This window comes from Hyperolius riggenbachi, chromosome 2, assembly GCF_040937935.1.
Source record: "Hyperolius riggenbachi isolate aHypRig1 chromosome 2, aHypRig1.pri, whole genome shotgun sequence".
NCBI classification, from domain to species: Eukaryota; Metazoa; Chordata; class Amphibia; order Anura; family Hyperoliidae; genus Hyperolius; species Hyperolius riggenbachi.
This window is the reverse complement of record NC_090647.1, coordinates 223236829-223381007: the sequence shown is the minus strand read 5'-3', so window position 1 is coordinate 223381007 and position 144179 is coordinate 223236829. Positions and strand designations below refer to the sequence as shown.

General features: G+C 45.2%; 3 protein-coding genes across 5 annotated transcripts; 1 reads left to right on the top strand and 2 right to left on the bottom strand.

Annotated features, from left to right (window-relative positions):
• Positions 1–46668: 46668 nt before the first annotated feature.
• CHAMP1 (chromosome alignment maintaining phosphoprotein 1) lies at positions 46669–56265 on the bottom strand. Its single transcript, XM_068268229.1, has 2 exons — positions 56161–56265; positions 46669–49857 (listed from the first exon to the last, which is right to left on the bottom strand). The coding sequence occupies exon 2, from the start codon at positions 49809–49811 to the stop codon at positions 47811–47813; it is 2001 nt and encodes a 666-aa protein (XP_068124330.1). The 5' UTR covers positions 49812–49857; positions 56161–56265; the 3' UTR covers positions 46669–47810.
• A 12953-nt stretch (positions 56266–69218) lies between these two features.
• Positions 69219–94128, top strand: LOC137546156 (F-box only protein 36-like). The gene is made up of 4 exons (XM_068268231.1): positions 69219–69314; positions 73580–73688; positions 88649–88821; positions 92559–94128. Exons 1-4 carry the CDS (start codon positions 69219–69221, stop codon positions 92721–92723), a joined length of 543 nt encoding a protein of 180 aa, XP_068124332.1. The 3' UTR covers positions 92724–94128.
• Positions 94129–104337: 10209 nt separating this feature from the next.
• UPF3A (UPF3A regulator of nonsense mediated mRNA decay) lies at positions 104338–143005 on the bottom strand. Of its 3 annotated transcripts, none has more exons than XM_068268226.1 (10): positions 142666–143005; positions 136251–136357; positions 134096–134202; positions 132192–132290; positions 131033–131143; positions 130828–130883; positions 129225–129383; positions 125636–125793; positions 123071–123368; positions 104338–104693 (listed from the first exon to the last, which is right to left on the bottom strand). In XM_068268226.1, the coding sequence occupies exons 1-10, from the start codon at positions 142813–142815 to the stop codon at positions 104541–104543; spliced, it is 1398 nt and encodes a 465-aa protein (XP_068124327.1). In that variant the 5' UTR covers positions 142816–143005; the 3' UTR covers positions 104338–104540. The 3 variants fall into 3 exon arrangements, with proteins under 3 accessions (XP_068124327.1, XP_068124329.1, XP_068124328.1); XM_068268228.1 differs by having other exon boundaries at positions 134096–134227; positions 142666–142755; XM_068268227.1 differs by having other exon boundaries at positions 104543–104693; positions 123127–123368; positions 142666–143004.
• Between the last annotated feature and the right edge of the window lie 1174 nt (positions 143006–144179).

Sequence of the window (144179 nt, the reverse complement as noted above, 5' to 3'; positions counted from 1 at the left end):
ATCCCACTTTTTCTGCGCAACCTATGGAGATTACTGCAGCAGAGCGCGGTAATCTGCATTCCGGCTGCAGGCCAAGCAGGAAGTTAGGCTATCTACTGCTCACTTCCCGTGGCCAACGTTAGAAATGCACGGACGTGTATTGTCAAAATACGCTTACGCGTACAGTTTAAAATATGTGCCATAGACTTACATGACTTCCGGTCACCGCACGTCAATGCGCATGCTGGACACCAACGCGCGGACACCAAAGAGTCACCCAAGCGGCAAATTCATGGCTTCCGGCGCATCGCACCGTACCAGGTATGAAATGTCCCATAGACTTATTTGTGTAGCGCTACCCTGCAGTAAACGCAACATACCAGTGTGAAAGGGGCCTCAAGCATACATGGCAAACTCTGGCTCGCTGGCCAAATCTGGACCGCAGAGCCATTAAATTTGTCCCGCAAGTGATTTCCCCACTTTGTATTATGTTTGGCCCTCTCTAGATCACCAGGGAAGCTATAATGGAAGTGAAGCCCTAGATGACTAGGGAAACCATATGGGAGATGGAAGGGAACGATTATACACCAGGGGACTGAATAGGGGAGGGAGAGTGGCACGTGACGCCAGGGAACTGTATAGGGGAGGGGGCACTAGATGCCAGGGAACTGTATAGGAGGGAGGGGGCCATTAGACACCAGGGAACTAATAGGGGAGGAAGGGGCACCACTAAACACCATGAAGCTGTATAGGGGAGGGAGGGAGGATTGCGAGATACCAGAGAACTATATAGGGGGTAGAAGAGGGCCACTAGACACCAGGAAACAGTATAGGGGAGGGAGGGAGGACCACTAGATACAAGAGAACTGTATAGGGTAGGGAGGAGGCATTAGACACCAGGAGTATTTTACACCAGAGAACGTTATAAGGGAGAGAAGTGGCCACTAAACATTGAAGTTGGCCCGTGACTCGGCCCCAGGGTTCAATTCCGGCCATCTTTGTATTTGAGCTTGACACCCCTGCCTTACAGTGACAATCAGAATCTCTATTCACTTGAATGGAGTAACAGTTCACTTCTCAAGACTGTTATCTGCAAAATAGCGGTATGAGACACCTGCCCATATGCAATTCACTTTTTCACCTGAGTTTTCTCCTAGGTGATATTTTCACAATTTGAGGATACAATGCCTTTTAAACCACCAGCAAGCAAACAAATGCTCAAAATAATTTTGACAGTACCTTTTTACCTACTTTTTGGTGCTTTTTCCATTGCAAAGTACTAAAAAGTTATTTTAAATTGAAGATGAAAAATTATCTCCTAGGAGAAAACTCAGGAGAAAAAATGAATTGCATATGGCCCACAGTGACTTAACTTTCAGCCATTACGTACTGCTATTTTCTAAGGTGACAATCTGCAGCAAAAGTGGTAAACATGCCTTTTGAAAGAAACACCACTGTTTACCACTATTCCTCATTACCAAAGTGGCTATCTCTATAAACCCGTATGAAGTGAATGATTGCCACTTCATAAATGTGGTGAAAAGATACAAAAGTGCAGTCATTGTAAAAAAAAAAAAAAAAAAGCAATAATGCTAGGAAGTAGCAATCTTTTCAGTTGATTCCACTTTTATAAATGTGATATATAAAAACGTAAAAATTGATGTTATTTTAGAAAAAAATAATAGCTCGCTTGCCAGTTAATAAAAGGCCCATAGCACAGCCCTCAGTGCAGATTTCTCTGTACATATAGTACACCAGAAAGCCCAAGCATGGCTGCTGCTATTCACATTTCTCAGCAGAGGTAGGTACTGCACTTATTACAGCCAACAACTGCGTTCTCTGCCATGACCAGGTCAGAATTGGGCAGGGCCTGTAAACATGGTGTTTTAGCTGAATCAGCACGGAGTGACAGTGCATAAAAAGTCAAATAGCACATAACAGTTATGGGAAATGTTAAGGAACATATAATAAAGTATATCATTATGTGTACATGTGTTTTAGCTGGCAGCAAGCACATGGCTGGTGTTGGAATGTCCACACAGCTCTGCTCCCTGAATTCTTTTCCAGCATCACAACAATGCCACGTTGCTTTCATAACCACAGCCAAATAGATCAGCAGGGCTGCCAGGCAACTGGTATTATTTAAAAAGAAATAAATATGGCAGCCTCCATATCACTCTCACTACAGTTTTCCTTTAATTTGGCAAATAACTGATGCAGTTGCTGTTTATCTACACAGAATTGGGTCTCTACATCCTGATCAAGGGGGTTCTCATTTTATTGATGTTCAGGATGCAATACTATGATTACTGGCCAATAGCTTATTGAAATCTAACCAAAGAGTTTTTAGTCTCCAAAGAAATTAACAGTTGATGACCATATTTTCAAACCGTTTATTATTATAATTTGACGATTTAAAGCAAACCTGGAGTGAATTCACTGCCAGCTGGTGATCCTGTGTTCCTGAGCAGTCCTAAGGACAAGTGCACCGCTGCTGCGCATGCTTGAGTCCAAAACTTCACGTGTGCAGCAGTGATGCACTCATCCTCAGAACTACTAGAGGACATGAATAGTTCTGAAGAGCTGTTCCACCAAGCAGGTACCGGCAGACAGAGGTGGAACGATGGGCCAGGCGGAGGAACAGGAAGGCTCTATACTATCCATAGCCTTCCCTCTGCCTAGGTAAGTATGAAATCTGAAGTGAAATTCTCACTTCAGTTTTACCTTAAGATGAAAGCAAAGTATAAACCCAGCTAATATCGTTTGTGGGTCTAGGTGTCAGTGAATAGAGGTGGAATATGTGCTGTATGATTGAGACAAAGATTTGTGAATCTTAAGTGAGTGCTGGGAGAATATGGCAAACCACTCAGTATGATCTGCCTCAATATTGCACATGCATATAGCCAGAGGTTTTCTTCCTTACGAGCTAGTGAAGAAATAGTTCCACATGGTTCTCACAGGTGTCAGTGACAGAAGTTACTAATGTGGGAACGATTGGACTGGCGTTTGTTGTCAGGAGATAAGAACATGTATGCAGAAAAAAAGAGTCCCTATGTGAGGCCAATCGAGCAAACAGGAGGCTCACTGTACACCTAGTAGTGTGACAAAACTGAGCTGAGGTCATTTCTCAGGAACGTCCACCCACATTCAACAATTCAACAACAAGTTATCAGCATAGTGACATCAAAAGGCACCAATCACAAAAAAAACACATTTATTTTAAAGTAAATAGTTGCAGTCATGACCCCCCAAAAAAGAGTGTGGTTTTGTTTTCACAAATTCAGTGACTACACCATGTGGAACAATGAAGAGACTAGAGATAGTCCATAACATGCAAATAATTCCTGCATGCAAATGGAATACAAATATCTTATTAGGACTTTATTACTAGTCAGCATAGAAGTGTAGACCAGATGTGGCATTTATTGCTAAATACAACTCACAGTGATATCTGCTCCAAGAATAGTTTTTTATAAGACATCCGAGGTGAAAATAAACTGATGAGAAAAACAATTGTATCTATCCTCCTTTTCCTAAAAATGACTTTTTTAGATGTCCCACAGTTTTATTTTATATTTAAATCTAGTTTTTACGTTTTTACTGTTTCATTGTCTCTGCTCAATGACACCTTCATTGAAGTATGCCAGAGCTCAGATCTATGAATTATTGACCCTTTTTATCTCTTTCCTGCTCCAGGAAGCCATTTAATGACAGAAAAATAATTTATGACTGTAATTACTTATCAGTGAGCATTACGCTATAGTCTGACCCAGTCCGACCCGGGCAGAAACTGTCACTTGCATACCTGATGTTTAACTCTTTCAGGCAGAGAAAGAAAAAAAGGAACCCAGCCTATTTATTTGTGTGATTGGAACTATACATACATATGTCTAGCTCATCATGTCGCCTCGGTGTCCTTTAACCATTTGCGGACCGCAGTGATAGAGATCTACGCCCTGTTTTGATGGGCTCCTGGCTGGCAGGGCGTAGATCTCTATCACCGGCGCCGCCGCTCCCCGCCGCGATCGCGCGCACCGAACCGGCTGCACTTAGCTGTCTTATGACAGCTAAGGCTTCCGGGTATCGGCAGGAGCCGTCACTGATTGGCTCCCTGCCGTGTGATCGCTGTGAGCCAATCACAGCGATCACCCTCCGAAAGGCAACATAGTTGCCGTTCCGCCTCCCTCTCCGCCTCCCTCTCCCTGTCACTGTGGATCTTATGTGACAGGGAGAGACGCACAGCCTGCAGCCGTGACAGGCTGTGCGATTTTAGTGTAAATAAAAATCTTTTTATATCCAGATCTCCCCCCAACCACCTATATATAGATATATATATATATCTATATATAGATCTATATCTATATATAGATCTATATCTATATATAGATCTATATCTATATATAGATCTATATATATATAGATCTATATATATATATATATATAGATCTATATATATATAGATCTATATATATATATATAGATCTATATATATATAGATCTATATATATATATAGATCTATATATATATAGATCTATATATATAGATAGATCTATATATATATATATAGATCTATATATATATATAGATCTATATATATATAGATCTATATATATATAGATCTATATATATATAGATCTATATATATATAGATCTATATATATATATATATATATATAGATCTATATATATATATATATATATATATATATATATATAGATCTATATATATATATATATAGATCTATATATATATATATATATAGATCGATATATATATAGATCTATATATATATATATATATATATATATATATATTTTACTGGATTGTGATTTTAACCACTTGCTGACCGCCCCTACCTAGGGGCGGCGGCAAAGTGGAGCCCGCAACGACCGCAATACGCCGATCGGCGGCAGCTCGTTGCGGACTAGCTGGCCGGGGATCGCACGCTGGATGTGCCCGCCCGCGACGTCAACCCTCCAGCCAATTAGCAGCGGCGGCGGGTTGTTAACCCCCGATCTGCCGCATGTAAAGCGGATAATACGCTTTGTAATGTATACAAAGCGTATTATACAGGCTGCCTCCTGCCCTGGTGGTCCCAGTGATTGAGGGACCACCAGGGCAGGTTGCAGCCCTCCTAGTAAGTACCCAAGCACACTGATCCTGCCCCCTGATCGCCCACTGCACCCATCAGACCCCCCCTGCCCACCCCTCAGACACCTGTTTGCACCCAATCACCCCCCTAATCACTCATTAATCACTCCCTGTCACTATCTCAACGCTATTTTTTAGATTAGGTCCTAAACTGCCCCCTGGAGGCTCCTGAACACCCCCCCCCCACACCCTCAGATCCTCCCTAGACCCTCCCCCCTGTGTACTGTATACATCTATTCTTCCCTATAATCACCCACTGATCACCTGTCAATCACCCATCAATCACCCCCTGTCACCACCTGTCACTGCCACCCATCAGATCAGACCCTAACCTGCCTTTTGTGGGCACCTGATCACCCACCCACACCCTCAGATTGCGTGCAGACCCACCCTCAGATCACCTCCGAAAGTGCATTGTTTACATCTGTTCTCCCCTCTAATCATCCACTGATCACCCATCAATCACCCCGTCACCAACTGTCACTGCTACCCATCAGATCAGACACTAATCTGCCCCTTGCGGGCACCCAATCACCCGCCCACACCCTCAATTAGCCCCCCAGACCCCCTCTGATCAACTCGCCAGTGCATTGCTTGCATATATTCTCCTCTGTAATCACCTACTGATCACCTATCAACCACCCCGTCACCCCCTGTCACTGCTACCCATCAGATCAGGCCCTAATATGCCCCCTGCGGGCTTCTGATCACCCGGCCAAACCCTCACCCGCCCCACCGCAGTGACAGAATTTTTTTTTCTGATTACTGCTGGTACGACTTAATTGCCATGTCCAGGTCACGATTTGAGAACATTCCTGCACTTCAGTGCCAATACAACCTGTCATCTAAGAAGCCACCCTGCTTATGACCGGTTCCACAAAATTCGGCCCCTCATAGACCACCTGTCATCAAAATTTGCAGATGCTTATACCCCTGAACAGTCATTTTGAGGCATTAGGTTTCCAGACTACTCCTCGTGGTTTTGGGCCCCTAAAATGCCAGGGCAGTATAGGAACCCCACAAGTGACCCCATTTTAGAAAGAAGGCACCCCAAGGTATTCCGTTAGGTGTATGACGAGTTCATAGAAGATTTTATTTTTTGTCAAAAGTTAGCGGAAATTGATTTGTATTGTTTTTTTTTTTCACAAAGTGTCATTTTCCACTAACTTGTGACAAAAAATAAAATCTTCTATGAACTCACCATACACCTAACGGAATACCTTGGGGTGTCTTCTTTCTAAAATGGGGTCACTTGTGGGGTTCCTGTACTGCCCTGGCATTTTAGGGGCCCTAAACCGTGAGGAGTAGTCTAGAAACCAAATGCCTCAAAATGACCTGTGAATAGGACGTTGGGCCCCTTAGCGCACCTAGGCTGCAAAAAAGTGTCACACATGTGATATCGCCGTACTCAGGAGAAGTAGTATAATGTGTTTTGGGGTGTATTTTTACACATACCCATGCTGGGTGGGAGAAATATCTCTGTAAAGGGACAATTGTAAATTAAAATGTTTTGATTTTTTTACACACAGAGATATTTCTCCCACCCAGCATGGGTATGTGTAAAAATACACCCCAAAACACATTATACTACTTCTCCTGAGTACGGCGATACCACATGTGTGACACTTTTTTGCAACCTAGGTGCGCTAAGAGGCCCAACGTCCTATGAGTACCTTTAGAATTTCACAGGTCATTTTGAGGCATTTGGTTTCTAGACTACTCCTCACGGTTTAGGGCCCCTAAAATGCCAGGGCATTATAGGAACCCCACAAGTGACCCCATTTTAGAAAGAAGACACCCCAAGGTATTCAATTAGGTGTATGGGGAATTCATAGAAGATTTTATTTTTTGTCACAAGTTAGTGGAAAATGACACTTTGTTAAAAAAAAAAAAAAATCAATTTCCGCTAACTTGTGAAAAAAAAATGAAATCTTCTATGAACTCACCATACTACTAACGGAATACCTTGGGGTGTCTTCTTTCTAAAATGTGGTCACTTGTAGGGTTCCTATACTGTCCTGGCATTTTAGGGGCCCTAAACCGTGAGGAGTAGTCTAGAAAATAAATGCCTCTAAATGACCTGTGAAATCCTAAAGGTACTCATAGGACTTTGGGCCCCTTAGCGCAGTTAGGGTGCAAAAAAGTGTCACACATGTGGTATCGCCGTACTCAGGAGAAGTAGTATAATGTGTTTTGGGGTGTATTTTTACACATACCCATGCTGGGTGGGAGAAATATCTCTGTAAATGGACAATTGTGTGTAAAAAAATCAAAAGAAATCTCATTTACAGAGATATTTCTCCCACCCATCATGGGTATGTGTAAAAATACACCCTAAAACACATTATACTATTTCTCCTGAGTAAGGCGATACCACATGTGTGACATTTCTTTTGCAGCCTAGGTGCGCTAAGGGGCCCAAAGTCCTATGAGCACCTTTAGGCTTTACAGGGGTGCTTACAATTTAGCACCCCCCAAAATGCCAGGACAGTAAACACACCCCACAAATGACCCCATTTTGGAAACTAGACACTTCAAGGTATTCAGAGAGGGGCATGGTGAGTCCGTGGCAGATTTCATTTTTTTTTGTCACCAGTTAGCAGAAATGGAAACTTTTTTTTATTTTTATTTTTTGTCACAAAGTGTCATTTTCCGCTAACTTGTGACAAAAGATAAAATCTTCTATGAACTCACCATGCCTCTTAGTGAATACTTTGGGGTGTCTTCTTTCCAAAATGGGGTCATTTGGGGGGTATTTATACTATCCTGGAATTCTAGCACCTCATGAAACCTGACAGGTGCTCAGAAATGAGAGAGATGCTTCAAAATGGGAAAATTCAATTTTTGCACCATAGTTTGTAAACGCTATAACTTTTACCCAAACCAATAAATATACACTGAATGGGTTTTTTTTTATCAAAAACATGTTTGTCCACATTTTTCGCGCTGCATGTATACAGAAATTTTACTTTATTTGAAAAATGTCAGCACAGAAAGTTAAAAAAATCATTTTTTTGCCAAAATTCATGTCTTTTTTGATGAATATAATAAAAAGTAAAAATCGCAGGAGCAATCAAATAGCACCAAAAGAAAGCTGTATTAGTGACAAGAAAAGGAGGTAAAATTCATTTAGATGGTAGCTTGTATGACTGAGCAATAAACCAATAAAGCTGCAGTGGTCTGAATGGAAAAAAGGCTCTGGTCCTTAAGGGGTGAAAAGACTGCGGTCCTTAAGTGGTTAAATGTGCCTAACCTGGTCCTATTAGCCCCTGCAGCGCCTCCACCCAAGCATAATCTGGCAGGCCGGCTGTCTCGATGGAGAAAAATGTTTATAGATGTGGTACCTGTATGAAGTGTAACAGTGCCACTGGTTGTGGTATTATTACAGAATGCGCCTCAACCTACTCCTGTTAAAAATACACTGGCTGCACTACATGGGCATGCAGATTGCATAGTGAGAGACATTTTAGCATTATTAGAAGAGATCTAAAATCACACCCTCTGACCATTATAAGAAGATGTTCCAAAGTCAGTGGGGCAGTTATCATGCAGTGAAAAAATTATATAAAAATTGCAGGGACGGTAATTCTATTGTACAGATGTCAAGATCAGAATGTAAGTAGAAGTAGAATTCAAGCACGTTAAGCCTAGTGGGCTTAAGAGCCCATATACACCAAGTCCATTGCATTGCAATAAGATCGCAGCGTAGCTGAAAATAGGCACCGGGTGTTACGGCTGTGGTGGGAAAATACAGTGAGGCATACAGTACAATGAAAGTTTGCCTCACAACCATTCTAAACGCACACGTTACTCAGTTAACACATGGCATGCTGTGCGTTACTGCATTGTAACCCACTGCACCACACTCGAAGTAGTGCTTATCATTGCACTAGTAGACCTAAGCCCATTTCAAAATGGGCTCTAGGTCTCTTCAAACCGCAGCCACTGCCGCATGTCAGTTCGCATGCATATGCGTGCACCCGTCCGCCCAACTCCCTGGCCCCGTCCTCCTGTCCCAACGGCTGTCCGTCCTGCACATGCGCAGTAGCGCAACATATGGATACAGGGACAATATGACGCAGGGACACTTAGGGTTTATTATATAGGATTGTAGTGCAGAGATATAGTCCGTTGCGACACAACGCAATGGACTCAGGGTTGAAGGGCCTTTAGGGAAAAATAGTTCTTTATTACAATTTACGGAAATACTAAATCCTAAAACAAAACTAAAGTTTTAACTGGAATAACTTTCAGTCTTATGCTGGGTACACACTATGAGATTTTCTGGTCGATTTACTGTCAGATCGATTATTTCCAACATGTTCGATTTGCTTCCCGATCGATTTCCGAGCATTTTCCGATCGATTTCCTATTAAAGTGCACTGAAATCGATCGGAAAATGCTCGGAAATCGATCGAAAAGCAAATCGGACATGTTGGAAATAATCGATCTGACAGTAAATCGACCAGAAAATCTCATAGTGTGTACCCAGCATAAAGCTTCAGTCTTTTTCTGTAGAGGTAGAGCCATGGTGCTCTCATTCACTGCAACAGATAAGGCTAATTACACTTTGATGTAGCTAAACAAACACACATAGCTCAATGCATTTCTGTTTGGACTTTTCATTGTGTGCTCTGCAGCTCAAGTCCACTTTAACTAGTAATTTGCATTTTTTTGTATTGCCTAGTTATTGGTTTTATGCATTTTAGTTGTCAATTGTTTTAGTCATCTTTTCCCTAGTATTCTTTGAATGTTATACAGTTCTCTTCTCCCTGTCTAAATACATATGCTTTACAAGTACCCTTCCCCTCCTTTGTAAAGGTAGTAAGTACACTACACTACACTTCTTGTTTTACCTGACAAAGATTACAAATACAGCGGCAGTGTCTACATGGAATAATCTCTACTGCAAAAGGATCCACTACTAGTCTAATTATCTAACGATATTGCTGGTGAACTATCTACAAGGTGCTGTGGATTTATACAACTAGTAATTCATACTTAAAGCAAACCGGAACTGAAAATTAAAAGTCAAAATAAACATACAAATGTCATACTTACCTCCCGTGTTTTCTATGCATCAATCTCTTTCTCCTCTCCTTCCTCCTGTTCATCCACTGTGATCAATGGAATTCTACATCCTCCCTTTTGAAAACAGCCATTACCCCATAACAGTTTCCTGGTCAGCACACTGTTAAACTGTAATATTGCCCATGTCAGCCATAGGAAAACATGGACAATGCTCATCAGTTGTCCTTTCAGTTATAGCTGACAGCAACTCATGTGTAACTGACAGCAACTGATATATTTCAATTCTGGCAAAATCTTGTCAGAACTGGAAAGAATCGTATGGTGTGCTTCCGAGAGGAACTGACCGTGAGGTAAGTATGTAGTATTTATTTGCAGGTACATCATGTGTTTATTTTAAATAATTGTACTTGGTTCAGGTTCACTTAAAGGTCACCTGGCAGACGGGTTAAGTGGGGAGGACAATGTTCTTGGCCGGCACTCAGCCGAATAGATCTGCCAGGTTAACTGCTGGCTGAGGCATTGGGGGCTGCTGTACACACAGTTTATCGACAGAGGCGGTTGTAATTGGCCACCTCAGCCAAGTTTCACATAGTGTGTACAAGGCTAAAAGGACAGCTGAGGCTAGAGGGATATGAAGGCTGCCATATTTATTTCCTTTTAAGCAATACCAGCTGCTTGGTTATCCTGCTGATCCTCTAAGTATGTAATATTTATTTGCCAGTACAGAATGTGCTTATTTTAAATAATTTTACTCGGTTCCTCTTCACTTTCAAATAGAGATGACCCAAACGGTTTGCCGGTAAATGGTTCCCGGCGAACTTCTGTGGTTCGCGTTCGCGGAGAATCACAAACTTTTCCAGAAGTTCGATTCGCCCCCATAGTGCATAATTAGGGTCAACTTTTACCCTCTACATCACAGTCAGCAGGCACATTGTAGCCAATTAGGCTACACTCCTTCCTGGAGGGCCCCCCCTTATAAAAGGCATGCAGTGTCAGGCTTTTCACTCACTCATGTGCCTGCAGTAATTAGAGAAGGGAGAGCTGCTGCAGACTCTCATAGGGAAAGCTTAGTTAGGCTCTTGTAGGCTTGTTAGCTTGCTCCTTGCTGATTCTTATTGCTAAAAAACTTTTGAGAGCTAATCTTGTTCTTGTGATCTATTTTTTGTGTGTGTGTGTGTGGCCCACTTGCATTATATACAGCCCTGTGAGTCAGTCACAGCTGGCCTTTGGCCCCTTGATGGTATAATTACTACTGTGCCAGGTGCAGATTTGTAATTCCCATCATTGCATATAACTACCTGTAGTTCACAGTGCACCCACCTACCTTCGTGAGCGCACGCAGTGTCACTGTGCCTGTCCAGTACCTGTCTGTGTGTGACAGGTGCACATTGTAATACCCATCACTGCATTTACCTACCTGTTGTTCACAGTGCACCCACCTACCCACGTGAGTGCACGCAGTGTGATATTTAATACCACCAGTCACTGTACCTGTACACGGTACGTGTGTGTGACAGGTGCACATTTATAATACCCATCACTGCATATACCTACCTGTTGTGTTCAGTGCACCCACCTACCTACATGAGTGCACGCAGTGTGATATACTACTCCGTGCATACCTGTTAACTGCACCTGTGTGACTGCATATTGTATTAGTCAAGTCAGTGCATACCTTTCACTTCATCTCCCCCGATATGGACAAAATGGACAAAACAGGTAGAAACAGACCCAGAGGAAGGCCACCCGAGAGGTCTGTGCGAGGTCAAGGCTGATGTGATTTTGTGCGGCCCTGGACCAAAGTACAGTACTCAGAAGAAGGCACGTCCCATCAACTCTCAAGATTGTCAGGACGTGGTTGACTATTTAACACAGAACACCTCATCTTCCGCAACCACCAGCGCTACTAAAAGCACCACATCCACTGCATTTGACACTCCGCAGGGGTAATTTGGTGGGGAAATCACTGATGCACAGCCATTACTGTTACAACAAGATGAAAGTGCTAAGCAAGTTACACCACCTCATGTGTCTGAGTTAGGCAACACTATGAACGTAACGTGCGAGGAGGGGGAGGTGGATGATGATGAAGTACCTGCTGTTGGTGCAGTTTATGAGGTGTCTGATGCAAGCTAAGCTGGGCAGGATGATTATGATGATGACGATGATACGGATGCCACGTGGGATCCTAAGAGACATAGTTACATAGTTACATAGTTATTTTGGTTGATAAAAGACATACGTCCATCGAGTTCAACCAGTATAAAGTACAACACCAGCCTGCTCCCTCACATATCCCTGTTGATCCAGAGGAAGGCGGAAAAAAAAAGACAAGATGACCAAGGGGACAGGTCAGAGGGGGAGTGAGAGAGGAGTAGGAGGAGACGAGTTGCTGAAAGAAGCAGGGCGAGCTCGTCATCAGAAACAGCTGGTGGCAGTGTCCGGCGCCATGTATCGCCACCTTTGGACAGCCAGCCAACATGCCCTTCAACGTCAGCTGCTGATGCCACCGAGTGCCATCACCCCAGGGGTGCTCAGCGGTTTAGAAATGTTTTAATGTGTCTGCCTCAGATCAGAGCAATGCCATCTGTTCTCTCTGCCTCCAAATATTGAGCCATAGAAAAGGCCAACACCCACGTAGGGAAAGCTGCCTTACGAAGGCACATGCAGAAAAGGCACAAACTGCAATGGGAAGAGCACCTGAGCAAAAGCAGCACACAAAAGAGAAGCCACGCTCCTCCTCTTCCTCTTTCAGGTGCATCATCTTTAGCCGCTTTCTCCCTTGCACCTTCACAGCCACTCTCCTCCACTCCGCCTCTGACCTTGAGCGGTTCCTGCTCCTCTGCCCACAGCAGCCAGGTGTCTGTGAAGGAAATCTTTGAGTGGAAGAAGCCAATTTCTGCCAGTCAACCCCTTGCCCAGCGTCTGACAGCTGGCTTGGCGGAAGTGTTAGCTCGTCAGCTGTTACCATACCAGCTGGTGGACTCTGAGGCCTTCCGTAAATTTGTGGCCATTGGGACACCGCAGTGGAAGATGCCTGGCCACAATTATTTCTCTAAAAAGGCGATACCCAAACTGTACCGTGAAGTTGAGAGGCAAGTGGTGTCATCTCTGGCACACAGCGTTGGGTCAAGGGTCCATCTGACCACGGATGCCTGGTCTACCAAGCATGGTCAGGGCAGGTACATTACTTAAACAGCCCATTGGGTCAACCTGGTTACCGATGGCAAGCAGGGAGTACGTGGCTGTGCAGCGGACCAACTTGTGACATCTCCACGGCTTGCAGGCAGGCCTCCTGCCACATCCTCTCCTCCTGCTACATCCTCTTCGCTGTCGTCATCCTCCTCCTCGGCTGAGTGGCAGTTCAACTCTACTGGTGCTGCAATCTCCTCCCCAGCTACACAGCCCCAGCTCCCCAGGGCCTATGCTGCATGCCAGGTACTACTGCGCAGGCGCAAGTCTCCATTGAAGTCTATTGCGGTTTGCGAAAGTTCTCGCAAACTGAACTTTTGCAGCGGTTCGCGAACCGAAAATTGGAGGTTCATGCCATCTCTACTTTCAAAGAGAAATCCATGTATGTGTGAATTGGATGCATATCCCCTTTATAACTGTTATGCTGTGAGCCAGGGCTGGGCCGAGGCAGAAGGGAGAGAGGATCCAGCCTCAGGGCGCAGTGTAGGAAGGGGCGCACAATTCACTCAGCTATAATTTCTCTATTATGGCCTCGATTCATAAACAGCAGTGCGATAACAAAAATCTTGTCGGGAAAATACCGCACTCGGTATTTTCCCGGTCTGTGTGCTAATTCATAAAGATTTCCCCAGCTGCCCTTGGAGGTCGGTAAATTACCGCAGCCCATTGAGCGGTAGAGTAGAGCAGTGTCCCGATTCCCTCTTTGCTCTGCAGAAATGAATCACAGAGACGGCTCTCTCTGGCTCTCCCACTGATGACTCAGACAGATGAGTCACACAGTCTTTCCCTGCCTGCAGAAATTACTCACACAGCCGGCTCTTACCACTGATGACTCAGACAGATGAGTCACACAGTCTTTCCCTGCCTGCTGAAATGATTCACACAGAGGGCTTTCTGGCTCTCTCCACAGATGAATCAAACAGACTTTCGGATCTCTGCACTTTGCATTAATCAGAGCTGTCAGAGCTGTCGGTAACTTGTTAAGACCTCACCAGAGGTGTCGGTAACTACCGCCAGGCTTACCGCATGTTGAAGGCTTTATGAATTGACATTTGCTGACAATTTACTGACATGTGTTGTCGGTAACTGCAGCCAAGTCGGTAATTTAGCTCCCTGGTCGGTAATGTCAGCTTTTCATGCGGTAACAGCCTTTATGAATTGACATTTTGCTAAGTGGTCGGTAAAGTCTGCTGTTTTCAGCATTACCGCATGAGGTAATGCTTTATGAATCGAGGCCTATGTTTGAAACGGAGAGAAATAAGAAAAGGTAATACATGGCAGTGACTGCAAGCCAGATAACTAGAGATTAAGTTGTTGGGGGCGCCTCTTAGTCTAATAGCAATCAGTGTGTGACTGCTGGAGTGGGAGGGATGGAGGGGCGCACTTTGGTGTCTCAGCCTTGAGAGCTGGAGGACTTTGTCCCGGCTCTGCTGTGAAATGGACCCTGAAATGGTGTATAGAATTTTTTTTTATTATCTCAATAAAAGATAACTTTAGCGCTACCATATTTCTTAAAGAGAACCCAAGGTGGCATATGATAATCCTAATAGGACCCAGAGGCATGTCGTGTGCACAATGACATGCCTCTGGGTCATTGTACCACCGATGCCAGCCCCCCATGCCGCGCTGCACCCCCTTAAAAGTTCGCCAGGCTAGCCACAATCTGCTTGTCACTAGCTGGCTTTATTTATGTGAGGCTGGGTTGCTGCTTGGCTTCCTATTGGTGGAAGCTAACAGAGGCGGGGAGCGGCGGGGGAAGCCTGGAATCCAGATGGAGATGCTGCGAGGCTGACTGACAGCCTCACATAAATAAAGCCAGCTAGCAACAAGCAGATTGTCGCTAGCCTGGTGATCTTTTAAGGGGGTGCAGCGTGGCACAGGGGGGCTGGCAGCGGCAATACAATGACCCAGAGGCATGTCATTTTGCACACGACATGCCTCTGGTTCCTATTAGGGTTCTCATTAGAGATGGCCCGAACGGTTCGCCGGCGACCGGTTCCCAGCGAACTTCCATGGTTCGCGATCGCAACGAACCGGGAACTTTTCCGGAAGTTCGGTTCGGTCCCATAGTGCATCATGAGGGTCAACTTTGACTCTCTCTACATCACAGTCAGCAGGCACATTGTAGCCAATTAGGCTACACTCCCTCCTGGAGCCCCCCCTTTATAAAAGGCACTCACTCGTGTGCCTGCAGTAATTAGAAAAGGGATAGCTGCTGCAGACTCTCATAGGGAAAGCTTAGTTAGGCTCTTGTAAGCTTGTTAGCTTGCTCCTGGCTAATTGTTATTGCTAATAAAAAAGCACCCCTCAACAGTTCTTTTGAGAGCTAATCTTGTTCTTGTTATCTATTTTTTTTGTGTGTGTGTGGCCCACTTGCATTATATACAGCCCTGTCAGTCAGTGTCACTGTGCCTGTCCAGTACCAGTCTGTATGTGACAGGTGCACATGTAATACCCGTCACTGCATATACCTACTACCTGTTGTTCACTTCAGTGCACCCACCTACCTACGTGAGCGCATGCAGTGTGATATAACACATACCTGTTAACTGCACCTGTGTGACTGACTGCACATTGTATTAGTCAAGTCAGTGCATACCTTTCACTTCATCCCCCCCCCCAATATGGACAAAACAAAAGGCAGAAGCAGGCCACCTGGCAGGTCTGTTCGAGGTCGCACTGTCGTGATTTCGTGTGGCCCTCAACCAAAGTACAGTGTTCAGAAGAAGGCATGTGCCATCAACCCCCAATACTGTCAGGACGTAGTTGACTAACACAGAACACCTCATCTTTCTCATCTTCCGCACGGAAGCGTGACATATCTTTTTCCTCCTGCTCTGATTCTGGCACCCCACTTAACACTCAAAAACATGATCTGGGATCGCACACCACCGGAGAGGTGCTAGGACCAGTATAGGTCATGCAGAAAAATCCAAGAAGGTCCGCACACTCCAGGAATCAAATTTCAGACTTTTTATTCAGCCAAAGTGACACAATTCCATTCCTCACACCAACGATTTGTTTCGGGGCCCCATAGGGTCCCCTTTGTCAAGTCAATACAGACAGAATAAATATCAATTGACCCTTCGCACACTCACATGCAAATGTTCAAACAAATGCATTCACAGATTTACTCATCCAGGCACAACTGTTATCCCTACAGCTAAATTAAAAGCCAGGGTTTTAGTTCACAGAAGAATGCATTCTTATGCTTAGTCACCTATACTGCGCAGAAGTACCCAGGTAAACATAGGTGTCCTAACTCTGGCCCTGTAACATGCATAGTGCAGACATGCAAACACATTCATTGCATCAAACCTATCAATGGATTAGGAGCACACATCCTAACTTCCTCTCCTGGGAAAGACAGTGCATCTTACCAATCGCACAAGGGAGCTAACTTTATGTGTCCATGTGCACCATGCGCATACACCAGCATAAGCTGTCTGCATGCTGACAAACATACAGGGGAAGGGGGGAGTGCACCGAATTAGACCCTAGCCACAGGGGTCAATGATAAGAATAAACATACATATATCCATATCTTATCATTGACCCCTGTGGCTAGGGTCTAATTCGGTGCACTCCCCCCTTCCCCTGTATGTTTGTCAGCATGCAGACAGCTTATGCTGGTGTATGCGCATGGTGCACATGGACAAATAAAGTTAGCTCCCTTGTGCGATTGGTAAGATGCACTGTCTTTCCCAGGAGAGGAAGTTAGGATGTGTGCTCCTAATCCATTGATAGGTTTGATGCAATGAATGTGTTTGCATGTCTGCACTATGCATGTTACAGGGCCAGAGTTAGGACACCTATGTTTACCTGGGTACTTCTACGCAGTATAGTTGACTAAGCATAAGAATGCATTCTTCTGTGAACTAAAACCCTGGCTTTTAATTTAGCTGTAGGGATAACAGTAGTGCCTGGATGAGTAAATCTGTGAATGCATTTGTTTGAACATTTGCATGTAAGTGTGTAGGAAGGGTTAATTGATTTTTGCTGTTTCTAGCCACACCCCCTTCAGCACCTCCCTTTCCCTAAACATTTATTTAATGTCCTAACTAGAGGCGATGTGCCTGGATATATGTATGTTTATTCTTATCATTGACCCCTGTGGCTAGGGTCCAATTCGGTGCACTCCCCCCTTCCCCTGTATGTTTGTCAGCATGCAGACAGCTTATGCTGGTGTATGCGCATGGTGCACATGGACACATAAAGTTAGCTCCCTTGTGCGATTGTTAAGATGCACTGTCTTTCCCAGGAGAGGAAGTTAGGATGTGTGCTCCTAATCCATTGATAGGTTTGATGCAATGAATGTGTTTGCATGTCTGCACTATGCATGTTACAGGGCCAGAGTTAGGACACCTATGTTTACCTGGGTACTTCTACGCAGTATAGGTGACTAAGCATAAGAATGCATTCTTCTGTGAACTAAAACCCTGGCTTTTAATTTAGCTGTAGGGATAACAGTTGTGCCTGGATGAGTAAATCTGTGAATGCATTTGTTTGAACATTTGCATGTGAGTGTGCGAAGGGTTAATTGATTTTTGCTGTTTCTAGCCACACCCCCTTCAGCACCTCCCTTTCCCTAAACATTTATTTAATGTCCTAACTAGAGGCGATGTGCCTGGATATATGTATGTTTATTCTTATCATTGACCCCTGTGGCTAGGGTCTAATTCGGTGCACTCCCCCCTTCCCCTGTATGTTTGTCAGCATGCAGACAGCTTATGCTGGTGTATGCGCATGGTGCACATGGACACATAAAGTTAGCTCCCTTGTGCGATTGGTAAGATGCACGGTCTTTCCCAGGAGAGGAAGTTAGGATGTGTGCTCCTAATCCATTGATAGGTTTGATGCAATGAATGTGTTTGCATGTCTGCACTATGCATGTTACAGGGCCAGAGTTAGGACACCTATGTTTACCTGGGTACTTCTACGCAGTATAGGTGACTAAGCATAAGAATGCATTCTTCTGTGAACTAAAACCCTGGCTTTTAATTTAGCTGTAGGGATAACAGTTGTGCCTGGATGAGTAAATCTGTGAATGCATTTGTTTGAACATTTGCATGTGAGTGTGCGAAGGGTTAATTGATTTTTGCTGTTTCTAGCCACACGCCCTTCAGCACCTCCCTTTCCCTAAACATTTATTTAATGTCCTAACTACAGGCGATGTGCCTGGATATATGTATGTTAATACAGACAGAATGGTAACCATTCTGTCTGTATTGCCTTGACAAAGGGGAACCCATGGGGCCACTTAACACTCAGTCGGCCGCCACCACCAAAGTGCCATCACCCCAGGGCTCAGCGGTGTGGAATTTTTTTTGTGTCTGCCTCAGATGAGAGCAATGCAATCTGTACTCTCTGCCACCGAAAATTGAGCCGTGGAAAGACACAATGAAGCAATGACCACCGGCTATATGAGTGTCTCGGGTGTGGGCTCACCCAAGATAATAAGGTCGTTGCTTCATTGTGGACAGACCAAATTTGATCAGCTGGACAGTCACTGTTGTTCTGTCATTGAGCTACCTCAGCCTGGCAACCATGGCTTGAAAACCGCTATCACCTGCACTCTCGCCTTGGTGCGCATCAGTCCAGCACAGCCGTCACAACACAAACAGCTGTTTGCAGTGCGTTACACAGTGAGTTTGGTGTGTCAGTGTGAAGCAGTACTCAAATTACACTCCCTGATTGATGTATACACATACAAGATGTTTTAACCACTTCCCGACCGCCGTATATACAATTGGCGGCCGGGAAGTGGACCCCGCAAGGACCGCCGTATTGACAATTGGCGGCGGTCCTTGTAGGGGCATGGGCGGAGCGATCGCGTCATCAGTGACGCGATCCTCCGCCTTCGCCTGGCGCCGCTCACCCGCCGCAACCTCCCGCCGGCCATACGGAAGTGCCGGCGGGATGTTAACCCGACGATCGCCGCATACAAAGTGTATAATACACTTTGTAATGTTTACAAAGTGTATTATACAGGCTGCCTCCTGCCCTGGTGGTCCCAGTGTCCGAGGGACCACCAGGGCAGGCTGCAGCCACCCTAGTCTGCACCAAGCACACTGATTTCCCCCCCCCCCCTGCCCCAGATCGCCCACAGCACCCATCAGACCCCCCCCCCCTGCCCACCCCCCAGACCCCTGTTTGCACCCAATCACCCCCCTAATCACCCATCAATCACTCCCTGTCACTATCTGTCAACGCTATTTTTTTTTATCCCCCCCCTGCCCCCTGCTCCCTCCTGATCACCCCCCCACCCCTCAGATTCTCCCCAGACCCCCCCACCCCATGTACTGTATGCATCTATCCCCCCTGATTACCTGCCAATCACCTGTCAATCACCCATCAATCACCCCCTGTCACTGCCACCCATCAATCAGCCCCTAACCTGCCCCTTGCGGGCAATCTGATCACCCACCCACACCAATAGATCGCCCGCAGATCCGACATCAGATCACCACCCAAGCGCAGCGTTTACATCTATTCTCTCCTCTAAACACCCACTAATTACCCATCAATCACCGCCTATCACCACCTGTCACTGTTACCCATCAGATCAGACCCTAATCTGCCCCTTGCGGGCACCCAATCACCCGCTTACACGCTCAGATTGCCCTCAGACCCCCCCTTATCAATTCGCCAGGGCATTATTTACATCTGTCCTTCCCTGTAATAACCCACTGATCACCTGTCAATCACCCATCAATCACCCCCTGTCACTGCCACCCATCAATCAGCCCCTAACCTGCCCCTTGCGGGCAATCTGATCACCCACCCACACCAATAGATCGCCCGCAGATCCGACATCAGATCACCACCCAAGCGCAGCGTTTACATCTATTCTCTCCTCTAAACACCCACTAATTACCCATCAATCACCCATCAATCACCTCCTATCACCACCTGTCACTGTTACCCATCAGATCAGACCCTAATCTGCCCCTTGCGGGCACCCAATCACCCGCCTACACGCTCAGATTGCCCTCAGACCCCCCCTTATCAATTTGCCAGGGCATTATTTACATCTGTCCTTCCCTGTAATAACCCACTGATCACCTGTCAATCACCCATCAATCACCCCCTGTCACTGCCACCCATCAATCACCCCCTGTCACTGCCACCCATCAATTAGCCCCTAACCTGCCCCTTGCGGGCAATCTGATCACCCACCCACACCAATAGATCGCCCGCAGATCCGACATCAGATCACAACCCAAGCGCAGCGTTTACATCTATTCTCTCCTCTAAACACCCACTAATTACCCATCAATCACCCCCTATCACCACCTGTCACTGTTACCCATCAGATCAGACCCTAATCTGCCCCTTGCGGGCACCCAATCACCCGCCTACACGCTCAGATTGCCCTCAGACCCCCCTTATCAATTCGCCAGTGCAATATTTACATCTGTTCTCCCCTGTAATAACCCACTGATTACCTGTCAATCACCTGTCAATCACCCATCAATCACCCCCTGTCACTGCCACCCATCAATCACCCCCTGTCACTGCCACCCATCATTTACCCGCTGTCACTGCCACCCATCAATCAGCCCCTAACCTGCCCCTTGCGGGCAATCTGATCACCCACCCACACCAATAGATCGCCCGCAGATCAGACGTCCGATCACCTCCCAAGTGCAGTGTTTACATCTGTTCTCTACCCTAAACACCCACTAATTACCCATCAATCACCCCCTGTCACTGCTACCTATCAGATTAGACCCCTATCTGCCCCTAGGGCACTCAATCACCCGCCCACACCCTCAGAATGCTCTCAGACCCAAGCCCTGATCACCTCGCCAGTGCATTGCTTGCATCTATTCCCCCCTCTAATCACACCTTGAGACACCCATCAATTACCTCCTGTCACCCCCTAACACACCTACCCATCAGATCAGGCCCTAATTTTCCCCGTGTGGGCTCCTGATCACTCAGCCAAACCCTCAGATCCCCCTCAGACCCCCTTCCGATCACCTCCCCAGTGCATTGATTGCATCTATTTTCCCCTCTAACCACCCCCTGAGACACCTATCAATCACCTCCTGTCACCCCCCTAGCACTCCTATCCATCAGATCAGGCCCAATACAACCTGTCATCTAAAAGGCCACCCTGCTTATGACCGGTTCCACAAAATTCGCCCCCTCATAGACCACCTGTCATGAAAATTTGCAGATGCTTATACCCCTGAACAGTCATTTTGAGACATTTGGTTTCCAGACTACTCACGGTTTTGGGCCCGTAAAATGCCAGGGCGGTATAGGAACCCCACAAGTGACCCCATTTTAGAAAAAAAGACACCCCAAGGTATTCTGTTAGGTGTATGACGAGTTCATAGAAGATTTTATTTTTTGTCAAAAGTTAGCGGAAATTGATTTTTATTGGTTTTTTTTCACAAAGTGTCATTTTTCACTAACTTGTGACAAAAAATAAAATCTTCTATGAACTCGCCATACACCTAACGGAATACCTTGGGGTGTCTTCTTTCTAAAATGGGGTCACTTGTGGGGTTCCTATACTGCCCTGGCATTTTAGGGGCCCTAAACCGCGAGGAGTAGTCTAGAAAACAAATGCCTCAAAATGACCTGTGAATAGGATGTTGGGCCCCTTAGCGCACCTAGGCTGCAAAAAAGTGTCACATGTGGTACCGCCGTACTCAGGAAAAGTAGTATAATGTGTTTTGGGGTGTATTTTTACACACACCCATGCTGGGTGGGAGAAATATCTCTGTAAATGGACAATTGTGTGTAAAAAAAAAATCAAAAAATTGTCATTTACAGAGATATTTCTCCCACCCAGTATGGGTATGTGTAAAAATACACCCCAAAACACATTATACTACTTCTCCTGAATACGGCGGTACCACATGTGTGGCACTTTTTTACACCCTAAGTACGCTAAGGAGCCCAAAGTCCAATGAGTACCTTTAGGATTTCACAGGTCATTTTGCAACATTTGGTTTCAAGACTACTCCTCACGGTTTAGGGCCCCTAAAATGCCAGGGCAGTATAGGAACCCCACAAATGACCCCATTCTAGAAAGAAGACACCCAAAGGTATTCCGTTAGGAGTATGGTGAGTTCATAGAAGATTTTATTTTTTGTCCCAAGTTAGCGGAAAATGACACTTTGTGAAAAAAAACAATTAATATCAATTTCCGCTAACTTGTGACAAAAAAATAAAAACTTCTATGAACTCACCATACTCCTAACGGAATACCTTGGGGTGTCTTCTTTCTAAAATGGGGTCATTAGTGGGGTTCCTATACTGCCCTGGCATTTTAGGGGCCCTAAACCGTGAGGAGAAGTCTTGAAACAAAAATGACCTGTGAAATCCTAAAGGTACTCATTGGACTTTGGGCCCCTTAGCGCAGTTAGGGTGCAAAAAAGTGCCACACATGTGGTATCGCCGTACTCGGGAGAAGTAGTACAATGTGTTTTGGGGTGTATTTTTACACATACCCATGCTGGGTGGGAGAAATACCGCTGTAAATGGACAATTGTGTGTAAAAAAATCAAAAGATTGTCATTTACAGAGGTATTTCTCCCACCCAGCATGGGTATGTGTAAAAATACACCCCAAAACACGTTGTACTACTTCTCCCGAGTATGGCGATACCACATGTGTGGCACTTTTTTGCACCCTAACTGCGCTAAAGGGCCCAAAGTCCAATGAGTACCTTTAGGATTTCACAGGTCTTTTTGAGAAATTTCGTTTCAAGACTACTCCTCACGGTTTAGGGCTCCTAAAATGCCAGGGCAGTATAGGAACCCCACAAATGACCCCATTTTAGAAAGAAGACACCCCAAGGTATTCCGTTAGGAGTATGGCGAGTTCATAGAAGATTTTATTTTTTGTCACAAGTTAGCAGAAATTGATTTTAATTGTGTTTTTTCACAAAGTGTAATTTTCCGCTAACTTTTGACAAAAAATAAAATCTATGAACTCACCGTACTACTAACGGAATACCTTGGGGTGTCTTCTTTCTAAAATGGGGTCATTTGTGGGGTTCCTATACTGCCCTGGCATTTTAGGGGCCCTAAACCGTGAGGAGTAGTCTTGAAACGAAATTTCTCAAAATGACCTGTGAAATCCTAAAGGTACTCATTAGACTTTGGGCCCTTTAGCGCAGTTAGGGTGCAAAAAAGTGCCACACATGTGGTATCGCCGTACTCAGGAGAAGTAGCATAATGTGTTTTGGGGTGTATTTTTACACATACCCATGCTGAGTGGGAGAAAGATCTCTGTAAATGGACAATTGTGTGTAAAAAAAATTAACAAATTGTCATTTACAGAGATATTTCTCCCACCCAGCATGGGTATGTGTAAAAATACACCCCAAAACACATTATACTACTTCTCCTGAGTACGGCAATACCACATGTGTGGCACTTTTTTGCAGCCTAACTGCGCTAAGGGGTCCAAAGTCCAATGAGCACCTTTAGGCTTTACAGGGGTGCTTACAATTTAGCACCCCCCAATATGTCAGGACAGTAAACACACCCCACAAATGACCCCATTTTGGAAAGTAGACCCTTCAAGGTATTCAGAGAGGTGCATGGTGAGTCCGTGGCAGCTTTCATTTTTTTTGTCGCAAGTTAGAAGAAATGGAAACTTTTTTTTTTTTTTTTCTCACAAAGTGTCATTTTCCGCTTACTTGTGACAAAAAAATAATATCTTCTATGAACTCACTATGCCTCTCAGTGAATACTTTGGGATGTCTTCTTTCCAAAATGGGGTCATTTGGGGGGTATTTATACTATCCTGGAATTCTAGCCCCTCATGAAACATGACAGGGGGTCAGAAAAGTCATAGATGCTTGAAAATGAGAAAATTCACTTTTTGCACCATAGTTTGTAAACGCTATAACTTTTACCCAAACCAATAAATATACACTGAATGGGTTTTTTTTTATCAAAAACATGTTTGTCCACATTTTTCGCGCTGCATGTATACAGAAATTTTACTTTATTTGAAAAATGTCAGCACAGAAAGTTAAAAAAATCATTTTTTTGCCAAAATTCATGTCTTTTTTGATGAATATAATAAAAAGTAAAAATCGCAGGAGCAATCAAATAGCACCAAAAGAAAGCTTTATTAGTGACAAGAAAAGGAGCCAAAATTCATTTAGGTGGTAGGTTGTATGAGCAAGCAATAAACCGTGAAAGCTGCAGTGGTCTGAATGGAAAAAAAGTGGCCGGTCCTTAAGGGGTAGAAAGCCCTAGGTCCTCAAGTGGTTAAAGCACTTTAGGCCTGCAATTTAGCATTCAATGTGATTTCTGCCCTTAAAACGCTGCTTTGCATCAAATCCAGATTTTTCCCCAGGACTTTTGGCATCTGTCCCACTCCGCCATGCCACCTCCAGGTGTTAGACCCCTCAAGGTTCGGGCCATCTCTAGTTCTCATATGCCACCTTGGGTTCTCTTTAATATTTTAAATTGAAATGTTATTAGTTGCTGTAGGCAACTGCTCTACTTTCCTCAAGGCGGTTTTCTCCATATCTTGATAAATGAATCACATTTAGGGCCATATGCAATTACCTTTTTCTCCTGAGCTTTCTCCTAGGAGACAATTTTTCCTCTTCACTTTAAAATTAGTTTTCATCACTTTCCAATTGGAAAAGTACCAAAAAGTGCATGAAACTATCAAAATTATTCGGTGTATTTTCTTGCTTGCTGGTGACAAATGCATTTTATTGACAAGGTGTGAACATATCACCTAGGAGAAAACTCAGGAGAAAAAGTGAATTGCACATGGGCCCTAGTGTTTGATTATTTGGGTATATACTCATTTTTTTAATATTTTGAAATCTAGGCCATGTACTAGTTAAACCAGCTTACATCTGATGCCATGTAGCATCTTCACACAGTTTCCCTCCCTCCCATATTATATAATAATATCCATGTTAATCATTCCTGCCAAGGCACTGCTTGGTCACCTGGGGTTGAAGCTGGAATTTAACCCCACTTTCCAAAAATAAATGTAAGAACATTATGAGCTTAGAACATTGAGACTCGGCTAGATCATCAATCATCATCATCATTAATAGAGTAGAAACTTTGTGTTGTCCATCGCAACCAAAGAATTAGTCATTGGATAAACCCTAAGACCAGGTGTACACAATTCCTACTTCCAAAAAAGGGGGAACTGTTGAAATTTGAGGGTCTTTATTGCATAATTAATGTCAAAATTGGCCAGATGTTCTAATTGGTCTGATTTAAAGCTGCATGCAACTTACAGGTCCTTCTAAAAAAATTAGCATATTGTGATAAAGTTCATTATTTTCTGTAATGTACTGATAAACATTAGACTTTCATATATTTTAGATTCATTACACACAACTGAAGTAGTTCAAGCCTTTTATTGTTTTAATATTGATGATTTTGGCTCATGAAAACCCCAAATTCCTATCTCAAAAAAATAGCATATTTCGTTCCAAGGGTGTTTATTAAAGTATAATTCAGTTAACAAACGAGCCAAAATATCAAGAATTCCCCACATGTGGGGAGTATCTCATGGAACAAATAAACAGAGTTATATAGAACGGACGTTTGGCATTAAAAACCATAAACATGGAAAATTATATGCATATGAATCAAAAGAACGGCCAAACCATCTTGATTCTACTTGCGAAGGGGCATGGGGAGGGGAGGGAATAGGAAAAGGCAGGGGCAGAAGGGAGGGGAGGGTGAGGGATAAAAGGGTGGACCATGAGTGGGGATTCCACAGCATGCCGATGGTGCACCCAGTGGTATGAGGGGGGAGAAGTGGGACAGGAGGAGAAGGGGAGAGGAGGGGAAGAGACAGGTCCTAGGGAGGCGGGGCGTGCGCCCACCCAGCCTGCTCCAAGGTAGGCATGTACTTACAGGATAGACTATAAATTATATCAAGTATAAAGAGTCTCGTATGTTCAACTGCCGGGATGGCATATAGGTCGTTACCCGGTTAAATTATGTAGGCAGAGCCTTGGGAGGTGAAATTATTCTAGAATGAGTGTAGGACATAGGAAAGACCTGCATTGTCCTGCCACTCAATCCACGGGTCCCAAACTTTAAAGAATATCTCGGTTGTATCAAAGATCTTAGCTCCAATGTGCTCAGAAGTCATGGTGTTGTTAAGATTGTGAAATACCTCGTCCACTGACAGTACATTTGTTTTCCATTTAGAGGCCAAGTGTCTCCTTGCCTGCGAAAGTGCAAATTGTATTAATTTATGTGTGGCATATTTAACTGATTTAGGGCGATTGCCCAATAAAATCACAGAGGGATCCATGTCGGATTGTATACTAGTGATTAATTGGATCTTACTCCAGATCCCCGACCAAAATGTTTGTGCCCTAGGACAAACCCACCAGATGTGCCAAAGAGTCCCAATTTGGCCGCAATTGCGGAAGCAATGTGGAGAACACGATGGGTTAAAAAGGTGCAATTGGGCGGGGGTGAGGTGTATTCTATGGAGTAGTTTGAATGATGTCTCTATAGACGAATAGAAAAGGGAACCCCGTGTCAGTGATAAGCAGCAATGGGTCCATTTGGTCTCGGAAATCTCCATCCCACTATCCCTCTCCCAATCAATCTGGGCTTTAAGCTTACCGTCAATCGTAGGGTAAGAGAGGATAGCATATAGTTCTGAGATAAAACCCCTATCCATGGGCCCATTTTTGCACCTGACCTCAAAGGGACAGTAGGTCAGGACTTCTCCCTTGGGATCTAGAGTGGACAAGCATTTAAATATTAAATCCAACCTTCCCAACTCTTCCTTGGGGACGTTATGGTTTTTGATAAACTGAGCGGGGGTGGACATTTTAAAGGAATATAAAAATGTTCCCACTGCCTGGAGTCCCTTGGTATACCACCATTTAAATTGGTTTAGAGATTGACCTGGTACGAAGTCTGGGTTGCGAAATATTTGGGTCATGCACGAAGGAGTAGATTGTAACCGCATGACAAATCTAATTTTAGACCACAGACTGAGCGAATGGGCTGAGACTGGGGAGAGCTTCCTAATTTTGGCAATGGGGATCTTCTTGGCCCACATTAATCCTGCCAGGGATAAGGAGGACAATAACTGTGATTCAGCTTCCACCCAAAGTGGGGCTATCAGTGGGTTGGCGTTAACAGTTGCTAACTGAGCTATCTGGGCAGCTTTATAGTAATTGAATAAGAGTGGGGCATTAAGTCCTCCAAGGTCTCTGGGCCTAGCTAACGTAAGATATTTAATTCTGGCCTTACGCTTCCTCCATATAAACTTTTGTATCAGTGTTTGTAGGTGCTGAACTGGGCCTTTTGTTACAGCTACAGGGATGGATCTAAATAAATATAGCAGCCTAGGTAGGAGCGTCATCCTGACGGCTGAAATCCGTCCAAGCATGGATAAGGGATAGTCCTCCCAACTCTCCAGGTCACGAGTCAGTCTAGAATACATAGGGGGATAATTTAGTTTATAAAGGTTAGAAGGGCCCGCGGCAAGCTTGATACCCAAGTATTGGATGTATTGGGATTGAAATTGTAAGCCGTGTCGCTTGGCCAGAAGTGTCGCGACTGTCTGGTCCATTCCTGATATCATAAATTCAGATTTTTCTAGATTTAAACGGAACCCAGAGAAGGGCGAGAAATTATCTATTTCCTCCAACAGCTTTGGAATCGAGTTGTGGGGCGAGGTGAGGGTCAAGAGGATATCATCAGCAAATAGTGATGTCTTATATTCCCTAGACCCCACCCTAACACCCACGATCTCAGGATTCCGCCGGATCCTTTCTGCCAGGTGCTCCATCATAAGTGCAAATAATCCCGGCGATAAGGGGCATCCCTGCCGCGTGCCCCTTTGAATTGAAAATGAGCGTCTGACAGTGGAGGGCATCTTCAGGCTGGCTGTGGGACGCGAATATAATGCCGAGATGGCCTTCAAATAGTTTCCTTGCAAACCGTACTTCTGGAGAACCGCCTCCATGTATGGCCATCGTATCAGGTCAAATGCCTTTTCCATATCCAGAGCCAGGATGGCCACACGTGGCGGTTCGCTTACAATAATGCTGCAAGGCTACTATCTTACAAATGTTGTCTGGAGCTTGCCTCTTGGGCACAAAACCAACCTGGTCTCTATGGATTAAAGCCGGCAGGATGTTATTGAGTCGCTCCGCCAGTATAGCCATAAATATCTTATAATCAACCCCCAGGAGGGATATGGGGCGATAGTTTTTGGGGAGCAATAAGTCTCTTTGGGGCTTGGGAATCATCACAACTGCTGAGGCAAGGAAGTCTGGGGGCGGGGGCATGTTTCCCCTCATCAAATGGTTAAAACATTTTTGAAGGTGAGGGGATAAAAGGGTCTCGGACTTTTTATAGTATATGGGGGAAAAACCATCGGGTCCGGGGGCTTTTGCCCTTTTAAGCTTCCTAATTGCCAGGTGAATTTCCTCCTGAGTTATATCAGCGTTTAACATCTTAACTGTGTCCGTGGTCAGGGTCTTTTTAATAGTGTCATCTAAAAAGTCTTGTCTTCTCTGGGCATAGCCATTAGTGTCCTTATCGCTATATAGCTCCTTATAATAATCAGAGAATATTTCATATATTTTATCTGGGTTAGAAGTAATGTTTCCATCACTGCCCCTAATTTTGAGGATTCGATTAACGGTCTGTTGGGCCCGAAGTTTGGCTGCTAACCACCTTTTAGGTTTATTTAGCTGGTCATATGAAGCAGATGCAGTCCATCTAAAGGCCTTCTCTGTCTCTGAATTGAGGAGGGCATCAGCCTGCAGTTGCAGGTCCTGAATTTGTTTTAACAGAAATCTCGATGGTTGCAACATGTTAACCATGTGAAGCTTATGCAATTTGAATTCAATATCGGAGATTATCTTACTTCTGTCTCTCTTGAACTTGGAGGCAGCCTGAATCAGATCGCCTCTCACTACCGCCTTGTGCGCGAGCCACACCGTCGTCGGGGATATGTCTCCGGTATTGTTTATACGAAAGTATTCAGAAATCTTGTCCTCAATTCTGCTGCTAATATCCGGATTATACAAAAGGGCCTTATTCAGACGCCAAGGGGCTCTAGATGTTTTAGGGGTCAGTGAGTTTAGAGCTATAAGAAGGGGGTCATGGTCTGACCACGGACACAGCAGATTTCTAGCGTAAATCAAGGAGGGAAGGCTAGTGAGTGAAATAAGTATAAAGTCAATTCTGGAGTATGAGTTGTGAGGTGCTGACATATATGTATAACCCCTTTGTTTACCATTGCTCTCTCTCCAGGAATCCACCAAAGAATGAAGCTTAAGGATTTTTTCAAAGAGGATTTTAGATTTTTTTAGCCTCTGTTGGTCTTTGCGGGTGCGTTCTGTCCAAATTATTGTTTGGGGTAATATTAAAGTCTCCCGCCCAGACCAGGGTATCGAACTTCAGGGTCAAGACAATGTCTGATACTCCGGAGATAACCTCCGTGGTCCGATCAGGAGGGGCATAAATGTTTGTGATACAGAGTATCTTGTTTTGGTATTGTCCAAGGAGAATACAATACGTACCCTCGGGATCAGTAAGACAGGAGCTTACCTCGAAAGGAAACGAATTCGCCAAGAGAGTAACCACTCCCCTCTGTTTTTTGTGGTAATTTGAACAGAATACTCTTTTATATTTATGGTGAAAAAATTTAGGATATGATTTATTAGTGAAGTGAGACTCCTGGAGGCAGATCACGTCTGGGGAAGATCGGGCCAGTTCAACAAGTGTAAATTCCAAACTTCAGCCCTGCATAGTCTCTTAATTTAGGAGTCCATCACCAACACCACTCACAGTGCAAGCTTACCAGCTTCCAATAAGACCCAGATTATAAGGTCTGCACGTTCAATATTCCCCACGATCAGAGGCTTCCTTGTTGCCAATTTTCAGATATCATTCCTCGGATGGTATTCCCAGTATAAGAAAATATAATATAGACAAGATCTAAGTGCACTCTGTTTTAGTTTAAAAGCCGGCACTTTAATAATAAAATACAAAGTATACAAATACTCACATAAGGGCCCTTATTACAGGGACCCTCAGTTGATAAAGCATATAAAATAATGTCAGCAGGATGCCACTCTCCCATCTGCCAACCGTTTCGCCCGACCCAGGTTTCGCTACCCGCGTCCTCAGGGGCTTCATATGTGGTCAGTAGGAGAGCCAGGCACCTCTGACCACATATGAAGCCCCTGAGGACGCGGTAGCGAAACCTGAGTCGGGCGAAACGGTTGGCAGATGGGAGAGTGGCATCCTGCTGACATTATTTTATATGCTTTATCAACTGAGGGTCCCTGTAATAAGGGCCCTTATGTGAGTATTTGTATACTTTGTATTTTATTATTAAAGTGCCGGCTTTTAAACTAAAACAGAGTGCACTTAGATCTTGTCTATATTATATTTTCTTATACTGGGAATACCATCCGAGGAATGATATCTGAAAAGTGGCAACAAGGAAGCCTCTGATCGTGGGGAATATTGAACGTGCAGACCTTATAATCTGGGTCTTATTGGAAGCTGGTAAGCTTGCACTGTGAGTGGTGTTGGTGATGGACTCCTAAATTAAGAGACTATGCAGCGCTGAAGTTTGGAATTTATGCTTGTGTGGAGTCTCTCTGAGGACTTTTTACTTCTGGGCAGCTCATGGAACTCTTATAACTCTTTGCGCGGAAAATAGTGCTTACACAGTTCATCAAGTGCTTTCTTCCGTTTGTGGGGGGAGTTCAGGCCTCTTACGTTATGGGTAACAATGTTGCATGGTTTATTGCTCATGGTGGAATGAAAGGGAAGACTCTTATAAAATACTGGAGAGCAAAAAGGGCAGTTGAACAGGTGTAGCTTGGACTCTTGTCTATTCTGAGCATTCTGAGGAAGGGGCTAGTGTTGAAACACACCACACCCCATGTGTCATCTAGGCCTATCGGGGAAGGAACAGCACAAGCGTGCAACGATGGTGGTTGAGGTCGGGCCGGCGCAGAAAGCGCCTTCCTAACTCCAGGCACCATCTAACAAGGGGGGAACAGCCACAGTGTATCACATCTGACTGCACAGATAGCTAATAGAATTTACATCAATTATAACCACACGGATCCGAACATAGTGAACCCGCAATATAACACTTCCTATGCTGAGGGCTAAAAAGTCCCAACATATTAACTAAATATCTAACCTAAAAGCTCATTAACAGGGTAATTATAAGACAACCTTGGGGTATCCAATGCGTCCATTAAAAGCAAAAGTATTGTGCAAAGCACTCAGGTTCCATATTTCACAAACTCACAAGAATAGGATGCCGTTCTTGCCAAAACGGATGTATGGCCTCAGCTTAATCTTGTGTGAAGTTACGATCATGGCATCTGCCCAACAGCATGAAGGGGCAATGCAAAAATAGTATATTAGGTCTAGTTCAGCCGGCCAAGCGAACTCTAGGCCTAAAGTTGCCCATGGGTCTTAAGGCTTCATCAGAAGAATGGACTGTGCCTTCACGCCACCCACATCATAAAGGGTAATGGCGCATGTAGAGGCCAAACAAAGCCAATGAGTCAATTAAGGGAATTGTTCGTGATAACATGTCACCCGCATCATAAAGGGGATTGACATGTTTGGATCACCTGATAGGTGTTATAACCCACTATAGGACATTAAAGCAGATAATCCATTCAGGGCATCAGGCTGCATCCGTGTCCAGCTGCCGTGGGCGAAATGAGGAGCCTCCAGCCGTGTTCCATACCCTGCGTGGTTTCCCGAAGCGTTGGGTCTTGGGAGGTGGCTGGCCCGTCTTCGGAATGGAGAAGGGAATAGATGACTCATTGAGGGCCTGGGCCGCCTCCTCCGGACGCTTGCAATTGTATAGTTTGCCATTGATCTTGAAGGTCAGCAGGAATTGGAAGCCCCATCGGTATTTAATGGAATGCTGTTGGAGGGCCAGCGTATATGGTCTCATTTCTCGCCGTCTTGCAATAGTGGCTGGTGCCAGGTCGGCATATAGTTGGACTGAAGCCAGGACTTCTGGAAGTGTTGTGAGGTCCCTTGCCGCCAGCAGAAGTTTGTCACGTGCATCCTCTGAGGCCAGCTTGGCGATGACATCACGTGGAAGATCTGGGTTTCTTGGCTTGGTTAAGGCCCGGTGGATGCGAATCACCCTCCAATGAGCAGGATCAACTTGGGGGAGAAGAGTTGCAAAAAGCTTGTTGGCTATCGCTTCTGGGTCCTCAAAAGACTCAGGGAGTCCTCGGATCCTCACATTTGCTCTTCTACTGCGGTTCTCCAGATCTTCCAGCTTCGCTTCATGTGCGTCCAGCCTATCGTCATGGTCATCGAGCTGTTTTCTGTCTTGATTAATGGATGTAACTAAGTCATCTGTTTGCTTCTCCAAGACATCAACTCTTTGCCCGATATCATTTATTTGCTGAGAGAGTTCATCCACCGCATCGCGTAATTCCTCCTTAAAAATACGCCTCATGGTACGCATCAGGTCTTCTGCTGACATGCCCTGTAATTGTAAAGACTGACGCGTATCCTTCTCTTCACCACGCGTATTTTGATGCGTACCTTCTTGTTGGGTTCGTACGCGTTCGGGTGTCCGATGCGTATTTTGTTGCGTAGGTCTAGGTGGCGTTTGATGCACATGCTCAAGCGTATCTTCTGCATTGTATTGCGTATTGCCGTATGCGTAATGCATATTTTCCGCCATTGACTTGTATGGGGCATGCGTATTTTTATGCGTACTATGCGTAGCGGCATGCGTAATTAGCGGTGGTGGCTGTGACGCACCTGGTGCGAAGCCGGGCGATATAGGAGGCTGGCCTGGCGATAGTTCTTATGAGGGTCCCGGGAACTGGTCCTCCATGTAAGCTGGATCATCCGTGGGAGGCAGGGAAGCTGCAGGGAGAAGCTGAGCTGTGTTTTCAGGCCATCTTTGAAAAATTTCTCCTGAAACGAAGTGGAGAAAGCAGGGGTCTTGCAGATTTGCGGCTTCTCAGAGGGTACTGCTGAGGGCTCCTATGCATTCCTGGGCCCTTTAGCTTCGATTCAAGGTATCACTCGTCCAGATCCGTGGGGTATATCAAGTGCAGTCTGGATGTGAAGCAGGAGCTCACTGAAGGCACATCTTCTCCAGTAAGCGCCTCACTAGCGCCCCCAAAAATAGCATATTTCATCTGACCAATAAAAGAAAAGTGTTTTTAAAACAAAAGGTCAACCTTCAAATAATTATGTTCAGTTATGCACTCAGTACTTGGTCGGGAATCCTTTTGCAGAAACGACTGCTTCAATGCGGCGTGGCATGGAGGCAATCAGCCTGTGGCACTGCTCAGGTGTTATGGAGGCCCAGGATGCTTCGATAGCGGCCTTAACCAGCTGAGCGGTCTGGACGAGCTCAGCTCGTCCAACACCGCCAGAGGCTGCCGCTCAGGCCCTGCTGGGCCGATTTTCACCAAATAAAAAGCAGCACACGCAGCCGGCACTTTGCCAGCCGCGTGTGCTGCCTGATCGCCGCTGCAGCACGGCGATCCGCCGCGTGCAGCGGCGAAAGAGGGTCCCCCCAGCCGCCCGAGCCCAGCGTAGCCGGAACAAACAGTTCCGGCCAGCGCTAAGGGCTGGATCGGAGGCGGCTGACGTCAGGACGTCGGCTGACGTCCATGACGTCACTCCGCTCGTCGCCATGGCGACGAGGTAAGCGAAACACGGAAGGCCGCTTATTGCGGCCTTCCGTGTTACTTCTGGCCGCCGGAGGCGATCGGAAGAACGCCTCCGGAGCGCCCTCTAGTGGGCTTTCATGCAGCCAACTTTCAGTTGGCTGCATGAAATAGTTTTTTTTTTATTTAAAAAAAACCCTCCCGCAGCCACCCTGGCGATTTAATCAGAACGCCAGGGTGGTTAAGCTCATCCAGAGTGTTGGGTCTTGCGTCTCTCAACTTTCTCTTCACAATATCCCACAGATTCTCTATGGGGTTCAGGTCAGGAGAGTTAGCAGGCCAATTGAGCACAGTAATACCATGGTCAGTAAACCATTTACCAGTGGTTTTGGCACTGTGAGCAGGTGCCAGGTTGTGCTGAAAAATGAAATCATCTCCATAAAGCTTTTCAGCAGATGGAAGCTTGAAGTGCTCCAAAATCTCCTGATAGCTAGCTGCATTGACCCTGCCCTTGATAAAATACAGTGGACCAACATCAGCAGCTGACATGGCACCCCAGACCATCATTTTGGTATTTCCCTTTCCCCAGTCTTCCTCCAGACTCTGGCACCTTGATTTCCGAATGACATGCAAAAGTTGCTTTCATCCAAAAAAAGTACTTTGGACCACTGAGCAACAGTCCAGTGCTGCTTCTCTGTAGCCCAGGTCAGGCGCTTCTGCCGCTGTTTCTGGTTCAAAAGTGGCTTGACCTGGGGAATGCGGCACCTGTAGCCCATTTCCTGCACAAGCCGGCTCTGGATGTTTCTACTCCAGACTCAGTCCACTGCTTCCGCAGGTCCCCCAAGGTCTGGAATCGGTCCTTCTCCACAATATTCCTCAGGGTCCGGTCACCTCTTCTCGTTGTGCAGCGTTTTCTGCCACACTTTTTCCTTCCCACAGACTTCCCACTGAGGTGCCTTGATACAGCACTCTGGGAACAGCCTATTCGTTCAGAAATTTCTTGCTTGAGGGTGTCAATGATGGCCTTCTGGACAGCAGTCAGGTCGGCAGTCTTACCCATGATTGCGGTTTTGAGTAATGAACCAGGCTGGGAGTTTTTAAAAGCCTCAGGAATCTTTTGCAGGTGTTTAGAGTTAATTAGTTGATGCAGATGATTGGGTTAATAGCTCGTTTAGAAAACCTTTTCATGATATGCTATTTTTTTGAGATAGGAATTTTGGGTTTTCATGAGCTGTATGCCAAAATCATCAATATTAACACAATAAAAGGCTTGAACTACTTCAGTTGTGTGTAATGAATCTAAAATATATGAAAGTCTAATGTCTATCAGTACATTACAGAAAATAATGAACTTTATCACAATATGCTAATTTTTTGAGAAAGACCTGTACATGAACTTTGAATGCAAGTAGAAATTCTTTGCACCTTATTGTCCATCACTGGTTCTAAGGGCTTGAGCTGTGGAGGGAAGATGCACATACAGTCAGGTATTTTAAAAGTGTTGCAAGGTGGAATAGAGGTTACACGTAAACACAGTAAAACATGTCATAGGGAAATGTCTTATCTGTCAAAATATTGTTAATGGTAACCTGAAATGAGAGTAATATGGAGGCTGCCATCTTCATTCTCTAACAATGCCAGTTTCCTGACCTCTGTGCTGATGCTCTGTTTCTATTATTGTTAGTCACTGGACCAGAATGAGCATGCAGATCAGATGGTTTGACCAGAGTCTGACTCCACTGGCAGCATGCTCGCTGCAGGCGAGGGATTTAAAAACAACCAAAGCTAAAAGCTTAACATGACAGCCAACTACTAGCATTGTTTATAAGGGTATGAAGATGGCAGGCTCCGTATTCCCCTCATTTAAGGTGTCCCTTAAGTTTATCCAACTGGTCATGTTAATTAGAGTTAACAGAAAGCGTGCCATAAACTGGAGGGACAAACCTTTTTGGGAATAAATACAGGCTTGTCCTTTTAGCAGGATCACCTCTAATCTCCAGCCTTAGTAAATGTGGCCCTTTGTGTAGCAGGGATTACTTGCAAGCTTGCAACCCATGACTTGGATCTCAAGCTGTTCAGCACCGTATGTTTTTACTTAAACATTGGAAACTTTGCTGACCCTTGACACTAATATTGAGCCAGGGCACAGGAACGTAACTAGAAGAATAAATAACTGAGAAGGAACCTTCCATTTTTCAGTGCAACCGTTCTCAAAGTCCTTGGCATGTTAAACCAAATAGTCCATATTCAGCTGACGTCATTCCTATTAAAAGGTTTGGTAAAAGCTTAGCACACTGCTCAGAAACAATACACAGATGACTGTTGGCTAAGCTGAAATGTTCACTCTTATAAGCAAGGGAGAGGTCACATTCTTTTACACAAGGTCAGCATTCTTTCTGTGATGAAGAGCAAGTTTTTCATTAGGCACCTCTATTAGGCAATAATATTCTGTGTTAAAGCCCTGCATTTAGTCTGGTTACTGAGAAGAATAGGATATAATGTTATTTTAGCATGCTTATTCATATTTATTACTGATGTATGCGTTATGCCCATATTGTTTACAAAAGGGTCTACTATGGGCATTTTAACCCAAGTCATAGCAATTTCCAGGCAAAACACACCCAAGGAAGACAATCTGGAGTAAGGAAGAAAACAGTGGTGCTATAAGGTGGAGACAGAACAGGACAACTTAAAGGACAACTGAAGTGAGAGGGATATGGAGGCTGCCATGTTTATTTTCTTTTAAGCAATACCAGTTGCCTGGCTTCCATGCTCATCCTCTGCCTCTAATACTTTTACCCACAGACCATGAACAAGCATGCAGCAGATCAGTGGTTTCTGACATTATTGTCAGATCTGACAAGATTAGCTGCATGCTTGTTTCTGGTGTTATTCAGACACTTCTGCAGCCAAATAGATCCACAGGGTTGCCAGGCAACTGGTATTGTTTAAAAAGAAAATACATATGGCAGTATCCATATCCTTCACACTTCAGTTGTTCTTTAAGTATCAAGAGCGAAAAAAATAAAACAATGAATGTACAGCTCTGCGTCTGTGCTGCCAGGGTGGTCAGATTAATATCTCACCCACTCATCTGTAATTCATAAAACTTGTGTTATTCTCTGCTATGAGGTCTTCCATAAAATCTCTAAGGAACCCCTCAAATAGTTTGCACACAACTGATGTTAAGTTAACAGGTCTATAATTTCCCAGATCTTATTTTTTCCCCTTCTTAAAAGGGAAGGTCGGAGCTTCAAAAAAACAAAACAACAAAAAAAAAAAAAAAAAGAACAACAAGATCTAATTAACTGGGGCTTCCTCCAGCCTATCTGTACCTCAAAGCATCTCCGCTTTCAGCTGGTGTCCCAGAATCCCCTCCGTTGCAAATGCCAACCTCGCCAGGTTGGCATCTTCTGCGCCAGCACGCAGCTATGCCGCTTATGATTGCGCTCACATAGCCAGAGCCAGGAGTGTCCTGTGGAGGAGCAGAAGTACTGCACCTGCACAGAATGCTCCTGGGCATGCGACCGTGAGTGGCGTAGCCATGCGCTCACGCGGACACAGAAGACATCAGCAACGGAGGGGACACCGTCTGGGAGTGGAGTTGCAGCGAGGGACAGATCGGCTGCCAGGGGCTGGAGCAAGCCCCAGGTAAGTAGATTTTTGTTTTATTATTTAGCTCGGATGTGTCCTTTAAATAATGGGAACATGTTAAATTAAATGAGGACATTCTTGGTAAGTAATGATCTTTCTCTAGATTTAATATAAAAGTATGCAATTTTTTTTTCATGACTGTAGAGGCAGGTGTACATGATCAGCAGCAAACTGCTTCTTGAAAGGCAGCAGATTTACTTTGTACAGCACCACGGAATATGTTGGCGCTTTATAAATCAATAATAATACCAACAATAATTAACACAACTGCCAACTAACTGATCAGTACAGATAGGCTGAATACTTAGCTTTAGGTCAGAATTCTTGTGGGTGGTGAGTAAGTCGTTTTATGAACCTACAAAAGATGGTCAATGACATCTATAACCCAAGAGGAAAATTTTCATGAATTTAAACCTATGCTCAGTAGAATTTCTTGCCAAAGGCAAATCCATCCAAAGTATTTTTGTTTACTCCAACCCATCATAAACACTCCCCAACTATTCACATGCTAGTCAGCATAAAAAATATGCTCATAGGATTTCAACCCATACAAGACACTTACCTACATAACACTTATTAATGGTTTTAGCATCTATTATAGAGAAACTGACTACAAGTAAAGGTTATCCATTATCCTTTTTCAGTAAACGGCTGACAGGCATCAATAAGTTTTAGGGAGGAGATTGGTTCAGTGAAAATTCCTCATTTAGCACAGTGGAGGTGACACTCAAATGTACAGCAAGAAAAACTACAGTGCATAGTCAAATTTCACATCACACCACACCACTTAATCAGTAGCTAGCAGCTTTCTAATTTACTAGATGAGCTTCCACTCTCCAATTCAAGTGAGATTTACATGTTACAATTTAGACTAGGATATGACACCCCCTTTCCAATATAGTCCCGTTTGTAATATTTCCACATTTAATGCAGCTATTTACAGTGCTTCCCTTTATAGTGCCCTGTGTTAGTGTTCCTGGGCCTGCTCCAAAGCTTGCAGTGCAATGCTGGTATTAGATTTACCTTTCCCGATTTTGCTTGCAGCAGCCATCTTCTAAGCCTGACTGGACTCTTCTGCTACCGACATGGATATAACCAGGAGCCAGATAACTGATGGGATAAAGCAGGCGGACACAGAAGATGGCAGACCGTGGTGCCTGGCTGCAAGCAAGAACAGAGGAGGAAAATACAATACTTTTCAATATTATCTGCAGTCGGCTCTGCAGAAGGGAGAGGCATAACCAATACACTGGTTATCACTGACTGAATATTCCCACTTCCAGGTCCCTTTTACAAAGGATCAAGATTGCTTTTTGAAGGGCAAACTCTACATGACAATTTTATTTTCATCCTATATTAATCTAACATGAAATGTGGGTAAGAATATCTGTTATTTATATCTGTTCCATTCCCTGAATTGTGCTTTCAAGGAAAATAACTATTTTAAATGTTGCTATACCTACACTAGCTGAAAAAAAAAAGATGGAATTAGCTTTGGTTTCAAAGAACATGAAAGTAACCAAAAGCTTCTGACGTTACGAACATTTGCTAATTTCAATGCCTACAGTGCCACCTAGCGTCAAGCATCAGCAATTCACAATTCTTTCTTTTTTTCTGAATTGTAGTGCAAAATTTACATGGGTTGAAAAAAGCAGTAATGTTTTGAATTATGAGGATATAATTTTAGCTAAATTTAAAGGATTCAGACAGTAAGATTTTGATATATTAATATCTTCCAGACTGTGTACTGATAGGCAGTAATGTAGCTAAGGGCCCTGGGGAGTTTTACACGCCCCAGGGCCCGTAGCTACGCCCGCCAAACGCCCCCCCCCCCCCCCCCCCCCAACAAGCTCTATATGTAACACTTGATACGGCGCAACAAAACCTACAAGGTCATCCAGTGTCAGAGGTGCAAGAAGTGGATGGGAAACAGCTTGTTAAGGATTACTACTTTTCTAAGCACGTTTAGAAGTGATTATTACCAGCAAAGGACCAATAGAGAACTAATACAGCGGTTGAGGAAGGGCCCTCTGGCCCAAGGGCCCCGATGCGGTCGCTACATCTGCAACCCCTATTGCTACGCCACTGCTGATAGATTGTAAAATTACATATCCATGGTTATTCAGCTAGATTTCTTTTATTCCAGAGGAAGGCTAAATAAGAGCCCATATGTCAGTAAGCAACAGGAGTTCAAGTGGCTGTGATCTTTACATGTCAGGGACTATACCTTCTCATATCAAAAGCATGGCATGTTCACTCTAGTCTACAGCTTCATGAGATGGGATGTTGCAAAACTGCACAAGATAAATCTGTGATCTGCGAAAGGTGAAGGAAATTTAGGGAGAAAAAAAAAAAAATGGACCAATCAATTTTTATCTTGGTGGGACTTGATTGGTCAATTTTCAAGCTGCATACATTTGCATATAAAATTCACATAATCCTGCATCAACTTGGAATTATTTGCATTTCACTGATCATCTCTGATCATAACATGACTATCTAAGAAAAAAAAAATCATACGCTTCTTTAACAGATACCGAATATCTCTTTAAAGGGACTCAGAGCTCATCTAAAAAATAAAAGTTGTACTCACCCGGGGCTTTTTCCAGCCCAGTGCTGGTCGGGAGGTCCCACGACGGAGTCCTGGCTCCTCTCCTACTCCCCGCTCTGGAATGGCTGACAGGCCGCAGCCCGGGCGACACTCGGCTGAGTGTCGGGCTGCTCCTTCCGCGTATGATGCGGCTGACGTCACACGCCGGCCGCCTCGCGTCATCACGGCGGCCGGCATGAAAGTACCGTGCATGCGCGATTAAAGCGATCAGCCGCGTCATACGCGGAAGGAGCAGCCCGACACTCAGCCGAGTGTCGCCCGGGCTGCGGCCTGTTAGCCATTCCGGAGCAGGGAGTAGGAGAGGAGCCAGGACGCCGTTGTGGGACCTCCCGACCAGCACTGGGCTGGAAAAAGCCCCGGGTGAGTACAACTTTTATTTTTTAGATGAGCTCGGAGTCCCTTTAACAGAGAATTAACGAAGCTCTTCTATTTATCCTCCTGAAAAGATTGCCAAAAGAAAGGTGGCAGCACGGTGGCGTAGTGGTTAGCGCTCTTGCCTTGCAGCGCTGGGTCCCCGGTTTGAATCCCAGCCAGGGCACTATCTGCAAGGAGTTTGTATGTTCTCCCCATGTCTGTGTGGGTTTCCTCCGGGCACTCTGGTTTCCTCCCACATCCCAAAAACATACAGATAAGTTAATTGGCTTCCCCCCGAAAATTGGCCCTAGACTACAATAAATTAGATTGTGAGCTTCTCTGAGGGACAGTTAGTGACAAGACTATATTCTCTGTACAGCGCTGTGTAAGATGTCGGCGCTATATAAAAACTAAATAATAATTAAAGTGAACCCAAGGTGAGAGTTATATGGAGGCTGGAATAACAGGGTATAAAACTGTGGTGGGGTACTGCCAGGCAGGCCAAAATGGGGCGTGACACCACTAGACCACCTGTGAGGGGGAGACGCCCACTACACCACTAGGGATGCTACCATACAGGGACCACTACACCACAGGGAACTATACCACCAAAACCCATATGGGGAGGGAGGGCCACTAGACCGCCAGGGAATAAAGTGATGGAGTTAGACAGTACACCTCTGGGGAAGCCATAGGAGGATGGGGAGGGGGGACCTCAGCTGATTTTAATCTAGCGTGTCTACAGGCCTTAAGCCATACAGTTTGTCTGAATAACACTCTCAGGTTCACTTTAAACGTGTATGTATACTTCAAATCCTACTTAGGACAAGGCTGTATTTATTTTTCCTTAGTGTAGTTTAGAATCTAAGGGCTTAATGCACAAACTTGCAGTAATATTGCCATGCAGACTGCGCACAGCAATATTACCTTTACTTCTGCCAGCAGTACCTTGAGTTTCGCTATTAGCGCAACCCACAGTATTCGAGTAGTGCGACCGTTGCGAAGGTAACACGTTACTAAGCAGTGTACCATTAGTACCACCGCAACGGTTGCAGTACTAGAGTTTGTGTGTTGCACTAACGTGCCAGTGCAGGAAATAAGTGTAAAATTGCCTAACACAGCATTATTACTGCAAGTTAGTGCATCAGGCCCTAAACGACACTTTCGCTGCAGTCAAACTGTATGGCTTAAGGCCTGTAGACACGCTAGATTAAAATCAGCTGAGGTCCCCCCTCCCCATCATCCTATGGCTTCCCCGGAGGTGTACTGCCCAACTCCATCACTTTATTCTCTGGCGGTCTAGTTGCCCTCCCTCCCCATATGGGTTTTGGTGGTATAGTTCCCTGTGTAGTGGTCCATGTATGGTAGCATCCCTAGTGGTGTAGTGGGCGTCTCCCCCTCCTCACAGGTGGTCTAGCAGTGTCACACCCTATTTTGGCTTCCCTGGCAGTACCCCACCAGTTTTATTCCCTGGTGGACTAGTGGCCCCTCCTTTCTGTGGTCTCTCCCCCCAAATGCAGATTAGTGCACAGCAGTGTACTTTACATGCTTATCTGCTCCAGGCTGTCTGCAACTAGGTCTCCCTCTATCACCAGTGGCAGCCGTTCGGGCTCTCTGCCTTCAGTCCTCAAGTTGTGTGTGTATAATCACGTGACCTGGAGCAAGTGAGCATGTGACATTCCACCGCTGCAAACTATTCTGGATAAGAAGGGAGCCCTAGGAGGGACGAAAGCAGTCATGCCCCCTCCCAAACTGCTTAAAAAGCCAATGGGCCCATTACACAGTCCATGCTTAGTGTACTGTATATGCGATTGCATCTGGCGCTGTTTGGCCAGCTATCAGACTAGTGAGTGCTCTCCATTCAAGGGGTACTTTATATGGATTTAATTGTTTTTCAAAGTTCCTTTGTAGGCAAACTACAGTGTCTCCCCCCAAAAAAATTCCAGCAGGTTTGCGTGGAAAAGCTTGGCGAGACAGGGAGGGGAAATTTGGCAGTTGGAAAAATGAATGCGCACTATTTTTATTAGCCATTAATCATTTTCCAATGCTCAGTATGACTTTCTTTTTTTAAGGATTAACATCCCAGAATATTTTTTATCAAAATGTAAAAAGTGTCCGATTCTGAAACACTAACAAAAATTTAAAATAATGGTTATGACAAACCAAGAGGCGCTAGGATTGAGCCCATTTCATTGGCTCACAGGGTCAGGAGCCAATGGGTCACAGAGCTCTGCATTCATATCGATGGGAGAGCAAATGGCCTGCAGTGACAGGTGAATAGCGAGAGTGGTGGGTCCGTGCAGCGAGACATCGGTAGGCCCCGGTTTTTTGATACCAGCAGTCTCTGGTCTTTAAAGTGAACTAGAGACTAAGCACCCTCATGTATTTTACCATATACAGTATATCAGTGGGAACATTAGAGAAAACACCTACCCTGCTCTGTTTCATTCTTCACTGCTCAGCTTGCTTCTTATCAGCCCTGATAAAAATCCACGACTGAGCATTCAGTCTGGCTTTGCTCAGGAATCACTATTGCGAAGTCTGTGCTCTCTGGTGTCTTTTCAAGCACAAGCCTGCCCCCTTGTGGCTCTGCTCAGGAATTATAGCTGAGTCATTATAGCCAAGCCAGACTGAGTGCTCAGTCAGGGATTTTATCAGAGCTGTCAGTCGGGTCCGTGCCTGTGCAGTAGAGTGGACCCGACTGGGATCGGTTATTTCCAAGCGGAGAGCCGCTACTGAGTTTTTCAAATGTTATCCGGTATTCGTTTTAGGTAATTACCCAGCTTGGAATGCAGAGCCTAATTAATTGGATTGGTTGCACAAAAGTGTGCACAAAAATGAACATAAATTTTGCCATCAACTTGAAATTATTAGCATCTCATTGACCATCTAGGTATAATGCACAGAGTGAAAAGCCACATTATAAGATATATTTACACATATTGGCCAATTAAGCATTACAATGCAAAAAAAAAAAAAGGATGGTAAAGCACATTAACGCAGCGTTACCGTGACATACAGTAGATACAGTGGAGAATACAGGCAATGAAAAGTATGCCTCTCTGTATGTGTTTAACGTCTGAGTTTAGAGGTAACGCACAGCAAGCAGCGAGTTACCATAACGCAACATTTACAACACAACGTGAATGTCGCATAAGCTTAACATTACAGCGCGTTATCCTGTATTATAATTACTGTAGAACGCAGGACAACAACATCCCACTGTGGATGCGACCTTCATCTAAAAAAAAATTAAAAAAAATAAACACATTTCAGAACTTAGCAATTGAAAACATAGTAAAAAGTAGTTAAAACTATCATAAACTTATCTTGAGTAGTTTCTTGCGGGGAAGGGGAGAGGTATTTTATTGGTAGACCTGAACTCTTGCACAGGACAGAAAACATACAGAAGTTGCTAGCTGCGTGTATAAAAAAAAAAAATTATGCAAATCGGCCCACCAGGGCCTGAGCAATCCACCGCAGCGTTACTGGACGAGCTCGACCGTAACGCCCAGGTGGTTAATATGATACGGGCCATAGTGTGAATGGATCCAAACAACAGAAGCCAGCAGGCAATTCATTCTGATGGTACTCAAAATTACAAGATACTCCAGTTACTTCAGCATTCCAGTTGACACTATATAAATTAAAAAGTAGGGAGCCAACTATAACTTTACACATGATCAGTAAAAATGGCATAATCTATGAATTATAGTATACTATATTTTCTAAAACCAGCAGAAATCAGGTACAGAAATAAAGGCACAAGCAGGGTTCACATTATGTGTAAAATCCCGTCCTTTTAAATTTGGACAGTAGGTGGCAGTTTATTGGACAAAAATGGGGTCGATACATAAAAGTCTGCGGTAAAAAAAATCTGGTCGGGAAAATACTGCATTCGGCATTTTAGACTTTTGTGTGCCAATTCATAAACATTTTCACAGGTGCAGTAGAAGTGCGGTGAATTACCAAAGCCTATTGACAAAAACCTGTTAGGAGAGAGTTACAAGCTGTTGTCCAGTGAGGGAATTACAATAGAAGAGGCATCCAAGAAATCCCTTTAGATGTACATGTTTTGTTATTTTGCAGTGATGGCTAACCTTGGCACTCCAGCTGTGCTGGAACTACAAGTCCCATGAAGCAATGCAATAATTTGACAGCTCTAAGCATAGCTTGGGAAGGCAGAGGAATGATGAGATTTGTAGTTTTGTCACAGCTGGAGTGCCAAGGTTAGCCATCACTGTTATATTGCCTCTGCTTGCTCTGAATCTGTGTATTAGTCTTAACATTCTATTTAATTGCCACAGCTTAGAAGAACTTGAAGGCACTTTACACATGCCAGGCTTGGGTTATTTTTCCCTCTAGTTTATATGCCTCTTCAAAACAGTAACCCAAGAGGTTCAACAGCCACACACCCTAAGGTATTCAGGGGATACCTGTTTTGTTCCGTTCTCGCTCTGCTGCTGCCTGGGGGGGGGGGGGGGGGGGGTTTAAAAGCTTGTCCTGCCAGCGAAGGCTGTGGGTCCCATCAGATCATTAGCCAGGACTTGCAGGAGAACAGGGGCGGTTTCTATTGGCTCCCTGCTCCTGTCAGTCAGGTGTGACTCACGGCTCTCCTCACATAGACACAGGGCTCGATTCACAAAGCGGTGCTAACCCAGTTAGAGACTTTAGGCATGATAACCATTGCACCACGCAGGTGAAAAGCCAGATTAGGCATGATAAGTTTAGATAAGTTTAGAACGCGCGCAAAGTCCCGCATGCTAAGCAGCGCCATTAAACTCTATGCGACGTGCACCAGACTTTGCTGGCGCAAAACTTTTGATCAGCTGTGCACTGTGGTGCTAACCCAGTTGGTGCTATAGTTATCACACCTAAACTGAGTTTTGGCGTGATAAAGGGCTTTTCACCAGCATGCTAACTGTTAGCACCGCTTTGTGAATCAAGCCCACTGCATTCTTTTCGTCACTTCAAAGCAGACGGTATTTTTCCTAGCTTTACCGCTTGTTGTAGGCTTTATGAATTGACATTTTCCACACAAGTCGGTAACATACCTTACTGCTCTGTAATTTCAGCCTTTCATGCGGTAACAGATTTTATGAACTGACAATTTTCTAAGTGCTCGGTAAAGTCAGCTGTTTTCTGCATTGCTGAATGCGGTAATGCTTTATGAATCGACCCTATTGTGTGCATTCTTCCTACATTTTCTATTCTGCTACAGTTGCTCATATTTTGGCATATGGATGACCTTGGTATCCAACCAGTGTGAGAAATTTGTGGACAATTTTGGAGCTCCTCAGTGTGAATCTACCCTCAGGCTTTAGAAAACCAGATGAAATGTGGAACAGAATAATTTATGGCAGAAAACAGTTATACTGATTGAACGTTATGCCAAACTTTTTTACATTTTTGGATATGGCAGGGAATATAAAACCCTCTGTCAGGTTATTTCTGCCAATGTCACATATGGTGTGACTCCTCCCAATTTCCTATACTAGAGACAGGTGGCATCAGGGCAAGTAGCAAATGGTAATCTTAAAAACTGTTATATAGACTGCATTTTAGCAGGTTTTTGAATAGACTGCTATATGTCTAAATTTACATAGGAAACAGTTTCTTAGATCAGCAGAAAGAATTCAGAAGCATCACATGACCACTACAACAAGCCTGAAATAGGTTATGTTGTCTTTTTTCTTGGGAATGTGCCGTTGAGAAAAGTTGGGAGTGCTCTAGGTTTGCTCCAGAGACATTTTGTTGATGTACATTTTTATTAAAGGAATCCTAATAATGAAATGCCATTTTAAACATACCCACACACGTTTACTAACTATAAAATATCTACCTCAATGCAATCTGGTGCATTAATGTAAAAAATATCTGCATTCTTTATTGGGAGAGTAGGAGAAATATAAGTTCACAACACAATACAAAATGCATCACTAAATTATGCAACTTTATGACAATCACTATTGGCAGACATTATGTACAATTAAGCTTTTGCTTAAAAAAATAAAATCCAGCAATACCCCACAGTGAAGTGTGGGGTACTTTACCCCCCCCCCCCCCCCAAAAAAAATATAAATTGTAAAAAAAAAATACTGCACCAACAACGGTAGACATCTGACACTGCGCTAAAAAGCATCACAAAATGTACATACTTGTTCATGTGCATAAGAGCTGCAGTGCTACAATACACAACTCATTCAGAGAAGATCACATTAATGGTCATCACCAAATCAATGAGAAGCTCTGTGTCAGGTACCTCACCTGCTTGAGACTACACAGAACTCTTGAAAAATAACACAAAAATGCCATCAAAATAGGGAACTTAATATAAAACACAATTTTCTTATTTTCATGGCATGCTTTTTTCCCCTTTTTGTACTATTAATAATCTGACACTTCTCTGCGTACCAGGGAACTACATTTTCTATCAAACAGAATTATTTAATTCTGATTTCTAAGATCCATACTGGGAAGGTCAGTGACGCACACCAACAGTGATGCCAAGAACAGTGAAATTAAATAGGTTTCCATTTTTCTTTCAGCTTCTGGACTGGTAGTCACAGAGGCAGTTACACAAGGCTATTTACAGTCATTTTGTTTGAAGGATACTTGAACTGTGAAGGAAAACACGACTGCCATATTTATTTACTACAGGCAATCTGCATTTTTAAAAAGAAAATATATGTCAGCCTTTATATCTCTCTTAGTTCAGGTGTGCTTTAAAGGACATCAGGGATAGAAAAAAAAAAAAAAAACACACACACAAAACTCCAAAAAGATTATGTGTTTACATCCAGAACATTAGCCACTCCTGTGCTGCGTTGTATTTCCTCTCCACAAGGCTACCGAGCAAGAAAACATGCACAATTTGTCCATTGTAGCCGCTTTGCACTGCCAGTGGCTTCCCTATGGCGCAGTGTGTGCTCACAGCACTGGAGCGCAGATAGAGCAGCCACAAGGGGCAAACTGTGCATGCTTGAGTCTTATAATATCCACTTCAGAGGTCCCAACCACTAGTCAGTGCCTAATACGGGACAGGTGGTGGATGAACGGAGCTTCGCAGGGGGAAACGGACCATGCAACACAGGAGTGGATATTATTCCGGATGTAAGCATATACTCTTTTTGGGGCACTTTTTTTTTACCTTGAATATCCTTTAAAACAAAGTCCCCTTACAATGTGAAATTTAGACAAGTTAATCTTCCTCGCTAACATCCTCATGAATATCTTGAAAGTCCAAAACTGGTTTCATGGCCTCCTCTTTGTGGCGGTTTTCACAGTGCGTTTGATGTTTTTTGAAGCCTCTTGCATGGTCAGTCTGAAAATTACATCTGTGACACTTATACAGACCTTTAAAATGTGACGCAAGATGGTTCTTCAAGTGTGTCTCCATGACAAATGTTTTTCCACAAGTTTTGCAGACAAATGGACTTGGCATATTATGCCTGGTGATTAAGTGATGGAGAATTGGCCCTCTTTTTAAAGGTCGGCAATCACATAGCAGACAATGAAACCTGCCTTTTACCCGTTTAACATGTTTCAATATTTCTTCCTCTTTGAGAAAGCCATCTTTATCATCTGAAGCCTCACTGGTGTCATGCAATGCTGGCGATATATCACTAGTGTTTATTGTCTCAAGTCTATCCTTGGACCATGGTGTACCTTTAAACTCTGATACATGAAGAACTCCAGGTACCTGGGGAGGGGTATTTAGATTTCCTGGGGTACTCGCAAAAGTCTTGTGATCTGTTGTACTCTCATCAGGAGTTTCATCATCATCTGAAAATGGTGATGATCCTTTTAAAGCTGAAGCATGAACATCTTCTGCATAGTCTGAGTCTTTTGATTGCGTGGGAGTGGAATTACCTTCTAAGTACTTGGGCATATTTTTTGACTGGGGCAAAACATCATCTTCATCTGAAAACTCCATAATGCATTTTGAAATTGCTGGGGTATCCTCCTCATCTTCAGAAAATTCCATTATATCCTTTGACAAACCTGATGTACCTTCTTCAGAAAATTCCATTATATGCTTTGATACATTTGTAGTATCCTCCTCTTCAGAAAACTCCATTATATTTTTTGTTGCATTTGCAGTTTCTTCTTCATCAGAAAAATCCATTGCATTCTTAGGTATATTAGCAGACTCTTCTTCCTCATCCTCAGAAAAGTCCATAATGTCTTTTGGTATAACTGGAACCTCATCTTCTTCATCCTCAGAGAACTCAATGTCTTTGCAAATGGTAGATACAGGTTCTTCATCCTCTGAAGAACTTTCCAGCTCTTTGGACTGAGCTGGAACCACTTCATCTTCAGACATGTTGCCTGTCGGCTTTTCTTCAGGTGCTATCTCATCCTCGGAAATGTCCTCAATCCCTCCGATAGGGCCAGGCAAAGCATCGTCATCTGAGGACTCTTCCTCATCTTTTGCCTCAGGAACAACTTCATCATCTTCTGAAAAATGAGGAATTCCACCCGGTAGAGCAGGTTCTTCATCTTCATCATCAGAAAACTCAGGCACGTCCTTTGATGGTGAAGAGGTTTCATTATCAGAAAACTCTTTGACACCTTTAACCTTCACAAAGCTTGCTTTTTGTATGTTACTGCTGCTACTGCTGCTGCTGGATTCAGAATCTGGTAAATCTGGATCACTACTAGATTCTTTGTCTTTTGTCTCTGTGGATATCTCACTAGCCTTCTCTATGCTGCTACTTTTAAAATCACTGTCAGAATTATCATGGTTATCCCGACTTGGTGGTTTCTCAGGCCAAGAAGTGAGCGTATCATTTTCTTCACTCTTTACAGGATCAGTCACCTTGTTCTCATTGTGTTCATCCACATATTTATCATCTTCACTTGCTACACTTTCTGAATCATTCTTATCAGATTCAATATCTGACACTGGTTCTGACTTAGGCTCCACAGGCTTTGTTTCACTGTTCCACTTGATGGGCAGAGCATGCCGATCTAATATATGATTATACACATTGGCAAACATTTTGCTTGTGAAAAAGCATTTGTGACAGTGGAACAATCTTGCACTTTTTTGGTAAAACACCAATTTTCCTAAGCCACCAGTATCAATTTCTTCACAGAACTCCGGGTGAATGGTTCCCATGTGAATCTGTGTACTCTTATAGTCACTGCCATGAAAAGGACAACGATTACAGTCCAGTTGATTTTGTAAGACATCCATTGCTCAACTGCCAGCAATATCTGGTCCTGCAGAAATCCGTACAGACCTGAAAAGAAAAAAAAACATGTTTTAAAATAATGCATATGCGAACATAAAATAAGTTCCATGTAAAGCACTGCAAGTTGTTTTAAACTGCATTCTCTGAATGGTAAGTAAGCTTGAAATCCTAACTGTCTAATTTCAATAATCTGGCTTTAGGGATCTTTCCAGTTAATGGGCGTACACACACCAGACTGATGTTGCCTGACCCCTCTGGCAACATCGCTAGGTATATGCTTTTTAGATGCAGAGTCTGTTTCAATACGGGGGGGAGGGGGTGTCCTCAGGGGTATATTGTAAAAATGTGGCGCAGGTGTGACATTACATGGCAGATGGGGAGAGCGGGCAAAAAAATAAAAATAAATAAATAAACCTTCGGCAGGCCAGAAGCTGCTGTAGTCATTATTGGCTGCCTCAGCTAAGTTTAAACTAGCGCACAGGTGTTAAGCTCAAGGCCTGTGGGCCAAATACAGCTGTCAAGAGCTTCAAATGTGCAACATTGTAAGCAGTAAAGGATCAGCACACCGGTGACAGTATTTGTGGTCCAAAAACCCACAGGACACCCCTGTATAATTAGCATGGGGCTAATGATACACATACATACACACCCCCCTACCCCCACACACCATCTCCACCATTGCAGAGTAGAATAGAGGAGCAGTGTAATATTTACCTCCTCCAGGAATGTGTTGGGTCTTTACTGCACTGCCCAGCAGCTGCACGCTCTATGCTTCTATACCTCCAGCTTCCGATCATGTGACATGCATTTAAGAGCCAGAGGTATGCAGGATAGGATGTGTAGCTTTCAGGAAGATCAGGAGAGTCTCAAAGCATCACTGCTCCACTGCACTACTCTGCAGAAGGGGGGGGGGGGGGGGGGAGCAGGACCTTCACTGTTGCTATAGTTACACCACTTAGTTTGAGCCAATAAAAGTTAAATGTTTATAAACAACTTGGTCCACAACTTTGACTAGGTTTTGGCCCTTAACGTGATTGAGTTTAACACCACTGATGTAGCGTGTGCAGGCCTACTCTTCCTCAACATTAAAAAAAGATGTGCTTAGAGTTCTTGAAAGCACCTCAATTTACCCAAAAGCACAGGTCATTTAATCTGTGCTGCTACCTATCTTTTTTTGCTGTGATCTCCTTCTCTTCCCAAGGCGACTGCTGCCAGGATTATGTTTTTCTCCCACTGCTTGCCCCAGCCCTCTCTAAGTATGTATGTATTCGCTGCCGGTCAGTTAAGCGCAGGATAAGTCAAATGACGGCACAGGACAAGCTGCTGAAATTCCTAACGGTGTTAAATACTACATTATTCCCCTTCTGAGTTTTAACAACTTAAACAGAGAAGTAATTAATGGTCCTGCAATCCTCAATTGGCCTCCTGATTGGACTAGGGAGAAATTCAGTCACACCTGTAGTATGTCTAAATAGCGCTCTTTCACCACAGTATTATCCTAAGAATCAAGCAACAATCATTACAGCTGACATGAACTATGCATGTTTACACGCCTTAGAGCAGGGGTCTCAAACTCGCGGCCCGCGGGCCATTTGCGGCCCGCGATACAATATTTTGTGGCCCCAGGGCCCCAGAGCTTGTAGGGGCCCCCAGTGGCTACAAGAGGAAAAAAAAAATTTTCAAATCGGCCTTATAGTTTTTGAGAAAATCGATTTTAAAGTTGCAAAGGAAAAAAATACACATTTAAAAACCCGCCGACTTTAATGGTTAATAGCAAATCCACCTTAAATGCTAGAAACCCTAAATTTGCAGAATATGTTAAGGAGATCATTAGGAATAAGAGGAAAAAACTATTTTTCAAAAAGACCTTATAGTTCTTGAGAAAATCGATTTTAAAGTTTCGAAGGAAAATAGTATACTTTTAAATGCGGTAAATGTCACTTTTAGTAGCAAGCCTAACGGTAGTGTAATTTTACATGTATCAAAAGAAAGAGCAATACATTTCCTGACAGAGTTTCCAGGGGGTCCATACGCAGCCGCAGCGCTTTGGCCAGGGATCGCTATACAGCCGTAATATGGCTGTATGAAGATTCCGGGCATTTTTTCCTATTTTCCCAATTTTTTTTTTATGTTTAGAGTGGGCGGGCAGAGGCGGCGATCCTCCGCGATTGACGTCAGGAGGGGCAGAGCTGAAGCTGAAAGCTCTGCCCCTTCCAGGAAATGCCGGCGGATTGCCCCCGGGGCGATTTGGGGGCTCTGCAGCCCTCGTTTTGCGGCGGGGACACGTGAACTCCCTTATGCGGCCCAGCCTCATCCTGACTTTGCCTCCTGCGGCCCCCGGGTAAATTGAGTTTGAGACCCCTGCCTTAGAGGAATATGGAGGCGAACATTTATTTCATGATCCCCTTCCCTTTGATGCTAGGTAAACACTATACAGTTTTTGACTATTTCCAACAGGTCCGATCTGATTTCCAATCCATAGAATGGAAGTGAATTGAAAATTGATCGGAAATTATATCGGACCTGTAGGAAATAGTCGATCGGACAGTTAATCTGTCAGAAAATTGTATCGTGTGTACCTAGCACAAAGCAGCATGCCGTTAGCCTGCACCAGCTGCATTAAGAATGTCGCATAGGTGTTGCATTGCAGTGTGCTGTTCCACCTTACAATGTGGTTGTTACATCCCCCTTCGACTGTGAATGTAGCCTTAAGCCCGATACACACATTCAACTTAGGACACAAGCCTATGGTATTCAAAATCTGTTGGCCCTCATACTGGATGAGGTTGTAAAATTGGATGTGTTTATTAGGCTTAGGGCCACGTTCACAGCAATGCGGTGTAATGGCCGCTTTGTAATAGGGATTACTCTGCACTGCAATACACCACCTATCAGGGATCTGGACCAGATCCCTGGGAGACATCACTGGGACGAGGCTGTACAGACGCATATGCAGGGAGGGGAGGGGGGCGGGGTTTAAGGCAATTGGCTGCCACTCGGCTGAGGACGGCAGCATGCAGCCGCTGCAGGCTAATGCTGGGAATACACGATGCGTTTTTTTTCGTCGATTTTCCATCCGATCGATTTTCAATTCGTTTATCCGCTCAATTTCCACTCGATTCTCTTTTCTATTTCCATTCACTTCTATAAGAAATCAATCAGAAAAACTAAGGAAAATAAGATCAGACATGTTGGAAATTATCTATCGAACCATCTATCTGTCGAAAAACGTATGGTGTATTCCCAGCACAACAGCTTGCTGCTGCTACGGAACAAATAATGATCAGTTAAAAAAAAACAAATTTGCAGCATAGTGGCCTCAATTCACTAAGCTTTATCAAACACTTTATCAAACGTTTGATAATTTACCTCATGGGTAAAATCTAATTTTGAATTCACTAAGGTGTTATATATTTATTGAACATTTTATCGATAAAACATTAGATAAATCTATAACACCTTACTGAATTCAAAATTAGATTTTACTTATGAGGTAAAATATCAAACGTTCGATAAAGTGTTTGATAAAGCTTAGTGAATTGAGGCCATAGTGCGATAAACCTCATTTACGCTGTATACTGAAAAACTGATACATTTTAACTGATCAGTTGTTCCATAGCAAAGCATAGTAAAAAAAAGCTTTCAGTTAAAAAGCATATAACGTGAACTGAGCCAAAGGTAAAATGGACATTACCTTCACCTGGCCTGCACATCAGTTTTCCATTTAGTTGCAACTGATATGTTACACTATACGCTTAAAACTGATATATTTTAACTGTTCAGTTGCTCCATAGCAGTGTATAGGGAAAAAGCTTCAGTTTTTCAGCATACTGAGGCCATAGGGAAATATTTGGGGGAGGGGTTGGGGTCAGAGGGGCAGCCCAGACCCCATAAGTAATTAAGGACGATCACCCCCTCCAACGTCCCAATCTGATATAAACCTCCCTTATGGGGAAGTTCATTTTATATATTTTCCCTTACGTGACCTCAGCATGGTCTTATACACACACTACATTATCCGATGACTGTAAGTAATAAGAAATGCACACAGTGAGTGATATAAGGCATACAACAAGATTTTTCTCCCCGAATGCGGGAACCACACTAAGGCCTAGTGCACACCGGAGCGTTTCCGCTGCGGTTTGCGATCTGCTTGCGGGTGCGGATCCGCTAGGGTAATGTATTTCAATGGGCTGGTGCACACCAGAGTGGGAGGCGTTTTGCAGAAACGCATACTCCCGGGCTGCTGCAGATTTTGGATTGCGGATGCGTTTCTGCCTCAATGTTAAGTATAGGAAAACCGCAAACCGCTCTGAAAAACGGCACTTCAGAGCGGTTTGCCAGGCGTTTTTTGTTACAGTAGCTGTTCAGTAACAGCTTTACTGTAACAATACATGAAATCTACTATACCAAAACCGCTACACAAAACCGCAAAACGCTAGCTGAAACGCTGCAGAAAAATAAGAAAAAGCGTTTCAAAATCTGCTAGGATTTTGCGGATCTGCTAGCGGTTTTTGGTGTGCACCAGGCCTTATTGTGACCTAGCCCATTGATTAACCTGCCTGGCGTTCTATTAAGATCGCCAGGCAGGCTGCGGGAGGGTTTTTTTTTAATAAAAAAAAACTATTTCATGCAGCCAACTGAAAGTTGGCTGCATGAAAGCCCACTAGAGGGCGCTCCGGAGGCGTTCTTCCGATCGCCTCCGGCGCCCAGAATAAACAAGGAAGGCCGCAATGAGCGGCCTTCCTTGTTTTGCTTACATCGTCGCCATAGCGACGAGCGGAGTGACGTCATCGACGTCAGCCGACGTCCTGACGTCAGCCGCCTCCGATCCAGCCCTTAGCGCTGGCCGGAACTTTTTGTTCCGGCTACGCTGGGCTCAGGCGGCTGGGGGGACCCTCTTTCGCCGCTGCTCGCGGCGGATCGCCGCAGAGCGGCGGCGATCAGGCAGCACACGCGGCTGGCAAAGTGCCGGCTGCGTGTGCTGCTTTTTATTTCAGCCAAATCGGCCCAGCAGGGCCTGAGCGGCAGGCTCCGGCGGTACTGGACGAGCTGAGCTCGTCCAGACCGCCCAGCAGGTTAACATGGGCTTTAACAGCGCTTACAGTTGAAATCGGCGGCGGTAGACTTGGGCGCAGGATACAGCCCGTATATGGCTGATCCTGCTTCTGCAAAAGTCCGGGCAGTGTTTATTACTATTACCCCTCCAGGCCGCCATGGATAGTGGGGAATTATTGTGTTTTTTAAGCAACTTCAGCTCCATCTTCTGATGGCGCCGACGTTACTCACTGAGTGCGCTATAGATGTGATTTCTAGTCTATGGTGGTGCCGGCTGCGCCCAAATCTAGCAGTGCTGAAAAGCACTGCTCCGTTAACAGCTGGTCTAATTCGGAATGCAGGGAGACTCCAAGTGTATGACCTCTGCCTCAGTTTAAATTATACCAGGTCAGGAACTCATCTGTATTATACAATTCTGCAGTACAGCTCCAGGTAAAGATAGGGTCCGTTGTAACGCTAGTGCTGATGCATGCCTTTCATTACATAGCAAGACAGTCCCCTGTTGTAGAAGTTGGGTTTGTCCATTGCAGACTGCAAGGGACAACAATGCAACAGGTGTGTGAGCAGACCCATAGGAAAGCATGAGTGCTTTTTTGTGAACAAGTTTACAGGGTGACCTGCATACCTGCCCAGCAGTAAAGGCTGAATGCTATCCTGCTTCAGAGAGCAGGATAAAATAAATAACACACATTTAGCTACAATGCAAAGTACCTAAATGTATATAAGCATACATAGGACATAAAAGTAGGTGTACCAACATTTCAGCATACCCATCAAAATAGCATACAAATGCTACTGAGTGCAGGGATCAAAGTATATCGAGCTTGATTATTATAAAGCAGTGCCATAATCAATGTATGGCTTTCTTTAGCATGCACTGCGTAATCTATTACATCTTGTGTAAACCACACAGGAACACCTCCAAAATCATTAGCACAGCCTTGGATTTGGGAAGCAGTAGACTAGCAAACATTCGAGTATGGCGCCCTAGGGGATGGGTGGTAATAAACTACTGCATGCTACCCCAGCCCTGGCAGTATTCCGCAAACACCTCTCGCTCTAGTCACTCTGCCACCCGGATACAACTAAAGCAGCCGCAAGCCAGGCACCCCTCAGGCCACGTATTACTATTCCCCGCAGCCTAATGACAACACTGCTTGCTGCTGCAGCTTCCCGCGCTCTGCGGATATAACGGTCCCGCGTTACGCTCTTCACAGGTCACGTGGCCAGCAGCACCCGGCTACCCTCCATGCACCCGCATACACATGTGGTCCCCACACTTTCCAGCCTTACCTTCCCGTACGCAATTACCACCTTCCAGCAGTCACCTGCAGACACGCAGCATAGCTCAACGCCCCAATACTCTCACGTCACTTCACAGGCGACCACATGCGTGGCCAATCACAGCCACGTATCCTTACGTCATGACGTTGCTGCAGGCGTGTTGTGAGTGTGTGTTTGGGGAGACTAGCTAGATGGCATTGTTTGATTGCTGTTAATACCATAGTATTGATGTTTTGCACACAACGCATTTGTTTTGTTTGGTTTTGTTGCCTGTTGCAGTGTAAAAATTATATGCTCATTAGTGAATTATATGTTTTTCTTAATTTAAATTGGATCTTATTTATTATGTGTTATTATTTATAATTTAAATTACAGTCCAGTTTTCCTTTTGTGCTATAGCCCAGATACACCCTACTTCTACTGCCTTGCTGATCTTTTTGGCTGTGGTAGTGTTGGAATAACACAAGAAACAAGCATGCTGCTAATCTTGACCGATCTGTCAATAATGGGCTCTATTCTTAATGACTTCCCGCATGCGGTAAAGTACATGCGGGAAGTTTGCGACCAAAACATCGGCAAGTTTACATTCACAAAGGTTTCCGCATGTTTTCTCTGCATGCGGAAAAAGTGCGGGATTCATGCGGAAAAATTTCCGCAAAAGTCGGTATTTTCGGCAAAAAAAATCAATTCTCAAAACTGTTCAGGCGCATCATTTCGTCGCTATTTACCGCTTTTTTTATCACCTACAAGTAGTAGCTGATATATTCTGCATCCCATTGACTTTAATGAAGTCTGGAGGCTTATGGGCTGTGCTTGCTGGACTTTAACATTTTTTTTTTAAACACTTTTTCATGCGACCTTTTTACCGCATGAATAATGGCTGTTTTCACATCTTTTTTACTGCATGCGGAAAACATGCGGAAAATGTTAGTGAATGCTGAAAAAATGCGGGGTTTACTGCTAGCGGAAATTTAGCGGTAACATTTTGCGGTAATTTTGGCTCTTTGTGAATAGAGCCCAATGTCAGAAATACCTGATCTGTATATGCTTGTTCAGGGTCAATGGCTAGAAGTATTATGCTGAGCATACACGGGGTCGAGGCAGGCTTATCAATCGAGCCGCTGATGGCTCAACTGATAATATCCGACAGGTCCGATGACCCGCCGGATAGATTCCCCACTCGATCCCCACGGGCGGACAATAGCAGGGAATCGAGCAAGAGATAAGCAAGCGCCCGCGGGGACGAGCGGGAATCGATCTGGACGGCGGCGGGGGTCGATCTGGCGGCTTATCGAGCCGCCGGGTGGACCCGTGTATTCCCAGCATAAGAGGCAGAGGACCAGCAGGTTAGCCAGGCAACTGGTATTGCTTGAAGTGGACCTATACGCATGCACAGGACAGAAGGAAACAATATAGAAATGCACCCTTTATATATTTAGAGAGTTTAGCTTGTCTACTTCCCCTTTATCTGGACTAAGAACAGGTTGTAATTTGATCCCTCAGCTGTGTCAGCTGCCTGCCATGGATGTCTGTGTCCATGGAAACAAAAAGTAGAAACACTGTAGATTTATTGCAGGACTTGTATCAAGAGGTCAACAATTATACCAGTCGCCAAAAAAGCCGGGCAGCTCGGACCTTAACAACTTTAGACCTGTGGCCCTCACTTCCAACATCATGAAGATTCTAGAAAGACTGGTCCTTGCCCATCTCAAGAACTCCACCAACACCCTTCATGACCCGCACCAATTCGCATATAGGGCCAACAGGTCTGTCGAGGATGCCATCAACATCAGCCTGTCATACATCACAGAGCACCTGGACAGACCTGACTCTTACGCTAGGATCCTGTTCCTGGACTTTAGCTCAGCATTCAATACGATCTGCCCTGACATCCTCCTCGACAACCTGGCGCAGCTTGGGGTTGACTCCACTCTCTGTACATGGATCAAGGACTTCCTGTCAGAGATAACGCAACTGGTCAAGCTCGGCAACTGCTCCTCCAGCATAAGAATCACCAATACTGGTGCTCCGCAAGGATGTGTACTGTCTCCTCTCCTGTTCTCCCTGTACACCAATAACTGCACCTCTACCGCTGGCTCCGTGAAGGTCATCAAATTTGCAGATGACACTACCATCATCGGCATGATCAGCAAAAATGGAGAGCACGAGTACCGCAGAGAGGTTGAGCGAATCTGCAATTGGTGCAAGGACAACAACCTAGTGCTCAACGCAGCAAAGACTGTTGAGCTGATAGTTGATTTTAGGAGGCACCCTCCTCCCCTCAAACCAGTCCTCATAGGTGATACCGAAGTCTCTAGGGTATCATCTGTGCGCTTCCTTGGCACAACCCTCTCCAACGACCTGAAATGGGAGCAGAACACTACCAAAATTCTAAAGAAATCACAACAGAGGTTGTTCTTCCTGCGCCAACTGAAAAAATTTGGCATGCCGCGGGAGCTGCTGACCAGCTTCTACACTGCAACCATTGAGTCCTCTGCTCTTCAGTCATTGTCTGGTATGCCAGCGCGACAGCCAGTGACAGGTACAAGCTGCAGAGAGTCATTAATGATGCAGAGCGGATAATCGGATCTCCGCTGCCACCTCTCGATCTCCTCCACGCTACTAGAATGAAGACGAGGGCCACCAGGATCGCTCTCGACCCCTCCCACCCTGGCAGCCGCTACTTTGATCTCCTCCCGTCGGGTCGCCGGTATAGAACTATCCGATCCAAAACTACCAGGCGCAGGAACTCCTTCTTCCCCCAAGCAGTCCGGGTGCTAAACTAGGGTAGCACCCACCTGAGGGAACGATACTGGTCAGTCACTCACTGATGCTCACACCACACGGGTCAATATGGCCACACAGCCAGCTTTTGAAACTTTTGATGTTTTGATACTTTTTGAACTAATTTTACACTACGCGGGCCTCTCAGGCTTGCTCGTATTGCTGGGTGCTGGTAAATGTCTATGTACTTTTGCACAACTGTTAATGTCTGTCTTGCCTGCCAGTGTATCAGTTGCCTGTCTTTGTACTTGCCATGCCATGTGAACCACAAATAATTCCGAGTACGACTTCCGTCGCACCTGGCGAATAAAGTCTGATTCTGATTCTGATTCTGAGCTGTAACAAAGAAATGTTTTTCTTTAAAGTGAACCAGAGATGAAGCACCCTCATGTATGTTAACATATATATCAGTGGGAACATTAGAGAATACACCTACCCTGCTCTCTGTTTCATTCTTCACTGTTCAGCTTGCTTGTTATCAGCCCTGATAAAATCCCAGACTAAGCATTCAGTTTGGCTTTGCTATAATGACTCAGCTATAATGATTCCTGAGCAGAGCCAGAAGGGGGCAGGCTTGAGCTTGAAAAGATATCAGAGAAGACAGACTCAGCTATAATGATTCCTGAGCAATGCCAGACTGAATGCTCAGTCGGGGATTTTATCAGGGCTGATTAGAAGCAGGCTGAACAGTGAAGAATGAAACAGAGAGCAAGGTAGGTGTTTTCTCTAATGTTCCCACTGATATATGTGGTAAAATACATGAGGGTGCTTCGTCTCTGGTTCACTTTAAAGAGTACCGCAGCATTTTTTTTTCTAAAAAGGGTACACAGGGGCATGTTCCCATGTGCAGGACATGCCTCTGTGTGCCGTGCTTGCCGCTCTCTGTACCCCCTGTGCCCAGCTAGCCCCTGAAAATTGCCCACCTTCAGATGTCCAGATGTGGAGGGGGCCGCGCTCAGCAACGGGGGGCTTCAGATCAGTGAAGGAAGCCTCAATAGGATCCTGATGCTCCCATAGGGGCGTTTCTAGGTTCCTGTGAGATCTGGGGCACCCCTGGGCACCAAGAGGTAATGTGCGCGCTGCGGCAAAAAATGGTCCGGGTTATGCCGCATAAAGTGGGCATGGTCAAAGGTGGAGCCAAATGTGCATGAACCTATGGCGCAGTGGTGTAACTTAAACATTCAATAAGCAGCATTCCACATACAGTGGCTTGTAAAAGTATTCGGCCCTCTTGAAGTTTTTCACATTTTGTTATATTACTGCCACAAACATGAATCAATTGTATTGGAATTCCACGTGAAAGACCAATACAAAGTGGTGTACACGTGAGAAGTGGAATGAAAATCATACATGATTCCAAACATTTTTTATAAATAAATAACTGCAAAGTGGGGTGTCAATACTTTGTAGAACCACCTTTTGCTGCAATTACAGCACCCAGTCTTTTAGGGCATGTCTCTACCAGCTTTGCAAATCTAGAGACTGAAATCCTTGCCCATTCTTCTTTGCAAAACAGCTCCAGCTCAGTCAGATTAGATGGATAGCATTTGTGAACAGCAGTTTTCAGATCTTGCCACAGATTTTCTATTGGATTTAGATCTGGACTTTGACTGGGCCATTGTAACACATGGATATGTTTTGTTTTAAACCATTCCATTGTTGCCCTGGCTTTATGTTTAGGGTCGTTGTCCTGCTGGAAGGTGAACCTCCGCCCCAGTCTCAAGTCTTTTGCAGACTCCAAGAGGTTTGCCCTGTATTTGGTTTCATCCATCTTCCCATCAACTCTGACCAGCTTCCCTGTCCCTGCTGAAGAGAAGCACCCCCAGAGCATGATGCTGCCACCACCATATTTGACAGTGAGGATGGTGTGTTCAGAGTGATGTGCAGTGTTAGTTTTCCGCCACACATAGCGTTTAGAATTTTGGCCAAAAAGTTCCATTTTCGTCTCATCTGATCAGAGCACCTTCTTCCACATGTTTGCTGTGTCCCCCACATGGCTTGTGGCAAACTGGAAATGGGACTTCTTATGCTTTTCTGTTAACAATGGCTTTCTTCTTGCCACTCTTCCATAAAGGCCAACTTTGTGCAGTGCACGACTAATAGTTGCCCTATGGACAGATTCCCCCTTCTGAGCTGTAGATCTCTGCAGCTCGTCCAGAGTCACCATAGGCCTCTTGACTGCATTTCTGATCAGTGCTCTCCTTGTTCAGACTGTGAGTTTAGGTGGACGGCCTTGTCTTGGTAGGTTTACAGTTGTGTCATACTCCTTCCATTTCTGAATGATCGCTTGAACAGTGCTCTGTGGGATGTTCAAGGCTTTGGAAATCTTTTTGTAGCCTAAGCCTGCTTTAAATCTCTCAATAACTTGATCCCTGGCCTGTCTGGTGTGTTCTTTGGACTTCATGGTGTTGTTGCTCCCAATACTCTCTTAGACAACCTCTGAGGCCGTCACAGAGCAGCTGTATTTGTACTGACATTAGATTACACACTGGTGCACTCTATTTAGTCATTAGCACTCATCAGGCAATGTCTATGGGCAACTGACTGCACTCAGATCAAAGGGGGCTGAATAATTATGCACACCCCACTTTGCAGTTGTTTACTTGTAGAAAATGTTTGGAATCATGTATGATTTTCGTTCCGCTTCTCACGTGTACACCACTTTGTATTGGTCTTTCACGTGGAATTCCAATAGAATTGATTCAGGTTTGTGGCAGTAATATGACAAAATGTGGAAAACTTCAAGGGGGCCGAATACTTTTGTAAGCCACTGTATATAAGCCCCTCACCTGGCTTCTGTCTTGTCTTCGGCTGGCTGGTATAGGTTAGATAGGTAGCTTCCCACAGCGTAGGTTAGATAGGTAGCTTCCCACAGCGTAGGTTAGATAGGTAGCTTCCCACAGCGTAGGTTAGATAGGTAGCTTCCCACAGCGTAGGTTAGATAGGTAGCTTCCCACAGCGTAGGTTAGATAGGTAGCTGTCCCCAGCGTAGGTTAGATAGGTAGCTGCCCCCAGCGTAGGTTAGATAGGTTGCTTCCCCCAGTGTTGATTAGATAGGTAGCTTCCCCTAGTTTAGGCTAGATAGGTAGCTTCCCCCAGTTTAGGCTAGATAGGCAGCTTCAGCCATTATAGGTTAGATAGTGTAACGATTGTGGAACTTTCCCCGTGATCAGCGCACAACGCGTGCGCTGACACGGCGGAAATTCTCCACAAGCGTATAATTTGCAGGAACCCAACCCGTAGAGGGAAAATTCCTGTCGGCAGATGGCGCTGGGGAGTGCAGAGGAACCAATCCTCTGTACCTCCACAAATGCCAGACAGGAATTGTACGAAACGCAGAACGCAATCGCAAGAGAGGCGATTGCGAATGAGAATGAGCAAAGGGACAGGTTGTATGTGTGTGCGCCAATCCAGTCGCCACCCCACGACCGCACACACACAACAGCAGATATGAAATAGGAACGCGATCGCGAGAGGTGCGATCGCCAGACGAGACACAAGGCAGATCAGGAAAGAATACGAGGTTAGCACAGGCACAGCAAATAATACAATGAGGAGATACGGAAAATAACAAACGCTAGCTAACCGCGAACACCGCACTCATTCGCAACAGTGCACGCGGTTATGCGCGGTCTCCACGTGATAAGCACAATGGAGACAAGCACGCCTAACTAACCATTAATAGACAAACATAAAACAGAGGACGTGAGCGCTTGCTTAACGGTTACCTCACCGAGCCTCCAGCAAGCGTAGTAGACAGACACACGAAAACAGGGACAAGCGAGAGATAGGATCCACAGCACTAGCGAAAAGTGGCTAGCGCGATCCAAGTACAGAGTAGCAGAACAGAAGGATCCCCAGCGCTAGCGAAAAGTGGCTAGCGCGATCCCAGAAGACAGAACAGAAGGATCCCCAGCGCTAGCGAAAAGTAGCTAGTGCGATCCCAGGAGACAGAACAGAAGGATCCCCAGCGCTAGCGAAAAGTAGCTAGCGCGATCCCAGGAGACAGAACAGAAGAGATAGCTGGTAGCAACCGCTGCACCAGCTATACTCCAAGAACAGAGATCAGAACCATTTCCTGTCGACCACCATAGGGACAGGACAATGGCAACAGGCAAGACAAGACAGAACAGGCAATACAGATAATACAATCCTAACTGCACTAGGGAAATCTGCCTAGCGCAGATTCAGGAATTACTCTAAGCTGATGTTCAAACAGAGAGCAAGGCTGACACCCCACCAGGAGTGTTACATAGGACGAAATCCTTATGAACAGCGAAGCATTGTGGGAAAGACATAGTACTTATAGTACACGCCTCCAATGAATGTGGCCAGGCAATTTGCATGACAACGTATGCAAATTCCTCTGCAAGCACAAGCTGCAAAACTGACAGAAGCTCTTCTTTCCAGAGTCCTGCAGCATGCAAATCAAAACAATGGTCAAAAAGCTGCCTGCCTGCACAGGCAGCTGAGCAAATCATCACAGTACCCCCCCCCCCCCCCCTCCAGGGTCGAATTCCAGACGACCCTCAAAACTGCTATTAGCAACAGACTCAAACTGAAGACTCATGAAGGTCAGGACAGCCCGACAAGGTCCAATTCCAGAGTCAGTCCACCCGAAACCGACCTCATCGGAAACAGAAGCCACCGAAACATGCCCATCAGTACTACCAGTCTCAGTATAACACCCATCAGGACTGTGAACGCCAGAGAAGAAGCCATCGACACCCTCCAGACAATACCCACCACCTTCCAAGGAGCGTCCGAAAATACCAAACCTGCCACAATACCTGTTCGAAGTGTCCCTTACAACACAAAAGCCACCGTTGATCTTATCCAGGGTACCAAGCAAAATTTCTCCCGGAATCTCCCAGAACCTTTTGAAGCTCCACAGAGATCCCAAGAGGGCAGAAGAATCACCAGGCTCACATGGAGAATTACCAAAAACCCCCATGGAACCAATGACAATTCCGGATTCAGAATTACGAGGACCCCCATCAAGATCAAGACTTTCAGGGACCACTTCTGGGCATGCAAACAGGCAGGCCATATCAGAGCATGTCTCCACCGAGGAAGCATCTGAGTATGCTGGTAACCGAGGCACACTTGGGCTTTCTGGGTCACAGAGCACACTGGGGTACACCAGCACAGGAGAAACCTCAGGACATGTCGGGGAACTGCCAACCTCAGAGTCCGACACGAGGAAACCAAAACCAGGACCGGGCAGAGAATCATCACGAGCAATGGTCTCAAGCACTGGACTTTCAAAAGAAGACTCGGACTCAAATTCAGAAATTTCTGTGACTGCAATATCATCATTGACTACATATGAGTGAAGCTCCACCAGAGCTGCAAAGGTAGTCAGCACAACAGCAATGCCTACTGAAGTGGGCAACACCTCAGAAGGACTTGGGGGGCAGGAGACATCTCCTACAAGTTCTGCTCCCTTTGGGAGGAACTCGGAGACCTCCAGAACATCAGACAAAACTTCAGGAACATAATTTTTCAAGTTTTCTGAGAAGGATTCTGAACTATCCATGTTACAGGGCAAAACTAGAACTTTATTTTGTGGACAGGGCAAATGTCCCAGGGAAGGTTCCACTATAAACTGAGACTGGATCTCATCATCATGAGCGGAATGTACAGGAATATCTACTAGAACACACACTGACTCCCCAACTTTAATCTCACTGCACCCCGAATTCTGCGTAGCAGTCAAACTAGCTTGCAACTCCAAAACTGCAGAAAAACAGGTGAGTATAGCAGCAATACCTAGACGAGCCTCTAGGGGCACTGCAGGAGACATTGTACAAGGCAATATTAACTCATCCAGAGTACAGGGTGCAGAATCAGCATTTTTCTCAAAACAAGAAAGGGACTCACAAATGTCAGTGCAAGTGGAGATCATGTTTTTATTCATGGTACAGGGCAGATTCAGAGAAAGCGTCTCTGAACAAGGCAAAGAAGGTTCAGCATCAGATTCGCAAAACCGAAGCGCTGTCTCACTCTTAGATTCGGCTAACAATGTCGAATCCGAGGAATCAGAACGCAAAACCTGCGAATCAAAATTCACTTTAGGTTGTGAAACTGACGCTTCTATAGCGCAAACCTCCGCGATCTGCGGAGCAGACAGCAAGGCATCTAGGACCGAAACGCTGGAGCAACTGTCCCCAGGCAACGGGCCCTTACAGGTGTGAACAGGGTGAGACAGAGACTCATTTGCAGAAGAAATGGCGACATCAACAGGATAAACTTTATTAGGCATAAAAATTTTACTTTTGACGCTGCATAGTCGAGAAATTTTCCCCATAGCAGGGTCACAGACGGAAGATCTCAAAGATCTGTTTCTAACTGACAAAGGATCCCACACATCCTTGAGGAAACCGGCAGACTCATGCCGATCACAATCTGCAGGAATATCCGAGAAACAGGCATCAGATTGCACAGATTCAAACTGCACACTGTCAGGAGAGAATCCTTCAGGATTCGCACAGGAACCAACCACAGCGGCATACTCATTCATTTCAGATTGCACAAAGTCAAGACTCTCATGCTTTACCCCAGAAAGGCAGGAACAATCATCCGACAACGATGTCTCTTTATTGGAATCAATTGGTTGGTGTGTGTGCAACTCATCCAAAATCGTTTGCCATACATAGATCACCAGATCCACATCATCCTTGTCACATTCATCGGAATCAATCAGAAGGTACATAGAATCGAGACAAGCATTCAAGACATCTTCGCTTTTTGCGATGTAAAAATCGCAAAAGGCTTTCCAATCAAAATCGAATTCTTCCAGCAAGGCCCCAATATCCCAGGAAGCAAATGGGGGTTCAAACAGGCCAGTATCCAAATAATCTCCATAGGGGTGGAGTTCAGGAACAAGAACAGATTTTTTAACTGCTTTAATGTAGTGTGCGATCCTACCTATAGCAGGATCCACATAAGCTTTGGATTGGGGCAAAAAACCTGGAAACTGATCAGCAGATGCATTATAAACATCATTATCATACTGCATGGTTTTGCCCATTTCAGACTTGACAGAAATAACCTCTTTATTTGTGGTTGCTAGGGGCAACGGATCTTTCCGCTGGGAAGCCTTCCTAGATCTTTTACGTTTAGACTTAGAGGCTTTGGATGGCTGCTTTATGGATGAAAGAGTAGATGGAACAGCTGATTGAGCTGCTGACAACAACTCGTTAAGGGGGTATGGTAATTGAGGTAATCTCAGCCAATTGTGAATTAAAAAGGCCAAGAATTCCAGGGGTCTTTGACTCAGGGTGGTATGATCTAAAACATCATAAGCCCACATTGACATTTCGCCCCCCAACAGAATGTAAACCATTTGGGGGGCCCAGGTAGACACTGGGGTGCATTGGAATTCAGGGTTCGCTAACAGTTTCGTACACTCAGACAAAAATTTGTCTGCTGATTCAGGTTCAAGTTTTTTAAATCTCTTAAAGGTACAAGAGCCATATTCGACAAAATCGTACAAATCGGAAATTCCGTCTACACTGGGGTTTTGGGTTGGGCTGTTCATACTGTAACAATTGTGGAACTTTCCCCGTGATCAGCGCACAACGCGTGCGCTGACACGGCGGAAATCCTCCACAAGCGTATAATTTGCAGGAACCCAGCAAAAGGTGCTACGCACCCGTAGAGGGAAAATTCCTGTCGGCAGATGGCGCTGGGGAGTGCAGAGCAACCAATCCTCTGTACCTCCACAAATGCCAGACAGGAATTGTACGAAACGCAGAACGCAATCGCAAGAGAGGCGATTGCGAATGAGAATGAGCAAAGGGACAGGTTGTATGTGTGTGCGCCAATCCAGTCGCCACCTCGCGACCGCACATACACAACAGCAGATATGAAATAGGAACGCGATCGCGAGAGGTGCGATCGCCAGACGAGACACAAGGCAGATCAGGACAGAATACGAGGTTAGCACAGGCACCGCAAATAATACAATGAGGAGATACGGAAAATAACAAACGCTAGCTAACCGCGAACACCGCACTCATTCGCAACAGTGCACGCGGTTATGCGCGGTCTCCACGTGATAAGCACAATAGAGACAAGCACGCCTAACTAACCATTAACAGACAAACATAAAACAGAGGACGCGAGCGCTTGCTTAACGGTTACCTCACCGAGCCTCCAGCAAGCGTAGTAGACAGACACACGAAAACAGGGACAAGTGAGAGATAGGATCCACAGCACTAGCGAAAAGTGGCTAGCGCGATCCAAGTACAGAGTAGCAGAACAGAAGGATCCCCAGCGCTAGCGAAAAGTGGCTAGCGCGATCCCAGAAGACAGAACAGAAGGATCCCCAGCGCTAGCGAAAAGTAGCTAGTGCGATCCCAGGAGACAGAACAGAAGGATCCCCAGCGCTAGCGAAAAGTAGCTAGCGCGATCCCAGGAGACAGAACAGAAGAGATAGCTGGTAGCAACCGCTGCACCAGCTATACTCCAACAACAGAGATCAGAACCATTTCCTGTCGACCACCATAGGGACAGGACAATGGCAACAGGCAAGACAAGACAGAACAGGCAATACAGATAATACAATCCTAACTGCACTAGGGAAATCTGCCTAGCGCAGATTCAGGAATTACTCTAAGCTGATGTTCAAACAGAGAGCAAGGCTGACACCCCACCAGGAGTGTTACATAGGACGAAATCCTTATGAACAGCGAAGCATTGTGGGAAAGACATAGTACTTATAGTACACGCCTCCAATGAATGTGGCCAGGCAATTTGCATGACAACGTATGCAAATTCCTCTGCAAGCACAAGCTGCAAAACTGACAGAAGCTCTTCTTTCCAGAGTCCTGCAGCATGCAAATCAAAACAATGGTCAAAAAGCTGCCTGCCTGCACAGGCAGCTGAGCAAATCATCACAGATAGGCAGCTTCCCCCAGTATAGATTAGATAGGTAGCTTCCCCCAGGGAGGCGGGAGTAAGGAGGAGGGGGCACGGGGCGGGGGGGGGGGGGGAGCCGGCAGTCACAAACTCACCTCCGATCGCCGCAGACACAGCCTCCAGCTCCTTCCGACTTCCTCCTCCGGCGTAGCTCGCATTGGTAACAGCGCCCTCTGTGCATCATCACAGGGGGCGCTGTAACCAAAGCGACGGACGCTGGTGGGAGGAAGTCGGCAGCACATAGAAGCTGTGCCCGCGTCGTTCCGAACGGAAGGTGAGTTTTGAACTGCCCACTCCCCCTGCCGCTCCACCCAGTGCCCCCTCCTGCCGCTCAATCGATCCGGGGCACCATGGCAACAGGTTCTGGGAGGTGCTCTGGATCAAAGGCCCTAGCGACGCCACTGGGCTCCCTTAAGGTATGTATATGATTTTGATCCCGAGCTTCGGCTCAGGATCACTTCAAGGTAAAATAGATTTTCATAAATGTGAATCTTGCAGCTATTATCAGGAAGGCCAGCAGTAATTTAGCCTTCCTCCTTGGCGAGGAGTGTATAAGAGGCTAAATCCCTCTTACTAAAAATGATAGGTAAAATAGAATTTTGCCTTCTTAAAATAGAAGGTACCATATTTGTGATTATTCAGATTGGAGTGAGCAGATGAGGTCTCCCACAATGCATCACTGCTGAATATGCAAATCATCCCTGTGTTGTTCCTGAAAGCTAAACACTCCTCCAGAACTACTGGAATGCAATATTACTGAATGATGGGGCCTCAGATAAAGCAAAGTGAGCTTGGTGATGGGTAACACCATTCTTGATGTATTCATATGGATATTGTTATATATAGAAATGTTTACATATTTTTTTCGGGAGCTCCACTTTAAGTGTGAAAATGTTTGTTCTAGTCTAAACTCTGCAAACTTGATCTTGTATGGTAAAACTAGACCTGCCAGGAATCAGTCACATAAACCATAAATACAATTAAGATAATGTGCTAGTAAGCAACTTGTTATTCTTTGTGACTTGGCCATTTACAGTAAGCCTGAAAGCTGTTACACTGTAAGGCTTAATAGGTCTTGAGGTTTTCTTTCAGACGTGTGGATCTCCACACTATTGTCTCCCTGCCAGAAACTGAGCAGGTTACTCTGTAAACAAAGTCAGCATTGCTTGGTGAATAAAAGATTAGTACTTGAACTCAGTAGGCAGAAACCAATAATATGATGCTCTCCAATCAAGTTAAATTTGCCAGACAGCCTAGAGGAGGGAGTTTAATAGAGATCTTGGAAGACATACAGCAAACTTTAAAATACATACAGCCTGTAAAGACTTGCAGAGAAGCGCACACAGGAACATATCCTTATGGCATCTCTCCTGCAAGACACATTATATGAGGTACAGTGCCAGGCTCCTGCTCCTAGCAAGGATTTTCACCATCTTGTCATCACAAAAAATGAGGTAATTTAACCTAATTTCTTGGTATGTACAACTTAACCTTAGCCCGAATGTATTCTCCTACTGCCTCAACTCAAAAGTTTTTCATAAATTCTCTTCGGCTGTAAAAATCATCTCTAAACAGGGGGAGGACCCTTCACCAGCATTTATCATCAACATACAATGCTGTTTTATCATCTTTACACAGGTGTTTCAAAGTCAATGGACACCTTTAACCAGGTAGCTCAAAGCACATCTGCATAATGAGTGTCATCTGGTTAGGGTACCTTTGACTGATGTCGCCCATTGGGGATTAGGACCAGATCCCTTGGGTGACATAGGTGAGCCAAGCTGGGCTGAACAGATGCAAAGCGAGCTGTATAGCTGTAGACACGCTCTGTTGCTATGCTGCATTGCATTACCTCTAAACGCACACGTTACCAGGAACAGGAAAGCACAATTTTCATTGCCTGTATGCTTTACCGTACCTACTTTATTCAACGGTCGGTAACGCAACGTTAATGTGCGTTACCACTTTTTTTGTGGCGCTGCATTGTAATGTTGCTTTGCAATTTTACAACGCAACATCCTACTGTGAACCTAGCCTCAAACTTATTTAAAACGGACAAATTCAATGAAAAACGGATATCAGAACGCATGTGGTTCATGGATATATTCTAATATCCGAGACCGTGGCTTCTCCAGCAGTCAGTCATTACAACTACCATTCTTTATACTGAGCTATACTTTACTATTTTCCCCATCTATGGGGGCACATTTTTCTTGGATGCTTTGCACTGAGGATTAAGAGAATTTATTTAATTCCTTGTGCTGGTTGCATGTACTTTGATGGAGTGTGAAGCACCCTCAGTGGAGGCGGGGATAGCAGCCTAGACACAGAAGCTTTATTCCTCAAGAAGCGTTCCGCTGCCCTACAATAGAGTTTGATTTTTACCTGTTAGTTTTTACCTGTGTTTAAATGTATTCAGAACAGAGTTTTGTTTGTGTTGTGTTTGTGCATTGCAGCCTGACTTTTTTGTGCTCTATTTGGAATTTGTTCCTCTTGATTGTTTTAAAATGAATGGGTGGCTGACTGTCAAACATTAAATGCAATGTAAACAGTTGAGATTTAAATGTGTTTTCAATGTGTTTAAATAAATACTTGTGTGTACAGAGATTTCACAGTCAGCTATAGCTTTCTAGAACTGCCGGGAAATTAAAATTCCAGTTCTTTGCAATTATGAAGAGCATATACTGTGAAGTGTACAGAAATGTCTCTGATATTTCTTATTTCTGCAATGCATTTAAAAAAATGTGTATGCGATAGGAAGTTGCACAGCTAAAGGATTATTAGAATACCCTATTTCTTACATAAATATAAAACAGTCATGTGCAAACGCTTCCATTTATCAGTTGTTCTCAGGAGATCAGCGCGGTCACTTGACTCAAACTCTTAAAGAGAACCAGAGACGAAGCACCCTCATGTATTTTATTACATTTATCAGTGGGAACATGACAGTAAACACCTACCCTGCTTTTAGTTTCATTGTTATCTGCTTAATTAGTCTATTAGCAGCTGTGATAAGAATCCCCGACTGGCTCAGTCTAGGTTTGACCTGGAATCATTATAGCTGAGTCACTCCTCTGTGGAGTCTTTTCTAGCCCAAGCCTGCCACCTCCGGGCTCAGATTTCCTTCTTTGCATACTGAGAGCTGTGATGACATGGGAGGGGCTGCTGCTGCTGAGAGAGAATCTCTGAAACAGACAAGTGTGGCTGCAATATGATCCCTGTGTGCTCTGTGTGCACTAGATACTGATGATGACTGCAGTTTGATTCCTATGAGAGACAGTTCCTACAGGCAGCTGCACATCATGCCAAAATGAAAGCACATAGATGAAAGGCTGCATTTAGCCTAGATAGCAGCATAGTCTCATATAGCCTAGACAGCACATCCAGAACAACTCATAACCCGGAAGGAGAAGGGATATGAGCTGGCGGCCATATTTGATTTTGCCTGGAGCAATAATGGATAAAAAAAACACGAAAAAAGGCACACCAGAGCGGCGAAATTATCAGGTAGAGCATTTATTCTTTACAAGTTATCGACTGATATGTTTATTTTGTGTGAAACGTTCATCTCTGGTTCCCTTTAAAATCTGTCATGCTCCATTTTAGTGCATCCCTTCCTTATGCAGCCTCTCGCTTCTATAAATTCTCCTAAGCTGTCCTTGCATCATATTACAACACATACAACCACTGCAAGCTTGACTTTACCTTTCAGCCATTATGTGACAGTTTATAGATTGCAGATTATTTCAACAACTGAACAGAATTAAAGTGGACAGGATGATAGGAATTGGAGTGCAGTATAGCTTTGCTTGGCAGAGTAAAGAAAAACCAATACTGTGCGGGAATTATGCAGTAGTCAACATGCCTTCCTCCTAAACGCTGCAAATAATGTTATGTAAGGGGCTGGCTAATGAGAGGCAGTATATACAAATATGAGGGCATATGAAACGTGCTACACATGGATGGGGAAACATGAGAGGGATGGACATAAATGGGACATGTGAATGAAGCCCACATGGAACATAAAGGGGACATGCAAATGTAAGGCAGGAGGACTGAATGATGAAGGCTACGCATTGGAGGGGGCTGCTAAAATGTAAAAAGTTTAAACATGCAATATTATTATTGTTTTTTATGAAGCGCCAACATATGCAATATATATTATATGCAATATAAGTATAGCCACATATTGACCACACCCACAATTTGCTACAGCTCACATCGCTTAACCACTTCCCAACTGAGGGGTTTTACCCCTTGACCACCAGAGCAATTTTCACCTTTCAGCGCTCCTTCCATTCATTCGTCTATAACTTTATTATTACTTATCGCAATGAAATGAACTATATCTTGTTTTTTCCGCCACCAATTAGGCTTTCTTTAGGTGGGACATTATGCCAAGAATTATTTAATTCTAAATGTGCTTTAATGGGAAAATAGGAAAAAAATGTGGGAAAAAAATTATTATTTTTCAGTTTTCAGCCTTTATCGTTTTCAAATAATGCATGCTACTGTAATAAAAACCCATGAAATGTATTTGCCCATTTCTCCCGGTTATAAAACCGTTTAAATCATGTCCATATCACAATGTTTGGCGCCAATATTTTAATTGGAAATAAAGGTGCATTTTTTTCAGTTTTGCGTCGATCCCTAATTACAAGCCCATAGTTTATAAAGTAACAGTGTTATACCCTCTTGACATAAATATTTAAAAAGTTCAGTCCCTAAGGTAACTATTTGTGTATTTTTTTAATTGTAATTTTTTTTTTTAATTACAAAAAAAAAATTGGGGAGTGTGGGAGGTAAGGAGTTAACTTTTAGTGTAAAACTAATTTATTTGTATGTAAAAAAATGCTTTAGGGTGTAGTTTTACTATTTGGCCACAAGATGGCAACAGTAACTTTTTGGAGGCTTAGAAAGTTTTTCTTTTTCACAATGATCGCGCTGCTTAGCGGAGAAGCAGCGGATCATTGTGGGGCTTAGATCAACGAACGGGAATGGATTTTCCCATTCATTGATCTCCGGGTGAGCGGCCGGCGGCGTGTTTACGAGCGGGAGTGCGAGCGGGAGCGCGGGCAGCGGCGGGAGCGTGGAAAGTACGGATTTCTCCGTCCCTGGGGGTGAAAGGATGGAAAAAGGGACGGAGAAATTCGTACGCGTAGGAGTAAAGTGGTTAAAGGGAACATAAACGAAGGATATGGATTTTTCCTTTTAAAATAATACCAGTTGTCTGACTCTCCTGCTGATCCTGTATCTAATACTTTTTAGCTACAGCCCGTGAACAAGCATGCAGATCAGGTGCTCTGAATGAAATCAGACTGGATTAGCTGCATGCTTGTTTCAGGTGTGTGATCCAGATACTACTAGAGCCAAAGAGATCAGCAGGGCTGCCAGGCAACTGGTATTGTTTAAAAGGAAAAATCCATATCCCTCTCAGTTAAGGTTCCCTTTAAGGACACAGGAGGAGAAGGAGAAAGACATGTTTTATATGTTTGCCCACAGTTGTTTGTTCATTATATAGTTTTACATTACAGTATGTTTTGTATAATGTGCTAAAATACTGTTACATAAACAGATGCATGGACAGTTACAATGTAAATTAATAATAATGCGTATAAAAATAATTGTTATGCCTCAGATTTTACCATGGAGAAGTGTCATCATCATAATATATATTAGTGCTACTATTGGCATTAACCATTGTTCAACTGTCCTGAAGGTTATCTTTAGATCATGGAAGATTTCTGTAAGAGCCGAGCACAGAAAAATATTGCCAAGGGAAGTACAGAAAACACACAATGAATTTCTTCAGGAGACCATGATGCACAGTAAGTCTCAGTAGTGGATATGATTATGTGGATAAAGGGTAAAGCAATTTTATTTTGTCTGCATGTTGTGAACATCATTAGTTCTGTGAATGAAGATACCAATAGACACTTAGGGCCATATCCTATTCAAGGTGATAAGTAGCTTGCAGATGCGAGCTACTTATCACCTTGCCATCGCGCGAGGATTACCGTCAAATCCTATTGCCCATATCCTTCGCGCGATGGCTGATCGTTAGGGAGCATTACTCAGGCGAAAGCCTGAGCGATGCTCCCTTTTACCGAGCGATGGGGAGTGAGGTTTACGCTGTGGTGCTGTCCATCAGCACCACGGCCTCACTCCCCACACATGCGCACTCGCCCGCCGAACATCGCCGACATCTTCCGCCGCAGCATCTGGGGGTCTCCTTTAATAAGGAGACCCCCAGAGCTCCCCGTCGTGTCGCCACTCAGTTTAGAAGCCCCCGCGCAGCTCTGCCGGGCTCCCCTGTCATACGTACCGCCGCCGATCACCCGACGCCTCTCGCCGCAAAATCCGTCACGTAATTACAGTGTATCTAACACTGTAATTACTGTGCGCACAGAAGGAGCCCGGGCAAAGCATCTTTGAATCTGCAGCCTGGGCTCCCCATTGGTCCGCTGTGTGAGCCATTTTATTGGTTCAGAAAGAAGACCAATGGGGAGCCCGGCTGCAGATTCAAAGATGCTTTGCCCGGGCTCCTTCTGTGCGCACAGTAATTACAGTGTTAGATACACTGTAATTACGTGACGGATTTTGCGGCGAGAGGCGTCGGGTGATCGGCGGCGGTACGTATGACAGGGGAGCCCGGCAGAGCTGCGCGGGGGCTTCTAAACTGAGCGGCGACCCGACGGGGAGCTCTGGGGGTCTCCTTATTAAAGGAGACCCCCAGATGCTGCGGCGACGACGTGCGTTAGCTAGTTTAGACCTGCTTTTTGCAGGTCTAAGCTAACGCTCATGTCTGCCGGGAAGCATTGCTTCCCGGAGACATGATAAGGGTAATTGGATTCCGTGTTAAGAACTCGCTGGGCGATTATATCGCCCAAGCGAGTTCTTTTCCGCCTGGGGGGGTCTAAAGTTTAATTAGATTAGGCGATGCCCCCATCGCCTAAGTTAAGAACTCGCCAGTGCTTAGCGCTGGCGAGTTCAGGAATAGAATATGGCCCATACTGTCTGTATTCATCCAATGCTTGGGATTTAAAGAGGAACTGTAACTAAGGATTGAACTTCAACCCAATCAGTAGCTGATACCCAGGGTCGGATATACCATAAGGCACTGTAGGCAAGTATTTACAGGCGCCTGATGATCCCCTAGTGCCTCCCTCCCTCCTTCCCTATGCAGAGTCCCGAGCAGAGCGTAATAAGCAAATATCTCCCTGTGTGCATATGCATATCTATAAAAAAAAACTAACCTTATAGCCCATCGCATTGTTAGTGGGTGTGGTTAGAAATAATGACAATTGGTGCTGTCTGCCAATAGTAAAGATGATAACATACAGGCTAATTGTGAATCAAACAATATGAACAAGTTACATGGTGAATGTCAATCATTTATTGATCTCTCTTCTATTTTTTAATTTCTCACTTTGCAATATATTGATTTATTTTTTTCCCCACTTTTTTGCTAGAATTATAATTTTTAATTAAGACTGGAAAAGGAACTACCTGGCTAAGACCACTTTAGAGGGATTAAAGTGCATATATACACATCAAGTGCCACCTTAACAGATTGGGAATTGATGCGTAAGGCAGGAGTTTGAGGGACAAGTGCTGTACAGACACATCACTCTACTATGGCTATGCTCTGCTATGGGAGGAGAGATGACAGCACAGTGCACAATGGCAGGATGAGCAAGGAGGGGAACAGTGCACTCAGGGATGCTGTCATTGAATGGTTCAGCATTCTGGATTTTTAAATGAGCTCAGGGGACATCTGTAGACACACTCAATTTAATATAGCATATGTACGTACCTTTAGCGTGGCCATACACTTATAGATATGTGATAGATCAAGTAAACGATAGCTATCTTTAAACGATAGCTATCTGATGCTAATCATTCTTCCTGGTCTTGCATCACATTAGGCAGGATTTGTCTGATATAATAATAGTAGTACAAAAACAAACAGTGTTGCTCCAACTGACAAATCAGCAGCTGAGTCTGGATTGAGGGTATCCCAAAAGCCCCCAAAAGATAAAACAAGTGTTACAGTAATAATCCAGACAGCGCTAAAGATTCTTAAATCTAATTTATTCACTTAAAAATTGGTAACTAGTAGAAATCAGTTGAATTCACATATGGTTGGATTAAAATATTATACACTGCAGTGTAGCTAACACATTCTGAATCATTCATACAAACACACACCAATTACATCACCCCTCCTACTGCAGTAGGAAAAAAATGGCCAAAAAGTTTGCAAGATGATAAAATAATAATATATTGGTAGGATATGAGGCTTCAGATGGCCATTTTTTCCCTACTGCAGTAGGAGGGGTGATGTAATTGGTGCGTGTTTGTATGAATGATTCAGAGTGTGTTAGCTACACTGCAGTGTATAATATTTGAATCCAACCATGTGTGAATTAAACTGATTTCTACTAGTTACCAATTTTTAAGTGAATACATTATATTTAAGAATCTTTAGCGCCGTCTGGATTATTATTGTTATAATAATAATAGTAGTGCTGTTGTACTGCCTGATGCAGCACAAAGCAGTGCACTCACTGCTCACATAATACTGCTACCCATACTCTCAAGCTCCTGCTGGCATCACTTGCACAAACAACTGACATTCCTGGTCAATGCTCAAAAGAAATGCCAATCAAATCTCAATTGGAATTGCTCTGCCTGTCAATATATGTTCATCAGAATGTATGTTTTTACTTTAATTTTCTATAGTGTTGTTTCTCAGCATTATTACAGCTTGTACCCAGGGCCAGATTACCGACCAGGCAACAAAAGCAGTCGCTTGGGGCCCCATTCAGAGTCAAAGGGGCCCCATCAGCACATAAACCAGCCCTCACCATCCTGTCAGCGGTGGCTGGATGGTATAATGGTTAAAGGGACTCTGAGCAGTGCAGTAACTATAGAAAGATGCATATCATTTTAAAGCTCTCTTTCACCTCTTTCCAATGATATATAAACCACCGCCCTATGCCTTTTAGTTTTCGCTACTTTCGCGATCGAAATCGCAGCCACGGCAGTTTATCTATCATTGGAAAGAGGAGAAAGAGAGCTTCAAAATGATATGCATCTTTCCATAGTTACATTGTATTACACAGGACGACTTTTCTCCAAAGTCGGCAGCTCGATTCAGCACAATGCAATGAAAAATAAGGAACCCAGGGGGATTTAATTACAAACATCATACTGGTAGGTGTGAGGATGTAATTAATTAGTTGTGGGTATGCTTAAAGGCATACGTACAGGCACTGCTCGGAGTCCCTTTAAGGGCTCTGCCTCTGACACAGGAGACCAGGGTTCGAATCTCGGCTCTGCCTGTTCAGTAAGCACCTATTCAGTAGGAGACCTTAGGCAAGTCTTTCTAACACTGTTACTGCCTATAGGGTGCGTCCTAGTGGCTGTAGCTCTGGCGCTTTGAGTCCGCCAGGAGAAAAGCGCGATATACAGTGGGTTGCAAAAGTATTCGGCCCCCTTGAAGTTTTCCACATCTTGTCACATTACTGCCACAAACATGCATCAATTTTATTGGAATTCCACGTGAAAGACCAATACAAAGTGGTGTACATGTGAGAAGTGGATCGAAAATCATACATCATTCCAAACATTTTTTACGAAATAAATAACTGCAAAGTGGGGTGTGCGTAATTATTCGGCCCCCTGAGTCAATACTTTGTAGAACCACCTTTTGCTGCAATTACAGCTGCCAGTCTTTTAGGGTATGTCTCTACCAGCTTTGCACATCTAGAGACTGAAATCCTTGCCCATTCTTCTTTGCAAAACAGATCCAGCTCAGTCAGATTAGATGGACAGCGTTTGTGAACAGCAGTTTTCAGATCTTGCCACAGATTCTCAATTGGATTTAGATCTGGGCTTTGACTGGGCCATTCTAACACATAGATATGTTTTGTTTTAAACCATTCCATTGTTGCCCTGACTTTATGTTTAGGGTCATTGTTTTGCTGGAAGGTGAACCTCCGCCCCAGTCTCAAGTATTTTGCAGTCTCCAAGAGGTTTTCTTCCAAGTTTGCCCTGTATTTGGCTCCATCCATCTTCCCATCAACTCTGTCCAGCTTTCCTGTCCCTGCTGAAGAGATGCACCCACCGAGCATGATGCTGCCACCACCATATTTGACAGTGGGGAATGGTGTGTTCAGAGTGATGTGCAGTGTTAGTTTTCTGCCACACATAGCGTTTTGCATTTTGGCCAAAAAGTTCCATTTTGGTCTCATCTGACCAGAGCACCTTCTTCCACATGGTTGCTGTGTCCACCACATGGCTTGTGGAAAACTGCAAACGGGACTTCTTATGCTTTCTGTTAACAATGCCTTTCTTCTTGCCACTCTTCCATAAAGGCTAACTTTGTACAGTGCATGACTAATAGTTTTCCTATGGACAGAGTCTCCCACCTGAGCTGTAGATCTCTGCAACTCGTCCAGAGTCACCATGGACCTCTTGACTGCATTTCTGATTAGCGTTCTCCTTGTTCGGCCTGTGAGTTTAGGTGGATGGCCTTGTCTTGGTAGGTGTACAGTTGTGCCATACTCTTTCCATTTCTGAATGATCGCTTGAACAGTGTTCCGTGGGATGTTCAAGGCTTTGGAAATCTTTTTGTAGCCTAAGCCTGCTTTAAATTTCTCAATAACTTGATCCCTGACCTGTCTTGTGTGTTCTTTGGACTTCACTGTGTTGTTGCTCCCAATATTCTCTTAGACAACCTCTGAGGCCCTCACAGAGCAGCTGCATTTGTACTGACATTAGATTACACACAGGTGCACTCTATTTAGTCATTAGCACTCATCAGGCAATGTCTATAGGCAACTGACTGCACTCAGATCAAAGGGGGCCGAATAATTATGCACACACCACTTTGCAGTTATTTATTTGTAAAAAAATGTTTGGAATCATGTATGATTTTCGTTCCACTTCTCATGTGTACACCACTTTGTGTTGGTCTTTCATGTGGAATTCGAATAAAATTGATTCATGTTTGTGGCTGTAATATGACAAAATGTGGAAAACTTCAAGGGGGCCGAATACTTTTGCAACCCACTGTAAATGTTATTTGTCTTGTCAAATGATGCCGTGCGCTGCTGATTGTCTTCAGAGCCAGGCTCTCCTCCTAGGTCCCCCTCCTGCTACTGTGCACTCTGCCGCTGCCCACTCCTCCCTCCCTTCCCACAGAGAACCACAGCTGCAGCAAGAATGATAGCAGCAGATGGCAAACGCTCACTCACCTATCCATGATCCAAGCGATAGAGATCCCATCATCTGAAACCCATCTGTCTCTTCTACAGTGCAGCCGCTCTGAACTTCCTGATTCTCAGATCAGACAGGAAGTAGAAAGTAGTAATAGTAGTAGTAACAGAGCGGCAGCACTCTAGAGGAGACAGATGGGCTCCGGATGACGGGACCTCTATTGCTTGGATCGCAATAGGTGAATGTGAGTCATCTGGTGCTGTCATTCTCCCCCGCTGCGGCTGCCTTCTCTGCTGGACTATCGTATTCACTGTGATGGAGGCTGCATGGTGGCTGTCTAGTTTGGGATGAAATCGGTTGTTCGGTGGTGGGGGTGGTTATGTAATTTTGTCTGGAGAACGGCTTCCGGTTTGGCGGTGTCCAGAGCTTTCTGCTATTGCCAGGCTGGAGATGCAGGGGGAAAGTGCTGCTGCTGTGATATCTGGTGCCCTCTTCACAGGGGTGCCCCAGCCCCTGAGTGCAAATGTCCCAGGCATTCATCTCTCACTCTGCATTTTGCCGCTGCTATTCCCTGCATTGTGCACCCACAGAGGAAAGCAGGCTGTTGCCCATAGCAACCAGTAGCTCGGCTGCCCCAGTGTGTGCGGCATGTTGCTGTGCAGCTGCATCTTCTGGTTCTATTACGACATGATGGGGGGGGGGGGGGGGGCCCAAATCAGTTACTTTGCTTCGGGCCCCATTTAGCCTTAATCCGGCTCTGCTTGTACCCCTTTATCCACAATGGTGTTTGCTGAGTACCCCCTATTTTGAGTAACCATCCCAAGCACCCTTTGACACATGTAAATGTGTTAGGAGTACTTCATATTTGTGCATAAACGCTTTTTGAACATTCATTTATACCCTTAATTAAAATACTTGTTTAGTTTTTTTTATATATAATTTTTTTTCTTTATCTGAAAATGTACTATAATGCTTTGAGTGTAAAGCCTGATTCACATGGGCATCCTCCGGCAGCGGGCAGTTCACGTCTTTTCCACCGCCGGAAGTTCAGAAAGGACTTGTCGACAAGTGTGTCATTTACTGTCGTTACATGGCGTTTCGTTTGTTTGCGTCCCAGCTTTTGGGGTCTCAGATGCTGTATGCAGCATCTGGAAAGGATGGCGGATTCAGTGATTGAAGGCGCGCAAACACGACAATCGCTCCACCTATGGTAAACATAAAGAATGTGCACACTGCCAGTAAATAAACTGCTTCCATTCACTCCGTAAAAAAAAAAAAAAACAGCATTGGAAAAAACAATGCGGTAACCATATGTGTGACCCACTCTAACAAACACATAGTGCCTCCTGAGTCCAACAGAAGTACCCCCTGGGGTTCCCATACCACATGTTTAGAAGCCAGTTTATACCGTATATTGTGTGAAAAGCCTAACACTATTTACATACATAAGACAGTAAACACAAAGCACAATTTGCAAATCATTTTTCACTGTAACCAACATGCTCACTTGCCTGGACTTACCTAAACTTGCTTATTATTTGCTAATTGTGTGTGGTCCAGTATTTGTTGAGGAGAGAATCTGAAGACATAACAACACAGGTTGTTTAGGTGATACCTTTAATTCCTAACTGTACAAGATTTCTCTGCAAATTTTCCATACCTTTGGAGCCATACCTCTGATCCAGTTCTGAAACATGCCTAAAGAATAAACTTAAAGTTTTGAAAACTTGCAGAGAAATCTTGTACAGTTAGGCTCGGTCCACACTTGTGCAAATGCAGAACGAAAACAGAACCCGTCCATTCTGCATCCGCTTTGCGCAAATACACCTGTTCTGAGTCTGTTCCGTATCCGCATGGTCGCTACATCAGCCCGTACGCATCGCTGCTCACCTGTCTGCCCACTGCCGCTTGTCCCGTGCTCAGTCCCTTCAGCAGCCCAGGGGCCAGCAGAAGCATGGCTCTCCAACGGCTGCGACAGGCCAAGTCTCCCTAGTAACAGGGAGAATTCTCATTGGTCCAACATGAACCAATGAGAATTATACTTGTTGCTGAGGATTCCCATTGGTCTGCTGCAGCTCAATGGTGAATCCCCGACCACTAGGCTGTTCAGAACAGACTGAGCAGCAGCGATGGGCAGCAAGACACGTTAGTATTTCATCATGGCGGCGGCGTGGATGCGGCGAAAACAGGTGACTAGCCTAGTGAGAACGGATAGTGTCCGTTCTCATAGGCTTGCATTGGACACATTTTTCTGTCCAGTCCGGGAAATAGTGTAAAATCTGGACTCTCCATTATGTTTTATTTCCGTGCAACACGGATCCGTGTGCGATCCGTGTTTCTGCACAAGTGGAAGCGTGTCCTATTATTAACATTGGATCCGCTTCCTGCATTTCTGCAGAGCTTTAAAAATGTATCCCATGGATACAAGTGTGAACTGGCCCTTAGTCATCAAAGGTATCACCTAAACAACTTTTGTTGTTATGTCTTCGGATTATTTGCTAACTAAGGGCTGATTCACACTACAAGAGCTTTTTAAGCGCTAGAGATTTTGAAAGCTCTTGCTAATGCAATGCTATGGGGGATTTTTACAAAATCACATCCCTCCAGTGAGAACACACACATGGGATAACATTAGCAAGAGCTTTTAAAATCACAAAGCGCTTAGAAAAGCTCTTGTAGTGTGAACGAGCCCTAAGGGAAGCAGTGAGAGGGTAGAAGCTGAAGTTCTTACAGCACTATGCTGATGTGGACCATCGCATGTTATCAGCTAGGGAAATAACTGATCCCTTTTTTGCCCTTAGGGCTTATTTCCAGTGGGAACCATAGGCGTTCCCAAATCGGGCCCGGTTCCTGTTCTGCTGGCACGGCTATTGTGATTCGGCTGCACGCTGCAGAGATCTGCAACATGATGTCCAGATTTGCACCAAAGTGCGATCTGGACAGCTGGCCATTCAAGTGATGGGCAGTATTTACCTGCCCCCAGGGGTCGAGTCCTGCGTGAACGCGGGGGGACGACGTCCACTTACTTTTTTTGGACAGTGGACGCCGTCCCCCCTAGCACCCTGGAGGGGAGCAGCGCAGCAGAGAGGAGCATTGCGCGCAGCGTGAGGAAGGGCGGACCTTCCCCCCCCCTCCCCATCCCTCACCTTGGCGCTCCTCTCCCTGGCTCTCCCCTCCATAAAGATGCGGCGGCGGCTGGCGGCGGTGACTGGCAGCGGCATCGGTGGGCGGGACTTACCTCCTCCAGTGTTCCAGGTGGCCTCTGTGCGTGCAGCTACTCTGGTCTAGTGAAGACCAGAGCAGCGGCACGCACAGCGTCCACCCGGAACACTGGAGGAGGTAAGTACCGCCCACCGATGCCGCTGCCAGTCACCGCCGCCGCATCTTTATGGAGGGGAGAGCCAGGGAGAGGAGCGCCAAGGTGAGGGATGGGGAGGGGGGGGGGAAACGTCCGCCCTTCCCCACGCTGCGCGCAATGCTCCTCTCTGCTGCGCTGCTCCCCTCCAGCCGGGGGGGGGGGGGGGGGGGGGAGAGAACTGGCTACATATACTTGGGGCCACTATATACCTGGCTACATATACTGGGGGCCACTATATACCTGGCTGCTGGCTACATATACTGGGGGCCACTAAACACCTGGCTACATATACTGGGGGCCACTATACACCTGGCTACATATACTGAGGGCCACTATACACCTGGCTACATATACTGGGGGCCACTATACACCTGGCTACATATACTGGGGGCCACTATACACCTGGCTACATATACTGAGGGGCCACTATACACCTGGCTACATATACTGGGGGCCACTATACACCTGGCTACATATACTGGGGGCCACTAAACACCTGGCTACATATACTGGGGGGCACTAAACACCTGGCTACATATACTGGGGGGCACTAAACACCTGGCTACATATACTGGGGGCCACTATACACCTGGCTACATATACTGGGGGCCACTATACACCTGGCTACATATACTGGGGGCCACTAAACACCTGGCTACATATGCTGGGGGGCACTAAACACCTGGCTACATATACTGGGGGCCACTATACACCTGGCTACATACAATACAATACAATACAATACAATAACATTTCTATAGCGCTTTTCTCCCATAGGACTCAAAGCGCTTACATATACTGGGGCCCACTATACACCTGGCTAAATATACTGGGGGCCACTAAACACCATGCTACATATACTGGGGGCCACTATACACCTGGCTACATATACTGGGGGCCACTATATGCCTGGCTACATATACTGGGGGCCACTATACGCCTGGCTACATATAGTGGGCACATATACCCCTGGCTACATATACTGGGGGCCACTAAACACCTGGCTACATATACTGGGGGCCACTATACACCTGGCTACATATAGTGGGCACAAATACCCCTGGCTACATATACTGGGCACATATACACCTGGCTACATATACTGGGGACACCTATACACCTCGCTACATACACTGCGGACACCTACACACCTGGCTATACTGGGGACACCTGTACACCTGGCTATACTGGGGACACCTGAACACCCGGTTAGATATACTGGGGACACCTGGCTATACTGGGGACATCTATAGACCTGGCTACCTATTCTGGGGACATCTATACACTTGGCCACCTATTCTGGGAATATCTTTACACCTGACCACCTATTCTAAGGACATCTATACACCTGGCTACCTATTCTGGTGACATCTCTACATCTGGCCACCTATTCTGGGGACAACTATACACATGGCTACTTATACTAGGGACACATATAGACCTGGCTAGCTATACTGGGGGTACCTATTTTGGGAGAACTGCTGTCAGATCTGTATTTTTGGGGAACCGCTGATGCCAGATTACGTGTATTTTGGGGAATTGCTGCCAGATTGTGTATGTTGGGGACCACTACTGCCAGATTACATGTATTTTGGGTGTTACATGTATTTTGGGTAATCCACTACCAGGTTTCACGTATTTGGGGGAACTGCTTCCAGATTATGTGTATGTTGGGGAACTGCTGCTGCCAGATTGTCTATTTTGGGGGAACCACTGCCATATTATCTGTATTTTGGTGGAACCTCTGCCAGATTGTGTATTTTTGGTGAAATGCTGTCAGATTACATCTACTTTTTGGGGATACTCTACGACAGAGCTCAAACTTCCCCTGGCAGACCTTTTATACCACTGCTAAGGCCATGTATATTTGGCCCCACCCATGACCACGCCCACGCTATGCTTAACCACACCCAATTTGTTTTTAGGGTGAGTCCACTCACTTCTTTTTCCAGGACTAGACCCCTGTCTGCCCCTCTTGTATGTGGATAAACGCTGCAGATTTATGCCGAATTCAGCACTAGTGGAAACAGGCTCGTTAGAAGCTCAGGCATGAGAAGCCTGGGTAAGATACCAATAAAACACCAGAAATGAGGCAGACTCTGTCAAGGTCATCAAGTTCGCAGACGACACCACCATCATTGGCCTTGTCACCAAGGATAATGTCCAGGAGTACCGTCAGCAGGTGGAGAGAATTTGCAACTGGAGCAAGAACAGGCTGATGCTTAACACTGCAAAAACTGTTGAACTAATCGTTGACTTCAGGAAGTCTGCCCCCACCTCCAATTTATATTGATGGCACTGAGGTAGCCAGAGTGCCCTGCGCCCGGCTCCTGGGTACTACCATCTCCAGCGATCTCAGCTGGAAGCCCAACATCACTGCCACCCAACGGAAAGCCCAGTAGATACTCTTCTTCCTCTGCCAGCTGAGAAAGTTCGGCATGACTAAAGAAATTCTAACCAGCTTCTACTCCGCCACCATTAAGTCGACCCTCTGCACTTCCATCTTGGTCTGGTATGCTGGCACCACTAGCAGTGACAAGGACAAACCACATAGAGTCATCAGGTCAGCGGAGAGGATCATTGGGTGTCCCATCCCCTCACATGCGCTACTACACAACAAAAGACTGAAATCAAGGGCACTGAGTATTACCAATGATCCCTCACACCCAGGCCACCGCTAGTTCAGCCTACTGCCATTAGGCCGGAGGCTACGGGCCATCCCCACAAAGACCATAAGACACCGAAACTCTCTCTTCCCCTCGGCGGTCAACCTCCTAAATTCCCTCCACATACAACCATCAATGTAAGCCCTAACGAGCGGCGCAGCTGGCTGCGCTACGGCTGATCAGTCAACTGAACTAACCAGTCCACAAGACTAACTGCCAGACATCTCAGTGTCACACTGGGGACTGTGATGTATATTGCAATGGAATGTTAAATTGATGCCTCTGCTGTCGCTGCTATCTATCTATCTATCTATCTATCTATCTATCTCTTCTTTATGAGCTATATGTATTGTGACAAAAACAATTCAGGGCATGGCCCAGTCATGCTTGGCAAAATAAATGATTCTGATCCTGAAATATCTTCTGGCAGATGTTGCTCATATGTCACATGATTGTCTAATAAAAATGCATGCTTATAGGACTGAGGGCCATCTACAGATTACTAGTGATATCACCAATGGTGACCTGCACTGATGCAAGTTTTCACCTGAGATGAACAGTTGTCTTAGACAATGAAAATCTGTTGTCTTTACATAGCTTAAAGGGACCCTGTGGTGGATCCAAGTATATGCAAACACTACTATATTATCTATATACAGTATAAGAAGAGCAATTACTAAAAGTACTGTGCCTATTTCTCACCCTGTAATACAGCCTACTGCAAACTCCCTCTTCACCATTTCCTTCTGATGTGTCATGCTGTCTGCACTCTGTGAGCAGAGACATGACAGCTGCTCTGTGTGTTCAGTGCTGTTATGTAGTGAAACGGAGACAAGCAAAGGACTACACAGGAGAACAGATAACATGACTCATCAGAATAGAGAGTTAGGGGTTAGTTAGCTGAGAGTCTGGGCATAGCTGCATGCTATGGTTAATTTTCACCTGGCTGAATTAGGAAGAGTGAAACATATAGAGTAGGAAACAGCAACAGTTATTTCAGTCAATACTTCTCTTTCAGGATACAGGCTAAAGCATATATATACTTGGATTGGTAACACTGTTTTTTATGGAGGCATGCTTGGAGTATGGGGTATGGAGGCATGCTTTATTTCTCTCGAATGCAGTTTAAAGATTAAGTAATGTGGTTCAGAAATTGAAAATGTTATGGTAGTTTCCATTTTAGAGAATTCTTTTCGTACTGTGTCTTTATGTAGAATTTTAAAACGTCATCCTGTATTTTGGAAAATGTTGACATATCTAGCATACACAACCACATTGTCAAGGTTTGATTGTTACAATAATAATTTCCTTGCCAAATATCTCAGGCTCTCAATAGGGCTTTGAAAAGGAAATGATTTAGCATGGTGTATTAACTGGCCACAGACCTGCAATGTTTCAGTTACCATAGTGCAACAATTAAAGCAGAACATTACAACATTGATGAATCAGGCTACTTCTCAAGTATAACAACCCCCTGCACAGTGATGAATTTACTCATAACTTTTAAGAGCAGACATATATTGTTTGTATAAATATCTGAGAGTCTTCTTGTTGACTTTATCTTTTGTATCCAATTGGTCCATAAGGCAACACATTACGCAAATCACAAAGCAAAGGCATGCCTGGGCAATGCTGACTTTCTTGCCTGTAATATTTTACAGTAATGGTAAGTGCTAGCCTGTGTGTTAAAAGCTTTGCTGAACGGTTATCTTTTAAAACAAACCTGACAGAAGACTCAGCTGGAAGGAAAACTAGCCCACAGCTGGAGTTCTGAGGAGAGTCACATGACCAGTTGAGCAGCCACTGGAAATATTATCAAATACAGATGTAACGCCTGTATTTAACTGAGTACAGTACAAAGACAACATGAGAATTGTTGAAACTGACTTACATATATTTGCAAAGCGAACACTGGCCACATGTTTACTGGATAAATCCCATGCATTGACCCATTTTCTGTATACAGGGATGTTTTGAAAAAAAAAGTCAGGAAAAATGTTTATAAGGCATCCTGGCAATGTTAATGTTGTATGTGTTATGAAATATTTGTTTGTTTTTTATTTGAGGGGGAAGTGTTGGAATGTCTCTCCCTTTTACGTTCTAACTACTACTTGTCCTATTGCACCTTGGAATACAGGAATACAGGGGATTTGAGTCCCACCAGCAGAGCCGGGACAAGGTCCTCCAGCACCCAAGGCTGAGACACCAAAGTGCGCCCCTCCATCCCTCCACCCCAGGCGTCACACACTGATTGCTATTAGGCTAAGAGGCGCCACAGGGCCCACAACCTCCCCAACACCTTAATCTCTAGTTATCTGGCTTGCAGTCACTGCCATGTATCCCCTTTTCTTATTTCTTTCTGCTTCATACACAATTAGGAATGACAGCTGAGTGAATTGTGCACCCCCCTCCTACACTGCGCCCTGAGGCTGGAGCCTCTCCTGCCTCTGCCTCGGCCCGGCCCTGCCCACCAGAGTGGGACTCCAACCTCTGAGCAATATTTCATTGGAAGTAAATATGCCACTAAATATTTTATTCTCACTTGTGCCAGTAACCTCTGTCATTAATCCTCAAACTCCACTGTCACTAACCACTGCCAGCTCTTTTCCAATTGATCATAGGGAGGAAGGGAGATGGGCACAGGTCCCGCTGGGGCCAAGAGTGTAGCTCAAACAGGCTCAGCTGTGAAAAGCGTAGCAAGTTTAAGACATGACACTATGCTGGTAGGGAGTAGAGGTAAGCAGAGAAAATGCTAGCTGAGACCCATTCACATGAAATTTTCATCAGGCCTAGTATACCAGTACTGGTGGTACTCCTGCTATAGTGGTCCGAACGTTTGACATAGATTAGGGGGATGGGGTTTAGCTTTAGTTGTTAAGGTTAAAACATTAAAGTTTAGTGTTGAGGAGTAGTTACTGTCAGTAGGTTAAAGTTAGGTGTCAGGAAATTGTGAATCCCAATGATGCTTGGTTAGGGTTAGGAGTTGTGACATTTTTTTTATCTTTATTTTAGTTATGGACAATAGGTTAGGAGGTAAACGATGAAACTGACATTGCAAATAAAAGCACTTAAACATTGCACTGGTACCCAAATCACCAATGCCAAATATACAAATATGCATCTATTACATCCCAGACTTTACAAATGTATTTCTCTGCGAGTGTTACTACCCAATCCAACACTAGAGCAGAGCAACTAACAGCATGGGTTACACATAACAAACCATCAGAGGCTTACATTTCATTATGGAAACCAAACATTATCTGATATACTAACACAGGAACAAAATGCCAAACTGCCACACATTATCTGACAGGAGTGACACAATGTTTTTGTTTTGGTTCTGTTTTTTATTTTTCAAGAAGTGCTCAGGAAAGTTTTACTTTAAAATAACAACTCATTATCTGGGTATTATTTACTTTGAAAATAGTCTGAATTATTTCCCACAATGCTGTGGGTTTTTCCTTTGTATGCCACAATTAATGCATTGCTCAATTTCCCTTTAAATTATTAAGAACTTTTCTTTTTAACTTTACAGAGCCATTAGAACGGATCTTTGGTAAGGCCACAATGGAATATGTATTGAATTTGTGCAGAGGGCAATTTGATTTCATTGTTCGGATACCTGATAGTCTCAAGATTTGTATCCTGTCCTTTCTTGATACACAAGACATTAAGCAGCTGTCAGACACATGCAAGACCTTCCAGAAGGTAAGTAATACGCAGCTGTTGTGTAGTAGGCTTGCATTTTCTAGAGATCAGGTTCTAGTAAGCAGCCAGTGTTTCTTTTTACTCTCTTACGTCTTTCAGAAGGCTCCCAAGACTTAACCACTTGCCGACCAGGGCTTTCTGCACTGATCGGTGCTACGTGGGCTCTCCAGCCCGCAGCACCGATCAGGAGTGAGCTTTGGCGATCAGACTACCCCCTTTTTTCCCCACTAGGGGGATGTCCTGCTGGGGGGGTCTGATCGCCGCCGGCTTGCTGCGCTTTGCGGGGGGGCTCTTCAAAGCCCCCCTCCGCAGCGTTTTCGGCACTCCGTCCCTCTCCCTCCCTCTCCCTCCCCCTGTGAGCTGCGCAGGACGGATTTCGGTCCTGCGCATTGAAGGATAGGCTTCAGCCTATCATATGCCGGCGATCCCCGGCCAATCAGAGGCCGGGGATCGCCGATCTGCCTTACGGCGCTGCTGCGCAGCAGCGCCGTATGATGTAAACAGCGGGGATTACTTCCCCGCCTGTTTACATTTTGCCTGCGAGCCGCGATCGGCGGCTCTCCGGTTGTTCATGGAGACACCCTCCGTGAACTGACATGGAAAGGCTGCTCGATCGAGCGGCCGTTTCCATGGTAACCCGCAGGCGACCAGTTTACGCCAATCGGCGTTAGCTGGTCGTCAAGAGGTTAAGATGAGTGATGGGGCTGAGGTCAGCTGGCTGCACACATGGCCATCTCACAATTCATTATGTTAGGTTTAGATACAATTGCTCTGAAATTTACATTTGCACTTGCTCACATGAGATTTACTGAAGCCGATTTATCAGTACAGCTCTAAATAAAAAACTGAGTACGGTTAAAGCAGATGCCTGCAGGTACCCATCTGGTTTCAATTTTACTGGAGCCTATTCATTACTCTGTAATGATTTGACTCTTGCAGAGATCAATGCTGCAACATGGCCACCCGATCAAAAGCTGCAATCAATTTCTGGCTGAATCTACTGATATGACCGATCCGGCAAGCTGGAAAAATCTTGATTCGAAAGTGCTTTATTGAGTGCAGTGGTAATGGCAATCCACTTCCTGGTGATCGAAAGACCCCCAACTGGTCTCCCCGAAGTTTATGTGTACCCACCGGCCTGTGGTGAGTGTTGCAGGCTCACATGTCACGCCGCCATTACTCCTTGCCTCCTCCTCTGTCCGCCATCTTTTTGAATTGCCACCGTGACTGGCTGTACCATGTGACACCACTGCATGTTCTGATGTCACTACACGTGGCGGTGTCAAGGGGTACAGGTGCTCATGGTGGCAAATGGGTGTAACTGGTGATTCTGCAAAACTTACCATGGTCCCGGGAGGGGGAAGGGGGACACATCGCATGGGGAATAGGGAGGGGCTGGAAGGCCCGGAATAGAAATGCCTTCCTTATTGTGGGACCAAGGCAGTATAAAAATCAATAATACTGTTAACTGTAACAAATCAGAGTAAATGTTCAGCTGCCCATAGCTAGTTAAATGGAACCTTTAACTAGAGGGATATGGCTGTTTCCTTTTAAACAATACCAGTTGCCTGGCGGACCTGCTGATCTCTTTAGCTGCAGTAGTGGCTGAATCACACACCTGAAACAAGCATGCAGCTAATCCAGTCTGACTCCAGTCAGAGCACCTGATCTGCATTCTTGTTGAGGGGCTGTGGCTAAAAGTATTAGAGACACAGGGTCAGCAGGAGAGTCAAGCAACTGGTATTATTATTTTAAAGTGAAAAATCCATATCTTCAGTTTAGGTTGCCTTTAAAGGAAATGTCTATTTTAATGGAAAATTATTAAACATAATTTATTTTCTGCTTCATGCCATACCATATTAAATTAACTTCCTTCAATTTTTGGCATTTGTACAGGACATACCCAGACAAATGTATTGATTTTGGTACCCAGCATGTGACCATTATCACTAATAATGTAAAGTACAGCACAGTTGGAGAGGATGTCGTCCTGACACAACCCGTATTATTAGGCCCCACCCCTCTCAGATTAAAAGAGGGTAAAAAACAAAAACAAAATACATCAACTGAAAGCACATTTTCTACTTCATTATGAAGAATTCTTCATAGGCAGCCATAGTTTATTTTCTTGTGAGGAAGCTCAATGCTATAATAGGTACACTTGTTGGTTGCTAGAAAGACAACATTTGGGGGCTAGTTATGTTGTCTTTATGAAGTTTTAACAATTTACCTAGATTATTTATGGCTGTATAAAATTATAGTGAGTACACCTTTTTAAAAATGATAATAAATCTTGAATAAATAGCTGGTCATTTTATTTTGCTTACATTTCAACTTAGCGTATTTGGATGTATATGTACTAAAAAAAATAGCATTTTTCAATTTTCACTCATATTTTCATAAATATACCTATGAAGGAAAAACAGTTAACGTATTTAATGTTACCACAGATATAGCACTCTATTTGTCAGGCCATGTATATGCCATTGATTGGTGTTTATATTCTACTTGTGGATAACTGAAGAGGAGCACTGTTCATGTTCTTGCCTGTGAAATTGATGGATAAAACATTGTGCTTTCAAATAAAGTACAGAATATAATGTCCCCCAGTCTCCTCCAATCTTCTATTGCTGCTTGAACTCTTCAGTCCAGGGCTCTGTGCGTTTCAGTTTATCCTTCATTGTCATATTAGTGTGCTGGAAGTGTTTAGGATTTGTGGGAAGTCTTTTTCTACAAGTGGGAATTTCCAATTTTTTTGTGTTGAGTGAAATATGTTATGGGCTTCCACTGCTCTCTTCAAATCCAGTGCGGTTGTATACCTTTATACATGTTCTGAGGTTCCCCCAGTGACTATTTATGGTTATATCTATAAATGTAAGGGGAGGTCACACTTAAAAAAATCACCTTTAAATATCAATTTACATAGGCCTTGTACCAACGTAGGGGTGCCACAACCAAGTCTATAGCCCTTATTTAATTCACTTTTTCTCCTAAGTTTCCTCCTAGGAGATCATTTTTCATCTTCTGTTTAATATAACTTTTCAGCACTCTGCAGTTGAAAAATTATCAAAAAGTAGGTGAGAAAGTATTGTCATAATTATTCTGAGCATTTTCTTACTTGCTAGTGGCTTAGAAGGCATCTTATTGATAAGGTGTGAAAATTTCACCAAGAAGAAAACATAGGAGAAAAGAAGAATTGAATATGGGCCCATGTAATAGAGTGAGGAGCCAAACCTTTACTGTGACCAAAATCCATAATTTAGCACCTTGGTAATGCCCTGCTGTGCAGCAAGGCTAGTTTCACCCGAAACGGGAACAGTTCTGTATCTGCATTGTACAGATGCATTTATCTAGGGCCCACTGCACTCCAGAGTGGATGCATGCCATGCAGCAGATGAATAGCTATGGAATACACTGTTCAGAAAAGTTGTACCAATATAATGCAACAGATTCAAATGGAATTGGTTTACGACCCATAGAAAATCATTGCAGTCCTCAACCCATCCATTTTTAGTTCACTGCCTCAACCCATTCATTTTTAGTTCATTCATCAAATGCGGATATAATGTGAAATTAACCTAGATGAGGTGATGACATGCAAACTGCTTCAGATAAGGATCCATGCATGTATCTTAAATCTTTTTAAAAATAACAAATTATACATTCGAAAGCAAAGTATAAAGTAAATCTTCTGTTACCACTTTACATAATGTACAGTATATAAATTTATCTTGCAGTTATGCAGCAGTGAGGAATTCTGGGAAAAAATCAAACCAAGACCAGAGATAAACATTAGTACTACTAAAAAGAAAAGTGGTTCAATTTCAATAAAGACAAGGAGAACGTATCAAAAGGCCGGAGGTCCAGTTTGGTTGCAGAGAAGGAGGACCACATTGTTTTAGAAGACTGCAATAGAGAGTGAGGGGCCATCTTCAACTGTTTCCTATATATGTGAAAGTTTATGTTTGGAGAAACCCATCCTATCCACCAACTGTTTTATATTGTGTGAAAAGGTCCATAATGGTATAGCCAGCTGATGTTTGTTTTGCATGGTCATGTAATGGTCAAAAACTATGAGGCCCATGGTGTGTCCCATTTCCTCACAATGCTTTCATATTTTAGAACAATGATACTCCAGTATGTGTTTCTGAACTCCATTAGAGGTTATACCAGGTCAAAGACCTTCTGTTACAACAACTTGCCATTTCATTTTTCTTCAATTCTCAAATAACTGGGGATTTCTAGCTCTATAAATAATAAAGTATTGCAATATATACTATATAATGCAGGACTTGTAAGGCATCCATATTATTTATTATATGGGGGACATGACGACTGCACAATTTTTAGAGGCTTGTGTATAGTAGTTTCTTCTTCTGTAAAGTGCATTTGTAACATACATTTTCTGTTATCAACAGAAATAGTTTGGGACTTTTATGGAGGGGCAGAATTTAAGAAGCGTTCAAGTAGTCGGATCATATGTACAGTACATATATTTAACCATGGCTGGATTTTTGGAAAGGCCACAAAGAGCTGGGCCTTGTGCAGCTGCTTTCCTGAGCGGGTAGCTGGATACCTACAATACTAATCCACAGTTGTAGGTAGGCATGGACGCAGAAGCTGAGAGATCACCATGACAACCTGGTAACTGTCATCTTTAGTATTACAAGGATTTTGACCAGTATTATTTTAAACTCATCCTGTATAATAACCGAAGGTTGTAAAGATTGAAGAACCCAGGCACACCTGTCCGCAGCAGTTTAGTGTGGGCAGTGGCTATTATGGGTTAGTGCAGTAGTTGTGACTTTTGAGAATCGGGGATTCCTGGTGGAAGAGGGGCTGCTGCATATGCAAAATGAGGCTGCAAATGAGGAGCAACACGTGGAAGAAGGGGTCTGCCGCCCAAGGAAAAGTATATTAAAGAGAGGGACTGCTGTACATGAATGTTAAACATGGAAGAGAGGTCTGACACACATAGAATGGAAGGGTTGCTCTTGAAAATGGAAGAGGAGCCACAAGAAAGCTGGCCTAGGGGTGGAGAAAGTATAAATCTAACAACAATAGAGATGTGACCTCACCAAGTTGAGAAAGCTTAGGCCCCATTTACACTTAATCAGTTGGTACGCGCTTTTTTTCTTCTTCTCCATAGCAGTGCATTATGACATTTGTTTCAGTTAAAACATGTATAGTGTGAACTGGGCCTTTGGGAAACATGGGCATTACTTTGAAAATCAGTTGTCCTTTCAGTTATAACTGAGAGCAACTGATTAACCTCTTGAGGACTGCAGGGCTAAACCCCCCTAGTGACCAGGCAATTTTTAGTTTAAAAGGCCACTGCAGCTTTAAGGCCAAGCTGCAGGGCCGCACAACTCAGCACACGAGTGATTCCCCCCCCCCTTTTCTCCCCACCAACAGAGCTCTCTGTTGGTGGGGTCTGATCGCTCCCCCCATGTTTATTTTTTGTTTAATAAATATTTGTGTTGCCGTATTTAAACAAAAAAACCCTCTTCCTTTAAATCCCTTCCCTCCCTTGCTCCCTCCCTCCCCACAGCCGGCCAATTACGGCGATCGGCTGTCATAGGCTTCTGCCTATGAGAGCCGATCGCTCTCTTGTCCCCCATGGGGACAGCCGTGTCACACGGCTGTCCCCAGTGCAGCGCTGCTGCTGATCGCAGCGCTGCACAGAGTAAATAGACGGCGATCACGCCGTCTAACAGTCTCCCGAGCGACAATAGCCGCTCGGAGACTGAAGGCGGGGTGGAGCTCCGCCCCCCAAGCAGGAGATGCGCGCGCAGCCTGCGCGCGATCTCCTGCAAAACAGAGCCCCAGGACTTAACGCCAATTGGCGTTAGGCGGTCCTGGGGCTGCCGCCGCGGCCACGCCTGCTGGCGTGACGCGGTCGGCAAGAGGTTAAAGGACCACTATCGCGAAACATTTAATTTTTAAGCAGCACCCCCACAGTAGTTAAATCAGTCAAACAAAAGCTTCACTGTGTAATTGTTTTAATTTTTTAGCATGTTCCTTTAAAGATCCACATGTCACTGTCTCCTGTATCTGTCAGTCCCTGCATCTTCGCTGAAGGACTTTTGTAACTATAAATCCACAATAGGGGAGCCCTTGTCAGGTAAAATAAATAATAGATGGGTTGCCCTACTCTCCATAACTGACAAACTCATGGTGTGCAAACTCACGTGCTGTATCCTATGTTACTCCAGCGCTGCTGCACAGAAAGGACCCCCCGCACTTTCTGACCTGCAGGCATTGAGGGAGGCAGGTGTCAGCACGAATACGGCTGCGTAATGAGCTGCTCTCCCCCTACAAGTCACTGCATGGAGGCAGAGTAGCGGCAAGTGAATAGACAGGAGAGCGGCTCCAGCGACTCACTGCGCAGCGGCGTCATCAGAGGCAGAGCAGCGGGATTGAACAGAGGGGGAGAGCGGCTCATTACGCAGCCGTATCCGCGCTGACACTTGCCTCCCTCAATGCCTGCAGGTCAGAAAGTGCGAGGGGTCCTTTCTGTGCAGCAGCGCTGGAGTAACATAGGATACAGCACGTGAGTTTGCACAGCATGAGTTTGTCAGTTATGGAGAGTAGGGCCAACCATCTGTTACTTATTTTACCTGACAGGGGCTCTACTATTGTGGATTTATAGTTGCAAAAGTCCGTCAGTGTAGATGCAGGGACTGACAGATACAGGAGACAGTGACATGTGGATCTTTAAAGGAACATGCTAAAAAATTAAAACAATTACACAGTGAAGCTTTTGGATGAACAATGTAACTACTGTGGGGCTGCTTGAAAATTAAATGTTTTGCGATAGTGGTCCTTGAAGTGTAAATGGGGCCTCAGGGAAACCGCCTGCCCTTATGTCACACATCAAAGCAACGAACTGAAAGGTCCAGGTATTCTCATAATGGTGATTGGTGATTATGTCCACAAAAGGGTCACTATATTAAAGGCTACAGAACACGTACATGGAGCACTCATAAAAGTACGCCATGCAACACGGATTATATACATCATACTACTTTCAGGTCCACATTAACAACTCCCTCTGTTTTTATGAAACTTTTCCCTGAGCTACCTAACCATAGCCTGAAAACATATTTCCTAGCAAATAATTATGCGGTATATTTATAGTCAGTCCCTTCAGGTTACCCCCTGACTTACGCTCCCCGGGCCTCTGCAAAAGTTTTCAGCAGCATAGTAACTCACTTGTCCCAGCCAGTGCTCTCCTCCATTAGTCCATGCTCCCCCCCATCTTCATCCCCACTGGCCACATCTTCTCAGTGACCTGGCACATGTCATTACGTGAGCTATCATTATCAAGAGTAAGTAAGACTCTTACTGGAAAATGAAACAGCTAGAACTTGTGACTTGTCACAGATCATACTTTTAACTGCGAAACTAAGATTCCAGGTACCAGTGTTGCAAGTACTATAAAGGGGCATTAGCAGGGCCGTGCAGAGGGTCCTTAAAGTGAACCGAGCACCTTTTTTTCACTCAGGACATTTCTATAGCACATGAAAAATGTATGCCGACTATCTGTTTCATTATTAAAATAAACTTTAATTTTACCTTGTATTTTACATTCAAAGTTGTTAAATTGGCCTGTTTGAGCAGGCCTGCCGACCGTCCCCAGCCGCAGAGAGTTCAGGAACCTCTAATTGTTTTATTGCGCTAATTACCAAGAGGTAAACAAAGCCTTTCATCAACAAAGGGGGTGAATAATTAGGAGTGTCTTTTCAAAGCCATGGTGTGTGTCAATGTGTCAAGATAGCATCTCTGACTTCTGTAAATAAGGAATGTGAGAAGGGGAGGGGGGAACATGGCAGCTTCTATGTCAGGAGGGATTCAAGTGAAAGAGAATGTGGTCAGTTCACTTTAAGTGGGGGGTGCTCAAATTAAAAAAAGAGGCCTGGCAATGCCTTCCCCCGCATGCCCCCCCCCCACCTCGTTTTTGGCTAGGGGGTATTGATTGTCATGCTGCTGAATGCAGATGCTGGGTGCCATGTGGGTTGTGGCTATGGTTGGGTATTGAGTTTCATGCGGGTGTTGATTGCAAATACTTAGTGCCATGTAAGATCTGGGTGCATGTACTGAATGTCATGTGGGTGCTGGGTGCAGGTACTGGTTGTGACATGGGTGCGAATACTTGGCGCCATGCCTGTACTGGGTACTGGCTATGGGTGGGCTTTGGGCATCACATGGGTTTTGAATGCAGGTACTTTGGGTGCGGGTACGGGTTAAGTAGGTGCTTGGTGCAGATAGCGGGGGCCATGTGGAAGCTGTGTGCAGGTGTGTTTTAGGCCTGGGTGCAGATACTTGGGGCTTGATTCACTAACCGGCACTAAGTGTTAGCAAGTTAGCAGTAAAGTCTGTATCAAGCTGCTTTTGGTACCAAGGTCCAGTTTGTATTGGGTGTTTATTTGCAGTGGGTGCTATGCAGTATTGGGTGCTGAATAAGTAGCAGATGGTGATAAACAATAGTGGGTGCCATGTGAGTGCTAATTGGTACAGGAAGCCATGTGAGTGTTGGACATGAGTGAGTAGGGAGTGCCATGCGTGGTCTGGATGTGTGCCATGGGAGAGTACTGAGTCTCATATGGGTTCGGACCAAGGATGGGTACTGGGTGCTATTTGGGTGCTGGCCATGGAAGGGTGCATATAATGGCTTTGGAACTTGGTGATGTGTGAGTACTGTGCCATGTGTGTGTTGATTATAGGGGTATGTGGGTCTTAGGTGCAAATACTGAGTGCCAAGTGGGTATTGGGAGTGAGTACATGGTGACATATGGGTGATGGGTGCTGGCTAGTGGGGTATTTGTTGTCATGTGGGTGCTAAAGGCAGATGCTGGGTGCAATGTGGGTTCTGGGTGCTGGCACAGAGTGTCATGTGGATTCTGGCTGTATGGGTGTGTATCACCCATCATGTAGGTGTTGATTGCAGGTACTCAGTCCCTTGCGAGTTCTCGAGTTCTAGGTGCAAGTACTGGATGTCATATGTGAGTGCTTGGTGTGGGCGCTGGGCACCAAGTGGAGGCTTAGTGCAACTGGAACTACTGCAGATGAAACATGTGGGTGTTGGGTGCAGGTACTGGGTATCACATAGGTGCAAATACTTGGTGCCATGCCTGGGTGCTAGCTATGGTTGGACATTGTGTCATGTGGGTTCTGAGTGCAGGTACTTTGGGTGCTAGTACTAGTTATGTGGGTGCAGATAGTGGGTGCCATGTGGAGGCTGTGTGCAGGTGTGAGTAGTGAGTGCCATGTTGGGGCTGGGTGCAAGTACTGTGCCATGTGGGTGTGAGTACTGGGTGCCAGCTATAGGGTGAAGGGGTGCAGGTATTGGGTGTCATGTGGCTGTTTGATGCAAGTACTAAGTGCCATACTGAGGCCAGATGTGGGTATTGGGTGCAGGGTGCTCGGTACAAGTACTGGGTGCTTGCTATAGTGGGGGTTACTAGTTGAGTGTAATGTATGCTGGAGCTGAATATTGGTGGGATTGTTGTGGGTGCGAGGGGTGGGAGATCACTGTGGGTACTGCTATGAATGGCATAGTTGCTGCTAGGGTAGGTAGAGGTCAGTGTGGTTGCTGGGGAAAGGGTAGGTCAGTGTGGTTGCTGGGGGGAGAAGTAACTGTGGGTGCTGTGGAAGGTAGAGGTCAGTATGGATGCTGGAGGAAAGGGAGGTCACTGTGGGTCCATTGGGGGAGATCACTGTGGGTCTTGGGAGGTAGAGGTAATTGTGGGTGCAGGGGGTGGGAGGTCACTATGGGTGCTGCTATGAATGGCATAGTTGCTGCTAAGGGAGGTAGAGGTCAGTGTGGGTGCTGGGGGAAGGGTAGGCTACTGTGGGTGCTGTGGAAGGAAGAGATCAGTATGGGTGCTGGAGGAAGGGGAGGTCACTGTGGGTGCTGGGAGAAGTCAGTGTGGTTACTGGAGGAAGGAGTGGATGCTGGGTGTTGGGAGAGGCCACTGTGGGAGCTGGCAATGGGAGAGGTCACTGTGGGTGCTGCTTTTGGGATTGGACGTCCCTGTGGGTGCTGCAGGGGACAGGAGGGTAGCCACTGGGGGAGGGAAAAATCACTGTGGGTGCTGGGGTAAGCAGGATCACTGCTAGAGCTGGGGAGGGAGAGGTCACTGTGGGTGCTAGGTGGAGGGAGAGGTCACTGTGGGTGCTGGGGGAGGGAGAGGTCACTGTGGGTGCTAGGTGGAGGAAGAAGTCACTGTGGGTGCTGGGAAGGGAGAGGTCACTGTGGGTGCTAGATGGAGGGAAAGGTCACTGTGGGTGCTAGGTAGGAAGAGGTCACTGTGGGTGCTAGATGGAGGGAAAGGTCACTGTGGGTGCTGGGTAGGGGAGAGGTCACTGTGGGTAAAAGGTGAAGGGAGATGTCACTGTGGGTACTGGGGAGGGAGAGGTCAGTATGGGTCCTAGGTGGAGGGAAAGGTCACTGGGTACTAGGTGGAGGGAGAGGTCACTATGGGCACTGGGGAGGGAGAAGTCACTATGGGTCCTAGGTGGAGTAAGAGGTCACTGGGTACTAGGTGGAGGGAGAGGTCACTGGGTCCTAGGTGGAGGGAGAGGTCACTGTGAGTGCTAGGGGAGGGAGTGGTCACTGGGTACTAGATGGAGGGAGAGGTCACTATAGGTACTGGGGAGGGAGTGGTCAGCATGGGTCCTAGGTGGAGGGAGAGGTCACTATGGGTGCTGGGGGAGGGAGAGGTCAGTATGGGTCCTAGGTGGAGGGAGAGATCACTGTGGGTGCTAGGGGAGGGAGTGGTCACTGGGTACTAGATGGAGGGAGAGGTCACTATGGGTACTGGGGGTGGAGAGGTCAATATGGGTACTAGGTGGAGGGAGAGGTCACTATGGGTGCTGGGGGAGGGAGAGGTCAATATGGGTCCTAGGTGGAGGGAGAGGTCACTGGGTCCTAGGTGGAGGGAGAGGTCACTGTGAGTGCTGGGGGAGGGAGTGGCCACTGGGTACTAGGGGGAGGGAGAGGTCACTGTGAGTGCTGGGGGAGGGAGTGGTCACTGGGTACTAGGGGGAGGGAGAGGTCACTAGGGGTACTGGGGAGGGAAAGGTCGATATGGGTATTAGGTGGAGGGAGAGGTCACTATGGGTGCTGGGGAGGGAGAGGTCAGTATGGGTCCTAGGTGGAGGGAGAGGTCAGTATGCCACACTAGGATTTCTGTCTGGGCCTCTTCACGTAAAAGTGTCCCAGGCGGGGGCAGAGCTTCCCGCGGGTGGGCGGGGCTTATCGCGGTCGGGGGCGGGGCTTATTTTGCGCGGCGAGAGGGGCTTTTTTTTGAAGATTTTAAAAAGGGGGGTGCCTTGGCACCCAGAGCACCCCCCTGTGCACGTGCCTGGGCATCAGTGTGTTTTTTTTGCCCAGTGTCTGAAATGTTTTTTCTGCTTGACTTGAAAAATAAAAATGTAAATATTAGGTATACATATAGCATAGAAGTTATATTGGTAAATGCTTCATTAGCAAATGCTAGCATTACTATTACTATTAATATACTGTAGCAATGGCATTTTCTGCAGTGACTCACACAATATATAGTCTTATCACTGTCGTCAAAAGAACTCACAATCTAATACCTACCATAGTCAGTCATAGTTTTGACTGATATTAATGTCAAAACCACAGTCCATTTTTTGGAGGGGGCAATTAATTAATCAGTATGTTTTTGAAATGTTTGCTCTCAACATATGAACAATAGATAATGAGGCAATTCAATAATTCCCTGTCGGTAAGACAAAATGGCCTCGATTCTTAAAAGTGCTGTCGGTAAGGTAAATTCGAGCGGGGAAACACCGCTGTCGGTATTTCAGCCTTCTGGGTGGTCATTCATGAAAATGTTGCTAGTTGTTATAGGAGTGCGGAGATATTCCGCTGTAGGCTGGCGTTAGGCTGTCGGTAGGCATGCGGAAACAGGAGAAGCTGGCCGAGTCCCTCCGTGCGGTGTTCTCTCTGCTGCTGCTTGGGAGGTCTGTCTCATTCACTGCACTGTATTCCGCACGCTTCTCGCCACATCAGAGGTAGCGGTAATCCCCGTCTGCATACCGCTTCCTCTAATCTTTATGAATTGACATTTGTTACTTTTGTTAAGATAATCACCGCGCAAGGCGGTGATTTATCACTCTGCTCGCGAATGTCGGCTTTTCATGCGGAAAAAGCCTTTATGAATACAGATATTTCTATGTGGTCGGTAAAGTGACATGTTTTCAGCATTTCCGCATGCGGGAATGCTTTATGAATCGAGGCCAATGGCCTCAATTCTGCTAGGGTTTTCAAACAAATGACCTCATGTATGGTAATTTACCGCATGCAGTAATGACATTTAGCAATTCTGGAAGGGTTTAGTCATGTTTTACCTGATGCGGTAAATTATGAGGTAATTTGTGATGTAATTTGCATTAATTTTACGGAAAATAGCTATTTTCATGGAAATTAGGAGGCATGTTAGCACATCATTTACTGATCAGTTTAAGACTGCCTATACCTGGAGGTAAAGTCAATTTGTATGCATTTTGCAGTTTTTAGTGGAGTGCCTATTGCTGTTTTAGTAGAGTTCCCATTCAGGCTGTGTGATAGAAAATAATAGTTGAAATAAAACTCCAAATATTTACTGGATTTTTTGTTTTATAGGGGATGCCTATTAAATATACTTTGCATAGGTTGCTACATAATCAAATACACTTCCCCCTCAAAAAAAAACATCTTACAAAGACTATCCTAACTTATGGAAGACAATTAAAGACTTGTTATTATTTATTTACTGCATGCTTACGCTGAAATACCACACTTTTTACCACACCTTATTAATTTACCGCACGTTTTACTGCATGTTTGGAAATGCAGAAAAATCTTTCAGAATTACTAAAAAAAAGAGGAAAATACTGCATGAGATATTTTACCTACAAAAAAAATATTTACCTCCCATAGCTACCAGAATTGAGGCCATTCTGATGATGTGTAACTCATTCAGAAACATAAACACTGGTGCGCCAAATATTTCAAAATTTTTATTTTGTAACTAGCAAATTCAATAACACACAGAATAAGACATTGTTTGTTTCCACTGATATTAAAAGATGCAATTTGTTCAATTAATTTTCAGAACATGAAATTCAGTAAGCTTTTATTCTAGACAACTTTACAAAGTGCTTCTCAGTGGAAAGAGCTCAGGCCCTCAGGGTAGCTTGCAAAGAACTCACCTAAGTTCAGTTACTCTAGCATTCCTTGTATGGCAATGGCACTTCTGGGTCCTTGCAGCATGCCCACTATCCCTCTCTCAGCCATACACGCAAACCACGCAACAAATTCTGATTGGAAGACAAGTAGCCTTCTAGAATGATTTGGGAGCAGAAGGTAGAACCCAGGAGAAACACTTATAAATACAATGTAAAACATTGACAAACATTATTTCTTCTTACTTAACTTGGTTCTGTGTGAAGAGACATGGGGCCCTTTTCCACTAGCTGCGCTGCATTGCATTTCTGCAGCATTTCTGCTGCATTTGCAGTTTGAAAAATGCATTCTCTTTCACTTGAATGAGAATCTTGGCAAAATCACAGCGATTTTTCCAAAATCGCGGTAAATTGGAGCGCAGATTTTATGGTTGGAAAAAAGTTGCTACTTCTACAGCTTCTGGGCAATTTTAAGAACCACTCTCATGAAAAATTCTAACATTTTAAGTACACGTATATACATACTTATTTGAAGTGCATTTCTCACACATTAAAATGCATTATAAATGTTGCTGTCACTTCCAGTAGGCAGTAAAAATGAGCCAAGTCTGACAGGTTTGTGGACAAGTCCATCTCCTCAAGAGGGATTCTCAGAATGTTGTTTATTTTCAGAAGCACTTATTGAATGACAGTTTCTCAGTCTAAATGCCAAAATAAAGTGGGCTGGCTGAAATCTTTGTATAGATCCTTTCCAGTGATTGCATTTGTAAGGAAAAAGAGACCCCTTTGTCCTCTAGCTTGGTCACCTCCTCTCACTCACATCCAGGACTTCTCACGGGCGGTCCCTCTCCTTTAGAACACTCTCCCACAGCCTGTCCAGCATGCTCCGAGCCTGAAAACACACCTATTCAGACAAGCCTATAATTTGCTATAGGTAGCATTGGAAGTTCACTGCCCCATCCCGTGTTTCCTTCCCTATTGTTTCCACCCCACTACCCTTTAGATTGTAAGCTCGCAAGGGCAGGAACCTCCTCCTGTTGTTTCTTATTTTGCGGTAATTTACCATATGAATGTCTACCAAGTTTAGTGTTATCTCAATCCACACATTAACTGTGTATGTATTTGTACTTGTATAGCTGGATGTCATGACTGTACAGTGTCTTGAACTTCTCAAGTATATATGTTCCCCAATATTTGTTTTGTACTCTGTATAGCGCTACGGAAGATGTTGGCGCTATATAAATAGAAAATAATAATAAAGAATAAATTAGATAATGAGAATCCTTATGAGATGAACTTGTCAAAAAACCTGTCAGATTTTTACTGCCAACTGTGACATAACAGAAAAGGACTAGTTCATATATTCCAATGTCTAAAAGCCTAATAAAGGACCTGTTGAGGTCCAAAACAGTCTGGTGTCATTGCCATTGTACATCAATCTTTATGTAAAATGGAATAATACAGAATATTTTTCTGCCTTGAAAATGGGAGCTTGAGACTTTTTTTGTGTGTGTTAATAAAGTTTACGTGTTTTGAATGGACCTTCTTCTTTTTCCTTCCACCTGGTTGTCCACCTCAAACAATTTTTCCTCTGTGACTCCACCATGATAAGTCTGTCTTATTGATTTTCCTGTTATGGCTTGATCTGGCATCTTCCTCCTGGTCAGTGCCAGATCTCCCTGAAGCTATCTCTCCCCCACCCTAAAGCTAATAGCAATCCCTAAAATCCCTACAGAGTATAACAGAAGCAGAGTTCACTCACCTTTCCGGCTGGGGTGCTCCCTCCTCTTTGTGTCCTTCTATCTTCATCGTCGCTGGTATCCCCTTTCCATGACCAAATGGCATGTACGTGGGTAGACACATGCTGCCAGGTTCTCAGTGAGGGGGTGCCAGCAAAACTGGAGAGGTAAGTGTGCTCTACTGCCGTTATACTCTGCAGGGTCCATGGGGATTGCTATTAGCTTGGGGGTGGTGGAGAGACAGCTTGGGAAGAGCCCTGGTACCAGTCCCCCAATAATGTATTATTCAGTCCATTGGATGCAAAGACACCCCCCTCCACCACCACCCACCCAACACAAACACTTTTGGAGGGGAAAAAGTGTGTCTTATGGAGCAAAACATATGGTACGTAATAATCATGAATTGTACATTACTCCTAAATTTACTTACCACATTCAACCTGCTCTGTCCATTCACTATGAAAGGACTTTGTTAATCTTTTGTGGAGTGTAAAGTCAAAGACAGCATTGACATAAAACTGATTAAATCAACATTAAACATTTTGTCCTCTGTAAAGTGAACCTGGACTTCACAGAATGCATAATCTACAATTTATTAGGAGCTCTTTGGCACTCAAAGGGTGAACAAACTGCAGAAAGGAATATTCTTTCTCCTTCCTCTTCCTGGGAAAGAATGAGGCAGGCAAGATGTGGTTTGGCTTGAGCAGTCCATAGTCTAAGGCCCCCACTAGTGTCATTAGGACAGCGCACTTGCATGAAGCACTTTCTTCTCACAACATTCTACCCAGCATCTTCACTCTTCTCTGAGCTTCGTCCTGATATATTGTCTGCATCATTCTTTCTGTAATCAGTCTCTTCCACATATTTACTTGTAAATCCTGTAGTTATGCGACTGCGAGCTCCTGGTTGGTACAGCTGCATGGCCGGGCGATCCTGTGCAAGGTAAGCCACAACCAACTGTTAACAGACTGAACATGACATAAAAGATGGCAAGTTCTGAAATACAATGGTATCCAAATATTTGCTTTTACAGCTACAAACCTGACATTGTCACAAGCTAAAGCCAATCCCACAGCAGATTCTGCTCTCAGGGAACACATGTGCTGTCTACTGTGCTCTGAGAAGGGTCACACAACCAGGTGGTTAGCCACTGAAAACATTGAAAGGAGAGGGGCAGTGGCTTCACCTCAGAACATCAGTTTTATTAGTCATTCATAGAAGTGAGAGAACTGACAAACAGCTCAATCGCAGACACCTGAGCTCTGTCTGTCTCCTGCTAATAATTAAAAAAAACAAACTATATTTTCGGAAGGTGGCCATACATATAGTAATTCGATAAATGATTTGATCAAATTTTTGAATTGTATAAAAATCGGTGCCACAACAAACATGCCTGAATGTTTTCGGGCCATGGGAAACAGCGGAGGAGGGAGGAGACCAGAAGTTGCGTAGTCGCAGCTGGACAGGTGAAATCTACAACATACAGGCACCGGGGCACATTAACATTAGGGGGCGGCCAGGCGGGCTAAATAGGTGAGGTTGAAAAGATGATTCCTGAGAGATTTCATGATGAGATCGATCCTTACCTGGGTCACATTGTAACATAGTTGGATTTACTGAAACGTTATTACATACAGTGGTTTGCAAAAGTATTGAAGTTTTCCACATTTTGTCACATTACTGCCACAAACATAAATCAATTTCATTGGAATTCCACGTGATAGACCAATACAAAGTGGTGTACCCATGAGAAGTGGAATGAAAATCATACATGATTCCAAACATTTTTTACAAAAAAATAACTGCAAAGTGGGGTGTGCATAATTATTCGGCCTCCTTTGGTCTGAGTGCAGTCAGTTGCCCATAGACATTGCCTGATGAGTGCTAATGACTAAATAGAGTGCACCTGTGTGTAATCTAATGTCAGTACAAATACAGCTGCTCTGTGACGGCCTCAGAGGTTGTCTAAGAGAATATTGGGAGCAACAACACCATGAAGTCCAAAGAACACACCAGACAGGTCAGGGATAAAGTTATTGAGAAATTTAAACCAGGCTTAGGCTACAAAAAGATTTCCAAAGCCTTGAACATCCCACGGAGCACTGTTCAAGTGATCATTCAGAAATGGAAGGAGTATGGCACAACTGTAAACCTACTAAGACAAGGTCGTCCACCTAAACTCACAGGCCGAACAAGGAGAGCGCTGATCAGAAATGCAGTCAAGAGCCATGGTGACTCTGGACGAGCTGCAGAGATCTACAGCTCAGGTGGTCGGAATCTGTCCATTGGACAACCATTAGTCGTGCACTGCACAAAGTTGGCCTTTATGGAAGAGTGGCAAGAAGAAAGCCATTGTTAACAGAAAATCATAAGAAGTCCCGTTTGTAGTTTGCCACAAGCCATGTGGGGGACACAGCAACCATGTGGAAGAAGGTGCTCTGGTCAGATGAGACCAAAATGGAACTTTATGGCCAAAATGCAAAACGCTATGTGTGGCGGAAAACTAACACTGCACATCACTCTGAACACACCATCTTCACTATCAAATATGGTGGTGGTAGCATCATGCTCTGGGGGTGCTTCTCTTCAGCAGGGTCAGGGAAGCTGGTGAGAGTTGATGGGAAGATGGATGGAGTCAAATACAGGGCAATCTTGAAAGAAAACCTCTTGGAGTTTGCAAAAGACTTGAGACTGGGGCAGAGGTCCACCTTCCAAAATCCAATCAAGAATCTGTGGCAAGATCTGAAAACTGCTGTTCACAAATGCTGTCCATCTAATCTGACTGAGCTGGAGCTGTTTTGCAAAGAAGAATGGGCAAGGATTTCAGTCTCTAGATGTGCAAAGCTGGTAGAGACATACCCTAAAAGACTGGCAACTGTAATTACAGCAAATGGTGGTTCTAAAAAGTATTGACTCAGGGGGCTGAATAATTACGCACACCCCACTTTGCAGTTATTTTTTTTTTTTTAATGTTTGGAATCATGTATGATTTTCGATCCACTTCTCACGTGTACACCACTTTGTATTAATGTTTCACGTGGAATTCCAATAAAATTGATTCATGTTTGTGGCAGTAATATGACAAAATGTGGAAAACTTCAAGGGGGCCGAATACTTTTGCAAACCACTGTACCCAGTATTCCTAACTGTGTGATTGCAGTTCAATGCAGATATCCACATTGAGGACTTTTTTAAAATAAATTCAGGTTGTCCTGGATTTTTGACAAACGAAAACTCTGTGGTGGATGCTACATGAAACCGCAGACACACTCACAAACCTCTCAGTAATCCTGATTCAGGTGACAGAGTCAAATCCTAACCACTTAACAGAAGACACGTTTTAAAGCATCCAGTCCAGATTTGCTGGATCATGAACGGTATTCCCACTGGCAACCTTGGCAACCACTGGAGATCCCTTAGTACACTGGCTTACTGTGTTGGGGAAACCATTCTTTAGTCTGGTGAAGGTAGAGGAATGTTTATGTTAAGTCACACTGGAGGGGCATGAGAAACCAGAGAACAAAAATGTCATGAATATATAGATGAAAAAGTTGAGCACTACAGATGTCCTGTAATTATGATAACACTCTTAAACTGTGTACTAACATGAGGTAAGCTGTATATAATATACAGATCCACCAGAGACTGCTAATGACTGTAGGTCACTGCAAATCACTGGGTCTGCAATGGTTAAAGCCCATTTACAGGCATAGATATAAAGATTATTCATTGAAACGCTTACCATAAATGTTTTGTTTGCCAGCCACATTGTATTGTGCCTCCCACAGCCTAATGCAGAGTGGCCCAAGGGACGCTTAATATTTACCTGATATGGATGCAGGATCGGCTCTATATGACCCAGAGCCTTCCCTCTCCTTAGGTAAGTATCTGTTTACATTTTTTTTTTACAGGTTCCCATTTACTTGATGAATTGTTTGGCATGGCGGATTTTTCATACATATGATCACAACTGGTTTGGTTATGATCGCAAGTTGGATCGTTTGCTAAAAATTGGATCATTTGCTAAAAATTGTACAGTTAATGGGCACCTGAACTTCTGCTTCATAAGCTTGTGACTGGTTCATTTTCAGAGCACTGTCTACTTTCAGGCTGTTTGTGTATTTAACATTGTCATCTGAGGCCCAGTGCACACCAAAACCGCTAGCAGATCGTCAAAACGCTAGCGGTTTTTGGAGCTGATTTCAGAACGATTCTAGGCATGTTTAGAGACGTTTTCTAAACATGCCTAGCGTTTTTGGGAGCGTTTCTGTGTAGCAGATTACAAATATTGTTACAGTAAAAGCTGTTACTGAACAGCTTCTGTAACAAAAACGCTTGGAAAACCGCTCTGATGTAGCGTTTTCCACAGCGGTTTGCATTTTTCCTATACTTTACACTGAGTCAGAAACGCTTCTGCAAACCACAAACGTGCAGCAGGAGGCACTTTGCGGTTTGCTAAAAACCTCAAACCGCTGGTGTGCACCATCCCATTGAAATACATTAGCCAAGCGTTTTCACTGACGGATGCAGTTGGTGGATCGCTCCTAAAACTGCTCGGTGTGCACTGGGCCTGAATGTCTCAAGGATATATCACACTAATGAATGAATACAAAATATTATTTAGCATTGTAATGTCTTCAGCCGCTGAAAATATGAGGAATATCCTAGAATGCTATTTGTGGATATCTGCGCACTATTTTCTCTGCACTTTAAAGGGATACTGTAGGGGGGTCAGGGGAAAATGAGTTGAACTTACCCGGGGCTTCTAACGGTCCCCCGCAGACATCCTGTGTTGGCGCAGCCACTCACCGATGCTCCGGCCCCGCCTCCGGGTTCACTTCTGGAATTTCAGACTTTAAAGTCTGAAAACCACTGCGCCTGCGTTGCCGTGTCCTCAATCCCGCTGATGTAATCAAGAGCGCACAGCGCAGGCCCAGTATGGTCTGTATCTGCGCAGTACACTCCTGGTGACATCAGCGGGAGCGAGGACACGGGCGTGCAGGCGCAGTGGTTTTCTGACTTTAAAGTCTGAAATTCCAGAAGTGAACTGGAGGCGGGGCCGGAGCATCGGTGAGTGGCTGCGCCAACGCAGGATGTCTGCGGGGGACCATTAGAAGCCCCGGGTAAGTTTAGCTCATTTTCCCCCGACCCCCCTACAGTATCCCTTTAAACTCTCTGTAGCTCTGAGCATACCGTAATGGCTGCACAGCAATTGCTACAGCTTGGCAAATATTCTGCTATAGAGCACACTGCATGGTTTGCTCACATAGTTACACTTCTGAGTGCAAGCAGCACTATGGACTCATTAGTGATACTTTGTTGCAGCTGACATTCTTAATTGCCTGAATCTGCAGTGCTCATTTACTTCCCTGGTGAAACTAGGACACATTTCCCAAAATAGACAGCAGCACAGTCACTGAGCAATTACTACGTAGTAAACAGATGGAAATCACACAGAAACAGTATTCAGCACACAGTTTTATAGGATGGTTACTGGACTTTCTCCTTACCTGCTCTGCAGACTGACATTTCACATCTGCATCTAAATTTCTTCCTGCTGTAACCAGTGCTGCTCGGATACCCCTTTTCAAAATCCGGATCTGATTCGGATCCGGATACCCCGCTGTCCGATCCGGGTCGGATATCCGAATTCAAAATTTTCCGATCGGATATCCGACCGTAGTATCCGACCGGATTCGGATATCCGGGTTTAATCCCGGAAGTGGCCTTTAAATTGCTTTAAAAAGGTTTTTTAGGGTATATGAGGCATGTAGCATCATAATTTTGAAAAGGGAAACACTGATGATGTGGGGACTTAAAATCCCCCCCCCCCCAAAAAAAAATGGCTGTCAATCAACATCAGAGTGGTATCTGGAAGCAGTCGTACTGCCGCAGTTGGGGCCTCCCCACAACTCGGACAGCACAGACACCTCCAAAAAAATTACACAGCTATTGTGTTTAGATAGTTGACCATGGCACTGTTGTAGGTACCACGGCACAGTAAAAAAATTAGGAGAGGTTCCAGGAAGCGGTCGTACTGCCGCAGTTGGGGCTTTCCCACAACTCGGACAGCACAGACACCTCCAAAAAAAATTACACAGCTATTGTGTTTAGATAGTTGACCATGGCAGGTACCACGGTTCAAAAAATAAGAACCTGGCTTCATGAAGATGGAGTCAGGAGGTTGTGGTGGTAAAGGGTGGTGAAGCAGGCATAGTGATTACCACTCAGCCACTTCATTTCCCCGCTATTGTGTTTAGATAGTTGACCATGGCACTGTTGTAGGTACCACGGCACAGTAAAAAATTAGGAGAGGTTCCAGGAAGCGGTCGTACTGCCGCAGTTGGGGCCTCCCCACAACTCGGAAAGCACAGACACCTCCAAAAAAATTACACAGCTATTGTGTTTAGATAGTTGACCATGGCACTGTTGTAGGTACCACGGCACAGTAAAAAATTAGGAGAGGTTCCAGGAAGCGGTCGTACTGACGCAGTTGGGGCCTCCCCACAACTCGGACAGCACAGACACCTCCAAAAAAATTACACAGCTATTGTGTTTAGATAGTTGACCATGGCAGGTACCACGGTTCAAAAAATAAGAACCTGGCTTCATGAAGATGGAGTCAGGAGGTTGTGGTGGTAAAGGGTGGTGAAGCAGGCATAGTGATTACCACTCAGCCACTTCATTTCCCCCTCTTGCCAACAACAGGGGCCAGGAACTCACCAACCGCCCAAGCCTCGTTCATCTTTAAAAAAGTCAGTCTGTCCACAGACTGGCCTGACAGACAAGAGCGCTTCTCAGTGACCACGCCACCGGCCGCACTGAAGCACCTTTCCGACATAACGCTGGAAGGCGGGCAGGACAGCACTTCCAGGGCGTATTGCGCCAGCTCGCCCCAGATATCCAGGTGCTTCACCCAGTACTCCAAGGGGTCCACAGGGGTGTCGGTGTCAAGCCCGCTATAGGACCCCATATAGTCGGCCACCATCCGGGTCAGGTGCTGGTTCTGGCTTTGAGAGCCGGATGCTGCTGCAGGCACCTCCTCTGTAGGCAGCGGTACTGGTGTGGCATAGAGCGCCTTTGTCAGAGACAGCAGGTTTGTTGGGCGCCTGCTGATGCTGGATGCAGGCACCTGCTGCTGTGCTGGCTGGACTGAGACAGCAGGGGGGGTGGGAGTCCGGGGGAAGGCTTCCTCCAAGCGCCGAACCAGAATCCGCTGCAAGTCCCTGATTCGGTGCACAGGGTCTCCTCCTACAGGCAGGAACTGAGCCAGCTTCCCCTTCAGCCGTGGGTCCAGCATCAGGGTGATCCAGATGTCCTCCCGAGCACTCATCTGCTTCACCCTTGGGTCTTTGCGCAGGCACTGCAGCATGTGCACTGCCATGGGGAAGAGGGCTGCCATCTCTGCTGACCTATCATCTTCTGCACCGCTGACAGTGCTGTCGTCCTCCTCTGATTCCGGAGCCTCATCTTGCTCTCTCCACCCCCGCACTACTGCAGCTGCACTCCGCTGTGCCCCCTCCTCTTCAAGGTCAGGGACCTCCAACTCCTCCGAATCCTCCTCCTGCTGCACAGAGGTGGACTGCGAAGTTTGCTGCTGCTGCTCCTGCTGGATCAAGGCTTCCTCTCCCACTTCCAGAAGAGCATCGAGGGCCTTGTCCAGCATGCACACAATGGTCAACCACTCACACAGCGACGCATGGTCCCGGCTGACCATGTTGGTGGCCTCCAGGAAGGGTGCCAGCACAAAGCACACCAGCTGCATTTTTCCCCACTCAGCAGGGCGGATGATGTCTGGGAGGTGGGTGGTGCCGGTCCCCAACAAGTTGGCATCCATGGTGGCTCTGGCCAGGTACAGGTTGACAGCCCGCCTCTGTTCAACCAGACGTTCCAACATCGCCAGGGTGGAATTCCAGCGTGTTGGAACATCTATAATGAGGCGGTGCTGTGGGAGGTTCAGCTCCAGCTGCACGGCTGTAAGGGTCGCTGTGGCACTACCCGAGCGGCGAAAATGACCCACCATTTTCCTTGCCGCTCCCAAAAGAGTGTCCATCCCCTGGTAGGTGTGCAGGAATTTCTGCACCACTAGGTTCAGGACGTGGGCCAGACAGGGGATGTGGGTGAGGTTTCCCCGCTGGATGGCGGCAACCAAGTTTGCCCCATTGTCGGCCACCACCTCTCCGACTCTGAGGCCTCTGGGGGTCAGCCAACTCCTCTCTTGCTCTCGGAGCTTGGCCAAGACGTGGTCTGCCGTCACCTTGTTCTTGCCCACCGTGACCATCTGCAGCAGCGCTTGGCAGTGGTGGGCCTTCACGCTGCTGCTGAGGCGGGGTTGTTTGGCGGCGGATGGAACCGGATCAGAGCTGGAAGCTGCTGCACTTCCCCTGACCCTGCTGCGGGGTGGCACCACCCACCGGGGTGATGATGCTGCTGTCTCCTCTTCACCCCCTTCCACCAAACTGACCCAGTGCGCGGTGAAGGACAAATAGCGGCCTGTCCTGAACCGGCTGCTCCATGAGTCCATTGTCACATGGACGCGTGCACCAAGCGCATGATCCAGCCCACGCTCCACGTTGGCCTTCACAAAGAGGTGCAGTGCTGGGATGGCCTTGCGTGCGAAGTAGTGCCGGCTGGGGATTGGCCAATCCGGCGCTGCGCACTGCAGGAGCGCACGCATCCGGCTCCCCTCCTGCACAAACGAGTACGGGAGGAGCTGGGAGGACATGGCCTGTGTCAGCAAGCCGTTCAGCTGGCGTATGCGACGGCTGCCGGGAGGCTGAGCCCTGACCACAAAAGAGTCACTCAGCAGGGTCTGGTGGTGGGGGCGTTTTAGGCTTGCACGTGAAGCCGAGGAGAGAGCAGAGGAGACCACTGAGGAGGACTGGCTGCCTGAACAGGCCTCAGTGTCAGCAGTGGTGGCAAAGCTGGTTATAGTGCTCTGACCTCTGCAAGGGCCAGCGCCAGCTTCCTTCAGCCTCTTGAATTCCTGATGCTCAGGTTTGTGCTTATTGCCCAGATGGTTTATGAAGCTGGAGGTGCCATAACTGGAGGGGTGAGACCCTCTGCTCAGCTTCACATGGCATAATTTGCACGTTACAAATTTGCTATCCAGTGAGGGCAGATGGAAAAACTGCCATATTGGGGATTGGAGTTTTCCCTTACGTGGCTCAGAACGGGATGCTGCTGTGGATTTTCTCCCGGTGGTGGTTGGGGCCTGGGGTTGAGTGGTGCGGCTGGTGGTAGTCGTGCCACTGACAGATGGAGCAGCAGCCTGCGGGTCACGTATTCCATGCCCACTACTGCTCCTGCCAATCCCTGCAATGCTCAACCTGCGTGCCAGACCCACTGACTCCTCCTCCTCAGAGTCAGAGCTGACATGCCCCTCCGGTCGCTGGTAGTCCGGGTCCTTCACCTCATCATCAAACTCCCCTTCGTCAAACTGCTGGGATGATGAGCCCGCCTCAAACTCCTCTTCTGCTGACACATCATGGACGGGCTCCCCCCAACAATTACTGTCAGCATCTCAGACTCTTCTGTAAAGCCAATTTTGCTGAGAATATTTTCTCTAGGGCTAGGGCTGGTGGTGGTGGCCTCACTGTCACTGGCTTGCTCCTCGTCATGCGCCATCTGCTGCATCACAGACGCGGCGTCCTTCTCCTCCAATCTGCGCCGCTGACCCTGCTTGAAAATTGACGCAACACGCTGCTGCGTCTCTGCAGCGTGACTGCCAGTGGGTAGCGGCGGAATGACTGATGCGGCAGAACTGCTGCCAGAGGCCGCAATGTTGCTCACTCTCCTTCTGGCCTTGCCCCTCCCCCGTCTCACACTGCCAGTGCCAGACATAGTACAAGACTCACTGTCACTGATGAGTCGACGTCACAGATGATGTGTGTGGGGTACTTGGTGCACTTTTATTATTGGCGGCGGGCTTGGAAATTATCAGCAGATTGACAGACAGGAGCAGAGTACAACAACTAAACACACTGACACTGCTCACTCAGCAGCACAGCAGCAATAATCTGTAGTACTAGCACTGCAACTACACAATATAAAACCACAGTATAATAGCAGCCCAGCCAGCAGCAAGGAGCCTGGAGTGTGTGCACACAGACACAGCACACACAAAGACACAGGACCTAGTAGCAGGCACAGGCAGCTGCTGCAGCTGAAAGACTGACTGACACTAACAAATTACACAGACTAGCTAAGCTAACTACAACACAGTAAAACAGTAAAACCAGAAGGTGTTTTAGTGTTAAAACGCTGGGTTATCACTGGGATAATGTACTTGCTTCAGCCAAACACACTGGACAACCTATCACAGTGGTAGTCACAAAGCAAGGACGAGATTCTTAACATGGCCCCCTCCTTATATACAGGAGGGACTGGCCAAGGTTCCCCTCTGTGATTGGGTGCTTGGGCTTAGGCTGGGAGCGCTCTGATTGGCTGAATGACGTCATGGACGTCATCTCCATGGTTACAGTACCCGGATTCGGATATCCGACCGGTATCCGCGGGTATCCGGGTCATGCGACCAACTATCCGCATAGAGCTATCCGGATTACCGTCCAGATATCCGGGATCCGATCGGATAGGCCTAAAAAGTTCGGATATCCGAGTCTACTCGGATATCCGGTATCCTGATGAGCAGCACTGGCTGTGACACCCCACAGGTACATGTGGGTGAAGTATATGAAATGTTACTCTCACAAATTATGGTTCACAAATGACCCTCAATATAGTAGTCCCTGTTATTCTATGGCAGTGATAAGGCGCAACTGGCTAACCATTCCACCATTTATTAACACACAAAATACAATGCTTGGTAATAGTTTTATTTTTCAAAATAGGTAACAGATTCCTTATACTGGGCATACACGGCGCGATAGTTCTTATCAATCGAGCCGCTGATGGCTCGATTGATAATATCCAACATGTCCGATCACCGCAGCGGATCGATACTGTGATCGATCCCAGCAGGCGGACAATGCAGAAAACGAAGCGCTGATAAGGAAGCGCCCACGGAGACGACCGGGAATCGATCCGCGCGCACGTGCGGACGAGCGGTAATGCGCCGTCATCGAGCCGCTGGCTCGCTTCCGCCGCATTATCTCACCGTGTATGCCCAGCATTAGACTCCATTTCATGTCTCCTGTACCTTCTCTCCCTGCTCCATTGCCACTGTCACCTCTACCATCTTAGGGCCCTTTCCCACTAGCTAACAAGAACAGAAACCCACGTTATGACACACGACATGACAACGGGAAGTTGCGGTTCGACAGGTATCACCCAACAGGAACACGCTTGCATCTTATGATTAAAAGCTCCCCGAAGGGTTACAACATAACGCTCTGGAACGCTTTGTCTAATGTGAATGGTAACATAAAAGTCAAATAGACTGTGTACCTTTCTTACTGCATCCTAAGTGCATTCTGTCAAAAAAACGGATGGTATAGCACATAGTGTGAAAGGACACTTAGGGCCTGAGCCTACTGCTGCGTTTATAAAAAGGCGTAAAACTGCATGCGGTTTTCATTTGTTTTTGAAATGCGTTTTATGTGTTTTGATGCGTTTAAACTCGTTAAAGCGCATTTCAAAAGCGCATGAAAAACGCAACCTACCTACCTGTTGTTCACAGTGCACCCACCTACCTACGTGAGTAGAGTGCACGCAGTATCACTGTGCCTGTCCGCTACCTGTCTGTGTGTGACAGGTGCACATTGTAATACCCATCACTGCATATACCTACCTACCTGTTGTTCACAGTGCACCCACCTACCTACGTGAGTTGAGCGCACGCAGTGTCACTGTGCCTGTCCGCTACCTGTCTGTGTGTGACAGGTGCACATTGTAATACCCATTACTGCATATACCTACCTACCTGTTGTTCACAGTGCACCCACCTACCTACGTGAGTTGAGCGCACGCAGTGTCACTGTGCCTGTCCGCTACCTGTCTGTGTGTGACAGGTGCACATTGTAATACCCATCACTGCATATACCTACCTACCTACCTACCTGTTGTTCACAGTGCACCCACCTACCTATGTGAGTTGAGCGCACGCAGTGTCACTGTGCCTGTCCGCTACCTGTCTGTGTGTGACAGGTGCACATTGTAATACCCATCACTACATATACCTACCTACCTGTTGTTCACAGTGCACTCACCCACCTACCTACGTGAGTTGAGCGCTCGCAGTGTCACTATGCCTGTCCGGTACCTGTCTGTGTGTAACAGGAGCACATTGTAATACCCATCATTGCATATACCTACCTGTTGTGTTCAGTGCACCCACCTACCTACGTGAGTGCACGCAGTGTGATATACCACTCCGTGCATACCTGTTAACTGCACCTGTGTGACTGCACATTGTATTAGTCAAGTCAGTGCATACCTTTCACTTCATCCCCCCCGATATGGGCACAGCGGACAAAACAGGTAGAGGCAGACCCAGAGGAAGGCCACCTGGCAAGTCTGTGCGAGGTCGTGTTGATGTGCAGTGCTCAGAAGAAGGCACGTCCCATCAACTCTCAAGATTGTCAGGATGTGGTTGACTATTTAACACAGAACACCTCATCTTCCACAGCCACCAGCACTACTACAAGCACCACATCCGTTGCATTTGACACTTCGCAGTAGTTAATTGGTGGAGAATTAACTGATTTACAGCCATTATTGTTACAACCAGATGAAGGCGCTAAGCAAGTTACACCACCTCATATGTCTGAGTTAGGCGGCGACACTATGGACGTAATACGTGAGGAGGAGGATGATGAAGTACCTTCTGTTGGTGCAGTTTTGGAGGTGTCTGAGGCAAGCGAAGCTGGGCAGGATGATTATGATGATACGGATCCCACATGGGTTCCTAAGAGACAAGATGACAAAGGGGACAGTTCAGAGGGGGAGTCAGAGAGGAGTAGGATGAGACGAGTTCCTGAAAGAAGCAGGAGGAGATCGTCATCAGAAACAGCTGATGGCAGTGTCAGGCGCCATGTATCGCCACCTATGTACAGCCTGCCAACATGCCCTTCAACGTCAGCTGCTGATGCCACCATAGTGCCATCACCACCGGGGGGCTCAGCGGTTTGGAATTTTTTTAATGTCTCTGCCTCAGATCGGAGCAATGCCATCTGTTCTCTCTGCCTCCAAAAATTGAGCCGTGGAAAGGCCAACACTCACGTAGGGACAAGTGCTTTACGAAAGCACCTGGAGAAAAGGCACAAACTGCAATGGGAAGAGCACCTGAGCAAAAGCAGCACACAAAAGAAAAGCCACCCTCCTTCTCCTGTTCCTCCTTCAGGTGCAGCATCTTCAGCCGCTTTTTCGCTTGCACCTTCACAGCCACCCTCCTCCACTCCGCCTCTGCTCTTGAGCGGTTTCTGCTCCTCTGCCCACAGCAGCCTGGTGTCCGTGAAGGAAATCTTTGAGCGGAAGAAGACAATTTCTGCCAGTCACCCCCTTGCCCGGCATCTGACAGCAGGTGTGGCGGAACTGTTAGCTCGCCAGCTGTTACCATACAAGCTGGTGGTCTCTGAGGCCTTCCGTAAACTTGTGGCCATTGGGACACCACAGTGGAAGATACCAGGCCGCAATTATTTTTCCAAATATAATAAGGTCGTTGCTTCATTGTGGACAGACCAAATTTGATCAGCTGGACAGTCACTGTTGTTCTATCATTGAGCTACCACAGACCATATGGGATTGAAAACCGCCACGGCCTACACTCTGGCCATGGTGTGCATCAGTCCAGCACGGCCGTCACTACGCAAACAGCTGTTTGCAGTGCGTTACACAGTGAGTTTGGTGTGTCAGTGTGAAGCTGTACTCTAATTACACTCCCTGATTGATGTATACACATGCAAGATGTTTTAAAGCACTTTAGGCCTGCAATTTAGCATTCAATATGATTTCTGCTCTTAAAACACTGCTTTGCGTCCAATCCGGATTTTTCCCGGGGACTTTTGGCGTCTATCCCACTCATCCATGCCCCCCTCCAGGTGTTAGACCCCTTGAAACATCTTTTTCATCACTTTTGTGGCCAGCATACATTTTTCTAGTTTTCAGAGTTCGCCTCTCCATTGAAGTCTATTGAGGTTCGCGAAAGTTTGCGCGAACCGAACTTTCGCGGGAGGTTCGCGAACCGAAAATCGGAGGTTCGGGTCATCTCTACTAATCACGAATACCTACTGTCCCACCCAGCATCACTGTCACCATGATCCCCACCACTTCATACTTCTATAACCCTGCTGCACAACTTCTTACTTCTTACAACTTCTGTCCAATTCCTCTACCCTCATAGTGATCCCTGCTGCCTCCTGCTCCATCTCACACTGCCATTACCTCACATTCTGATCCTGTATCCTTCTGTCCCACATTGCTCTGTCATTATAAATCTCTGCTATCTCCTGCCCCGGTCTGGTCTGCCATCGTGTATCTCTTGAGCACTGTGGCCCTATCCTCCAGTAAAAAGTATGCTTGTAATACATGTGAGTCTGGAACATACATTCACCATGACAGGTAATTCCAGTGATGTGGTGCAATATGACTGGCTCCAGCCACCAAGTACTATTTAACTTGCCTCAAACTTTTTTTATGGGGAAGCGGGCAGAGGGGGGAGCGCTAGCGGAGGGGGTGGGGGGAATTTCCGACCCCCCCCCCCCCCCCCCCGCGATCGGGGCATGCTCTCCCCTTATGCCTGCGACCCCATAGGGCCCCCAAAATAGGCATGTTCGGGGGTCCCATTGACTTCCATTGAGTTCGGCGTTCGGGCCGAACATGCCGAACATCTGGCCCATGTTCGGCCTGTTCGGCCCGAACATCCAGGTGTTCGCCCAACACTAGTCCGGGGCCCCTGGCCATCGTGCGAACCAATCGTGTGTTTTTAAACGTTTTTTTTCAGCTCTAGGACATGGCGGACAGGTGAGCGGTTAGGGAGGGACCCCTGTGGGAGGGATGCCTGCATGGGGCAGTCCTGCTAGCGACGCAATCTTGCGATTTGCGTCCAACTGAAGCCTCCCACCTGAATGCTAATGGCTGCTAGATGTGGTATGGCAGGTAAAGGGTGTATGACAGTGCATCCTGATTGGCTGACGAGCACCTGCTGACGACTCAAATGTAGCTGCATGCATGTATTGCTGTGTTCTATTGCTTGTGTGTGTCGAATTTAGCATTCAGTATGGAGGCAGTGTTGGTGGGTGTTCTGGATGTGAGAGGTCCAGAGCCTGGGTGTGAGAGGTCCAGGCCCACCTGCACTCCCCTCCAGGTATCGCGCATTGGCCTTGGGGCCCCGGCCAGTGAGAGAGGTCCGGGGCCCCTGGCCATCGTGCAAACCAATCGTGTGTTTTTAAACGTTTTTTTTTCAGCTCTAGGACATGGCGGACAGGTGAGCGGTTAGGGAGGGACCCCTGTGGGAGGGATGCCTGCACGGGGCGGTCCTGCTAGCGACGCAATCTTGCGATTTGCGTCCAACTGAAGCCTCCCACCTGAATGCTAATGGCTGCTAGATGTGGTATGGCAGGTAAAGGGTGTATGACAGTGCATCCTGATTGGCTGACGAGCACCTGCTGACGACTCAAATGTAGCTGCATGCATGTATTGCTGTGTTCTATTGCTTGTGTGTGTCGAATTTAGCATTCAGTATGGAGGCAGTGTTGGTGGGTGTTCTGGATGTGAGAGGTCCAGAGCCTGGGTGTGAGAGGTCCAGGCCCACCTGCACTCCCCTCCAGGTATCGCGCATTGGCCTTGGGGCCCCGGCCAGTGAGAGAGGTCCGGGGCCCCTGGCCATCGTGCAAACCAATCGTGTGTTTTTAAACGTTTTTTTTTCAGCTCTAGGACATGGCGGACAGGTGAGCGGTTAGGGAGGGACCCCTGTGGGAGGGATGCCTGCACGGGGCGGTCCTGCTAGCAACGCAATCTTGCGATTTGCGTCCAACTGAAGCCTCCCACCTGAATGCTAATGGCTGCTAGATGTGGTATGGCAGGTAAAGGGTGTATGACAGTGCATCCTGATTGGCTGATGAGCACCTGCTGACGACTCAAATGTAGCTGCATGCATGTATTGCTGTGTTCTATTGCTTGTGTGTGTCGAATTTAGCATTCAGTATGGAGGCAGTGTTGGTGGGTTTTCTGGATGTGAGAGGTCCAGAGCCTGGGTGTGAGAGGTCCAGGCCCACCTGCACTCCCCTCCAGGTATCGCGCATTGGCCTTGGGGCCCCGGCCAGTGAGAGAGGTCCGGGGCCCCTGGCCATCGTGCGAACCAATCGTGTGTTTTTAATTATTTTAACAGTGGCAGATAGCACATCAAAAGGAAAATCGAAAAAATAACCTTAAATCAAAGATAGCAACTGATTTGTATTTCATTGAGTGAAATAAGTTTTTGAACCCTCTAACAATAAAAGACTTAATACTTAGTGGAAAAACCCTTGTTTGCAAGCACAGAGGTCAAACGTTTCTTGTAATTGATGACCAAGTTTGCACACATTTTAGGAGGAATGTTGGTCCACTCCTCTTTGCAGATCATCTCTAAATCCCTAAGGTTTTGAGGCTGTCTCTGTGCAACTCTGAGCTTGAGCTCCCTCCATAGGTTTTCTATTGGATTAAGGTCCGGAGACTGACTAGGCCACTCCATGACCTTAATGTGCTTCTTCTTGAGCCACTCCTTTGTTGCCTTTGCTGTATGTTTTGGGTCATTGTCGTGCTGGAACACCCATCCACGACCCATTTTCAGTTTCCTGGCAGAGGGAAGGAGGTTGTCGTTCAGGATTTCACGATACACGGCTCCGTCCATTTTCCCGTTAATGCGATTAAGTTGTCCTGTGCCCTTAGCAGAAAAACACCCCCAAAGCAAAATGTTTCCACCCCCATGCTTGACGGTGGGGACGGTGTTTTGGGGGTCATAGGCAGCATTTTTCTTCCTCCAAACACAGCGAGTTGAGTTAATGCCAAAGAGCTCTATTTTGGTCTCATCAGACCACAGCACCTTCTCCCAGTCACTCACAGAATCATTCAGGTGTTCATTGGCAAACTTCAGACGGGCCTGCACATGTGCCTTCTTGAGCAGGGGGACCTTGCGAGCCCTGCAGGATTTTAATCCATTGCGGTGTAATGTGTTTCCAATGGTTTTCTTGGTGACTGTGGTCCCTGCTAATTTGAGGTCATTCACTAACTCCTCCCGTGTAGTTCTAGGATGCTTTTTCACCTTTCTCAGAACCATTGACACCCCACGAGGTGAGATCTTGCGTGGAGCCCCAGAGCGAGGTCGATTGATGGTCATTTTGTGCTCCTTCCATTTTCGAACAATTGCACCAACAGTTGTCACCTTCTCTCCCAGCTTCTTGCTAATGGTTTTGTAGCCCATTCCAGCCTTGTGCAGGTCTACAATTTTGTCTCTGACATCCTTGGACAGCTCTTTGGTCTTTCCCATGTTGGAGAGTTTGGAGTCTACTTGATTGATTGATTCTGTGGACAGGTGTCTTTTATACAGGTGACTAGTTAAGACAGGTGTCCTTGATGAGGGTGACTAATTGAGTAGAAGTGTCTAACCACTCTGTGGGAGCCAGAACTCTTAATGGTTGGTAGGGGTTCAAAAACGTATTTCACTCAATGAAATGCAAATCAGTTGCTATCTTTTATTTAAGGTTATTTTTTCGATTTTCCTTTTGATGTGCTATCTGCCACTGTTAAAATAAACCTACCATTGAAATGATACTGTTCTGAGACTTTTCATTTCTTTGTCATTGGACAAACTTACAAAATCAGTGAGGGGTCAAATAATTATTTCCTCCACTGTGTATATATATATATATATATATATATATATATATATATATATACACAGTATATATATATATATATATATATATATATATATATATATATATACATACACATGAATTACTCCTCAGAGTTATTCAATTGTTATTTAATATATACCTTCTAGGTTTACCTCGTGTGTACGCTGGCTAAGTGCAAGCTCACTATGGGCCTAATACATAAACCGTCCATAATGTTGTCAATATTACCAGCAGTTTGTGCGCCACACCCATTATTTGCTGCTGCTCTATGTCTTTTAGGCACCCTATTGACATGTTACTATGCTAACACAGAAAATTACGATTTGCTAAATAGTTCACCTGGTAGAATATGTACCTCATGGACATAAGCAGGGGCGTAGCAATAGGAGGTGCAGAGGTAGCGACCGCATCGGGGCCCTTGGGCCAGAGGCACCCTGAAGGGCCCTCCCTCAACTACAGTATTAGCTCTCTATTGGTCCTGTGCTGGTAATAATCACTTCTATAGATACTTTGAATATTGGTAATCATTAACAAACTGCTCCCCATCCCCTTCTTGCACCTCTGTCACTGTAGTTGCTATTGGCAGGTTTTGGTGTGCCATATCAATTGTTATGTATAGAGTGCTTGGGGGGCCCCATTGTAAAACTTGCATCGGGGCCCACAGCTCCTTAGCTACGCCACTAGAACACTGGGAATTACATTTTTCAGTGATGCACTATATGTGTAATGATTGATGTTTATTAATTATTTGTACTATACTGAACATATATTCCATTTGTGCTAACAGGATCCTTTGTAACTCATGAAGACTAAAATGGAAAGATCACCCATCCACTTTCTGTTAAGTCTTATTCACCTGCTAAACAGAACTTGCAAAGTGCGTGTTCAGGGCCATCTAAGCCAACAATCTAGCATGTGCATGGCTGCCTACCAAACATTATTTAAAAATCCAGCACGCCATATCTTTAAAAGACAGCATTGAATTGTCGCATTACTACCCTGCCTATCAGAATCCACTCCAGTGTACACCATGAGGTTATCCCTCCCATTTCATAGAAACACGCCACTTGGTTGTAGCCATGTCTGTATAATGCTTGTGCCCAGAACTGCTTGTGTGGTTGTGTGCAACTTTACAAAGTAGTGCAGCCAGTAGTCAGCTTTCCTGCTACATTCCTTATGATATACTGTAAGATTACATGAAAGATTCTAATGGTAGAGCAGTTCTGTTCATTTACATAACAAGTATGCAGATTAGTGTCATTTGCTTGCAATAACAGTATACTGCTTTGATGTACATCTATACTATCAATTCTGTCAATTCTTCTGAAAAAAATCTACAGAATTTAAACATCCAGAAAAGATGCTACTAGAAAAATATTGTGGTTCTGAGCTTCCTTGTGCCTAAAACAAATTTTCTATGTTTCTTTATGCCTTTTTGTTGAATGCATAAAGAACACTTGTTTTTTTTTTAACTGGGGCATTTTCGGCTAATGAGAAATGATCCTAAAATAAAAGAACCTTATTTCTTATGCGCTCCTTTTTGGATGCCAAGTCATCACACTTGTCCTCTTTACCCAGTTTGTCTACTGCATCCGCTGTGTAGCTGTTGTTGTGGCCTCCTTTCTTGGCCCGGTCTTGGTTGTATCCCTTTCCCCATTTCTGGTCATCATCATTCCTCCTCAGATACTTCTCAAACTCGTAGTGGTTTCTTGGCTTCCTGTTATCATCGATGCGATGATACCTCTGCCGCTCTTGTTCTTTGTCTCGGTATCTCCGGTCATTGTCCCTTTGTTCCTTGTCACTATCATTCTGGGTTCTGGAAGAGATTAATACAAGTGTTAAATTATCTAAACAACTCATTATGTCTGCCAGTGTTACAATGCTGGCTGCCTTGCAGATACTGCATTTAACTTCATAAATGCATGGACAGATTTCAAAATTTTGTGCACATTTGCTACACCATACATGCAAGTTAAATAACCTACTAATGTAAAAAAATAATGCCCTGGTAACATTTTACAGACCCAAAAATGATTGTTATGTGGCCTGTGTTCCTGTGTCCGGGTCCTGGGCTATGATGTTGGAGTGTATATCACTTTGCATCATCCGGACTACTATTACAGTTGGCCCAGCATGGGGGTGACATCTGCTGCCTTTCTCATTCTGACCTTCGGAAGGATGTAAGGCAGAGCAAAGTGAGCAGTGGACTGTGGACAGGCCGCACCAAGAGGTCTGGTGGGCCACCAGTTGGACAGCACTGATCACTAAAGCTTAACCTCCCTGGCGGTAAGCTAGACCTACGTTCGGGCTAGCCGCCGGAGAGGATCACATGGCCCCGGGAGGATTGTTTTTAATAAAATGTGACTTAAATGCTTAAGCTAGCACTTGGCTAGCTAACTATGCCCCCCAAGTCCCTCCACTCTCCCCCGATCGCTGCCGTAATACATACCCCCAGGGATCCCGAGATGGCGCAGCCCCCCAATCAGCTCCCGGCTTCCCTATGGGGAGGATCGGGACTGCGCATGACGTCATGACGTCGATGACGTCAGACATCATGTTCGATCGTCGATATAGCGATGAGTGAAGCTGAATGGAGAAGCTGCGGCTCTCACGGGATCGCGGAGTAGTAAATATTGCCAGCAGCGATCGGGAGGATCAGAAAGGTGCAGCGGGGCTTGGGTCACATGGTTAGCTAGCGCAGTGCTAGCTAAAGCATATAAATGACATTTTATTTTTAAAAAATCCTTCCGCGGACGCAGCCTCTGAAACTGCGTACCGCCAGGGAGCTTAAAGGGAACCTTAACTGAACGGGGGGTATAGAGTTTTACTTACCTGGGGCTATTACCAGCCCCCTGCAGCAGTCCTGTGCCCTTGGCGCCGCTCTGGAATCCTCTGGTCCCCCGCTGTCACTTAGTTTCGTTTTTGACGACTCACCAGTCGCCGGCCGCTATGCGTATTATTGGACGCATTCACCAATGCAATTAGCGCTATTGCGGACCGCAACGCGTACAAAAATACGCGTTGACACATTCCGCACGCGTAGATATGCGGCAACGCGTATTTTTGTACGCGTTGCGGTCCGCAATAGCGCTAATTGCATTGGTGAATGCGTCCAATAATACGCATGGCGGCCGGCAACTGGTGAGTCGTCAAAAACGAAACTAAGTGACAGTGGGGGACCAGAGGATTCCAGAGCGGCGCCGAGGGCACAGGACTGCTGCAGGGGGCTGGTAATAGCCCCAGGTAAGTAAAACTCTATACCCCCCGTTCAGTTAAGGTTCCCTTTAACAGTATAGCTGATTGGCGGCTGGCATATGCTCATGTTTGTACCATCCTTAAGCTTTTTCTGTTTAGTCCCAGTGGGTGCAAATTCTTTACTGTAGCTGATTTGTGCCAGAACAGTGCATATATAGCTACAAAGTCATTTCAAGGCATGAATGCTGGATGGTCAAAACTTGAAGCAGCTGCCTGTACAATTAACAGCTATAAGAGTGCAGTAAACCAGCAGCTGAAATGATGTATTATGGGTGGGTCTTGCATTGTGCACAATACTTTTGCAGTCAGCCCACCCATGCAGATGGTATAGGTGTGATGTCTGCAGTGACAGTGAAAGCCTTGACACACTGGAGACTGTAACTATGCCATTCCCTGCAACAAATTACTGTTGCTTTTAATCCTACCTAATAATATACAAGTGTCCCTGTGTCCTGTCCCTGTGTCAGTGCTTTTGCACTACTGCGCATCTCCTGCACTGACAGCCGTTAAGACAGGAAGCAGGACAGGCCGAGCGGGTGGGGGTGTGTGCACCGCGGCAGGCGGGTGTGTGCACACGAGGCGGGCGGGTGTGCACGCACGAGCCGGTGACAGACCTAGAGCCCATTTTTAAACGGGCTTAGGTCACTAGTGTTATTATAACACACATGAGCAACTACTCACTATACAAAGACATGTATTGTAGCCAGTTACAATGTCTCTGCTACAAAGTGTACAGTGTATTATCGCCCCTTACACCTGATTTAGCTACACTCTTGACTATAACACTATTGCAAAATATGTTTCAAAGTGAGCAAAAATATTATTTACTTTTCCTTGAAATCCTTGGAAAAATTGTCAAAGGCTCGATTCTTATTGGTTCTGGAAGGTGACTTCTCCCATTTTGTTTCTTCCATCTCACTCCCTTCTATTTTCTCCTTTTGTTTCTCGCTAATCACCTCATCACCTTTCTCAGGTTTCTTCAGAAGCTATGAATAAAAATATATCACATTATGGAGAAACATGAGCAGTGCTGTAACTCTTATATACATCCTACAAGTCAGTGGCCCTTATTAAATTCACTTTTTCTCCAAAGTTTTCTTCCAGGTGATATTTTTATACTTTATCAATAGAATGCCTTTTAAGCCACCGGCAAGCAAAACAAATACCTACTTTTTGGTATTTTTTCCATCAAGTGCTGAAAAGTTAGTTTATAAAAATGATGAAAAATTATTGCCTAGGAGAAAACGTAGGAGAAAAAAAAAGGCTTGATCCAATTTACTTCTCCTAAGTATTCTGGGAAAATAACTTTTCAGCACTTTTCAGCAATTAAACAAGTAACAAAAGTAGGAGAAAAAGTAGTGTTTAAATTATTCTGAGTACTTTCTTGCTTGCAGGTTGCTTAAAAGGCATTTGACTGATAAGATGTGAAATAGACAACTTAGGAGAAAAAGAAAATTGGATTCAGCCCAAAGTATATTGAATAAGGGCCAGTATACTTAAATTGGTTTTACTCTTTTCAGCTGTAACCTGTTCTAACTGCACTTCATTCATTGGTTAGCTGCTCAAGTTAAATATTATTAGCCAGCGTGCCAGGTAATCATCAGGTTTTGGAGTTGATTTGCTATAGTGCTCCTCAGAACACTGGAGAACACCAACAAGCAATTCTAGACTGGATCTTGAAAGCAGCGTTGGACTGGGAGGTGGTAAATCTGGGGAAATCCACTTGCTGGTCAAACAGCAATAATCATGTGTTGATGCTCAGTGTGCTCACAGTGAAGACTTGCTGCAGGTTTCTATTAGGAGTGATAACACAGGGTTTCTGCTGCTTGGCCAGCAGGTGGATTTTCTCAGCTTTTACACCTCCCAGTCCGACACTGCTTGAGAGAATCATCTACCGAAAGGTAACAAAACTTTGCAACCCATACTGGAACACAAGCCCTGAATAGCTAAGGATAAAAAGCTGTGGGGACCCTGTGTGACCCAGAAAAACTAGATTGGGTTCAATTAAAAAATGTCTGTTATTAGGTGACAAAAGTTTGTAACTTTCAGATCATAAAATAACACATACAGATATACCGTGCTGTCTTTCAAAATGGCAGACTGGTTCAGCACATTACCAAATGTCTCTTCCAACTAAACAGTTTGGCAATTGGCAGTATGGGCCTGATGCATGAACATATGGTAATATTGCTGTGTGCAGCAATATTACTGGTACTGATGTCATCCTTTACAACACAAATTCAATTACACTGTGAGGGAGTTGATTTACAAAGCCCCTTTAATTGTGTTATCATTTCCTAATGTATTGAATTTGGCATATGTCTTTTTTTTCAAAGTTGTATTCACTAAGCTTATTTTGCAGACAGTGGAACCTGTGTGAGTTAAAATATTGATTGTTTCTAATTTAACAATGACATTTTTAAAGAGACTCTGTAACAAACATTTTAGCAGTATTTCTCCTATCCTACAAGTTCCTAAGGCTGTTCCATTGTGCTCTTGCTTACTGCAGCACTTTCTACTTGCACTATCTCTGTAATAAATCAACTTATCTTTCCCATGTCGGATTTGTCGGCTGTGTCTGGAAAGCTGCCAACTCTTCAGTAATGTGAACAAGTTAACTCCTTCCAAGCCCCTCCAGTGCTCCTGTGATGATTATTCCTCACAGACAATGTCCCTGCTCTCGCTGTCAGCTTGTCTGCTATCTGTGAGGCTGATAAACACAGACTGATAAACTGAACAAAGAATAGCTGGCTGAGGAGGAAGCTGCCTGTCAGGCTGACAAGAGTGCAGAGCCAAGACAGAGCTTGTCATGCTTCATTGACACAGAGCTCTTTCAAAACTTGCACATAACCTCTGGAGACTGAATTAAATGTGTAACTCACTGAATTCTCTGTGTACTCACTGTGTATTAACTGAGTTCACTGCTCTGCTGATGTACTTCCTGTTTTGGTGGCCATCTTTTTTGTTTACAAAACAGTTTATAAAACATTTTTTTAACCCTCTTTATTGCAGCGGAGAGCAGCAAAAATATTACAGAAGGGGGCAAGGAGATGACCCCAAACAGGCAGGGATGTTTGTTTATACTTCATTTTGTGAATACAGATTCTCTTTAATATGCTAATGAAATTCCTAAATTACTGACAAAATTCTAAATGTTACATGTGCATTATTTTTACATGCAGAGTCAGTTCACAGATGTTATATTAAAGTGTAAGCTTATCCTAATTTATCTCCTCCTGTCATTGTTCTACTTTTATTGTGGTGAGTGGTTAGGAAGGAAAGAGAGAGAGGAGAAAGGTTATTGAAGAAAGCTGAATAAGAAAGTTAATGAAAATATTCTCCTGATTTCACTCATGTTTTGTAACACAAATCCATAAATATAATGTAGTATCTGATCCTGAATGGAAGTGGAGAGGTTTGACAGGTGTCAGGGTTTTTAACGTTTTTATTTTTTAATGTTTAACTGTTTAGCCCCTATAGGAACCCCTATACTTATTCCCTGTGATGGGGCAGATATTTAGGCAGATATTTAGGTGTCCCACTTATTAGATGAGACTATACAAATAACATTTATATTACGCTTTTCAAAAAAACACAAAATCCAGGCTCCTCACCTTGAGCTAGGACATTTAAACACTTGTAGATTTAATGGGGAGGTGCTGGAAGGGGTGTGGCAAGCAAAACAGCAAAACTTCAAAATGAACTTCCGCACACTCATGCAAATCCTCATGCGAATCCACTTACAAAAATCCTGCAGCAATCAATGCTGTCCCTACAGCTAAGTTAAAAGCTGGGATCTTCGTTACAAGAATAAAATCTCTTGCGTAGTCACATACACCGCGTAGAGGTAGCCCAATATCACGCTTTTCTCCTGGTGGACTTGAGGGGTTTTCATCATATACTCCCCTACAGCATTATCCCCACCTAGTCTAGGGCACCGTGCTGCCCTATATATGGGAATCCTCATTTTGTTTCATGCCTTCACTGGAACAGCTCTTCCATATAGATTAAGAACATAAAAAAAATTAAAAACATAAGAACCCAAACAGCTATTCAAGTCTGTAAAGGTTACTGAATCTGCGTCATGGTATTGTTGGCTTGGGTGGACATGGCCTCATGTTATTCTACTACTAATAATATGATATTATTATTATTATACCAATAATGATGTTAGTTCTTGAAACTTCTTTGACTGCTGTGTCTGACTTGATCTTTGCTTGACTCCATGATGTTGATATGACGATTATATGACTGCTGCATATGCTCATTTAAAATAAAATAAAAAATTAAATCATTTAATTAAAAAAAATGGCTGATCTGGAAGAGCGTGTTATGTCACAATTGTTTCAATGAGTAAGATTAGAACTCCCTGTAAAAGACTCAAAACTACTACGAGTATTTATAAAGCTGCAATTACCTTGATCCGGATTTCTTTTTCACACAGTTTCTTCTGTTTATCTGCTTCTTTTCTCTTACGCCTATCTTCTTCTCTCCTTTTCCTCTTCTCTTCTTCTCTCAAGCGCTTCTTCTCCATCTCTCGCCTCCTCCTCTCTTCCCTTTTTTCTTCTCTCATTCTCTATTGCAGGAATGTTTTAAAGTTTAGTTTTTATGAACCAATAATGGAAATAAACACACAAGAAAATGAAGTAAAATGATCCAGAGAGGCCCTAGTGTCAAATGCTCTCTACATGCTTGTGACATCTGCACACTAACAATGTAATGAACACATTACTGCCACCAGGTTATCCTCAGGTAGAATCTTTCTGGAAGTACGTGGCTGTACAATAGTGATTATATAAAGGTCTCACAAGCAGTAGTGCATTCTTGTGCAATTGCCCATGTATGGAATGATGGTCTGCACGCTAAATACATAAAGCATAAGCCATACAAATAGGGACTGGGTGGAATGTTATCAAATAAAATGCAAATGTAAAGACAAAAGATAGGCACGCCAGTGTGTCTAGTGTAATGCAATGTTACTTGTATTGTGTTTCTGTATACAAATAAATGCAACAGTATTAACAAAATAATGACAAATGCACAATAATCATTGTATAGTAACAATGCAAATGAAACAGATTTATTTGTGACACTTGGTTGGACATGATATTGCTACCACCAGCTCATTGAGCTCATTACTGTATATGCTTTTCTGTGCTGATTTGTGCTTCCTATTCAAGATGTTATCAAGCAAATTTAGTGTTTACTTCTAAGTGTCTCAGTTGCATAATTTGCATATGAGGATTATTGTACATTTGTAAATATTTTGTAAATATTGGTGCATGTATTTGTATACAGAAACTCAATACAAGTAACATTTAATTGCATTAGACACCAGAGCCCATATGCAATTAACTTTTTCTTCTGAGTGTTCTCCTAGGTGTTATTTTAAAACTTGACAATAAAATTCTTTTAAAGGCACCAGCAAGCAAGAAACGACTTAAAATAATTGTGAAGGTACTTTCACATCAACTTTGTGATACTTTTTAACTTGCAAAGTGTTGAAAAGTTATTTTAAATAGAAGATGAAAAATGATCTTCTTGGAGAAAACTCAGTAGAAAAAGTTAATTGCATTTGGGCACAGGGCCCATATGCAATTAATGTTTTCACCTGAGTTATCTCCTAGGAGATAATTTTCATCTTCTCTTTAAACTAAATTTACAGCGTTTTACAATTGAAAAAGTACAAAAAGTTTGTGAAAAAGTACTATCAAATTTATTTTGAGTAAATTTGGTGGCTTAACATGCATTTTATAAAAAGTTGTAAAAATATCACCTAGGAGAAAACTCAGGTGAAAAAGTGAATTGCATATGGGCTCAGGTGTGCATGTCTTTTCTCTTTATATTTTGCAGTTATCCACATACCCTGTGCTTTTACTACATATGAGTAAATCCTCTAGATTCATTTTACACTGTGGTACATTATGACTAACTAGTTCTGTCCTATAGCAGAACTGAAATAAACGAGTAAATATTTTGTGATCCTTGTCATTGTGTTCAGGTCATGAAGGTTTGCTCACCTGTTTCTCCAACTTTCGGTTTTTGATATACTCAAGAAGTGGAGTTGTTCTTCGAGCTGTAAATAACAAAAAATCTAAACAGTATTAGATGGAATGATATGGTCATATTTCACAATGATATGGTCATATTGTACAAGTAATACAGATGATGCAGCACATTGTTGGTGATTTCTGAACGAAGACATTGCACATATGCAGAACTCACCAATAAGTTCCTTTGTTTTGGCTTCAATTTCTCCCAAGAGCGTCTCTGGATTTGCACAGATTTTTTCCTCATCCGCACAATAGTTCTCCAAAAATTTCTTATACTCAAGATCTAAAAAAGAAACAGAATAAGGATGTGATTTACTGTATGTGGAGTTAACTTTCCAAGTCAAAAAGTCAAAATGTTTGCCTGATGGTCAGTCCTCTATTAGAGCCCACTATAAAAGAGAACATCATTCTCCACAAGGTATGTACGTCATCAAAGGTGATGAATCTTGAAAGGTATGAATATAATCGAAATATTGTTTTCTATTGCCAAGGCCGGATCTAGACTTTTTGCTGCCTGAGGCAAACTTGTGAGGATCCCCCCCCCCCCCCCCCTCTACCCCGATTTGGAATGATCGCACAGCACCCTACCATTTACTCTGCTTCATTTAATGTTCTCACATGACATACTGCAGCTTAACACAATAGCACACTGGCTGGCTGTGAGTCTGTGACGAACAAACTGCTCACCCTCAGCCACCCCATTCCTTTTCAGTCAGGACAGCAGAACTATCTCCTACTTTCTGCTGTGCAAGTCAAATGAAACACTGCTGCCCTCCTGCCCCCCCCCCCCCCACACACACACACACACACACACACTCACTCACGGTCAGACTCCTCACACAGCACAAGCTGCTTTTCCCCAATGATGACTTCTTCAAACACACAATACAAACATGCTGCCCCTCTAATCTCTGCACCTAATTCAAATGTTTCACCTTGCTTCACAAGAGAACCGGCCCTGTCTATTGCACAGATACAGGTCACTTTATAACTGATACCAAGGTATACCAAGATGTGTATTTTGTATACTTAATACTTTGACCCATATGCTATTAACTTTTTCTCATAGGTGATATTTTCATACCTTGTCAATAAAATGCATTTTAAGCCACCTGCAAGCAAGAAAATACTTTGTTTCAAATAATTTTGACAGTAATGGTCGCAGTACTCATAGCGCTAATAGCGTAATTTAGGGTACTGCTGGCGGAAGTGAGGCTAATATAGTCATGTGCTGTCTGTGCAGGGTAATATTACTGCAGTTACGTGCATCAGGCCCAAAGTGTCTAAAATGTGTGTGCAAACAGATTAAACACTTCCAGAACACTACTTGCCTTCGGAAATGCTTCCAGCCTTTGTGTCTTTTTTCTTCAGCTTCTTTTTGGAAACTTTCTGAAAAGGTGCATATTCAACAACAGCAGGATACTCCTGACCTGAAAAGCAAATCATAGTCTGATTAGGCAGCAGTGTTCTCCCCAGGATTTTTTTTTCAGCCGGGTGGCATGAAAAAGTAGCCGGGTGGCGTGCGACGGGGAAGTGCAGGACAAGTGTAACTCTGCTTACAGCATAGGGGGAGGATAAGGAGACGAGCCGATGTACCTGCTAGGTACACACAATGCAATTTTCTGACAGATTTACTGTCGGATGGACTATTTCCAACATGTTTAATCTGATTTTTAATCGATTTTCCGTTTACTTCTATGGGAAATCGAGTGGAAATTTGATCAGAAATGAGATTGGACATGTTGGAAATAGTCCATCTGACAGTAAATCTGTCAGAAAATTGCATAGTGTGTACCTAGCATTAGGGAGAAAGTATTTCAGATTACGGTGCTCAGGTTCCTTTAAAGCAGACCAGCACTCAGAACTTCCTCTCTTCTCTAAAAGATGAGCAACAACATAATAAACTTTAATGGAAGACATTTCATTGTTACAGCTGATACAAAATTCTACAATAAATCTGCACTGTTTCTACTTTCAAGGAAGCAGACATTGTTAACCTCCTGTGCTTTCAAATTAGATCATCTGCAATAGCAGTCAGGTGACACGGGAGAAATAAAACTGCAAATTGTGGTTAGACAAGAGGGGTAATTAGACAGGCCAGACTCTATAAATACATGCAGGGTACATTTCACTGTTTTCCTTCTATGCAAGAGTTCAGGTCCACTTTGTTGCTGCAGAGTGATTGTTGAAGGGGGAGGGGGATCATTACTGACAGGATGTAAGCTGGGGGGGTAGATACAGACCTGGCAGGAGAGAAGATTGTTGTTGTTTTTTTTACTTTAAGTTTGGGAGCAGAAAAGAGCTGAGTGCAGAGGAGGCTGCCTCGGAAACACCCTGTCACTCTACATGCCCTGTAATTCTATCCTCCCCCGAACTGAACGTAAAGAAAAGAATGCAAACATAGCAACACTGAGCTCTGAAGTTATATCACATCTTCTAGCTGATTAGACCAGCAGCTCCTTATCTAAACGGCATGGATATCTGCTGTCTGCAGGGATGGTGAATGAAGGAGTCGCTTCTGTCCCTAATTGCAGAACAAACGCACATGGTTTCTCTCCTCTCATAACTTCTGCAGGCTGCTGAGAAAGATGTGTGGGCGTGCTTGCTTGGCTGCCTCTCTTTCCATTGGCCAGAGAGCTGCCAGCATAAAATAAAGCCTGTTTCATTGGAGGGCGGGAGGGAGAGACGGAGCAGAAGTTTCCAGCTAGATGACATGCATGGTGCCGCCCCTTACAACCCGCCCAGCCAATCCCTGCTCCACCAGACAGCGTGAAGTGACAGGCAGAGGAGCGCTCCTCAGCTCCTGCAGTGTACAGCGTCAGCTCTCCCTATTGTGCGAGAGCTGGACGCTGATTGCTAGCAGGCAATGGAGCGCTCCTGCCTGGGTTTTTTTGCAGCTGGGTGGGTGATTGACAGCTGGGCGGGGTCTGAAACCAGCCGGGCGGCCCGCCCACTTAATTGGCCCTGGGGAGAACACTGCGCAGGCAACACATGCACTCATCTAAGCACTATTAGGAACATGTACTCCCACATTTATGCAATTATCTAATCAGCCAGTCACGTGATTGCTGTAACCAATTTTCCTTATTTTTCCATTTATATTGATAATTTCAGCAGAATGTTCAATAAATGTATCACACACGCATATGTCCAGTATTGCACAGCATCACAGAGGATCCTGACAGTATGTAATCCTTATACTATATATAATAACTATCATTACTGTGATTCTCACCCTTGTTGTCGATGAAGATAAATCCATCAAATCTGTCTCTGAAGAGGAGGATGTCTTCAGGATTTCTAAAATTAATATATGCTCTTGAGAAGAGATGTGGGTATAAGCTGGAAAAGAGAAAAACAATCTTGGCTGCAAAGACATAAGAATGCTTTGGTTACCCAGAAAATAAGAGACACAGTTCACATCAAGGGATGATTCCATTCCAATAACCACTAGTGAAAAAGCAGTAAGACAGTCAAATGTCCACTCCAATAAACTAGCCACTCTGTTCTAAATGCGAAACAAAAACTTACCAGAAAAAGTGGGAAGTTTAGCTTTTTTTTCTACTGCAACATTCCCAGTATCGAGTATTGGGGGATACAGCGCAATGTGGAGCACTGCGTAAGAGTCATACCTCCGTGTCAGTTAACTCTCACTGCCATGGCCCCACTCTCAGACACGAGCGGGTATTATTTCCCATCTCACAAAGCTGTACTAGCTCATCCTTACTTATCAGTCACTGAGCTGTTCATGTGGAGACCAGCAGGGCCCTCCAGGCTGCCAATATTGTTCTTTAACCACTTGAGGACCCACCCTTTACCCCCCCTTAAGGACCAGCGCTGTTTTAGGTGATCTGTGCTGGGTGGGCTGTGCAGCCCCCAGCACAGATCACGGTGCAGGCAGAGCGACCAGATCGCCCCCCTTTTTTCCCCACTAGGGGGATGATGTGCTGGGGGGGTCTGATCGCTCCTGCCTGATGGGTGTTGCGGGGGGGGGGCACCTCAAAGCCCCCCTCCGCGGCGACATTCTCCCCCTCCCTCTCCTATCTGTCTCCTCTGGGGATCGGGGCTGCACAGGACGCTATCCGTCCTGTGCAGCCAGTGACAGGCTTTCCCCTGTCACATGGCGGCGATCCCCGGCCGCTGATTGGCCGGGGATCGCCGATCTGCCTTACGGCGCTGCTGCGCAGCAGCGCCGTACAATGTAAACAAAGCGGATTATTTCCGCTTGTATTTACATTTAGCCTGCGAGCCGCCATCGGCGGCCCGCAGGCTATTCACGGAGCCCCCCGCCGTGAATTGACAGGAAGCAGCCGCTCACGCGAGCGGCTGCTTCCTGATTAATCAGCCTGCAGCTGGCGACGCAATACTGCGTCGCTGGTCCTGCAGCTGCCACTTTGCCGATGCGTGGTATGAGTGCGCGGTCGGCAAGTGGTTAAAGCTCTGTAGACAAGCTTAACCACTGCCAAATAAAACGAACGCGGAACGGCGGGTTGGCCGAGAATCATTAAATAACTTAATGAATAAAATTGCTGTTTTTTTTTTTTTTTTTTACAATATTCATTTAGTCAGTTTGCCCATAGTCACATTTTTCCTCTACCAAATTTACAGTCTGAAATTTATAACAAGGGGTGACATCTTTAGTCCTGTCAGGTGCAGTGGAATGTTTTCTCTTTTACTGAGAGTTCTGAAGCCAGCACAAAATATACCTTTTCTCCCAGAATGTCCTGGGAGGAGAATTCCACCTAGGCTAAGCAGCTCTGGCAGGGTGGAGTTACATACCAATATATAGCAATATATAGATATAGGAAGTGTTTCTGATGCTGAAACCAGGAAAATGTAAAAGTGGGTATCCTGAATAACATGCTGCATTCTATTTTATGTCACTACAATACCTCTTTAAAAACAGTGTATTATACAATTGTTTGCAGTGGCATCCAGATTTTTTTCTTCCACATATTAAAGGGACTCTGAGCACCTCACATGGGTATGCCTTTAAGACTCAGACCAGTACTGCAAAGTACTTAAAGATTCACACCTTTCTGTAGCTTGTGCTCTCCTCTTTCATTTGAATGAATCGCTGTACTACACCAAATAGTTTTCATTCAATTTCAATTTAAAAATCGCGGCTGCCGTTTTGGCTATGTAATAACTTCTGAGTCACCCCTGCCTTCGCTGTTAGAGAAGTGCATCACTGAATGAAGCCGGAAGAGGAAGTGACACGCATGGCCATTGCAAGAGGCTCCTCTAGAGGGGTCATAGCACAACTTTGTTGGAAGTCGGCTGTCTTAAAGGCATGAACATGAGAGGAGTCCCTTTAAGAATGCAGTAACTATACTTGCCAATTATTGTTGGGTAAATTATGACTTTGTGGTAACTCTCTGCAACCTTACCTTGGATCAGCAGAGCAAAACTCAAAATAGTCATGTGCAGGCAAAGGATGCAGCTGTTCTTCCAGTTGTTCTTTACTTATGCTGGGAGGAAGACGACGTATCACCACCTGCAAACACATATCAGATAAACCAGAATAATTTGTCTGGTACTTGACTGAAGGATGTCTCGCTAATGTGGAGCTCAACAACAGTGATGATCAAAAAGATGCCCGATAATTCCAACCTGCATGCAAATTTAATGCCAACTATATGCAGCTTAGAATTGGGCCAATCAAAATTGGCAGGAGGTCCAAGCAACATGCAATTTGCTTTAACTTTACATGGAAGTTGAAATTATTAGCATCTCATTGACCACCTCAACTGAGTAACACATGTATGCTTTGTACAGACACTAGAGTTTCCTTGGCCAAGGTAATCCCTTGTGATCTTCTTGGGGAAAAAAGTTGTCAATCAGGTGTCATTTAACAATCTTTCACGCTGGATCACTAAAGAATACAAACGAGTGCTATCGTTTGGCTCCTACCATTTGGCCACCACACCTCTTCCTTCTAGCATTTACCTGCTCTGCAGCCATGTGATGTGCAGCAGTTACCTTTGCTCTGTATAGCCCCTGGTTCATGTCATGTGACACATATCGGGAACCATAGGTACCATGGTATTCTACCTGTGGCTGCGAAGAGAAAAAGTAGGCTGGAGTAAGTAAAGCTCAATTGTCGTAGTCCACAACTGCTGGAATGATATGGGGTGGGGGCAGAGGAGCTGCTCCCCCTACAATTGCCGGGGTTGTTGGTATTTCCCTGAGACGGTCACTCTTGGAAAAGCAATCATTCTATTTGGACAGATTGTTATGGCCGAACATTGTATCATGTATCTATGGCAACACCGCTGAGCAGTGAAAAATCACTCACTGAGCAAAAGTGATGAATCACCACAATACTTTCTTGCTCACATAAACCTCAATATATGCAAATTTATATCCATCATAGATTTTGTTGATTTGATTTTGATAGATTTTGATTTTCCTAGTAGAGTGGCTTTTAGCTTCCTGTTAGTTCTTCACAAATTTCCAGTGGTTTTGGTTCATCATGACATAACTGGGTATTTCATATGACTGAAATACATTTTTGACTGCATTTTGGTACACATCTAAGATTTAGTCTTGGAAAAAATACCTTATTTTGCAAACAGTGGCAGAGGTCAAGAAAACAGTGAGGAAGACTACTGTCTTTCAACAGGTACAGGATGTGGAATAAAGGAGAAGAAAGCACATCCACACCTGTGTTCAAATCAATAGATAATACATTACTGGAAGCAGCAATAAAGGCTTTGATGCTCTCAGCATTAAAGTATATCTGACTTATATGACCACAGGCATGGAGGGCGGACTCTTATCCTGTATGACTTTTATGAGGCTTAGTAAGCTTTTCTTCATCACTTGTGTGCTCCAGCCACTGTTGGGTGAGCACTTTTTGCATGTTCTTACCAAGGCAGAAAACATGAATCCTTCTGGCAGTAGAGACGCTAAATGGGAAGTACTTCATTCAGTGGAGTTCTTTTTTTTAAGGTTGGAGAACAGAGGCAATCATAAGTGATCCAGAAATCCTGGACTGTTTTTAATGTCTGCTGTTAGGTGGAAAGACTTTTAACTGTCACTTGGGTCATATAAGAACATTGTGGGATTATGGAAAATGTATTGAATTAGCAGTTGGGTGATTGCTATCATGTACAGCATCCACTGTGAGATAAAAAACATATCTCAGACTGTACTTAACGTATTAAAGTCAAGTCCTTGTTGTGAGTATTGCATGCCACCATAATAGCAAACTCTCTAATTCACTAGACTTCCAACAGTTCTGATATGACCCAGACAATTGTTGCAAATGTTTGTCAACTCAAAAACTTAATAATAATAAGATCCAATGCACATTTGTTGGTTCATATGTGCTCTTCTGTGTTCTCCAACCTTAGTAAGTCGAATCCAATGACAATCCACCAGAGGTTGAAATGTATTAGAATGAGGCAGTCTCTAGTGGTCTCACAACTGTTGTTTCGGAAGTGAGATCAGTGAATAAGGTACTCAACCTAGATGTCTAGGAAAGGATTATGCAACTAGGATAGGGATATGTATTACACTATAGCTGCTTACACAGGTTCTACTGCAAATATTTAGGAAATTAATAAAAACATGTACTATAGTAAGTAAAATTAGAAATAGGCTGATAAATTATCCAGGGATTTGTGAAGAGACTGGACAGTGAAGGGAGCAGGGCTGGAGCTTGGCACATTTTCTCTACTAGTGCATGAGATGCTGTCCATGGTGCTGGCTGACATCTCTAGTACACATAACATAGTAGGAAGGCTGGGCTGGTAAACCCTCCATCAGCGTGACCACCGTGCATGAGTACGTACAAGATGAAGAGAATCTAACTCACATTACAGCCTATTTCCAGCAATTCCTGGCAAGATTGCCATGTAGACAGGGGAGGACTGGCCCAGGGGGACGGGGGGCAATTGCCCCCCGGGCCGCCCGAATCTTAAGTAATTAGGGCCGGCCGCTGCTATACGCAGCGGCCGCAGACATACCACAGGTGACAGGTTCGCGGTGGGGATCGCAACCTCGCGTGATATTTCCCGGCAAGTTGAAGTATCCAATCAGAGAAGGGGCTGAGGCTGTGGTGTGCCCTTGTGCGTTGCTGCGCCTGCGGTGGATGTGAGCGGCACAAGGACACAAATAGCTTAGATCCTCTCCGGCCTGGTGGGTTGACCCTGCTTGACTCCACCCTCCGCCTGGAGACATTGCCGCCCGCAACGTGCTGCTGTGCCTGCGGTGTCATCGGAGTGAGCTGTCTCACTCTTCAGCTCACTCTTCAGCTTTCTGTGCTGGGGGGGCTGGGGGCCTGGAGCTGCGGCTACGAGTGGCTGGCTGTCCTGGCTGGAGGAGTCGGACACTCTGGGGGCTGGGAGTCGGAGATGCCACCTATACAGGGGTCTAGTCCTGGGAAAAGAAGTGAGTGGACTCACCTGGAGAACCAAAAAATGGGCGTGGTCAAGCACACCGTGGGCATGGGTGGGGCCAAATATAAATGACCTTAGCAGTGATGTAAAAGGTCTGCCAAGGAAGTTTAAGCTCTGCCGTAGTGTATCCCCCAAAAATTGATGTAATCTGACAGCATTTCACCAAAAAGACACATAATCTGGTAGAAGTTCCTCCAAAATACAGATAATATGGAAGTGGTTCCCCCAAAATAGACAATGTGGCAGCAGCATTTCCACCAACATACACATAATTTGGAAGCAGTTCCCCAAAATACGCGAAACCTGACAGAGGATCACCCAAAATACACGTACAGTAACACCCAAAAGACATAATCTGGCAGTAGTGGTCCCCCAAACATACACAATCTGGCAGCAGTTCCCCAAAATACACGTAATCTGGCAGAAGCCGTTCCCCTAACATACACATAATCTGGCAGCTGTTCCCCAAAATACATAACAGCGATTCCACAAAAATGCAGATAATCTGACAGCAGTTCCCCCAAAATAGGTACCCCAAGGTAGCCAGGTCTATAGGTGTCCCCAGTATAAGTAGCCATGAGTATAGTAGTCCCCAGTATATGTAGCCAGAGGTATAGTTGCCTAGTATATGTAGCCAGGGGTATATGTGCCCAGTATATGTAGCCAGTGCGATATGTCCCCAGTATATGTAGGCAGGGGTATATGTCCCCAGGATATGTAGGCAGGGGTATATGTCCCCAGTATATGTAGGCAGGGGTATATGTCCCCAGTATATGTAGGCAGGGGTATATGTCCCCAGTATATGTAGGCAGGGGTATATGTCCCCAGTATATGTAGGCAGGGGTATATGTCCCCAGTATATGTAGGCAGGGGTATATATGCCCAGTATATGTAGGCAGGTGTATATGTCCCCAGTATATGTAGGCAGGTGTATATGTCCCCAGTATATGCAGGCAGGTGTATATGTCCCCAGTATATGTAGGCAGGTGTATATGTCCCCAGTATATGTAGGCAGGTGTATATGTCCCCAGTATATGTAGGCAGGTGTATATGTCCCAGTATATGTAGGCAGGGGTATATGTCCCCAGTATATGTAGGCAGGGGTATATGTCCCCAGTATATGTAGGCAGGTGTATATGTCCCCAGTATATGTAGGCAGGGGTATATGTCCCCAGTATATGTAGGCAGGTGTATATGTCCCCAGTATATGTAGGCAGGTGTATATGTCCCAGTATATGTAGGCAGGGGTATATGTCCCCAGTATATGTAGGCAGGGGTATATGTCCCCAGTATATGTAGGCAGGGGTATATGTCCCCAGTATATGTAGGCAGGGGTATATGTCCCCAGTATATGTAGGCAGGTGTATATGTCCCCAGTATATGTAGGCAGGTGTATATGTCCCCAGTATATGTAGGCAGGTGTATATGTCCCCAGTATATGTAGGCAGGTGTATATGTCCCCAGTATATGTAGGCAGGTGTATATGTCCCAGTATATGTAGGCAGGGGTATATGTCCCCAGTATATGTAGGCAGGGGTATATGTCCCCAGTATATGTAGGCAGGTGTATATGTCCCCAGTATATGTAGGCAGGTGTATATGTGCCCAGGTAGCCAGGTGTGCCCTGAGGCCCCCCACCCGGAGGGAGCAGAGCAGGGAAGGCGAGCTATAGGGACAGCGGGGATGGGCGGACATCTCCCCCCCCCCCCCATCCCTCACCTTTGTGCTCCCCTTCCTGCCTCTCCCCTCCGGCGTTTTTAAGTGTCGGCCCGGCGGCGAAAGTGGGCGGAGACTTACCTCGTTCCAGTCGCATGGGACGCTCCGCTCTGTGTGCGGCTAGAAGACCAGACTAGCCGCACACAGAGCGGAGCGTCCCATGCGACTGGAACGCAGGAAGTCTCCACCCACTTTCGCCGCCGGCCCGACACTTAAAAACGCTGGAGGGGAGAGACAGGAAGGGGAGCACAAAGGTGAGGGATGGGGGGGGAGATGTCCGCCCATCCCCATTGTCCCTATAGCTCGCCTTACCTGCTCTGCCCCCCTCCACACAAGGCAGGGTGAACGGCGTTCACTTTGAAGAAAAAGTGGGTGGACGCCGTTCACCCGCGTTCACGCAGGACTCGACCCCTGCACCTATAGCTGCTTGCTGCTGTGGAGGAGGAGGAGGTGTAGGACTGAGGAGACAGGAGGATAGAGGAGGTCGGGTCCAGGTTGCCAGAGGAGAAGGTGGTTTTTATAAATTTTGTTTCTGTACTTCTTCTCCCTTCTTGTCACTGAGTTACTCACACTTTGCTGCCTGCCTGCTACTGCTGTCAAATTCAATTATCTGCCCAGGCCAGTGCCCTCTGAGGTTTTTTTTTGTGTGATAATCATCCCCATTCTGACCCTGGCCTGAGGGGGAACGTTTTTTCTTCTTGTGGTGTGATTGTCGGCAGGGGAGGGGGGGAGGCAGGCAGTTAGGCACTGTCAAACAGGTAGTTAAAGGGGGGGGGGGGGGGGGGGTAGGTGTCAGACAAGTAGTTTGTATGGTGGGTGGGCAGGAGTGGGGTTAGGCATCACCAGGTAGGTAGGTTTGTGTGTGTGTGTGTGTGTGTGTGTGGGGGGGGGGGGGGGGGCGGGTTGTTTAAAGGAGTTATCAGGCATTTTTAATGAAATAAGTGCTACTTACCCAGGGCTTCCTCCAGCCCCACGCTCCCAGCATGTCCCTCGCCGCAGCTCTGCAGTCAGCCATTCGCTGTCGCTGCCTCCCAGTCCCCGGCGATGGCACCAGTCCGACCTGGATGTCGGCCTGTACTGCGCCTGTGCGAGTAGCACTGTCAATCACCGCCACGTGGACCGAAGTCATTGCCGGGGGCTGGGAGGCAGCGGCAGCGAACAGCTGACTGCAGAGCTGCGGCAAGGGACATGCTGGGAGCTTGGGGCTGGACGAGCCCTGGGTAAGTTGCACTTATTTTCATAAAACAAAAAGCCTGATAACTCCTTTAAGGTTAGGCATCAAACACAGACAGGTAGATTGTGCGGAGAAATAGGGTTAGCATCAGGTACATAGTGTGTGTGTGTGTGTGGCTGGGGCTGTTAGTCATCACAATTTGAAGATTTGCACACAAGAAAGATATGGCTTTGGGCTGGGGATGCCGTGAAACGGGCCTCTAGTTTGTGTTGTCCCCCCAGGCCAAAAGGTCCCAGTCCTCCCCTGCATGTAGATTTGCAGGTCAGCATAGTGTAACGCTATAGCTGCAGCTAGGAGAGACCTCCTGGCCCTGTGTGTGTCACACCACATCACATACATGGACATACACATAGATGGTGACAGGTCATGTGACAGGCTGCTCCAATCACAGGCTGGTACCCAGCAGCGCGGTTCAGGCACATCTGCCGTGCATGGCCTGGCTGATGCTCACCTTGCTGAGGGCCGCCTTCCTCTCCTCTCTATTCTTCATGTTAGCCGCCGTGCCCCCCAGCTCCAGGTCCCTGCTGCCTTTCCGCTCCCCGCTCCTGTTCTCTCGGTTTCCTCTCAGCACTGACGGCGGCGGCTCCCGCTCGCTCCTCATTTCCTCACAATAGCTTCCAGTCCGCGGCCACTGCTGCCCTGTATAGTGTCTGCGTGTCAGCGCGCTGCTCCGTTACCGGGGAGCGTCCGTCTATTCCGCCATGATGAGCCCCATCCCGGGGTATGCAGGGACAAGAGATGCTGCGGTTTGTGCACCGGTGCGCGTCCCCGTGTAACAGACAATGCGCGCCCACGATGCAGAAGCATGGCAGGACCGCGCATCCACTGAGGAGCCGTCTAGCGAATCTGCTCTGCGACTGCTTCCCAACTTCCCAAACCTTTTCCCAGAGTCCATCACCACCCGTTACCGAATAATGGAAATAGACTATCTGAGGAGAAAAACATCCAAAAAACCTTATTGGTGACCCAAAACTCCTGTAATCTGCCCTTTGGTAAAAAAAAAAAAAAATGAAAAAAAAAATATCTGTCTTCTTCAGTGGGTCGGAATCAGGGCAATTCCTGGAGATAAAGGCACGATCGATTTGACTACTTTTTTTTATCTCTTGAGTATTGCAGGTGGCAGTCAAACTGTAAACACAGTGCATTGCATCCACAAATGCAAGTTAAAGAGGGACTGTAACCAAAAATTGAACTTCATCCCAATTAGTAGCTGATACCCCCTTTCCCACAGTGTGTGTCAGTGCCTCACAGCCCTGAGGTGCTGACATCACACTGTGGGCGCCTTGCTGCATTGTGGGAAATAACAGCTGTTTCCAAGTGCCAAAAAAAAGCAGGCAGCATCTCATTCCAATGACATCACCTGCCAGCAGTAAAAATGTCACCATGTGATAAATATTAGAATATAAATCAGGGAGAGGAAAGATTTGACAATGAGCAAACATTGACTATCATTTATACATCATTATTGTAAAAATTAATTACATTATTTTCACTCAAGTTCCTCTTTAAAGAGGAACTGTACTGAAAATAGTGTAATGATTAACACTGCTTACAGTCATTGTTTGCCCTTTGTAAAATCTTTCCTCACTCTGAGTTCTTAATCACAGATGGACCTGTCTGGTGCATTTCTGCAAAATGTTTGTTTACCCAGAGTTCCAAAGCTAAATAGTCTAGGCTAAACATTGGGAGGGCAGGGCTACATACCAATACAGTATACAGAAATACTAATATAGTAATAGGAAGTGTTTCTGATGCTGAAACCAAGAAAATGAATGTAAAAATTGATATTCTGAAAAATTGACTGCATTCCACTATATATCTCTATGGTTCCCCTGTCAAGGAAATGTATAGGTAAGTGCACTTCTGACAGTGCACCATGAAGGCTGAACAATATGTACAGGATTTAGAATAAAATGCTGCCATCCAAATCACTTATTCTGCTTGGAAAGCAGCATTATGTATTTT

What these genes read in the sequence shown, in the direction of transcription:
- CHAMP1 (XM_068268229.1), bottom strand. Translation starts at nt 49,811, where the DNA reads ATGGATGTCTTACAAAATCAACTGGACTGTAATCGTTGTCCTTTTCAT.
- LOC137546156 (XM_068268231.1), top strand. Translation starts at nt 69,219, where the DNA reads ATGGCATCTCTCCTGCAAGACACATTATATGAGGTACAGTGCCAGGCT. An exon ending in TTGTCATCACAAAAAATGAG is followed by an intron (nt 69,315 to 73,579) that starts GTAATTTAACCT and finishes ACTGTCCTGAAG; the next exon opens with GTTATCTTTAGATCATGGAA. An exon ending in CATGCAAGACCTTCCAGAAG is followed by an intron (nt 88,822 to 92,558) that starts GTAAGTAATACG and finishes TTTATCTTGCAG; the next exon opens with TTATGCAGCAGTGAGGAATT.
- UPF3A (XM_068268226.1), bottom strand. Translation starts at nt 142,815, where the DNA reads ATGAGGAGCGAGCGGGAGCCGCCGCCGTCAGTGCTGAGAGGAAACCGA. An exon ending in TATCTTCATCGACAACAAGG is followed by an intron (nt 132,291 to 134,095) that starts GTGAGAATCACA and finishes TTTGCTTTTCAG; the next exon opens with GTCAGGAGTATCCTGCTGTT. An exon ending in TCCAAGGATTTCAAGGAAAA is followed by an intron (nt 123,369 to 125,635) that starts GTAAATAATATT and finishes AATCTCTTCCAG; the next exon opens with AACCCAGAATGATAGTGACA.